This window comes from Gallinula chloropus (genome assembly GCF_964237585.1).
Source record: "Gallinula chloropus genome assembly, chromosome: 6".
Classification (NCBI taxonomy): Eukaryota; Metazoa; Chordata; class Aves; order Gruiformes; family Rallidae; genus Gallinula; species Gallinula chloropus.
Genome location: NC_140091.1, coordinates 15,520,073 through 15,639,580, shown reverse-complemented (window position 1 = coordinate 15,639,580; position 119,508 = coordinate 15,520,073). Strand labels below are relative to the sequence as shown.

The 119,508-nt window shown below is 42.9% G+C and overlaps 4 protein-coding genes across 6 annotated transcripts; 3 read left to right on the top strand and 1 right to left on the bottom strand.

Moving 5' to 3' along the window:
• Window positions 1-6,303: 6,303 nt before the first annotated feature.
• On the bottom strand, window positions 6,304-28,405 carry DNAI3 (dynein axonemal intermediate chain 3; the record flags this gene model as incomplete). Its single annotated transcript, XM_084265883.1, has 21 exons — window positions 6,304-6,504; window positions 7,877-7,968; window positions 8,374-8,578; window positions 9,278-9,408; window positions 9,847-9,910; window positions 10,654-10,742; window positions 11,611-11,698; window positions 12,428-12,572; window positions 13,952-14,025; window positions 15,540-15,662; window positions 16,407-16,496; window positions 16,929-17,018; window positions 17,122-17,246; window positions 18,278-18,468; window positions 19,133-19,249; window positions 19,533-19,732; window positions 21,216-21,377; window positions 22,199-22,303; window positions 22,852-23,033; window positions 26,941-26,979; window positions 28,288-28,405. 21 exons carry the CDS (start codon window positions 28,403-28,405, stop codon window positions 6,304-6,306), a joined length of 2,631 nt encoding a protein of 876 aa, XP_084122009.1.
• A 7,844-nt stretch (window positions 28,406-36,249) lies between these two features.
• Window positions 36,250-46,200, top strand: MCOLN3 (mucolipin TRP cation channel 3; the record flags this gene model as incomplete). The annotated part of the gene is made up of 12 exons (XM_084265882.1): window positions 36,250-36,477; window positions 38,246-38,413; window positions 38,997-39,150; window positions 39,629-39,713; window positions 39,794-39,890; window positions 40,493-40,592; window positions 42,290-42,402; window positions 42,483-42,632; window positions 44,588-44,689; window positions 44,801-44,923; window positions 45,478-45,684; window positions 46,054-46,200. The coding sequence occupies 12 exons, from the start codon at window positions 36,250-36,252 to the stop codon at window positions 46,198-46,200; spliced, it is 1,674 nt and encodes a 557-aa protein (XP_084122008.1).
• Window positions 46,201-51,590: 5,390 nt separating this feature from the next.
• Window positions 51,591-82,557, top strand: MCOLN2 (mucolipin TRP cation channel 2; the record flags this gene model as incomplete). Of its 3 annotated transcripts, none has more annotated exons than XM_084266481.1 (15): window positions 51,591-51,640; window positions 55,079-55,238; window positions 57,811-57,984; window positions 61,414-61,558; window positions 62,023-62,110; window positions 62,264-62,360; window positions 62,801-62,900; window positions 63,492-63,607; window positions 64,924-65,073; window positions 66,487-66,588; window positions 66,696-66,818; window positions 69,262-69,468; window positions 70,775-70,890; window positions 74,199-74,288; window positions 82,524-82,557. In XM_084266481.1, the coding sequence occupies 15 exons, from the start codon at window positions 51,591-51,593 to the stop codon at window positions 82,555-82,557; spliced, it is 1,752 nt and encodes a 583-aa protein (XP_084122607.1). The 3 variants fall into 3 exon arrangements, with proteins under 3 accessions (XP_084122607.1, XP_084122606.1, XP_084122608.1); XM_084266480.1 differs by lacking the exons at window positions 74,199-74,288; window positions 82,524-82,557 and adding exons at window positions 71,795-71,902; window positions 72,208-72,874; XM_084266482.1 differs by lacking the exons at window positions 74,199-74,288; window positions 82,524-82,557 and adding an exon at window positions 72,208-72,874.
• A 3,022-nt stretch (window positions 82,558-85,579) lies between these two features.
• LPAR3 (lysophosphatidic acid receptor 3) lies at window positions 85,580-93,373 on the top strand (the record flags this gene model as incomplete). Its single annotated transcript, XM_084265841.1, has 2 exons — window positions 85,580-86,315; window positions 93,024-93,373. The coding sequence occupies 2 exons, from the start codon at window positions 85,580-85,582 to the stop codon at window positions 93,371-93,373; spliced, it is 1,086 nt and encodes a 361-aa protein (XP_084121967.1).
• Window positions 93,374-119,508: the final 26,135 nt, after the last annotated feature.

The window sequence follows — 119,508 nt, the reverse complement described above, 5'->3', positions numbered from 1 at the left end:
GGTAAATGATTAATATAAATGACCTTGTGTGTTGCAGGGGCATCTGTTGGCAGGTGTTGACTCTTAACTCTCTCACACACACCATCCTTCTCTATTTTTTTTGTTCTTTTTTGTTTGTTTTTCTTTAATACATAAAGAAGGCATTTACTTTAAAAAAAAAAAAAACCAAACGCCACCACTTCTGGTTCATCCTTGTAACCTATTAATTTATTCTTGATCCTTCAATACTTTTTTCTCTCTCGTGTATTTTTTTTTTGTCTGGCTGCTGGTAGTTAGATGTGTTTGAGCCCTCTCTGAAGGGCTCTGGCTCTGGAGGTGCAAGGCTTAAACTCTGCAAAAGGCAGTTACTCTTTTTCTCTGGGTTGTCTTTTTTGTATATTAATCTCCCCAATGAAAACCTGAGTTGTTTCATGAGGTTAAATGTGGTGAGCAATGTTACTCCTGGGGAGCTTGGGTGGAATTGCCATTCACTGTGACCTTACTAGGTTCAGCTATCACTCTTCTCAGTTCAGCTTTTTATCTTTAGTCACTTATGGTGAGCAATTAACCACTTCATGTTAAGGAAATACGTTCTTGGTTTAATTAAAAATAGCTCCTGAATTGCATAGAGGTTTTTAGACAGTCCTCTGAGTAAAAGCAGGTACAGAGTGGTTCCTTGTCCTTCACAGGTCACCCCCCATCAGGATGGGGCTTTGGGCAGGTGGGGTGAGGGGGCTGTGTGTCCTGAGAGGTCAGATGCTGAGGTGCTGGCAGGGTAGAACTTAGTTCTCTTGGTCCTTTTGGTACGATGTTGGCGTCCCGCCATGGTTTTCCCTTCACCTTGCGGGTGTTTTTCTTCTAACCCGAACTTCCTTGTGTTGCTTAATTGACGAGTTATTTATTTACAGTTGTGAGGAACTAAGAATTGCTATGGCAGGCAGACTTCACCCCTCTTTTCTAAGGAATAATTTTAGCATGGTTTCAAATGGTTTATCCAATCTCATTAATTTATTTTTTATAAGTGTTAAAAGTTGCAAAACAATTATTGCAATATAATGATGTATGAAAATGTAAATTTAACCTGAAGCATTTATCAATAAATCGATGTATTTTTTTAAACTTTTATACCTACAGAATGTGCATACTTTTTAAACTATAAATTTAAATTCCAAATAAAATTTGAATTGAGAACAAAACTTGGCTAAGCCCAGTTTGGTGATTATTTAAACCTCTCTAAGCTGGTGCTATACACTTTTACTGACTGCACATGTCATGAATTACTTCTGTAATGACATTTAGCTTTCCAGAAGATGTTTTCTGTTATCTTTTCTAGCATTTCAGTAATGTAACCTAAAAAAAACCCCACCAAACACTACTCAATTTAAAGGAATAATACTCTGAAGTCAGACCAGTGTTGTGGCAGCATTTCTTCTTCTCTTGCAAGGTGCTGATGCTTTTGAGCCTAGCTTGACTTCTGCACTGGCTCTGTGGATGTATTGGCTCTAGCAGAAAGGTATGTTTAAAGTTATTTGACAAACGATGTATTAAGTTGTTACAGTTTATAATACTATAGATGATATAAATGAGGACTTTATGAATACAGGTAGGCTTTTTCTACAGAAAGGACCTTTAACTTGGTGCAGCAGTGCACTGCACTGTCAACTCTAATGTTTTAACCTTACAATGGAAAATCAATGACTTCATAAACTGTATTAATCTAATTAGGTAATTAAAATATAGTAAAGTATTGCTGCTACTGAAATGAAACATTTGCTGTTAATGTAGTTAAACTTGTAGAACACTCTTTGTATCTTACTATCTTTTAATGAGATGTCCCAAGTGGTATTCTTACCTTGTTCTTTATACATTATTATATATAAATAATTGTATGAAATGCAATAATTTCTAATTTGATCAAGCTGCATCCTTCTAGGATGGTTACTTATCCTTAAGAAAGAGGATTAGTGCAGGAATTACCCTAATCTAGAAACACTAAATTGGGAGATTTAAAACAATCGTCATCTTTTGAAGTAGTTGTGACCAATTTTAGTACAAGAGCAGCCTTGGGCTGTGCAGGCTTGGCAGGGCAGAGCTGCTGCGAGCGCTGTGGGCAGAGACAGGAGCTTCTCTTGCTGTGCTAACCCCTGGTATTGGCTGCTTGGGTGACTCGGTTTGAGGTCAGAGCAGCTCCTGTTCTGCAGGGGCTCTTAGGCGCTGATTGAGGCTGAAGGCAGAGGGCAGGGCCTGCAGTTGAGTTCTGAGAGCTGATGTCCTTGGAGCATATGGACATCCTTCAGGCATGACCTCTGCTTCCTGGGTAAAGGAAATGGATGCAGATGTTCTGACAGAAACTATTCTGAGGCTTGCACTCAAATTGCGTATAAACAAACTGTTACAGCCAAGTATGGGCTTTCCTGGTGTTCCAGGGCCCCTGATGGCCGTGTGCTGGGCTGTTTTGCAACTAAGAGTTGTAGTTTGCAGTCTCCAGGGAGAAGCAGTAATGCACCTGTAGGTCTGTGCATCTCTTTGCAGCCCCATGTTAAGGATGAAACACTCTTGAGTCCAGGAGTGGACCAGGCCCATCTGTCAAGTTTTAGTCTCTTGCTGTTTGTTTAAACAGGATTGCCCAAATGCTGCCGGGGCTGTGGGGCTGGTCCAGCTGACACCGAATTGCTTCTGGCCCCTTTTCGTCTTTCCCAAACTGGCTTATTAGAGGAGCATGCGAGAGACCGGTAGGGATTGTGTGGCATGTGGTGGTGGCAGTGTGGCTTTGGGCTGGCTTCAGCTGCTGGGGACGTACACCTCAGAAATTTCAGACCTTTGCATCCACCTTTCCCAGACATGTAATGTATATGGATGTTTACTAATGCACCAGGCAAGAAACGTAGCTGCAGCTGTTCAGATGTGTTACAGAAAGAGGGGAACATCCCCTGCAGAAGTAGCTATCCAGGGTTTTTACAGAATAAATCTGATAAGCCAGGCATGCATCTGGTATTTCTGCTGCTAGATCTTAACCCCTTCGCCTTCCTCCCCATCCCAAGGTGCAGGGTTTCCTTAACAGTAAAAATATGTTTTGAAATTAGTCTTTATCTTCAATTATGAAGCTTTCAGCTAGTGAATGACAGCTGTTTGGGGTGGGGGGGAGAACTGGTGTTACACTTCAGTGTCACTGTGATGTATTTGCTTTAAAATGTCACCCTACGTGATGAGGTAACTGTTTTCCTTATGTTTGACATTTCAGGAAAGCTGTCCTGCTAGGCAAAGCCAGCCTGTGGAACTGTCTGCCATGAGCTAACACAGACCTGACCCTACAGGTATTTGAACATCCAGGGTTGCGTGAGAGAGGAGAAAAGACCACAATACGTATATAATCTCCTGTCCCTGGTGTTAATTGGGAACAGAGAGGAGGAGAAAAAAGGCTCTCTGGAAAGCTTATTTATTTCCAGGGGGGGATTTCTGCAGCCCCCCTTGACTTCTTTACCCTGGGGCCTGAGGGGACTTATCAGCAGAGCCCTGATCTGCTGCCTCTTTGTCCTCGCTGTTAGGAAAACCCAGTTGGAGTCTGGTTGGCTTATGGTGTATTTTCTTAGTCAAAACTCTCAAGTGTGCCTCTGTGGCGGGAAACACGGCTCGTGTTGAGGCTGCTGCCTCCTCTGGTTTGTAGTTACAGAGCTACCGCGGAGGGGAGTCGGTTGGGCTTTGCAGGTGAGTCATGAACGTGTGGTCGGCTTTAATGTACGTGTTGTTTGCAGCCCTGTTAATCAAAAATCTGTGGAAGATGATCGGAGGTGGTGTTCTAACGAAGTCCAGGCCTGATAAGAGAGCTGAGCACTTTAATTAGTCGCTTGTGGGGTATTCACATATCCGTGTGGAGCAGATTGTTAGTTAAATATTGATTTAGCGGAGGACCTGTGTTCTCTTCCTGTTGGAGCTCTGACTGCAAACACCATGCCGCACATGCTAGGGACCTGCTTGTTGAGTTTTCCTTGGTATTAATTTAAAGGTAGTTTACTCTGAGGGACAAGGCATATTACCACAATATTTAAACTTCAAACTAACAAAAGACTGTTTTTTAAACCAAGCCGTAACCAGTGGCTCCAAACCTCTCTTAAATCTGACCAGAGCTCCATAAAAGCGGTAAAAGTACATGCTGGGGAGATGTTGGCTGTAGAAGTTGAAGGGGCATGTATTTGACACTGCCTAAAGCCAATTTGCTGCCTCTGTTTCATATTTGGCCACGCTTTACTCTGACGAAACAGAGCACTGGGGCTGGCTATTGCTTGTGAGCCAAAGATCCTCTCTCCAAATCCCCTGTGTGTCAGTTGTCTTTTGTGCTTTAGTGTCTGCTGTGACCGTACGGACATTTGTTTGACAGGAGTCTGTGACCCTCAAACAGTTTGGTGAGTCATGGAAAGAGTGAACTCACCCCTATAGAGTTTAGTCTGTCCTCCCCTGACAGATTTGATTTCCACTCGATGAGCTCAGCTCAGTTACACGGTGTCTGACCTGGCTATTGAAACCCAGCAACCAGCACAGCACTGCTTATGAAAGAGCTGTCTCTTGTGGATGGAGGATGAACGTTAATATTCATGAGTGGTTACTCATTTACACTGGTAAACATTAAAATGTAGAACACTGTTCAGTCCCTCTCAAGAATAATTGGTTTTTGGCAGAAGTGCATGCGCTCAGCAGCCACAGTGTGCTTTGTAAGAGCTGCTTGTTCTAAATAGTACTGATTTCTTTGGGAGAACGGTAGGTTTTAATGGCTTTGGGTTTCTGTTTGTGAGCGTTTGCCAGGTTCAAGTAACAATCATTGTCTAGTCTGATGATGGTGAGTAGAAGTGGTTCAGCCTGCAAAGTTTGGAGGGTTTATGAATGGTGTGGTCAGATCTACCCTTCTGGTTCAGCAGCCCCTGAAATCTATTTAGTAATTTCTGTGGGCCTCCCTTAGAGTATCACAGTATAGATTCAGCAGAGGTGCAAGGGGCTCCCCTGTCACTTAAGTGTTGCAAATAACAAATAGAAGACTTCATTGCATGGTGATTAATGGTTTGGGTGATATTTAGGGGAACAGAACCAGGTTGCTGGCATTGAGGGAGCCCTGATGTTGGCTATTCCCCAGGAAAGCAGCAGCATTATATGATGCCTTTTGAGTGTCCTCTTGGGATAGATCCTCTTGTAGCAGCGATGGGCACCTCTGTTCCCTGGTGACTGCACATGCTACTCGGGGAAACAATTGCTTGTGGGAATTGTAGTGGGTAAAGCTTATTTCTTTGTAAGATAAGGACAGCTTAATAAGACAGCAAAGGAAGAAAAAAATGACACCACCACTAATAAAAAAATATAGAAAGGGGGTGATACACAATGCAATTTGCTCACTCTGAGGACCCAATGCCCAGCTTGTCCCTGAGCAGCAATCCCACCTCCTCAGCCAGCTACCCCCTTACATACTGAGCATCATGTATGGAATATCCCCTGGGCCAGTTTGGGCCAGCAGTCCTGGCTAGGTGCCCTCTCAGCTCCTTGGGAAAATCAACTCTGTCCCAACCAAAGAGCAGGGCATTCTCTAACCACACTATGGGTAAACAAAAGGAGAAAGTTAATGACACAATAATCTCTAACTGCAAGAGGCTTTATTTCTGAAGCTAAACATGTTCTGTTGAAAAAAAAACATGTCCTGAAATAAAAAGCTTACAGGTTCTAAAGGTGATAATGGGCCCTAAGCATCTGGTGAGAAAACTAATTCTTGTCCTTTTGCTAGTCTTAAATCCATTAGTATCTGCTGCTCCAGTTTTGAAAGCACAGTACAGTGTTATTCATCCATCTCTTGTTTTCGGTAGAGCAGTCATGTTCTGAAGGGAAAACACATACAAGGTTAACATACCAGGTTAGCTTTTGACACCTGTACATGACCCCATTGCTTTCCAGTGGATACCATCAGTGCTCTCACAAGGTAATGAAAATAGGCATCACCTCAGGCTACAGTAATTGTCATTGTGGTCTGTGGTAGTCAGCCATTTGCCAAAGAACAGACAGGTAAAATCCTTGTGTGAATAAAGAAAAGAAGGCTGAGTCTCTCCTGGCATGAAGGAGCAATGGTTATAGAGAATGTAACTTTCTGAAAGAGCAACTGAAAAACCATGAACATGCTTTTTTATATATGTCCCCATAGTCTCTAACACTCTTGCAGGAGTTTCACTTGACCAAGAGCAGAACAAGGACCATCTATTCCACTCCTAAGAATTGTAAATGTGAAGTAAGGAGCTGCTAAGATATTCTGATTACATCCATCCTGATTTTTGAAAATGCTGTGGGAAATCCTGCTCAGCAGAACAGGTACATTTTAAAGACCCAAAGAAAGAAGGTGTACTTAACTCCCAGTGTAACGTACTGTTTTTTCCCTCTGTGCTTCCAGCTCCATTTCAAGTCTGTTTTGGCTTGAAACTCTTGATACTCTTGAAACTCTTGTTCACAGTACTTCAGATATTTGACTTCTCTTTCAAAATAATCAAGTATGTTGGCATGCTGTTAACACAATGACAAACAAAGGTCATTATGCACCCAAAGGCACAGAATTACTGCTGTTGATCTGAACAGTGTTGTTATCTATATTAGGAATATCAATATCTCCAGCCAAATAACTCACAGTGAAATGATGTGAAGATGTGGATTGAAGCCACTTGGATACAGATACTCGAGGTTAAATAATTTGCATAATGCTGACTCTAGATCATCCTTCAGGAACCTGCACTGAAGTAACTAAACCAGTTTTAGGTTAGTAATTTCACTAAATCAGTCCAAATCCTCACTGACCCAACTTCAGGCACAAAGAAACCATAAAATACCATACTTCAGTACTGGACTGTTCATTTATCTGGGATTCTGTGTTTTAGTTTTCATTAGTCTCTTCAACAACCTAGTACTTTTCAGTGAATACTTCAGTTAGAATGAAAGTACTCTAAACATTAGTGACTCTTCCTGGGCTAATAATTCTATGCCCTAAACACTGTTGTTCCAAAACACGTGTAATTTGGGCAGTAACAATGTCTTTCCTCATGTTGTAGCACTTAGTTCCTACCTTGCTTGGAGAAGCTTATTACAATGTGGCTGCTCACCTGGTGTTATATCACTACATGCTGCACAGCAAACCTTTATGGGATGTTTATAAATTAAAGTGCATACATAAACTTAACTTAAAACTGGGATAGGATGAAAAGAAGACTTTGACACATAAAATTAACAGACTAGGTAGCAGGCTAGACTGGATGAAATGAAAATGCTAGCTTGATCTTTGGCTGGGAGCTGAGGGAAAAGAAAAACCAAAAATGAGGTGAAAATAAAGAGAAATTAGAATGGTTTCCATTGTTCCCATGGCTCTTTGGGACAGATAGTCCTTATTTCAAAAGAGAATGAATGAGTGGTAACATTAGTTTGCAAAATGCGCTTTAACTCAGCTAGAACCAGATACTAAGGTGTGTAAACTGAAATACCAGATTTACAGGAAAATAATTCACAAGTGCAGACAAGAAGGTGTAAAGAAAGAGAAACTTGGTGCCTTTACATTCCTATGCACTCTATAGCATTGTTTTAATGCATGAAACCTGGTGCTGTTTTATGTATGCATCACAAAATGCTGAACTGTTTCCTGTGTTTTCCTGTGTATCCACATTGGAGCAGGGGAATTCTGCCACCTCTCTGCCACCCAGTCTCCTTGAGGTGCCTCCTGTCTGCAGCAAGCCAGCATTGCTGCAGGTGAGCTTTGGACAGTAAGGCCATACTGAGCTCTAATAAATTAATTGCAGTCCTTCTGAAGGCAAGATTTTCCAGGCAGGCCTGTTTCCATATTAGTTGTTTTCAAGATAAAGTGTCATAGAAATCAATAAAAATTCTTACCAACCTCATTCCTTGAGGGGTGACTTAGCATCTGACAGATTTCCAAAACATACAATGTTCCAAGATCATCAGAAACAGCTAAAAAATGCTGCTTTGCTGAAACATATTTGACAAAAAAAAAATATAAACAATCTAAATTCCAGAGTAACAAACGTCCCCACCCAAACACACGCTACACAGGGTTCATTTTTGGTGTGGTCTTTTTGGTTTATTGTTTGCTGCAGCAAGAAGGCAGCCTTACTGCTCTCTTACATTCTTAACAAACGAAATTCCCCTTAAAGTTTGTACTTTTTCAAATTATTTTTTCAAAAAATGAAATGTGTTCAGATGCTTTATGCTGTGGTAGCACACTGAGAACTGGTACGTGCTGTTTGGATGTACAGTGCAGTGTTAAGTCAGTGGAAGTATGGACTTTTCTTACAGACTAATACACCATAGGTGCACCTTGGGAGTACTTTGCAAACAGGGTGGCACAGTAAAGCACAGTCACCATCAACATACTTGAGCTAATCCAGGGACTGATGAAAGTGATGGTTGATTTGCAGATGTGCTGGAAATGAGATGGCTCGTGAGTTTTCTTCAGTAAGTCCCAAATGTCTATATTTCCATCATCTCTGCCAATGAAGAAAACTCCTGGTCGTGTTAAGGACCAGCGTCCCACAGTGTTTCTTCCTGCAGAGCAGCTTGACTGAAGGATCGGGCCATTCTTAATTTATTTGAAAACAAATAAAAGATGGACCCGGCAGTCAAACAGTATTATCCATTCACTGTTTCAAATCTCCTCTCATTAAAGATAATTCACAGTTTAAACGATCCTATTACAAACAACGTATCAGTGGCAAAACTGGTGTTCTGCAGATGAAGAGAATTGAGGGCAAGTATAAAACCTGTTGTCTCACTTCTAGTCTGTTACGGTAACGTGTCTATCTGCTGTGAAAATCTGTGGTCTTAAGAGTTTGTCAGGTGCTGCTAACCTGGATTCCTACATTAGAGGAACTGTAAAAAAACATTTTTCTTTGTCTTCAGATGATGGAAAGAGAGCATCCTAAATGCAAGTTCTTCAGACCTGTTTAGCACACATTGCCTTTATTCTTCATTTTCCCATTTCCCATTATTCATTTATTCCCATTTCAGCAGCAGAAATAATCTGTTCAGAAGGTACAGTTTTTACTAGGTTGGAATTGAAGAGGTAATTTAATTTTTTTTTCCTATAAAAGGCAATTTCACAAAGCCATTTCTAAAATAGTTTTCTGATGTAAAGAAAAATGAAATGGTTGGTTTATACCAAATTTATTTCTAAATTATGCTTTGTGACTTACAAACTTTTCTGAAAATATAGATTCTGAGGCTACTATAGTTCTGTGTGTGTCTATGAGATATGTTACAGCTGTGTTACAGTACTTACTGTCACCCCTTCTTTCCAAATGGCAAAATTCCGGCCTTCAACACTTAGAATGATGTCTTCAAAAAATGGAGATCTCTGGAGTGTGTTGATAGTTTCAGTGTGGATGGTGTATTTCTGAGTGTGGTTCTGACCTAAAGGAATGAATACAGCAGCTGCTTGTAATGTGCTTTAGAGATTGTCTCCGCAATGGGAGTTACATGGGGCAGGGGGAAGGACACAGGAGTTGCAGGATCCAGCAGAGGCTTCAAAGATCTTAGCCTCTTATTTTTTGCTCAAAGGTATAGGAAAAATAAGGATTTGCCACAAAATCTAGTCAGTGTGAAGCATGACTTCATGATTCGTGCCAACAGGTGCGTAGTGATACACCTGTGATACTGGAGAGGGCTTTTGCTATTGTGCCATGATACAGCAAACACCTTGAGGCTGTGCTGCTGCATCCTGCTGTCAGCAGTGAGAGGCACTACTTCAGCAGATGGGCAAGAACCTTAAAAAGACAGAGCGTAGGTGCGAATATTTTAGAGGTAGCGATATATTAAGGTTTAAACAGGTATTGAGAAACTTCTACTTACTAACTGGTTTTGCTGAGTCACCTTCAATTTCTATCACCCAGTCAGAATAAACAATTTCTCCATCCTGTGATGCCAGAAAAATCAATTAAACACATTAAATGTTAAGTATGTTCAGAGTACATTAAAATACACATTAGCAGCCAAAAACTAGAAAGTCCAACTAAAATTTTGGATCACTATTTTTTGGTTCTGTGTTGACAAAACATCTCTACGTACAACAATGTATGTGGGCAGTCCTGCAGAATTAGGTGCCTGATTTAGAGTTCATGCTTTGCTCCAGGATTCGGGTAAGAGGGGGCTGGAAGCAAAAAGCTTGCTAGAAGCCCAATTTTAATTTCCACATGAACTCAAAACTTGGGGATTTTAGATATGTAGGGTAGGTAGAGAGCTGTGAATAGCTGGGAATTCCTGAATTAGAAATAAGTTGTGGGGGAAACTGTAGTATAAACATTTTCACCTGCCATTTAGGGGAACACTGGAAAAAAAAAAGAATTACTAATTGTATGGGTTCTGGAATAAGGAGATACTCTTTAGTTCCTGGCATTAGGTAGTTAAGTTCAACATATTTTGGAAAGGAAATGTCTTCTAATTCTGCCCTTTGAGTAAAGTTCATAGTTTGCCAAATATTATAATCATGTAGCTAAATGGATTAAAATGGGAATAAAATGTGGCATTTTCAGAAACACCTTTCTAGTTAACTCCTGGAGAAAACATGCAAGTCCCATTCATTTGTGGAAGCTCTTACTGTTCAGTCTTTGAGATACCTTGGATTACCATTTCCATTGGTAGTCTGTTACTTTCACTTACTTCAGTTCCAACAAAGAAGCCGGTGGAGATGTTCTTCAGCACTCTCCGGATTGTGCTTGAAGGAGCACGTGCCTCTCTGTGCGGGCTCTCTGGAATGCATCAGACCAAGCAAATCCTTTGTCTTATTAAAGTAGTTCATGGACAAGGGGAATTTCAAGAGGAGAGATGAGGAAACACGGACAAGTCAAGCAGCAGTGCTGCAGGTTAACCCTTTCCTGGTGGCATCTCCCTGTTGCTGCAGCTGCTGTGATGAAGTCAGTGCTTCCCATACGCAGACAGCTACTCAGGGAAGCACCATTCTGTTCTTCATCAGTTTTACACAGCGTGTGTGTCTTCACGGAGACTGCCCCTTAGCTACCGCCTCTGCCTCCTGCAGCCGCTGGTGTCACCGTGTGCGCGGGAGCAGCTGCGCCACTGCAGTTCAGCTGCCAGAAAGGCCTTTTCTGGGCTGCTTTGCAGTCCCTCTCACAGGCAGTCCAGCTCTTGGGCTACCTGTGTGCCAGCTTGCCAGCTTTACAGAGCGATTAGTAGTGTGTCCCTACCACAAAACACTATAGTAACTGAGCTACTGCAGAACGTGAAGTGTGACACCTCCATACGAAGCACTACAGAAACACCTGCAGTGTGTACTGTTACTCCAGGATTAGTTTTCTAAAAATGGTACTTTGTAAGGGCTGAAAAGGACATAATATTTCAGGGATGGATGAGGACTGGATGAAGACTTGCAGGGTGAAACCTGTGGATATGGAACTGCTCTCCTTGTGGTCAGTACATGTATATATCTTTGTGGTCACTACCTTTATGTCAGACTTTGTGTGCCAGAATATTTAAGAAACCTTTTTCCCCAAATGCATTTAGCTATACAAAGTTTTGCTGCTCGGCTTTCATTATGTATATACTGCAATATAAACTTACCAAAACCAATTTTTCCCCAATAAGGTGTAATAAAAATATTACCTGAGGTTTTGTAATGATAGTGCAGTTCTCTTAAACTGATTCTGGTGGGGCCATGCTCTGTGGTGGTATCACTTTCGTGCAGATCTATCTGCTTGGAAAAACATGCATTTGCTAACTCAGATTTTTGAGGTGCAAGACTAAATGACTTTCTGCTGCAATGGAGCTACAGTTTGCAATGTGCTTGTAACACTCCACAAAGAGTATTTGCTGCTTCATGTGCAAGCACAAAGAAAATGCAAACCTGTGGTTTCTCTTGTGTTATCTTTTCCCTGTAAGGATTTTGCCATATTTTTAGAAAAAACCCAAAGAGCTCCAGCGGTCATGCTTGTTCAGCAGTGGCAGCTATCTGAGCAGTGCCCATCAGCAGCTCCAAGATTTGATTTTTTTTTTAACCCGACGTATTATTTTTAGTCACTTTTTTCACAAACTGCTGTGCCCATTTCCATCAGACTGATGGTTGGGTTGCCACTAAGTGTGGTTCTGTTGACCATGACCGTGTTTCACAGTTTGGAACCCACTGAGATGCACAGCAGTTGAAAAGGCTGACAGGAACTTACACTATTAATATAACTATTTTTGTACCTACTGCGGTTTTTAAGAGGCAGTCATGCTGTTTCTTGTCAATTAGCTTCTCAAAATGTGCTCTACTGAAATTTCAGGGGAATGTTGAAGTCTTTCATTTCATAACCAGAAGGAGATTCACAAGGAAGTCACAATTTGCAGGAAAAATTAAAGAGGTGTGAAGCAAGAGAATATATTCCTGTGGAGTTCTGGCCACCACTACTTGATCCTCCTGTTAAACATTTGTGTACAGTACCTTTATGAGAGGTTTCCAGCAGAGATCTAGATTCTTCGAAGTATCTGGAACATCAAGGGCCATATCAAAAATTACATCATTTTCTAATTTCTCGGATGAAGGTTCAGGAAGTTTGGGGACTGGAGCATCCCAAAATAATATTGAGCTGGAAAATGATTGTATAATATTATTCCCTGTTTAGTTTCAAAGTCAGATATACTTTTACAGACCTTTTCATGTTGTTTTTTTAGCCTTTCATCTTCAAACTTTGCATAGCAATGGAGACTCTGACAAGCAGACAAATGCTAGATACTTAATTACTACTTTTGTAAATGATGGCACATATTCCTTTATTCACCATTTCACCAGTTAACTGTACCAAAGCACCCAGATGGCATTCATACAGGTTGCTTGTGGGCAGTTACTGGGTGAAGTTACTGTACTGCCTTGGTAAAATTCCCGAAGGCTCAGAGGACTGGACAGAACCCTGTAGTGGGTAACCTAGTAATCCAAATCAAACCTCCTTCCCATTTCTTGTGTGTACCCATTTACATGCTGCCATTCAAGGCAAATGGTCCCCACCTACTTCAGTCTGTCACCTCATGGGAGTTTTCAGCTCTCTGATTGTTCCTGTGGACATTCATTTGCGGATTTAATACCGACAGCGATAATTTTCCTCATTGCTGACATTTCTCTCCATTTTCTGACAGGAGTTGCTTGGGGCCTGTGCTCTTCGTGGATGGTATTAGATTCCCCTGCTCTTGTTTTAGGTGAATGCTTTTAATTTGGAGCCCTGCCGTGTGAGTACTTTATGTCTTCCATGTGTATTACACTGCAAACTTATTAACAGCGGTATTTGCAACCATTCTTCTAACTTAATTCTTTGAAGTCTTCTCTGGTTTAGATTAGGAAAAATAGTTTTGTATCACTACCAAATTTTGCTCCCTCCGACCCTCCTTTTGATGTAAGTAGCAAATACATGATTGAGCCCAGTGACGGAGCTTTAAGCCTTTTGCCATCATGAAAGCTGAACATTTATACCCAGTTTTTGCATTCCACCCCCTTGCCAGTCTTTCTCCCAGGATATAGCACTTACTCGTAACCAGCGTAATTATTCAGTCCACAAAAGAGGAGATTCATACAGAATCGTTTTGGCAGCCAAGTCTCCAGGTTTCAATATAGTTTACAGTATTTCTTCAGCCTCAATATTATTAACAGCTTTTTATGCAAGAGTTGTACAGTCAGTGTGCAATGTGGCAGTGTGGCTCTTCAGGCCAGCACGTGTGTGACCAACATGCTGCTTAAGGTATATGCAGCATATAAACATACAGGTATCAGGTTTTTCACTTAACAACCCTTAATGGCATAACTGTAAAGAAAGGACTTAACTGGCCAAGAACTTGATGTGCTTGTCTGCTGCACACAGAATTTCAGCTAATGAGTCTAGGCTGATAAGAATAGAGGCTAGTTGAGTCATGGAGTACGCTCCATAAAGCTTTCCAAAGGAAACTGTAAGATGTTTTGTAAAGCATGTGTTGTACATACCGATCAGGGGAGCAGGTTACAAGCTGCACACGAATTTCAGCTCTGTTTTCAAAAGTAGCACCCATTTGGTTGTCCTAAAAATAACAGGAATAATAATTACAGGGGGAGAAGCTGATGAGAGACAACAGTTATATTTTTCTAACACATAAAAGGGGCTTTCTAGAAATTAAGTCACTGTTTCTGCTTGGGTAAGGTTTGAGACACAGGACTTAACTAACCTGTAATTATAAAATCAAGACATTCATGTGAACTGACACCAGCTCTGCCTGCTAGACACCTAAAATTCTAAGTGAAGGCAGCAGGATAAATACTTGCTGATACCACTGCAAGTCAGGCTTTCCTTAGGCTGCCATGTTCATAACTTTTTTTAATCCAGCCTAACCAAAGAGCAATTCACTGAGAAATTTATCTCAAACAGTTATGTGCAGTGCGAGTAATATATCATGGTCAAGTTTACACCATGGGTCATCTGCCTTAAAATTTAGGAAACTGAGCCATAAAAACTGCAGTGCTGTACAAAGGCTGACATACATTCCATGTTTAGATAACAGAAAATGTGTCCCAGTACCTGTTGCTAAATACTGGTGGAGGGATTCCTTTGTCTGTGTTATTTACCAAGCACAGGTTTCCCATATCTCTTATCCCAGATGAACATGAAAACAGCTTTCTGAGTCTAAACCTTGGCATACACCACCCCACCCCCTAACAACAACAGTAACAAACCCCACAACAGCATTCTGCTATCCAGTCCCTTTCTTTGTGTTTTCCATCTGGTACTGATTAGTATCCATGGGTACTATTGTTGCATAATTTAACAAGGCACAGTTGTATCAGCTTTCTTCATATGATATATGTGCATGCTTTTCCTTATTCCTCTGTAACGTTGCTAAGGACTGCAGTATCTAGGAAGTCTTAAAAATTTGTTTTCAAAAATCACTGACATTAATTTGCATAAATCATGTAAGGATCTCAGTTTTCTTTCCTTTGGCCTGTTTTTCCACTGTCACTATTTTGCATGGGTACATTTGTATTTCGAATTAATTAATGTTTAGTACTTTGATAGTAAATGAGCATCTAATACTCCTGTAGTAGTGTTGGACCCTTTAACTTAATTGACCCTTTACACTATGAAGCTTTAAAACCATCATAGAAAACACATGTTTTGAGTACAGAGGCAGCACCTGGAAGTATTAAGGCAACTACAGTTAATGCTGTGCTTGGGTGCCTAGATATTAACATAATTGGAATTATTTCTCTGAATTCTTGGTGGCAGGCTGAATTGCTCATAGTAAAATTTCAATGTGTTTTATATATGGAAGGCTTATTATAATTTTTAAATTATAATTTTCAGCAAAGTTACAGAAATTATTTCTAGTATGAGCAGATTCATATCAAGTTGAGAATGCAGCACAGTTGTAAAGCACAATGAGCAGAACTAGTGGTACCAGGTTATTATTTAGAAAATGCCGTGAGAAATAATGAAGGCCATTGCAAATAATTGGTTCTTTAATATTTTATCTTGAGTTTCCACTGACTTCTGAGGCAGTAGATTAGCCTAAAATGAAGAAAAATGAATTTTTAAACTCACCTCAAAACAATCTGGCAACCAGTGGATATCTGTTACTGGTTTTTTGTGACAGGACTCTATGGAAGACACTGCACAGTATCTCACTAGAGGCGGCTCTGTGCTGTTCTCCTGCACTTGTAATGGCTAGAAATGTTTTATAGAGATAAATTAATGTATTTTCAAAATACAATGCTAAACCCTTCAAAGAAATAACATTACTTTATATGCTGTTAATGCTTTTTCACAGTTTTCAGATCAGTTTATAGAACTTTCTAGGGGTTTAATGCCTTCCCTTTGGGAGGAAGGTGGGAAAAAAGGAAAGCATCAAACCTGGCCTTTGGATATGAAGCTCTATAAAGAATCCCAACATGCCTACATAGGTACACACAAATCCATTTATGTTATTAGTTCCTTCTCTGCTCTTAGGTCTCTCTTCTGTTTACCCCCTTCAGAGTCGTCTTCCACTGAAATCTGCTTCTCCTCTTCCAAGCTGCCTTTTCTTTGTCCATAAACTTCCAGACTCATTTTCAGCATTATATTCAGCAAGAAGTGCTGTATGTACTTGAAAGGCTTCATAAGGCAAGAGTTGAGTATATGCTGGTGCATGATAAAGAACAGTCTTACTGAAGCCCAGGTCTGCACAAACTGCAGCACAGCAATTAAGCTGGACTAATTAGGTAGACATTATATTGTGCTAATGGGTTTATTTTCGTTAACTCTTTAGTTTTCTTACCCTTTCTAGTCACTCACTGTAAAAATTATGTACTCCTCTGTTTTGAGTCAGGATGCCTTCACGCACTTTTCCCTGCTAACTCGTATTCTAACTTTGCCTCACTTCACCCCAGACATACAGCTGTACTACAGTACATTTAGAGTGGGAACATTCACCATATTAACAGTTGTCATCTTGGCTTCATCAGCAAGAGTTTCTGTATTTTGCAGCTTTTCTTCATGTTGAGAAATATCCCACAGTACAACCTGCAACAAAACACACATATATTATGAATTATGTCATCCTTTATATGAAAACTCAGGTATTCAAATACTATTCATGGGAGCTTAGGGGCAAAGAAGAAATTCCCTCTCTGCACTAGTATTTATGAAGTCTTTAAAGTATTTCTGATGCAATCAGTTGAAAGACTGCACTTGTCTCAACAAAAAAACTAAACAAGGTTTTACAGCTTGACCCATTTCTCAGTACTGCAAAGAAACATCATATAGCAGTGGCTCAGCTGTGGAATAACCAGGTATAACTCCCACACAGGATGAGAGAACTTCTGAGACTATGATATCTGTTTTGTGATAGTATGTGGTGTTACAGGATGTTGAGTACATCTCTTCACCCTTGTTTTCATACTGTAAGAAAATACAGAAATATCCAAATTTATTCTTAAACAAGAGAATTAACACCTGTCCATTGATGCAGCCACCAGCAATGATATTTGGATCACTTGGACTGAACTGAAAGCAGCAAATGTCTTCAGGACACTCCAACATTAACTAGAAAGAAGAAAAACGAAACACTTGAGAGATACAGTCACAGTGATTGTTTGTTCTCTTGTTATTTAAACACTTGTCATATTTAAAAGTCCTGATTAAATACCTGTGGGTGGAGAGGGTCAAAAAAACTCCAAAAAAGTATTACAGGTTGCTGCAGCAATGATTTCTCAGAAAGGTTAACTTGCTCTTCATAAGAAAGCCGCTCTCTTGCTGACACTGCTATAATCCCTGGTTGAGAGAGAAAATGGATTTTCTCAGAAGAGAGAGTTCAAGTTTCATCATGCTGTCTCTGGAGACATTCAGAACGCCTCTGGATGCGTTCCTGTGCGGTCTAGTCTATGTGATCCTGCTCTGGCAGAGGGACTGGACTCTGATCTTTCAAGCTCCCTCCCAACTCCTAACATTCTGTGATACCTTCTGAATACAGTGCAAAAAAAAAAAAAAAGCAACACACCCAAAAAACCCCAGTCACAGAGAATCACCAACCATGTATTTATATATATATATATTTTTTTACAGATCAACTGTGAGGAAACGATTTTGGTTACTTAATTTGTTTAACAATGAGTCACAGAACCTAAAGATCAGGGTAAAAATCAACTTTTTTGCTACTACTGCTTGATGGTGTAAAACTGCTCCTGGAATGATGTGACAGGTCTGTAGTCCTGGCCACCCATCACGAAATCAAATCTTTCGTAGCTGAATTAATTTCCCACACAGGCTGTGGTGTTGGCTATTAGTATGCTGTGCAGCTAGGACATCTATACAGAACTTAATTGTGCCTTGAAGCCTGGCTGGGTAGAGCAATAATCCACGGCAGGGAGCGGGAGGAGACATTTAGCCAGCTTTGTAATGCTCCCTGGCACTCAGCAAAGCCACGTCCCATTGTGGCTCTAACATTCCTCGCGAGCCTTAAGCATGCTACAAGAACCAGCCATGGAGAGAACAATGGTATGCAGAGCCACCAGAAGGACCTGGCACAGTCTCAGCCCCACTTAAATGAGCCTCAAAAGGGAACAAATTTCCCGTTCCTGTGATCTCCTCTTATGCATTAGCGTGAGGAACTTTGCCTGGTCTGTCTGAGCTCTACAAAGAATCTCTCTGACTCATTTTTCACTTCATCTCAAATCAGCAATTCAGACATTCCAAATCAGTTTTGATTTTTTTAAAATTTAAAGGCTGATAATTTTATGAAATATGCATATTTTATAGCTTTCATATGTCATTCAAGTCTCAAATCAGTATTTTAATTGCATTACCATAAATGGTTGGATGCCAGCAAATGCAGCTAATAGTTCTGTCCTTGAGATAACGCAGATCTGCAAATGATTGGTATGCTTTAAGATAAACATCTGGCTTGCCACCAGAACTGCTTTCATCTTCTCCTAAGGCCTTCCAGTCATCAAAAAAAGCGTTCATAATTTCATTTTGCTGCAACGCAACTTCCATTCTGTTTTGTGAAAAGAACAGTTAACACTTTCAAGAATCCAGATGTGACTATTCAGTAGTAGAATTGCAAATATTTCTGCAAAGGCACAGCTTTTGTTTTACACAAAAATATGACCATGGCAGTGAAAACAAGCAAGCACTAATTCCTCGGTGATGCAGGAACCCTCTTCCATTTAAATGTAAGTAAGCAATTGTACCAAGATTCTACTTCTGTGTGAATCAAGCACAGTGTAATTGCCCAGTTCTTGGACAAAAAGCATCAGTAAGTGGGACTTGCTATGACTAAGGGCTATAGGACAGCACCTTTGCTGTTCTGGATAAGCCTCTGCTTGAGCGAGCAGTGTCTGAAAGATCAGCTTTGCCACTTGTTTGAAAAGATGTATTGCTATCAGCTTTTAACAGTTCTAGTATCTATTTAAACCAACAATCATTTTTATAAATAAATAAGGAATCATAGAAAATGTGTTAGTTTTCAGGAAAAAAAAAAAGTTAATATTGGTTAATATGAAACTAAAAAGCAAGAGGGGGAAAAAGGCGCCGAAAAAAGGATATAGGAACAAAAAAAAAGTCAGTATTTGACCATACCACTGGTCCCCTCAGACAAGAGTTACTTGTATTCTGTATTCCTTCAGGTAGCCTTTAATGTGTTGCTGCGGTAGTTTTACCTTAAACATACTGATGTAAGAAAGTCTTTCAGCTTTTCAGATGACAGACTCTCTTCTTTCTCTTCACTTGACAACTGCCTAGGAAAATACTGCGTGGCTGCATTTTTTGGATAGGTCCTAACCAATTGGAATAAAATTGAACATGAGTAAGTACAGAAACCATTTGAAAGACAGAAAACCATGTAATATGTAAAAAAACTGAGTATATTATCTTTTTCTAGAAGCTGTTTGGAAAAGAGTGAAAGAGGAAAGGTGCAAACAGAGCATCAAATTCTGTTCTCTTAATCAGTTTGTAACTGAGTAATTCCAGAACAGCTGAGTCACATTACCTAACTTTAGTTGGGATCAGCAACAGTGCATAGCTTAGTAAATAAACTGATAAATGTTTTCTGACACTTACCATGTTGTCTGTGTACTAGCTTCTGTTACTCTTGGAACCATTTGTACACCCATATCTTTTTCAAGCTTTTTAATACTGAAAGCTTTGTCTTGGTAAGATGTGCATTCAACATAACTGTCTTTTACATCTGAAGCATTCTTATCATTAAATGTAATTGGTGCACCAAACTTCCTGCGTACTCGAGAAAACACATACTTAATCTGGAAAAGAGATATTGCTGTAGTTAGCAGAGGAGAAGGATTTTTGGAAAGCTCATCCTGTAAAATGGCAGTGTTCATATAATTGTAGAACTAGTTCTATTGATGATTTCTGTGCTGAGTTTACTTATGTTTCTGCATTTTGAAATTCTGAAGCGCTTATATAAATTACCTACGTAAGTAATAGAAGACAGGTTTGTATTTCCAAAACAGGAAGTTGCCTTTAGGTGATGTTTTTGGATTACTGGGATAAAAGAATTACATTTCCTAATTCATGCAATATCAAAACTGCACCTTTAAGTAAAGGATTGATTTGCAGGAGGTCTTGTGTAATACTGCATTGGGTTTCTGAGACCTAACTTTTCATCTCTTCCCTCTCACTGCAGTTCTCAGCTTTGGGTGAAGCATTTCAGCCTCCCTTGCTGTGCCTAGGGAGAGAACAGTACCCTGAAGAGGATTCACAAAACTTGAATGAAGAGTTTCTTTACAGTGAGAACTAAGAAGGAAAAATGAATCTGGCTTAGCTTCTATCAACCAAGAGAGGTAAGGAATTGATTTTGGGCAGTGGAGAGGTATTGCTTTGTCTTGGATTCCTAGGCAGCTACTTTTTCCCAGCACCTCCTGCAGACCTGGAAAGGAAAGTAGGCTGAGAAGACTTCTGAATGGACCTTGCCAGCAAGGTAGAACATAGAACACTTAGATTGTGAACATGGCTTAAACTTAGTGACTGTGAATAAGCTTTAGAACAACCAGATTTTTTTTTAAGTATAAGCAAGATGTCCATTTGCTGAGAACTATCAAAACTTAGACAGTCATCCCTGAACAGGGATTTAGGTATTGATTAAAAATCACTGGTGGACAGTTAAATGCTTGGAGATGCCCTGCATGTCACAAGGTAGCTGGCAGTTGTAAGTAGATTTACTTTTTGGATGTATAATTTTCTCAGTATCATCTGTAGGTGTACTTAACAAATAAATCCTTCTGTAAAGTCTGCTTGTAATAACCTGTGGTTGGTAACATTTATTCTGGGGTAGAGAGCCCTTACGAGTCTTGCATGCTATTTACATGTCATCTCTGTAATGAAACAGAGTTTCCTGGGCTCCATGAAAACAGAACTGTGTCCTCAGAAGTTGTAATCTGGCCAGGTAATCAACTGAGCAAAAAGTGGCAGAGATGCTAATGATGATCAGGACTTTTGAATGTACATCTTAAGAAGTAGGTAAGTTCAATACCATCTCACATGCCTTATTTGCACAATTTAAAGGGAACAGAGTTGTGTAAAAAAACCAACCAAACAAAAAAAGGTTTCTGCAGCACTTTCAGTTTTGTTAAAAGTTGAGCAAGTTCTCTCTTTTTTTTGTTTTCTTGAAAGACCCCAAGAAAAACTAGAATTGCAGCCTTCAGTTTCCTGGGGTTTTTTTAAGGAACTTAAAATAACATTTGTTTGGGATATTTATTTGATTGAGTAACATCTGTTTATTCTGACCTTTGTAGCACTATCTTTAACAGATTCTTCTTCCACTTCCTTTTCGCTGCCAAGAGAAACCCAAGGTTTGTGGACAGGAGGCTTATAAGGACAGACTTCCAGAGTTTCCTCTTGATTTTCTGCTTCTTTTTCTTCTTCTTTTTCTTCTGCAGTTTCTGGAGGCTATAACATCAAACACTGTGAAACGGTGCTTTTCAAACTTTGTTACTGCAATGTAAGTATGAACTAGCAGCCCAGTTTTCAGTCTTTATTCACACATTCCTCATTGTGTCTCAGTGCAGTAAGTCTGGCTGCACAGTGCCCTGGGTATGATTGGGTCACCTCCCTTCCATTAGGATTTTCCAATAAAGACTACATATTTAATATTTAACTACTAAAGAGAGACTACTGTCTTGAAAGCAAATCACTGTTGTGTAAACAGAATTTATAGTGATGTTCTATGTTAGGGACTCCTGCCTGGAGTTGCAATTTGCTTTTCTATTAATTGTTAGTTTTGCTGATACCAGCTGACAAATGCATGTTGAAAAAATATGTAATCTGGCCATAAACCTTCTCCTATCATGCACTGCACCAGGGAAATCTATGTAGCTGTAGTTACTTAGGACTTAAGAACATTTTAAAGTATGATTTGAAGATATGATGGGAAGATGCCCAATATATTATAATCTTTTATTCTGATATCTTACTTAGAAACCTAGGCCTTGGCAGAGGCAATGAACATATGCAATAAAAATGCAGCAATGGGGGTTATACTGTCCCTCTGAAGTAAGATGCAAAAATTTAATTCAGCCTTTCTCAGTATAAAAGGTATTTTTACAGTGATATGCATTTTTCCATTATCAGATTAGGCTTTAGAGAAGCATTCTGGCCTGCCAAGCACACAAAATGCTTATGAATACACCATTCCTGAAGTTTATGTTTGAGACAGGATTCTGAACAATTCATAGATAGAAGCATGCTGTGGTATACTTGGATTTTCTTACCTTCAGAAGGTTTTCCTTGGCTTCCTCAGAAGCAACAAGGTAGAAGTTCTGTCCATACTGGAACTTTGGATCAAAAACCACCAACAGTTCTTCCCCTTGATATTCCTATTTTAATTAAAACAATTAGTGGAAAACCTAAAGCAATTAATACCCAAAATAGATATAAGCCTGTGACTGGCAAAGTTATAGCTAGTGTAAATTTAGTTTCTTTGGTTAATTTTGTAGTCTTAACAGAGAATTTCATGTGTTACTTGAACAGCTGGATTTTATTTTGTTACAAAACCAAGTCTGGGTAAAACTAATCTCTTCCTACAGAGAGTTAAACAGAAAAGAAACTGTTTTAATGTTTCTCAATAAGTAGGCCATGAGTTAGCAGAAAGGAAAATATGTGAAGCTCTGCTAGTTCACAGAATCAAAACTAGTAATATTTACATTACTTTTAGCATATTTTCAATCTAAAGTTACTAGGGGGAAAAAAAAAAGTACATGGTGAGCCAAGAGAAACTGAGTTGACAGTGATCCATGACCTATACTCTTTGGATGCTACAACACTGGTGTATTTACACAGTAAAACAAGGACAGACCTTACAAGTAAAAGAATATATATTCTGAGAGCACAGAGTCTTAAAGTGAGAATGAAATAAACAACATACTAGGACAACGTTTTTGACAGGGTGGAAATCAGAAATTGCAGCTCTTGCTTTTAGGTCCTGAATGATGTCATCTTTTCTAATGAGTTTGAAACAATTTTCCTCTGTAACATCTTCATCAACTCGGCAATTAAAAATTTCTTGGGTCTTTGTAGTGAAGACTAAAGGAAAGATTTCTGGGTGGCCTATGAAAGACAGCAAAATTGCATGATAAACAAATTCAGAGTGTTGTTTAAACACAAACATATACCTTAAGAACTCTGGGTCTTTGCTGTTTCCTAACAGAGAATGCCTTTGAATCTCCTAGCTTAGTTTTTGGTATTTTGGAAGTTATGAAATATAAGTTATATTACATTTTGTTAATCTTGGGAGACTCTATCTAGTGTTTCCTACTTATTGAATATGTTATTCCTGGAATGAGGGGTTTTCTTTCCCCTCTTGATCAACAGGTGATTAAGAGCCTTAGTGAAGCGTCATTACTGGACTGTTTTTAATACATTAAGCACACAACTGCATGGCTCTGATTTAAGAGCACCCTTCAATAAACATACTGTAGTCCTTCCCTGGGAAGCAATGCCATGTTAAGCCAATGTTTAATCTAAACAAGATTTCAATACCATCCCAAATAAGGCTGGTTTTCTTATTTTGGACTTTGATCTTCCTCTCATCTAGTTCAGGGTGCAGTTGAGGCTATTTCTCAAATAGATGAGACTAAATCAAGGTCATTAAGATTCAAGCCAGATAGAAGCCTTTATTTTCAGCTTTGCTGGAGGATATACAGCTTCCATTTTCTGTGCACATGAGCTCCAATAGGTTTATCCATGTTAATTCAGAACAAGACAGCTATTTCTTAGCCTAGCTCTGGCACTGTTACCTTCATTGGTTTTAGTGAGGCTGTTAGGTCACCTGGCGACTGTGCTTTGCAAATACCTCATCTGAAGATAATATATAGTCCTTCTTGTTAAGTGTATGTCAGTTGTAGGTACATAACACTGATCCTTCCCAAATTACCTCTTCTGCCTCCTGGTTTACTTGTCAGGTACCAGTGATTATGATCACTATAGATCAGCTAGTCGAATCCTGCTGCCTAAGAGACCCTTTGCTGTCTTTGCACTACTGCCACGCTAGCAGACTCATGCCGTATGTCTCAGCTGCCATAGTTAGAGCATTCTTCATGAGGGCCACTATACTTTTGTCTGAGAAGCTCAGTAGATGTTCACTTTGAATGTTTATCTTTTGGATAAACTGGGAAGTGGAAAAGATTTATGAACACGTATACAGGGGATTTTTGTGTAGCAAAATGGGCTGGGTTTTGTGATAATAGTGGATACTTTGTCATCTTTGTTTTATTCTGTTTTCTTAGTTTGAGTTAATTAATATTTTAGCTTAATTCCCAGAAGCTGTGGCACTTTTTTCCTTGTGTGAGCATTACATTGAAGTTGATGTATCTAAAATTATGATATTGACCAGCTGGCTCAGCATGTTTTGAAAAGCCATCTCAAACCAAAGCCAACAAGGACTGACAAAACAACAAATCCTTCTTAATCTCTATCATCCGGGAAGCTAAATCTCTGCATAAGCCTATCACAGAATGCATAATGTTTGATGAATTTGACATTTATCCTTTAAAATCTTTCAGTGCTGCTCCTCCACTGCTATAGTCATCACTAAAATTAATGACATGTCTGCTGCTTCTGGCCTACCCTGCGCTAAACCGGGTATGATTTACTTGGCATTCACTGGTTGTTTTGTAGCATGCACAGTCCATTTGTGTAGCTCACACTGCCCATTAGTTCACTTTCTTTGCTGGTTGCAGTCAGCATGGCCTGACTTTCCTTTTTAATACCTCTCAGGTTCTTGAGTTTCTGTGTGGATGCTTCAAAAAAATACGGAATCATAGGGTTATTGATGGTGAAAGACCTCTGTCAGTCATCTGGTCCAAACTCACTGTTGGTAACACCAGACCAAACGAGGACTTCTTTCCCTTCTGGAGTCCATTTGCCTCTTTGACATCGACCCTCCATAGCTAGTGAAGCCAAAACCTTAATTCTTCTTTTGCTTATCAATTTGGCTGTGACACCACACTCAAAAAAAGTATTTAGTCCAGGGTGATTTGAAACATTTAATCCTTTTAAGGAAGTAGAGAAATTGATCTGCAGGTCACCCTAGCCAAGGGCATGAGGCCTCATTAAGTTGTTAGGAAGCAGACTTAAGCCCTAGTGCACACTGCAACAGTACAGATATACCATACATTTTGATATACTGGAGCAAAAAAGAATAGATCTCCTTTAGCAAATAAAATTTAATAGAACAGAAAGAGGATAGAAACTTAGAACTGTGCACCAAAACAACAATGCAGTTTCCGTCCTCTGCCGTGCATGGAAATCCTAAACAGGAATAACGGTTGTTTACTCGAGAAATGTGGTTTTTTTAAATGCTGAATCATGCCTTGTCCACAAATGCTAATGCTAAAAATAGTATCTTTGCAGAGATGTAGGTTTCAAGGTCAAATAAAGCAATAGAAGCATCCATTAAAGTTGAGCAAAATACATTAGGTGTCGCTATAAGAGGGAACAGAGTAGGACAGTCTAATTTTTGCACTGTTCTGTTGCTATAAGTCCAAGTTAAAAAAAAATCTATATTAGAAAATTCTATAATAGATTATATCTGTGTTATATAGTCAATATTAAAACATACAGGGCTGATACTGGAATTCTTACTTTTATGAACAATTTTACTGAAGGCTGCTTCCCAATAAAAACTGTGTAGCATCTAAGAAGAGGCTTCACATTGTGCTCTGATAGTAAATAGTACCCACATGGTCTACAGCTCCTAGTGTTACAAGAACTTTACAAAGGACCAGAAAGCTGTAAGACAAGTAAAGAACACTTGTAGGTCTTATGCTAAGGGGACATCTGCATACAGTTAAAATCCTGCAGAGCGTCTGCATACAATGATTTTTTTCCCCCAGCTTTTAGCAACAGTTTTCTAGCAAGAGTTTAGATAGTATGGCTTCGAGCCTTATTTGCCAGTAGGTGGAGGTAAAACTCTTAGTGTTAAAACTAAGCATCTCCAGGAACATCGTAAATACCATTTTAAAAGGAACACTTTCATCATCTGAGGGATCACTTATTGTCCATTTCCATTAACTGCAGCTTACCCATTTCGGTGAAGCTGATCAAAGTGCAATTTCCACCCATGTGCTCACAGGAATATGTAAGAAGACAAGTGATTTATGATGTCTAAAATTACCTGCTTTGTATATTTTCCACATTATGTTTTAGCTTTTAGCAGTAAAAGGTGTAGTGTTAAAAGCTAATTAAGAAGGTAACCTTTTGGGCTCTTCCTGTAAACTGTAGGTAGATTTAAGATTGATATAAATTTAAGTTATATTCAAATATTTAACCTGCACAAATCAGGTCAGAAGAAAAGCCTAACTAGAGTTGTGAAAAAAAAACCCCTAAATTATTTGGTATTTAAGATAAAAGAATATATTTCAATTCCAATAATTACATGTTTTAGCTCATAACTATGGCCACACTTAAACCAGCATAAACTGGTATTTTTCTTGCTTACAGGCCAAGAGAATTGCTTGATGTCTTGTGATGCTTAACTAGTAAATTTTTTTTTCTACAAAGCAAAAGACATCAATCAGTGTCTATTGATATCTATGATTAAAAAACAATTGCTAAAATCACTGGATTCAGTGATTTAACAAAGATCAAATGTGTAAAAAAGGGATACAAATATTTTCTTTTGATTGCTTAACTATTACTAAAAGCAAACATCTCACACCCTATAATTCTGTTGTAATGAGGTTTTTTTCCTCTGATTCCAGCTCCTCTCTATCCAAGATAAAAACATCTTCTACAAACCCCTACCTGTGTCAGCATTCCTTGCTGTGCTGCCTGCTTCTCAGAGTACTGCTGCAATCACGACTGCAATAGCTGCATTTCATCATAGTTTCTAATTTTCCCCATTCACAACAAAAATCTTCCCTTTTCATTCCCTGGCATTAGTAACACTGAAGCTTCAAAATTTTTTAAGTACTCCAAAATTATTACTTTAAAGCCCAGTTACCATAGCACTTACCTGTATCAGCCACAGGAAGGTCAGCTTCATCTTTTTTACCTGAAATATAACATGATGTTATCAGTAATTTTTCCTCCCAACAAAGTAACTATGAATATACAGTCCTGTCCTTGTTAGGGCAATATTTAAGATCTCTATATACATTTAAAACTAAACTGTGAAGAGGAAACGGAAGACAGTTTCTCCTCAGTTCAAATTTAACACAAGAAATAAGTGAAGCCTTTTAAAAGAGATCTGTGTCTTAGGGAGATGTTAGCCTATTTGGAAACTATGGAGATTGGAAACTATGGAGATTGAAAACTTGTTTTTATTTTGAACAGGGGATCTACATAAGAGAGAGCTATGAGAAATGTTGTGATTCCCACTGCAGCTTCCATAGCTGAAAATGGCACTGACAGCTACCTGAACAGTACCTGCCGGAGCAGCGACCACATAAATCATGTCCTGTGGAGATAACTGGGCCAGGCTCACTAACATCAGACAGCAGAACTGGCAGTGTGCAGGGTCAGTGCTGTCTGACAGTGGGACGTAGGCAGGCTTGCCCTGGGTGTGGGGTACAGCAGGAGCTGGGCTTCCTTCAGCTCCTAAGAGAGGGTCTGCCAACCTCACAGGGAGGTAGGACAGGAAAGTTAGCACTCACGTGCAGAACAGCCATTAACCAGCTGGGAGGGAAAAGGTGAAAGTAACTTCAGGAAGGTGGCTGTCATGGCAGAAAAAAATATCCACAAAGCAAAACAAAACCCAAGCAAGGGTTCATACCTTTTTTGACAATGCACATGAATTGCTGAAAAAAAAATACTTGTATATAGCAAAAGCTCATGAGACATATGCTTCATTAGCTATACACTGTGTAAGCAGCACAAGTGAGATTGTGTCTTGGTGCATCTCAGAAAAAAATGCAATCAAGTGCAACACAAAATTAACCTGTGAAACTTTGTTGTGTTCTCAAGCTCTGTTACTGCACCTTTACAGCGTGATCCTGAGCACTCCTGCTTCTGGAGGCATCTCTTTCTGCCTGATGCTCTGTCCCTGGGCTGTTAGCTTTTGTGAATCTCCCCAGCTACATATATTAAGCCTCCTAATTTCCTGTTCCATACTGTTACTATGACACCACAAACTTAAGTCTAAACTACCAAGACAAAGTGTAAATATTGGAGCATAGCTTTGTTATGTTCCATATATTGGTTACAAAATCATAATTAGTTATTGTAGATCTCTCATTTATATAAAAAAACATTCTAATTTATTTCATGTTTACTTAGTAAACTCATGGGCTCAAAATAATTAAGGTAGCTGTCATGTGAGACCAGATCACTGCTTGTTTCACTGCAGCTGTACTTTACATACCAAGCTGTGTTCGTTTTCCTTTTGAGGATTTCTTAGCTCTGCTTTGACCTTTCTGTTTCTTTGCTGAGGTTTTTGGTTCTTTCACAGAGGTCTTGCCAGATCTGACATTTTCTGACATTTTTTTCAGATTTCTCTGGAGAAAGATACACATCATCAATAAGCTTTAAACAACATAATGCCCCAGGTATGAGTTAAAATTTGATCCATGATTTTATGTAGTTTTTTGTTATAGTAGTGTTTTCATACATAGTCAAAGGTATGTTCCCTAATTTAAAAGTGTAAAGTGTATTTTGATATGATGGGTAATAGATGGAAACTCTACTTCCCTCCAGGGTGGTTAAGTATAGAAGCCAATTATCCAAAACTGTGAAAGGTTAAATTAGGGTAGGGGTTTCCCTTACAGAAAGCTACAGTGGAAAGAGGGCAGGTGAGAATTCTCCAGTTGTAAATATTTGTCCCACTCTCTATAAGCATAAATCATTACTCAGCTGCACAAAGCATTTCTCTGCTTTTCTATTTCCAGTTCATTTTGCAGTGTAGCTCTGCAGGGGACAAACTTGGAAAGAAGCCGTATACATAATTCCATGTAGCAGCCCCACAGCTGGAGACAATACTGGACAGAAAGCTGCTCTTGTTTCATTTGCTCTCCTTCTTCCCAGCACCCAGAAGAAGGATGAGGACAGCAGTGTAGAAGAGCTGGGTTCCATTGCAAAAGTGGGGATGATGCAGTGCTGCTGCTGTACAGACTGCAGCATGCCACCACAGAATACACTGCCAGCACCATCATGTGGGAGGCACACGCACAGCAGCCGATGGAACAACGAAACCAGGACAGCCCAAGTTCTGTTACAAGTGTTGGAAATTGTTTGATGTTGTATTGACCAGCTTGAGGCATTCAGTGGGACTCCCCACTTGTTTGCGTTCTCCCTCCTCCATGTCCCCACTTTTTTTTTAAGATGGTAAACTGACTGGGAGAGGAACCATTTTTGAAATGTTTACAGAGCACCTGCAGTGTTTGGATGCTATTATTATGATTTTAACACTAGTAAGAGGAAAGTAGATGCGCTTATAGGACAGAGGGAGACAGCACTTTCAAGAACAGTGTCATGGCAGAAGTCTCAGGGAGCTGCAGCCTGTTGGCCTGCACGGGTGAACAGCCCATTTACTGTCAAGATGCTTATGGTGAAAAGGTGAGTTTATAAAGTAAATGTTCTGTCTTGAGACTTTCTGTCTTACTTTCTGGCAGATGACAGTTGGCAGGCTGCAGCCATGGGATGTTAGTGCATTTCTCTCTCTTGTTTGATCCTTACAGTAAATACAACCCCTTTCCATTAATCTCTCTGAAGAACTGCAGCAGTTTACTCTTCTGCTTTTTCCAAAAAGAAGTGATAATACCAATGCAAAGTAGATGTTTCAGAATTCTGAAACTTACTGCCTTGCATGGGATGATGGTTTTGGAAGATTAAAAAAACCCCTAACAACTCACAAGTCATGCAATGAATATAAGAAGAAAGTTAGTTTTTTCTGCCCTCATTCTCAGTCTTTTTTGTGAAGTACATGACTATAAACATGGACTATTTATATTTAACATTCAGTGTATTTTCCCAGTTCTATTTTTTTCAGAGGAGCCTCTACACTGAAAAATATGCTTATAGCTCTGAAACAGAGCTACCTAGAGTGCATGTCAACTCAGACGATTAGAAGAGGCTAGTTTTCCCTTATTTAAAAAAAAAAAGTGCAAACCTATTTATCTATCTCCCTGTATATATTCTGATTAAAAAAAAAAAGTGAGCCATTTTATAAATGGATTCTGTGACTACTCCTAATTTGAAAGCAGTGTTGATGCCTCTGGGTAAAAGAGACAGCCCTCCAGGATTGGAGAGTCTGGCTGTTGTAGAAATTAGTTGAAGGACAATACAAAGCATCTCATATGTATTACAGTCACATTGTCTTACTTCACCATTTCCTAATTATACTCTGAAACAAAGCTAATTTGGAAATTTTGAGTTCTTGCTTCTGAGTAACCTAAGGCCTAAGTCACATGAATAGAGGAAACCCTGAGAGGGCTGTGATAAGTCACATGCCTATGTTTAGTACAGAAACTTGCAAGTAAAAACATCCCTTTTCCTTCAACTGACTACAAGTATATTATACAAGTATATATATTATACTTGTATATATAACAACAGTTAGAACTTCTGTAAATTGTCTCCCAGTAATGCAGTTCCTCCTCCTTTATCAGGAATAGAGATACACACAGCACTACACAGATAAGGGCGGTGCTGGTAGAGGCAGTTGGTCACTGAGTATATGTATATCCATATGCTAATACAAAATGTATCCCTGTTTCAGGGCTGCAGATGAATGCAACAATCAGTAGGGCTGTTCATGGTTCCATCTGTGGCGCGCAGAACCTCACCAACTGGAAAGTAGATGGAAAAGTACAGAGTATCTCCTTTTACAATACCCCTAGTACCGTATCACCTCTGCCCGTTTGTCATCCTGTGGGCATATGATTGTCAGTGGTTAAGAAACATGGAAGGCCTCCAAAGAAAGCAAAGGCACAAGCTTCTAAAAACTTCCCTGGGAGCATAACCAAGCCCACAGCCATGTACAAAGTATGAATGCAAAGTTGTTTTTCCACACAGGATTACACTACAAGCCCCCAGGTGCTCCCTGCAGGGGACCAACACTCACTGAGAACTTCAAAACAGGCACCATCTTTTGCACCCCCTCCTCCTCAAAAATAGAAATGAACAAAAATCCTAATCATTCCTAAAATGTAAGCTATAAGCTACTATTTTCAGAAGTTTCCTCTTACTTCAGGGGTTGGTTTTTTTCACTGCTCAAGTTTGACACAAAGTACCAAATCCAATCAAGAAAACCATGAAAAATATTGGTGTCTGTATTAGAGAACTATCTGAAAATACGACAGAAAAGATAGTTTCTTTAATCTGTGATTAGTTCCTATCCTCTTAAGGATATATCTGTAATGCTGATTTAGAAAGCGTATTTGTCCAGAAATATTCAAATGTGCTATGTTTTTCCATTAATGTTTTGATCAATTCTATGATGGAGAAGACAGGTTGGAAACAACATTTAAATTAACATAATATAATGAATTTGAGTGCGAAACCAACAAAAACCACCCCATGGTTGTCATAAGCATTACCATATATTTAGTTTTTAAAAGTAGGTTACATATTGTATTAAAACTTCATTAAATATGTTCAGTCTAATTTTTCAGCAATTTTTCAGAACATGGTTGTACATTATTTAATTGGCAAAGACAGAGTAAATATTTGACAACTTCCTAGTTTATTTATAGATGGCTGTAATATTTTGAACATTAGGCTTAAAAGTAAGATCAGAGTGCTCTCCTAATCATTTAATGTACCGAAACATTTACAGTTATAAATCAGATTCGTGAAGTTGCTAGGTACTGCAAAATGGGGAAAGTTAATTAGTCATCAGTACTGCAAAAGATGCTGTCTGAACTGAGGACACAGAATGATTCATTAGTTGCCTAATTGATTGAAGGTCAAGAGTGTGTGCATTACTAATTTGCTACAATTTGGAAGGACAGAAGAATCGAGTGCACTTTCAGTTAACAAAAGTGCAGCAAGGAAATTCTAAAATAAGCCCATGTGCTACCTGCTGCTTTGCTGTTGTGTCACTGGCAAACTAAAAATCACATTACTGTCTGTAAACATTTAGGAGCTTATTAAAAATACCATATTGAGAGAGACCTGATCTCTCCAGAAATGCATGTACAATGTTCCCTTTAATGAAATTTATTACACTTTGCTCTACACAAAGAACAAATAATACAAACACCTAAAGTTTCTATTATTGTAAAGCTCCTGTGTATTCGGACAGAACTTTGTCGTGTTAAGTTGTAGGGAGCAAAGCTGAAGTTTTGGCAGCTGCCATGTGAATAGTTCTATTTGAAGATGACTGATTTCTCACACACAGCTTTTCACTGAATTAGGCCTGTTTGAATCCGGTGTAGATTTTAGTATTTGATAGAAACCTGCAGAGGTAGTTACAGGCTCTGGGATGACCACTAATGCGTGTACAATTAGGGTAAGAATTAATAAGAAGGGCATAGAGATCAAAATGGGAAGCTTCATTAAGACACTGGCTAATCCTGTGTTCTGTTTTTCTCCTTGCTTCCATTCAAAGAGAAAAAGAATTGGAAAAGCTATAGCATGGATGATTGAAGATCTGGAACCTGTTTTGTACTAGGAATAAACTGGGATTCTTTTTAGCCCGAAGGATACGGTGAGAGACTTGGAGAAAGTGACCAGGGAATGATTATTCACGCTCTTTCATAAGGAGAGTTAGCTGACATGACATGGGTTTACCAAGGGGCAGACCAAAAGCAAAAGGAGAGCAGAAGTATTTCATTGCACAATAAGTAGGCAAATTATGGAGCGCAGTGCCTGGGGCCAGGAAAGCTGCCAAAAGTGCAACTTCAGAAAGTAACAGGGCAAACTGACAGACGGAAATAATGGGCTAATGAAAAGAATGAGAATACCTCTGGCCACAGACGTGAAGCCAGAAATCCAAGAAAAATGTGTGTGAAGAGCGGGAGTGTAACATTGTGGGTCTTGCCCAGGCCTTTCCTGGTCCAGACAGAACTTCTGTGAGCCAGTGCAGATGGTCTATCTTATTACAATTTATAAACAGCACGGTCGGTGCTTCAGAAGAGAATGGCCCTGACATTTAATTTGTCCTGAGGGGATCCCCACAGGAAGGAAACAGTAGCGAATGTTGTCCTGTCATGACTCTTGAGCCACAACTGTTACACTGCAAAGATTTACACCAGCTAGAACCTATCCCTTTCTTTTCTTTAAGCAAAGTTAAGCTCATCTTTTCACGCATGAAAGCTCGGTGGCTGCAGCAGGGTAACGGCCGGGGCTGTGCTGGGGCACTGCTTGTGGGTTGCGGCGGCTTCGCTCTACGGTGGGAGGAGGGCGGCCGCCGCTTCACTCTGCTCACCAGCACCCCTCCCGCCCTCGGCACAGCCCCCGGCGAGGGCCCGCCGGTACGCGGGGAAAGAGGCGGCCTCGGCGGCGCGGAGCAGGCCGAGCCGCAGCGGGTGTTCCCTGTCGGCTGCTGCCCGCGCTCTCAAGCCGGTCATCCTTCACCCGTTCCCGCTGGCGCAGCGGGGCCGCTCCCTCGCCTTGCCGGGTCGCCTTCGCCCCCGGCCGCGCCCGCCGCCCCTACCTGCGCAGCCCCGACCCCAGCCCCGCCGCGTCTGTGGCGCCGCGCGGTTCCCAGGGCAACGGAGGCCGCTAGGATTGATATCTCCAACAGGCAATCAGCGCTCTGCTCTTCGTCCCGCCCCCGCGAGAGGACGCTGCCATTGGGGGTTCCTTGCGGGAGCGTCCCGGCATGCTGCGGGCGGCGTCCGCGGCAATCGGGGAGTAGGGCGGGGTGGGGTCGCCGGTGCTGCACCCCTGCAGCCCACCCACCTCCCGCTCTCCCGCCTCCTCGCCGTTAGCGGCCGGGCAGCGCTGGGGCAATTCGAAGAGTTGCATCTTTCACAGTTTTGATGCATAAAAGATACTTGTTTGCTTTGCTGCGATGTAAACCGCAGGAGCCCTGCTGTATCTCTCCCTCTGTGCTTGCAGAGCACCCAGTGCTGGTCTTCGGTGACGCTCCAAGGGCCACCCCCCCTCTTTCTTTCATGGTCGGCAGGAGGGTTCTTCGCTGTCATCCATTTCCTTCTCCACCGCCAGAAGTTCTCCTAATTCTCTTAAAACACCCGCTCTCTCTCTGGTTTTGCCTTATCCTTGTGTTACCGTCTGTGTTTGTAGCACCGGTGCTTACTGCAGGGCCCAGGCAGCGGGCTGCCGGGCGCAGTGACCCTAAGCCGGGCTCTCCCGGCGCGGTCTCCGTCGGGGAACGCCAAGGCGTCCCACCGCCTCTGCGCTGCAGCTGGCCGCGGCCCAGGGCAGGAGGCTGTTCTTTGAAGTGCAGTTAATAACAGTCATAGCTTAATTGCATCTAAGTGGAATGACTTCAGCGTATCAGCCGTGCCATTTAGTTCACTGGGCTGGCTGCCTTCCGTAACCCCAGTTCAGTGCGCAGAAAGGATTTTTTTTATTATTACTGCAGATGGGACACAGCTAATTACAACCTAAGCGTTACCTTTCTTCGTCCCGATGCAGAAGCCTAAGGTAATGAACCTGGCGACGGCGTTACCACCCTACAGGAAGCCTGTATAGCGCAGAGAGCCGTCACTCACCGGCGGCAGGACGGAGCGGCAGGTGACAGACCTTGGTGGGCACGGCCTGGCCCGGAGCGTCCCCGCACGGCCCCCGAGGCGGGGGCGGGCTGGCCGAGGCATCCCCGAGCCCTGCCCCCTGCGGAGCCGCGACGGCAGCGGCAGCGGCGGGGTGGCCGCGGCAGCGCGCACCGGGCGCCGCGCTCCCACGGCCGCAGCCCCGCGGCCAGCCTGGGCAGAAGGCCAGGGAGCAGCGGGACCGTACCGGCGGCGACGTGCCCCAGCTGGCAGGTATGCCGAAGCCTTTTCTTTAAAAGCACTAAGCGGTACCGCAGCGGGGTGGTGTGCGCCTCCGATTTCGGGGTGCCACGGTAAATCGGCATCCGGCAGCGCCACGGCAAGCCCGGGAGGGGCCGGGGGCTGCCCCGGGGATGTGGGCAAGGCAGGCGGCGGCGGCTCCCAGGGAAGCGCCGGTGTTCAGCGGCGGGGAGGAGAGGTCTGCATCCGTCCCCGGGGCGACCTGAAGGGCTGTGCGAGTCCGAGGCGGCTGCGGGGGTGTGTGTCCGCCATCCGCGGCGGCTGGGGAGAGTGGCCGAGGCGGGAGGGCACCGCTGGGACGGGCTGCCCGCTCCGGAGCCCCTACGCGGCCCCGGATGGCACCGGAACACAGGCGTGTGCGGCGGCTGCGGTGGATGCACCGTGAAAAATTCATCCTGGCGATGAGTTATGTAAGGAACCTGGCACATCTTTAAATTTATTCCCAACCTGAGCTGCTGCTTCTGTTCTTGAGGTCAGTGATCTCTTCTTACCTGAAATCAATGGTCCTGGCTACCTATTAAGAACTTTATAGAACATTTATAAAATGTTTGGGAGTCAGTGAAGTTAGTAACAGAGTAACAGCTAAACATCTTGAATACCATCTAAACATCTTGAATACTATATAGAGTAATGTTTCAAACGGTGTTCATAAAGTTCTTTTCCAATCTTCCTCTCATGCCCATCTAAAATGTGACCCTCTTCTGTTAATCATGATGCTTGAACACAAGAAAATGCCTCTTGGTATTTTTCTCTGCTTCATGATTGCCATTGGTTTGCATTCAGTCTTTTACAGCTGTAGATGTATGTATATAATCTTGCTACATGACAGTTAACATGCTCAGGTAATTAATCTGAATTGCAATTTGGCATGGGGGGTCTCCACTTCCAAGAACGGATGATATGAATACCAACATCTAAGAAAAATGCTGTCTGCCTTGAAAAATTCCTTTTCCTTCAAGGACTGGACAGCAAGCTGGCAGCAGGGGAAAATACTCGCTATGGCAGTAGACAAGTTTTCCATAAGAGTGAATATGGATGAGAAGCTTTGGGTGCTCCTATGGACACAGAAGGAAATGAGTCAGGATGTCTTGCATACGTGATGCTGATGTTGGGAAGTGAGAGAGGAAGAGGTTTTCAGCAAGTGACTCTATAATTCCACAGGGACTGAAATTCCACTATTAAATACACGTCCTGACAGCAGATTTAAGAGCTTGACCAAATGTTTCTTTGGGTTCTGCAGAACATGTGCAATATTATGAGGAAGGTCTTAAATTCAGTGTAATGTGCAAGTGCCTTTCGCAGAAGATAAACATCTTTGGAGTCCAGGTTGTCAGTGCAGACTGATCTGATGTTACTGCATTTGTGCTCAGATATTTTCCAGCTGACCTGGACTTCTTTTCATTTCAGAAATGGAAAGTCCTGAAGCGTCTGTGAGCAGCTGCAGTGCACACAATGATGAAAACCTTTGCAGCTACAAACAGCAGCCATCAGTGTCACAGGAAGGGCTTTTGGAGGACCAGCTTAGAAGGAAGTTAAAATTCTTTTTCATGAACCCCTGTGAGAAATTCTGGGCCCGAGGCAGGAAACCTTGGAAACTTGGAATTCAGCTACTCAAAATAGCAATGGTTACTATTCAGGTGAGTAACTATGGAAGCAGGGACTGTGGGAACTCAAATAGTACAAGTGACAAATGCTCTTGGTGTGGTGAATAGACTGCAAAACTATCTTAGCTGCATATATGTAGCTTCGATCTGAGATGACATCATTTTCTCCTGAAACTACTGACTGAAAGATAGCTCTCCTAAGAGCGGAGATGAAAGGAACCATGTTAAAGGGTTCTACTTGACTTTTTTACTTGGCTTTTTTTTCCCCTCACTTTTTTTTTATTGTCCCAAAGGATGGCATCCTTACACATCTGTTCCCTTCTTCATTGAGTGTGTTTGTGTTCAAGGGAAGAAACAGTCACTTGAGTTTCAATACCGCAAAGAACTGAAATTGGTGTCTGTTTCACGATGTTTGCTTGTGTCTTGCATATGGTAAGCAAGCTCTTCTATTGAAGAAAACAGAAAATCTGCCCCATTCTTCCTCTCAGCCAGCCTTGCACCACACATTTCATATCATACATTTATCTGCTGTCCAAACACAGTTGTTTGTCTCAAAGTTCTGTGGTTAAGGAAGAAGAAGGTTTTTCATAAAACCTTTCTAATGCCTCATATGATGATCTTTATGAGTTGCCTGCATGTGATTTAGCTCTACGGTGGTGTCACTGCTATGACAATTCAGGGATAGAAAGAATGTTTTCTGTGGTTACATTACACCACATTACATTACATGTGGTTACATGACAGACTGCAGCAATAATAGTTCTCCTGCCATACATCTGGCAGTGTGTCCGCATCCCTTACTGCTTCAGTTTTAAATGTATCATCATCCTCTGATTGTCACCTGTCCCATTTTGCCACTAGAAATAAAATCTGATGGTGTAGGAACATAAGTAAGAAAGAAACTGATACTGATTTAGCCTTTTCAGAGAAAATCTGCTGGTAAGTAATTCAATCTTACCACTGCTGATTTGCTGATTCCTGTGTGCCTAGCATGCTGAGCTTGCCCAAGGTGCATTGTAGTATCTCTCTAACTGAGTTATCCTTATCAAAACCTACATATCCCATTTGCATTGTAGCAGTAAAACTGGTCTGTAGACTAGGATTCAGACTTATCTCTGGTGAGCTCACAATGCTCCCGATGCTAGATTTGAAACAATACCCACTGAGTAGAATTGCAAGCTCCCGCAAACAATGTGTCACATTCTTCTAGACACCTTTTCCAGTCTGGATAGTTCTAGCAGGGTTTTAAGGTAACTTGTCATGAACAGCTGCTATGTATTTTTTTAACAGCTACTGAGGTTATCCTGTTACAAGTAGAGTTTTGATCAGTTATTCTCAAAGCACCTTTCACTGAAACCTGAGGGAGGGGTGTTTGTTTTTCTGAGTTGTCCTCAATTTGCGTTTTTTGCACTGGAGTAGAGACTTCAAAGTGGGGTCTGGTTAAGTCCTGCCCTGCCTTTTTGGCTGAGGAACAGTGATATTCCCCAAGGCAAGCCTTCTCTGGCTGAACTGTGTGTAACAGTATATGGGTAGCTTTAATTTGAGATGGTATCCTTTTCTTTGTAAAAGCATGGGTCCCTGGCCAAGATGCTGGTAAACATGTTGAAGGAACATTCTTGAAGCCCTTTGTTTCGCTAAAGTCAAACTTTCTTTTGGCCAGCTGTGAAATGGAGCAGCCTGCATGTAACTGCCATATTTACCAGTGTGATGGAAGTGTGGCCATTTGCAGGGATGGATCTGCAGGTTGCTCTAGAAGCCAACGCAGTCTTTGAATAGGAAATCTAAATGTGCTTTTTTTCAGCTGGTGGTTTTTGGATTAAGCAATCAAATGGTGGTTGCCTTCAAAGAAGAGAATACTGTGGCATTCAAACATCTCTTCTTGAAGGGATACATGGACAGAATGGATGACACCTATGCTGTATACACACAGACAGATGTCTATGACCAAATATTCTTTGCGATAAACCAGGTAAGTGTTGTCGCTGCCATGTATACAATACATATGCTGTTTACCTGGGTACCTTTTCTTCCTCATTTCCTGGTGGTGTCTGAAATTGACCTTCTGTGCCAGTTGCTTAAGTCTAGAATGTCGAATCATTCAGGTTTTCTGTCATTGCTAGAGCATTGTGCTTGTGGTGACATCCTTAAAACTGATCGGTGTACTAATTCTGCCCTAAATGCAGTCCTGGAGCCAGGGTGCTTTGCAAATAATGAATGAGGCTTTCAAGTAAGGACTGTAAAAAGAAAAAAAAAAAAAAAGCAAAAAAAGAGAACCAAATCCTGCAGTTATTTTCAGAAGCAAATCCTACAGTTATTGTTTTTGTCAAAGAGCTTAAAGTATTTAAGGTCTCAGCTGTGGTGTGGTGTAGGTTTCCGAGTTCCTTAGGCAACCTTCTAAATAAAAAAGACTGGTTATGGCACAGATCCAAACACTTCTGTGTCTGGAGGTTTTGTTGTTGTTTGTTTGTTTGGATATTTTCTTTTTTCCTTTTTTTTCCCAAGACTAATCATTTTGATGCCATCTAAGTTCATTTGCCTGTTCTGAACTTCAGTACTTACAGCTGCCCAACATCTCTGTTGGAAACCATGCTTATGAGAAGAGGGGAGCAGAAGAGACAGCTCTGGCCGTATGTCAGCATTTCTACAAGCGAGGAATCATCTGTCCTGGAAATGACACCTTTGATATAGACCCAGAGATCGTGACTGGTGATGAACCTAATCTGTTGTATCGGTTCTTTGGGAAGAGGGACTCTACATTTATGATAAATTCCTACAAAAAGCACTGTAATGCCCTAATACATGATCTGTATTTAACTTTCTGCCAACCAAAGCTGGTAAGAAAACAGCTGTGTAACTAACCTTTAGCCCTCAGCCCCGAGGTAAGAGTCCTTCATGTCTACCGTCACAGACCAAATGATAAGCCATTAGCACCGATGGCCATCTAATACAAGTATTTCGGGCTAATTTCAGCAGCCTTCCTTACAAATTCATGATGAATAACTTGATGGGTTCAGGGAAGCCAGTATATTTGTCAACTAGCTTCCCAAATGACTCCTCACTTAAGCATGCTATCTTGTCTGGTAGAGTCAACAGCTCTTTACAGCCCTGTGAGTGGGAAAGGCAGATTACAGTTAAAGAGCATGATAACCCATGAGATATTGTTGTGAGCACTTATCCCTTGCAGACTGCTTGTACATTGAGCCAATGACACCGTTTGAAAACACAACAGTGGGAAAGCACAATTTGAATTTCACTCTGGATTTCCACAGGTGAGAAGGAGTCAGTACATCACCTCCTGGGTTATTTGTGCATTTTTCCTGTGAAACCCTAACACAAAGCTCTGTTGCAGACTGGTGATGGTGCAGCTCGTGTTCAACCTGAAAGCAATCAACCTCCAGACCGTCCGGCACCACGAGCTCCCTGACTGTTACGATTTCACTCTGACGGTACATGGATCCTGCCACGTGTCTTTCTGTTCAAAATGAGAGATCATTCTTGCTGCTTTACCATGCACAGTCAGTGCAGACATTTTCTAAAGTGTGTTTGGGTATCACTGACTGGTCCCCAGTGGTGTCTGGATTACTCTGTTGTGTCTTGGTACACCCTGTAAATGATGACCAGTGGTGACTGTGGGAAGTTAAGCCTTGAGCGGTCATGATGTGGTCCTGAAGCACCTGCATGGGCTACAGCCTTTTGTACTCTAATCCAGCTGAACTGCAACAAAAGCATAAACCTCTTCTCTTTAGAGAGATGCTTCTAGGAAAGGCTGTTTTCAGGTCATGGAGGAATAAGGAGGTAGATTAACAGAATTTCAGCTAGAAGTTAGTTGATTGAGCAGTATGTGGCCAGTATGTGGTTCACCAGATTTGTCTTCTGCTTTGGCAGCATTTATTTGAATTGACTGGGATTACTTTAAGCTTAAACAGATTTCATAACTTCTCTCCTGTGAGAATTATTCTGAATCATTATGCAAATTTAAGAATACAGTGTGTGCTACATGTGTAACAGTTTAACTTTAAAGACATACCTTTTTTTTTTTTAAATACAGATAATGTTTGATAATAAAGCACATAGTGGAAGAATTAAAATAAGTCTAGACAACGACATAGCGATCAGGGAATGTAAAGACTGGCATGTTTCTGGATCAAGTAAGTAACATAAATGTGTTCAAATTTTTATGCTAAATTTTCCCCACATGAGTACAATGTTAACCTTTTTCTTTATTAAAAAATGAGGCATTATTGACATGCATTCTCTAGTGGGTGTGCTCTAAACCTGATTTTCTAAGGAACTGCTGTTCTTAAACCTCTGGTTGGAAATCCTGGGAAGCCAGCCACACCATTACATTCCTTAGCAGTTCTCAAACTTTGTGCCATTGATACTGTCCAAACAATTTTTTTTCACAGCTCACTATTCATCCTTCTAGCTCTGGCTACTGAACTTACACTGCTTATCCCTTAAGGTAGAGCTGAGAACCCTTGTTCTAGCACCAGGCGACAGAAGAACACGTGATAGTGGTGGAAAGCTGAAACTGATTCACTCATTTGAGGACTTAGCATCAGGAAAGATAAGGAAGCGCTGTTGCTAAGGCTTGCTAGAGTGGAATGGCTAGAAACACTTCTTACTGCTGCTTAGATGTTGTTTGGTCTGTATTTGGGTGTAACTGAGATGCACAGTATGGTTAAATACCTATCTTAAATAGTAACAAGCACTCATTGTTGGCAGATATTGGGTCTGGTCAAAACTTTGCCTGAGATCCTTTTTGTTTAGAGAAATAATCTCCTTGAAAGTCAGAACCTTTCCAGGACTCTAAATTGCACTTCATTTTTTATTTAGTGCTTTAGTGAGCCCTAGAATTCATCAGGTCTATTCTACTTGCCCGCTTTCCCCTCGGCTCTGCCTATGTTAGGAAACGAAGAGCCAGTAGTCAAAAAGCAGAAGGTTTGTTTTGGGGTTTTGTTTATTTGTTTGTTTGTTTTAAGATCCAGATTTGGATTAGTTTGGAGGAATTTAATGCAATGCATTACAGAGTACAAAACATAGCAATTATGCAAAGGCATATCCCACTAAACACTCTTACCAACTGGCTTTGCTAGCTGCCGTGCTGCAGACGCACACCAGATGGCATGCGACCTCTGACAGATCGCTTGTTCGGCAGTGCAAGACGGTTTTGACACCAGGCTTCTGTAATCCACGTTTGATACCTATGTAGATTGAGTAGATTGGCTCTATAACAGTTTTCAGAATAATCTCCTGGGGCAGCCTGTGTTATTTTCTGAAAGTTAAGGAAAAATGAAAAGGCAACGATGGCGACTGATGGGCTTTTTCTGGGTAGTGCTGTAGGTATCTTTGTGAAGTCAAGTACAACTCCAGTACCCCGTTTTGGAGAACTGCCATTTGCAACTTTAGCATTCATTTAATTTCCCCCCCAACACAATCACTTTTCTAGTGTTAAAAGTCTAATCCTTACACTGTATCATCTGGTTTCAGCTGTACGATAGGTATGAAAAATAAAAAAGTGCCTAGTGGTAGATTTGGTGCAAAATTTGACCTCAGTTGATCAGGAATGTGATTTTTACTAACATAGGAGATGGAGAACTTATGTCCAGCTCAATGTTGGTCTTGGCTAGCTGAGCAGCAGTGCAAATTCCCTGCACTTCTCTAGCACAGAAAACCTGTCTGATAGCCAAATACTGGGTTGGAAGAGAAGAAACAGGTGATAAAATCCTTGGGATTTTTCAGACAACATAATTAACATCAAAACTTGATTCTTACTTCAATACTCCAGGTGGCCAGCAAGATAAAATGCATCTGATTATAAAGATGTACATTTTTGTTCTTGCAGTACAGAAGAATACTCATTACATGATGATCTTCGATGCTTTTGTTATACTGACTTGCCTAGCCTCATTGATCCTTTGCACACGATCAGTGATTAAAGGAATTCAGCTCCAAAGGGTGGGTATAACTCTTTCTTTGGGAAGCCTTAATTTCTTGCATAAGTCTGATTAACATTTTCCTTTCCTCCTTTCCCCTAGGAATTTGTAAGCTTTTTCCTATATTATTATAAGAAAGAAGTAGCTTTCAGTGATCAAATGGAATTTGTCAATGGATGGTACATCCTGATTATGGTTAGTGATGTCCTAACTATTGTTGGATCAACTCTAAAGATGGAGATACAAGCCAAGGTAAGACACTATGCTGTTAGGTGGAAGCAAAACGGATTGTTTCTGTCCCAGATAGGTTCATTCTGAGTGGCATCTCTTCTGGAATTATAGATGAGAAGTGTTGTTTCCAGTTGTGAGATTTAAAGCCTCCAGATTTCACTAGAGTTCTAATTGTCTTTTACTGCTTTGTAATTCTAAGGAATAAAATGAACTTATCTCTGAAAACTTAAGACTGTTTACTTGCTCTCTTCCCCACTTAGGACCACACACATTTGCTTATTTGATCTTTTTTTCTTTTTTTTTTTTTAAATTTAGCATTTGCCTTTCTGTTCCCTGTTTAACTAACATAGAGAGTCTCTCCTTACACATCACTTTGCTGTGTTCCCAGCTTCTGGTTTCCAGCATGTACATGACAGTCAGCCCACTGCCTGGTTCTTCACTTTAAATTTTTAAAATAAACCTGATATAGAAAAAAAATATCTTTTTGAAATGCATATTTTTTGAACTCTGCAGTTGGAATTAGGGAACAAAAGTTATGATATACTATCCTGAAGCACTCAAATATTCAGCTGAAGTTGTTCTTCACTGAATCTGTAGCAGACTTTGAAGTGTGACACTGCAACACAACAGACTTTGGACAGCAGTGATGAAAGGATGGGCCTGAAATCCATCTGGTGACAGCTTAACTCTTATAAAAGCCCTGTACAAATTGCCCTATCTTACCTTAGGAACTATAAACTCAGTTCTTAGGAGTAGAAAGAAGCTATGAGGAAGTTGACCTAGATAAAAGACAACCCCATCCTGCTTTGGAAGAAGCAAAGATGATAACAAGATTGGAATAAGATCTTGCATTTGTGATTCCAATGTTTTACATATATATATGTGTGTGTATATACACATATATATGTGTAAATATATATAAATATTTATTTATTTATTTATGTTTCTTTTCTAAGATAGTATTTTACTAAAACTCCTTTCTACAGATACACTTCATTTTGCAGGTCTTGTGGACCGTAATAAAAAGATCTCATTCCATGTTACTGTGTGAACGTTGGTGGCTGAGTACCCCCAGCACGTTCATGTTAATGCAATTTAATTTTTTTTTGTCAAGCTGAAAATGAATTATGCTAAGATACAGCTCTTCTTAGAGGAATAAAACCAGAAAATAGTGAAAACTTCTTATTCAAGTAGGCTGTCCTGCTCCCTTTCAGAGTAGGGCTGCAGTTCAGGGAACAGCTTATATGCTCACTAGGATGGAAATAGGACAATACGTATAGGTGGAAAAAAAACAACAGTGAAGTACCAATAAAATATAAATGAAGTTCTGGTTAGAATTAATTAGAAGCTAATTAGTGTTCTCCTCAATAACTTTCTACACCTCACAGTTCCCTGCTACCTAACAAGATCCTCTTTAGTATTTACCTGAACTCTGCGGACAAGTCACGCTATTTTTTCAAAACCAGCTTTGCTTATATACTGGAAGAACTGTCTTTGCTCTGCAGGTCTAAAGTTCCTGCAACACTCCCTGTCAGAATGTGGAGGAGAGGTTCCCAAGCTGCTCTAGGGAATCTCCTGATGTAGCCCAGAAGTGGTTGCCACAGGTCTGGAAGCAGCGTAAAGATGCTTGCAGTGCCGCTCCGCTGCAGGGCTTAGCGAGCAGGTACAGAGGGGATGTCCCTGTGAGGCACTGCAGCTGCGCTCTTGGCCTTGCAATGAAGCTCAGCTCATTGTCAGCATCTATTCTACAAACAGCCACATGTAAAGGCATGTGAAATGAGTTACTCTTGAAAGTGCCCTTGCTCTTTGGTGGGATTTCTGCTCTATAATGCATATAGCCACAGGCTAATTATTAATGGGAGAGATTGCCAAGGAAAGCAATTTTTCTTGACAGATCTTTGTAGTAACGAGAGTCACAATCTAGAACCTGTCAGTTCTTACAGTACTTGACTTTTTTTTTTCCTTTTTTTTCCCAGAGCCTGACAAGTTACGATGTCTGTAGCATACTCCTAGGAACATCCACCATGCTTGTGTGGCTCGGAGTCATTCGCTACCTAGGTTTCTTTCAGAAGTATAATGTAAGGATCTCCTGGGATCTTCGTGCTGTTGGTATTTATTCTGTTCGTTGCTATAAGGGGGCTGAAAGAAATGCCTGGTTGAATTCTAACTGTTGACATTGCTTTGCACAGCTTCTCATCCTAACACTGAGAGCAGCATTACCCAACGTAATGAGGTTCTGCTGTTGTGCTGCTATGATCTACCTGGGCTATTGTTTCTGTGGATGGATTGTACTGGGGCCATACCATGTGAAGGTAACATACTTAACATGAAAGAAGACAGCTTGAATAACAGAACGGATTGCAAACGAAAGAGAGATTACTACTGATGTCTTCTAAGTTTCCATGTCAAGGCTTCCCTTAATATAAAAATAGTGCATCTTCAACATGATGTGGCTCTGTTGGAGAAGTCTGACTCAGTCAGACTTTCCTCGAGTTATGAAAGCTGTGAGTCAGAAGTGGAGACACAGCCGTGACTCCAATCACATGCTGGTATTTTGAGAAATTATTTTCATCTTGCAGCACACCAGTGACAGACTAAAGTTTTGGAGACTTTATCCTTATCCCCTTTAAAAGTTAAATTGGCTTGGGCGTTTACAGGTGAATGAATCAAATGTGCACGTGTACGGAAGGTAACAAACTTTGCTCATTCCTCAAATGTTTTACTGTCTGCACCTTGTCATACTCTGGACACACAAAGAGATCTGAGGCAGACAGTCAACAGCTGAGTATCTTCTTCATGTTATATATAGTCTTTGGATGCAAATGAGGTGGTGATGAATGTCTTTACCTTCTTCCCTCCTCTCTAGTTTCGCTCTCTGAACATGGTTTCTGAATGTCTTTTTTCCCTCATCAATGGAGATGACATGTTCGCCACCTTTGCAAAAATGCAGCAGAAAAGTTACTTGGTTTGGTTATTCAGTAGAATCTACCTCTACTCCTTCATCAGTCTGTTCATCTACATGGTGCTGAGTCTCTTCATTGCACTCATTACAGATACGTATGAAACTGTCAAGGTAAGCCTGAGCTCTTTCTCTTTGTTTGGAATATGAATGCAAGATTAGTGCTGTCCAGACTCTAATCTTCCCCAATATTTTGACTTACATTACATACCAATTTAAAGAATAAATGCAATGACTACTTTTGAGGGTGCAGAGTGATGACCAGAGGTTTTTAGTCCTTCTCTACTTCAGTTTTCTTACAAGCCTATCTGATTTCCTGGCCCAATGGAAGCTAAATAGCCACTGAAAAGCAATAATTGTGTATTCAGTTCTCTAAATCCTCTAAATTCAAGGTTAATTAATGCCTGAAAAGTGGTCTGGGGAGGATATGGGTTGTTGTGTGGTTTTGCTCTGCTAAAAGTTTAATTAAATATCAATTTTTAGCACTACCAGCAAGATGGCTTTCCGGAGACAGAACTTCAGAGATTTGTATCACAGTGCAAAGACTTACCGAACTCAGGCAGGTACAGGTTAGAGGAGGAGAGTGCTGTATCTCTCTTCTGTTGTTGTAACGGTACGTACCTACATTAAAATTATACATTAATGTATATGCAAAAGCAACACACCACAAATTATCCCTGGCACAATGATTATACAGAGTACTTAAATTCTGGTGAATGAAGGGGGCAAAACCCCACAAAAGTCCCAAACTATTTCTAGTGAATGGAGCACTTCAAAGAAATGTCTGCAGCCAAATCCCCAAAAGAGGTGAAATTACTTTTAAATTAAGAATTACTTGATGCATGAAAAGTGGTGGAGAGAGTTAGATAATGTGTATGTATAACGGAGGGACCCTGTATGTATAATGTGCAAGCATCAACACTTCCTGTGCATATTGCAATAGTCACAGCTTACTGAACTCATTCAGTGCCATCTTTTTGACAAGACCTTTTGCAGAAAGATGTCCTGACTGAAATGGTAGTGGGTCTGCAACTTAGGGAGAAAATCAGCTTGCCAAGGCTATAAGATAGCACACAGTTTGAGATATTACCAAAGCATTTAGAAAGGGATTGCCTAACTTCCACTATAGAGAGCTTAACGCTTCAGTTAAGCCAAGTTTTGTTGCCTCAGGAACACTGATTGCAGGTTACATGGTTTATATTTAACCTGACTGGCAGCAACCCTGCGCCCTGCTTGCTGAAGGGTCCCCTTGCTGGGGGAGCCTGAAAATATTTGCACCTGGATTGAAAAGGTCAAAGGCATGTGTAGCTCCTTGGTATTGGGCTTTTCTGGTGGGCTATATTGTTATGTGCCAGATAAAATATATTTCTGAGGGGGAGGAGAGGGGGGCATATTTTGGAGCAGGGAGAGAACAGAGCCTGCAGTCAGACAGGCCAGCGCAGAGCGCTGCTGTTCCGACTGAGTGCCTTTCGTGACATGCAAGTGTGGGATGAAGCTGAGCAGGGCATCTCACTCCTGGGTAAAGGGCATGGAAATGTTAATATTTCCTTTTCTGCACACACCTCTCAGTTTAACCAGGCAAGAAACCCAGCGTGAGGCAGGACAGGGTGGGGATGTAACACTTGGAGGTGGGGATCAGTACCTTAGGAGAGCATTTGGAAAGGAAAACTTGGTTACTCTCAAGTGATCTACTCTTGAGGAGCGTAGAGAAGCCAGCAGTGTCCTGGACTCAAACAGAGCTGTAGACATTTAAGTGCCTACTTTCAGAGCCATTTTCTGAACTGATTACCTACTTCTTAATGATTTTATCCTGCTCCAAAATGTTTTGCTCCACCTGTGTGTTTCATACTATGCATGTTAGCGTTACAAACGGGAAATAGCATGTTTCTTTCTCTAGAAGCTGGACATGGAGTGGACTTTGCAGTTGTCTCCAACTGGACATTGCTCTTTTAGCTCAGTACTGTGGCCTTCTGATTTTATTTTGAAACAAATGATCTGAATGAATAAATAAGTATCTCAAGTGGGATGTTGAGTTTTCAGTTTTATGGCTTCTGCTCTTTACACAGTGATATATTCTTGCAGGACACATAAGGCTCCTCTGTTCTTTCACATGTTCAAAACTTTTCATGGTGGTTCATAGCAGTTTCTTATTGGTGTTAGTGATTAAATTGTTTTGAGGCATTTCTTAAGGTTCCTTGTACAATGAAACTATTATTTTGATGCATGCACCTGACAACTTTCCCACCCTTCTTTTCTGTGCAGCTCCTAGAGATCGTATTTAATGAATGGCAGGAGTGTATCCTGGAGGCTTTCTGGCAGCACACATTGCGAGACTGGATGGTACAACTGATGGAAAACCTTATACCTAAAGCCTGAGTTTACTTTCCTCAAAAAACAGTGTAAGCCTGTGGCAGAAGCTTGTGATAAACTTGCAATCTCTCTGCTTGTGCGCTATCACTGCTAGTTCAGGGGTTTGGGGTGGTGACATTTTATCAATCAAAGTGTGCTAGAATGCAAAGGGCATTAAAATGCTGTCTGTGTTTAGAGGCTTGGCTTGATCATGTGGATAGACTAGAAATGCAGTACCTTTCAACTACAAGTAGAAATAGTGCCAGACAACTGCACCTTCGAAGAGAAACCTAGCCCTCAGTACTGCAGGGATCATCTTGCTATGGCTGACCCAGCACTGGACGAAAGCAAGCTCACTCTGGAGCCCTCAGCATTTCTTGTTTGTCCGTTCTCATAGTAAAAATAAACTAAAACTGTGACATTTGGTGTAACTTGTTTCTGAAGACATTGCAGTGAACTGATGCACAAGCCACTGAAATATGGCTGAGAGGATAAACCAAATATTTCTACAAACATAAGTACCACTTAATGTAAGAGGCAGTCTCTTCTCTGAGAGGCCAGGGATAAACCAGGCCAGAACTGCAGTTTGAGGGGTAAGTTGAGTGGAGAAATGTAGATGTTCTCCTATATCCAGCTCTGGGCAGGATCAGTTACAGTTGTCAGCTTCACAGTGTGCTGACCTTATGTTTTTAAAGTCAGAAAAAAGCACTTTCAAAATACCTAATTTTTATTTGAAAATTTCTTCTGGTACACAAGTCTATAAACCTGAAGTCTAAACTAAGTTAAATAGATACTTATTTAATAGATATGTCTCTGAGAGTTATATCTCTCCACACTTTAGAAACTGGATGTTTTCTACCAACCTAATAACCTGGTACTGCCAGCAGCTGTCTGAGACATTACATCTTCTAACAGTTTGCTTTTGGCAACTTAGTTTAGATGCTCTGTTGATTGTGATACCGTTTAATGGATGCCTTATTTTCTATAGCATATTTTAGGTAACTTGCATTTGTGAGCAACAATCCTGTGGGAATGTCTGACAATGTATAAAGCTGTGCACAAAGGTGAATGACACTAAACATGTTCAGTCTGAATGTTTACACATTGTAAATACCCTACAATAAACATTTCCAGCTGAGCTAAGTACTGGGTGTGTCAGTGTTCATCTTAAGAGTAAATATGATGCCAGGTTAATATAGGAGCTGCTTTTTTTTAATAGCAATACACAATTTCTGGCAGGAAGCGGTGCGTGGAGTGTGTGAACTTGCATTTCCTGTAGCCAGGATAGCTCCCAGGGGCTCTGGTGAGGATCGTTTCCCAGTTTGATGCTGTTTAACAGCTTTTCAGAGTTTGCCAGAGAAACAAATAAGCATACCTAATAGGAGAAATCTTCCACTGAAGACTTGTGTTGCCTGAAGAGCGAACTTTGAAGCTTCTTTTGCAGTGAAATCCCTGTTCGAGTCTTTAAGTAATGACCTGTGCTTGTGCTACAGCTAAAATTCAATCCGCTGAGACATCAAAATTCATTGACAAACCAGGCTCTGCTACTTCTGCTGGACTATGCAGCTTTTACTTCAGTACTGCTGGCAGTTGTGTGGGTTTGGGGAGAAAAGGGTTGATGAAAGGCAACTTCCCTTCAGGCAGTAATGGGCAGTGTGAAGCCAGAGGGGAAGGGCTCCCTTAAATTAGGAGAAGGATGCGTAAAGCAGAAGATAGGGTGGGGTGGGAGGAAAAGTAGGGGCAATTGCTTATAAAATTAGCAGAGCAGCAATTGCTTAATTTTGGCCACAAACACATGAGGGAAGAAAAATAATATCTTGACATGTTACTGGCTTATGCCTGCTCGTAATGGCCATTTCTGACTGGAAAAATAAATGCTGCTTGTATTACAGACCTGATATCTATCTGTATTTTGGGTTAAGAAAAAGATGGCTTGTTTACCTTGATAGTGCTGAACTTGCTGTCCAAATTTATGACCTGCCTGGTCCTTAGTGTTCAGGATCTTCATCTGCCTGAGTATCTGGCTCACCTGGGAAGCAGCCAGTCAAGTGCTGTGTTTTCTAACATTTGAGATGAAGTGCAGGTCTGGCAGGAGATCTGTGGCTGCTGCTCTTGTGTGTGTGGTGGGGCATTTTAAATCTTATTTTGTGTCAATATATGATGTGCTGGTTATGGCCTTGCAGAGCCAAGAAGTGGGACAATGACCTTACTCTAAAAAACCAGCCTCATGACTTCAAGAGTATTGGTGATCTCGACATCAGCAGTGCCAGTAATGGGTGTAAAGCTGCATCCTGGAGACATTGGTATCTTTATGCTGACATAATCAAGCAGACACAGAACTGTGAAATGCAGGTGGGGAGAGTAAAGAAGTAGATAAGGAATCAGATAAAGTCATTATGCTTATAAATCCCATCCTAAGGAAAACAGAGACTTCAGTGCTGTCCAAGAAGGTGTGGAGGGGTAAGAGAGTTCCTTCATGTGATCCTCACTGTGCTTTGGAAAGACTTGCCTGTAAACTACTGAGAGTCAGTATTTCCTCATGAAAATAAGTTGCAGGGTGCCAAAACTTGGGTAACAGCTGTTTTCATACTGAGGCTCATCTCAATGGCTATGTTTTGCATACGTCCGGGTAGGGAGAACCTCTTGTTTTCAGAAAAGCCGGACCTCCTATCAGAGTGGAGTTACACTGAGAGGAAGAGAGAGGTGGGGGCCATACTTGTTCCTAAGTACCAGCTTCTGTGTTGGAGAGAAGCATGTTATGAAGTAGATAGGTGTCCATGCAATAAAAAGAAGAAATCAAATCCAGGTATGTGCATACCTTTCCAATAAGAAAAGAGAAAAGAAGTAAGGCATAATTTATTTCTGGCAGATGGGGGAAAAACAGATGCTGCTGTAAAAGACCAAACCTGTGATTGCACCTGTCGGGGGCATCTTCCTGCCCCAGGCAGTAGCTATTACCAGATGCTTCAGAGGACACCTTAAGAAAACGTTCATGCATGAGCTGACACAATGCTCTTGCAGCTCATTTTGAGTAACCGAACATGGATGTTTGTCTGGGCCTTTGTTCCTTCTTTTCCCTTAAACAGCGTGACTGGAACCAAACACAGCATCACCTGAGAGCATGATGGAAGCCCTACGCTGCCCATCCCCACCATGTGGGCAGGAAGAGAGCCCACGGTTGCTGCATTGAAGCCTCTTCTACATCTGCGTTCTCTTTTGAACACTCCAGTTTGGCGTAACAACATCAAACCACATCCTCCGAGGTACCAAGCACCTTCGCCGCTGCCAGCCCACCGGCTCTGCGGATCTCCCCTGACAGCCCGCCTTCAGCAGCGGCTACCGAGCCCTGCTCCGCCTGGCAGGAGCCTGAGCAGCGGTGCTTGCCGCCGGGAGGGAGGCAGAGCTGGCGGAGGGGGGGGGGGCTCCAGCCGCTGCCGGCCCGTCCGGGCGGGCGCGGGGCACGTGGGCGGCGGGGCGCCCTCCTCCGCCCGGGCCCATAAAGGCGGCGCGGCGCGGTGCGGGGCTTGTTAGCGGGACGGGGCCGCGCGGCGTGGCCCGGCCCAGGCCGTTCGGGTCACGGCGCTGGCTCCCTCCCTCTCCGCCCGCTGCCGCCGAGGACCGCCGGTGTCCGGCCCTGCCCTGCCCGGGCGGCGGCCGAGCTCCGCGGCCCCATGGAGATCTCCCTCAAGTACCTGCCCGGCGGACGGGCCGTCGCCGGCGGGTAGGTGAGCGGGACGGGACGGGGCCGGGCGTGGCGCTCCCCGCTCGGGTCACGCTGCCCAGCGGGGATCAGGGCGCTCCTTCGCTAACGGCTGTGGGAGGGACCGAGGCGCCCTGGGGCGCGGGTCGGGGTCCAGCCCACCGCTCGGGGCACGGCGCCCGTGCGGGGCGGCGATAACGGGCGCGTCCTGCCGTACCAGGGGGGCTGCCGCGGGGCAGCGCTCCCGCTATCGCGCCCCGCGGCGCTCGGGCCCTGGGTTAGCGAGCGGGCGGGGGGGCGTTACTCGAGACTGGAGTTCCGCGCTTGCTGAGCAAGGCGGGTCCCGGCCGCCTGCCTCACCTCTCGGCTCGCTTTGTCCGGCCGTTCGGCGACTACGGAACTTCCCCGCCCCGGCGCTGCCGGGTGCTGCCGTCGCGGTGCGTGTGCCCCTCGCTCTGGCCGCTTTTGGCAGGTCAGTAACGTCGGCAGCTCTGAGAAAGGAGGCGGGGGGGGTTCCTCTCGGTTACTTGGAGCTCGCCTTTCTGAGAAGGGGCAGGCGATGCCCTGCGCCCGGCGAGTTACCAGCTCGGCAGGGCTGATGCGGGGGTGCCCGGGCTGGTGCGGAGCACCCGGCGCGGTGGTCGCTGTGCTGGTTTGTTTGGCGCGGTGTTTATGAAGAGAACAAACAATCCCGTTAATACCTCGGGTAGGTAAATGTTCCCGATGGGGGTCTCTGATGGACGGCGTTAGTGTCGCTCTTGCAGCCAATTGCTATATGTATTTTAAAAGTGAACCTGCAGTCTCTAGCTTTTTAGCTACTTGATTCGGTGGTGCTTTTTCCGCTAGGTGAGGAGCGGAGAGTTACAAACCTGTTTCCTCAGCAGAGAGCTGCCAGCGGAAGTCATCGCTGTGCAAAGCTCCCTTGAATGGAGCACTGAGCTTCAGGAGCGCCTCGCCAGGCACCACCCGAGCAGCCTGTCCTGCCCGCCGCAGCATCGCGGCCGTGGCTGCACTGATGCTGCTTTTAGAACTAAAGCTGCTAGCAGCTGCTGCTTGTGGCGCTCAGCGCTTAGTGACACAGAAACGCGCACTTGAACGCGCGCCTTGTAGAGTGACTCCTTATGCACAGAACTTCGCTCCTTTCGGCGCTTTGCACCACGCGCTGCGGAAAGCGGTTGAGGGGGGTTAATTGCGCTCCTGTGGCTGGGTTGAATTGGTCCTTTGCTTTGTCTTGAGCTGGGGTTAATCTGCGTCATTAGGCTAATGAGCATGTGGTAGTGCTGGATGGTTTCTCTTCGTGATTAACTCGGAGCTTCTTAACTTTTCGTAAAAAAGACAAGTTAGGCTCTGATCTTTGTGTGAAGCGAGAAACGTCTGTCAATTGTGGTACTGGGAAACAGGGTTGAAAATGAGAAGGGGAAAGTTTTCGGTGTCCTGCTCTGTTGAGAGGGAAAAGAGTGATTTAAGACCCCTACAACAACGGTCTTCTGTGCCTTTTCTGCTGTTTTTTACATGTCCAGACATTTAAATAAATAAATGCCCACAAGTTTCTAATTGCTGTATTTCACCTATTGCCAAACAAATGATTTCTTGTATATTACACCGGAGAAACTCCTCCTCTTTATTGGAAGACAAAGCCCAGCCGTGGTCCAGGCTTGGATCTCACAGCTTCCTCTTAAGCTGAAAAAGGATGTTGTTTTCCTTGACTGAATTACTGGTACACAATTTCTACAGCTAATTAATAAAGGAAGCTAAAGGCATCAGTGAGCGTAATCTGTAGCCAGTGGAGTTAAACGAGGGATGTGTCAAAGTTAAAATACTGCTATTAGTCAACATCAAGCTATTAGAATAGCTGTAGGGGTTTGGAAGATAACTTTAGAGAAAGCCATGTGTCTTCCATGGTGTGCATTTGAGTATCAGAAGACCTAGTTTTTCTTACGAGGTTTGCTGTTGATGGTTAAGAACTGTCACTTCAGCTAAGCCTTTACAGTAAGCTGAGGGGAGGGTTTCGCTGACATCTTGGAGTGATTCATAGTTTCATGCTTTGAATCTTGATCAGATCCATCTTAAAACGGCTTCATTTCCTCCTTCTCACTTACTCCCCTATCTTACTCTGGGCTGGGTTTTGTTGGTTGTGCGCTTGCACGAATGCAGCTGGCTGTTTGAGGGAAGCTGGTACTGAATTGTGTGAGGTTCCTCACGGCTGCCATGGCCATACGCTTTTCTGTTAGGTGTGTGCAAGTTTTTCAAAGTTGCTGTGTCTTATGCTTGACTAGTTTAAATGAACTTTGGTTTTATTTTGAATTTAAATAGGGATGTATTCTACACTTTGTCTTGCTTAAAAACTTTACTGTGTTTGTTCCCATTTCAAAACCAAAATCAGCCTACCTCCCATCATCCTCATGAGTTATTGATTTAAGGCTGTAATAGGGACAACCTTTGAGCCTCTCATGTTAAAACAGATTTTTTTCACTTCCTCTTATGAGGAAACACTGTGGTGTCAAACTTACTGTGTTTTCAAATTCTCATTTCTCCTCTTGAGAGATAGCTGGTTCTAGAAAACCAGATGTGCTTTGTGGTGTACGCTTTGGGCTTAAACCTCAGGCAGGTGAGGATGGAAGAAGTTACAATGTATCAGAAAACTTGGAATTGATGGTTTTGGTTTTGACCCTGAGAAAATGCTATCCTTCTTAAAATTCATAACCTGGGGGTAATTCTCCAAGCTGTAAATGGGACTGACAGTTGGCTTATGTACCCAGTTTCAGACACGATTGCTCTACGTTAACACATGGAGGGAGGGGAAAAGTTGCAAGTTAGGCTCTGATCTTTGTGTGAGGCAAGAAATTTCTGACGATTATGGTACTGGAAAATGGGGTTAAAAAGATTAAGAGAAGGGGAAAGTTTTCAGTGTCCTCTTCAGCTGAGAAGGAAAAGAGTGATTTAAGACCCCCTAGAACAACAGTCTTCTGTGCTTTTCTCCCTGTTTTTTACATGCCCAGATATTTAAATAAATAAATGCCTATGAGTTTCACCCTTAAAGCTGCATGTTCATAACAGAAGTGTGCTGTGAAGCCTGCTCTGGTTGCTTAGTCTTAAAGACACCTTTTTCGGGTGGTAGAATGTGGGTTATTCAAAGAAATGTGTGAACAATGGCCTCTCCTCACTTCAAATATTTAATTTGAAGAGATAAAGGTAGACTTAGTAGCACTATTACAGATCGTCTTATTTAATACCTATTTCCTCAGAAATAATGATGTAAATGTTGGGGTTTTATGACCTAATGTGACAATGATTTTCAATGATGTGATCACAGGGACATGTTTCTTGCCTTTTGCTGTAAACCAGAAAACCATTACAGACTTTTCATGTTGTGTGGTGGCCTGAGGTGAAACTGCAATTTGGGGAAACTGTTTGCCAAAGTGTTCTGTTGGTTTCTAACTAAAGTATTATTTATGGCAGAAGTATGATGGCTCAGTCAGATTCAGATCTAAACGAGACGGCTCTGAAAGAGGATTTGAAGTTTTACTTCATGAACCCTTGTGAAAAATACAGAGCAAGACGTCAAATACCATGGAAACTGGCTTTGCAGATCTTGAAAATACTTATGGTTACTACACAGGTAATCCTTCCTCTGCTACACTTTCTAAAAGTAGAAACAATGATGTGCAGGAGAAGTAGTAGGTCTGTGGTCCTGGGCCTTTGCCATCCCTGGATACTTGTTACTGACCTGAACTTCCCACTTACAGTCCAGAAAGGGAAAAATACTATGAAAGGTGTGTCGAGGGGAAAGAATAACATAAACTCAATTACAAAAGCTTCCTGGACATCTTGGGCAGTATTTGACCACGTATTTTGCTGTCTTTAAGGTAGTACTAGAAAAAAACCCTACTTTTCTTTCTCACTATATCCAGCACAGTCTTTAGGCTGGCTGTCACAGTGCTGCTCTCTGTTCTGCTTCCTGCTGTGTTCATACATTTCACTGAACAATGTCAAGTGTGATAGTTCTTGAAATCTAGTCAGTAAGTTGATGTGTTCCTGCTCAGTGTTAAAATGCTGCTCGGTGGTGATGATGGGGATGACTGGGCCACAGGAATCAGATGTGCCCATTGCTTCTGTCATTTCAAGCGGTCAGGTACTTGGGTAGAGGTGAAGAAGAGGGCGTTTTAAAACTGCACAGTGTCATTTGTTATTTTTCAATCAACTAAGAAATGGTGACTGGAGGCTGAGGGAAGCAAAGTGGGACATGTGTATAAGTAGAAGTGACGTTTCTGGACCTTTGAAATGCAGGACTCTGACATCTGATGCTTTGCAAGTACAGCTAAATGTGCAACTCCCAAAAACATGCTGAGTTGCAGAACTCCAGGTTTGTTTGACTTGCTAGCTAGAAAGAAGTGTAACCCTGGCTTATGTGCCGCTGTGTTTTATTGACCGCTCCTGCGCTTCATCTCCCTGCTGGAATGACATGACAGGCTCCCTGGCCCTGCCAGATCCTGCCAGGATCTGGCTGCTGCCGTGCTGGAGTCCTGATGCAGGTCTGGCCACAGGCAGGAACAGGACGAAGCCACATTCAGTGGCTTCTCTGAGGATCTGTTTCCTCAGTCTGCTGTCCCAGCATCCTGCTATCCTTTATGAGCAGGAAGGGTGCTCTGCTGTTTAGCTTTCAAAAGCCAGAAGAGTTCCTGCACTGTTGCTTAAGAAACTTCTTGCCAGCCCTGGGTCTTGCTCAGATGCCCAGCAGGTGGTTGGTGGGACAAGGAGAAGAGAGTTTTTTGAAGGAAAATGTGTTGCTTCTCTGCTGAGATGTCTCAAATGTGAGCTAGTGGTAAACAGGCAGGTTCAACAAGCACCTCTGTATTTCAGAGGGAGAGCAAGGCCTTGAGGGATGATTCCTCCATATAGCAGCTTCTTCCTGATGCCAGCCTGCTAGTCATGACACTTGTGGCCTGTGTGTTGAAATCCCCTAGGGATTCCCCTGAGGAAACCCTGCTGGGTATGTTGCATTTCTCTGTACTGCAGCTGGAAGATCCCTGATTTATTTTTTTTTTGCACTCAGTTTTTTTTTTTTCCCAGTGAACCAAAGACATAAATAGTTGAATTGACACTTGGCCAGAAGTGTGAAGATTCAGTTCTTAGTCTGAAGACTGCATGTACCTGGCCGAGCTGACATCCTTGCTTCTCTGCCCTGGCTGTGGCTTTGCTGTGCAGCCTTGCACTAAATAGTCCTGCTGCGTGTGTTCTTTCAGCCTGGCTCAGATCGAAGCAATTGCTGTCTAGGATGAAAGAGGACACAGTGAAGGCTGGCAGGGAGGGGAATAGGTGTGCTTCCCATTTCCAGTGTTTTGAGAAGGAATTTGGATGTTGGTGGAGCCTGCCTGCTCTGGGGGATTTCTAAGTTCTCTGATCCTTTGCTTTCAGTTTCTCATTCTTACTTCTACTGTTTTTTTGGTGGGGCTTGGAAACTCCATGCAGTAACAACAGTTCCATGTTTGCTGTTGATAAGTGGTTTAAAACTAGGATGAAGAGTTAGCTATTTGGGTCCTGGGACCATCCTCCTGCTACTATGTTTGTGAAGAATCTCTCATTGCTTGATTTCAACTTTTAGGCCCCGCTTACATATTTTTTGCTGGTGGTGAGAATGGGAGAAACATCCATTTGGCAGGGCAACACAAATGCTGGGGACTCATTATGGCCTCCTTAACCAGCACCTAAACCACGCAGATGATGCTTTTTGTTGCTGTGGGGTCCCACAGAGGTTTGCTCTAATCCTGTGCTGCACCAGAGATGGGAAGAAACTGCTGGAATTTGTCCCGTAGCAAAGGAGGGCATTTCTGGGGTAGCAGTCTGTGCCATTGGGCTAGCTCTTCTGCTGCCTGCATCCTTAACAATGTTTTTGGCACTAATTCCAGTTTGAGTTGGTATGTGAAAGGTGGCAGTGATCTGGCTGTCTTGCTGCAATGTAAGTTTTAGCAATCAAAGTCTCACACTGATTCTGTTTCTCTTACCCTACATGTGGTAACCTTGACTTTGGTAGTCTTATGGCATTAATTAACAGATGCTTTGCTCTTGTTGTAGCTGGGTTACAGGAACAGGCACCTTTCTGTTTGATGTTTATTATAATTCAGAGCTGTTTCCAAAATGTTGCTGTTTGACCAGTCTTCAAAATCTGAATTTGTTTTTCCTTCTCTTGTCAGCTTATTTTTTTTGGTTTGAGTAACCAGTTGGTGGTCTCATTTAAGGAAGAAAACACTATTGCTTTTAAACACCTATTCCTGAAAGGTTATTCTGGAGTTGATGAAGATGACTACAGCTGCAGCATATATACACAACAGGATGCTTATGATAGCATTTTTTATGTTATTAAGCAGGTAAGTGTGTGTTTATAACAGGCTTAAAGCCAAAGCTATAGCAATAAACTTCCACTGAGGTTCTGGTTTTCACCATTTCACCATTGTTGGATTTCAGTGTTGATATTTCAGTGGATCAGCATAGCTGGGGTATCTTGAATTTTGCATGTAGACCTCTGGTTTTGTCTCTTGGAGACAAGTCTAAAACAAAACTTTAGTCGGTGCGTAATACTGAAATCCAGAACGTTTTAAAACCGGTCATCTTGCATGAACTGGAACCTTTGTTTAGGTCCTACTTCAAAGAGCCACGGGCCTGAATATACCTATGCATGGTATTCAAAAAATCTGTGCTTACAGCTATACTGAATTGCAGCTTTGTAGCGAGGGCTGGAGGCCTCCGAATGGGGAATACGGTACTTCCAGGAATGTAGGGGCACTCACCCTGGTTAGGGATGGTATTTTAAAGAAAAGTCCCTTGAAGATTGTGGGAGGAAAGCAAATAAATTTAGGTTGAAAAGTCAGTAAACATTTTTCTATTTAATAATAAATTCATTTGGCAGTCATGAGATGAAAGAGTGTATGTGTGGAAAATGAAATGTCTCTTGTGTTTGGGGGTGGTGATAAGCCCAGAAATGGTTCCTGTGGGATGAAAGGTGGTTTAAAGCCACCTTCAGTTCATTTCCCCTGACCTTGGGACAGCAGCTCCGATGCTTGGTTTAAAGCAGTTTTGCTGCTGTGGCTCATGCCCAGCAGTCACAGTGGTGTGAAGGCTGTAACTCCTCCTTAAACACACACTACTCCTCAACCACCTCCTCTGAGCTATCCTCAGAGCCATCAACAGATCAAGCATGCTGTCACTGCTGTGCTGGGCAAGGCTAAGACTCTCACTCCTGGCTTGTTAAATGAGTATTGAAGTAGTTTTCTCAGCCTTCCTCAATATTGCCACTATTTCTGCTATGAACTGTGCTTTTTTTTCCTTCTTCTTTGCTTGCTTTGTCTCACTTTCCTTCTCTTGTAGGCACTAAGGCTGAGGTGAAGTCCAGATAGAAGACAATAGAGAAATAATAGCTTTATATCGTCAAGAATGAGCCAATGCGTGATACAGGCATCAGAAAAAGGTCACTTCATAAAATGTCTATGTTGATAAATATAGACATATCCTCTAAGGAGACAAACTTGTGTAATCTGGGTTTCTTTGTGTTCTGTGGTGCCCCTGAGGTTTTTTATCACATGTAACACTTAAAACGCTGTGCCTTTAGGTGAGCATAATGAGTGATGTTGCTTTTTTGTGTTTCTTTTTGTTTTATTCTTTAAAGGATGCTTTCTAGGAAGAGACAAGCCAGCTGGTTTCTAAGCTAAAAGCAATCCTTTTTTGTTTTGAGACGAGCAGCTAGAAGCTGTAGGTTTTGGTGGCTTGGTTTGGGTTTTACATTGAAATGCATGGTTGGTGGGGGTTGCAGTGGTGGGGTGATCAGAAGGATATGATGTTACAGAGGATAGTAATAGTGCACAGTGAAACTGGAGTTGTAAAAATGGAATTTTGAGCTTTTTATAAAGTGCCACTGTGATACTTTCACAGCCTGGGGAAAAAAACCCCCAATCTTTCCTTATTCCTTTCCTGCATCCAGTTTGGAAGCATGTTGCAAAGCAGCCATGCAGAGCTGTTAGGCTTGCACCCTGCCTGTGGCAGTGTCTGGAGGACCAGGGTGTTTTGCTGGCTGCTCGGGCTGAGGCTGCTTAGAAATGAATAAACAGGAATTCAGCTTTTAGTGTTTTGTCGTGGTGCTTGAAAGTGGCATGTGAGTAACCCAGAGCCATGTGCTACACTGTCAGGAGGGTAGAGTCTGAAATCGCTTGTGGACAGGGCTGTTAGATGCAGTGATCTGGAGGTGTCCTCAGAGGGATGCGGAGTTCTGACTAGCTGCTGATTCCACTCACTGAACCTGCATTAGTCAGACTTGGCTTCCTTAGCTTCCTTTAAGGTAATGTTCTGTGAGGATGGGGAGGCCATCCTTTTCTCCCAGGCTCTCTAAATCTGTTGCAAGCTCAACTGTGAGGAGTTGAAGCAGTACTGCAAGGCAGATCTTTGGGTGGATATGTGGTTGTTCCTGTTTGTTTGGACATGGAGTGTGTGGTTGTTAATGGCTGTTGGGATTTTGTGCCCCACATGATGGGCTAGTGGCCCTAATGCCTGTGGGAAGGAGGAAGTGGGATGGCATTGAATGATGTATAATAACAAAATCAGTGTTTAAGGGCAAAAGAGTTTAATCTCTGTTAAAGCCAGCTGAACAGTTTTATAAGGAATGGGAAGCCTTGTCTGACTTCCCACATCTCTCTACTTCCCTGGGAGGAAAATGTTTCCTTCAGAGCAAACCAGTGCTGTGAGCTGCCCCAAGCTTTTTCACTGGGTCATGTGAAGAAAATAAATTATTAGATGTTTATGGCCCCTTCCTCAAAGGGCCAGGGGTCTATCTGGCTTCCCTTCTATAGTGTTAGCTGGCACATGGGTGTGATCGTGGTTAGTCATGATCTGAAGCTGCTGGACAGCTGTGCCCCAGGCATTTGCCTTGCTTGTGCAGGGCTGGATGGTGTGACTCCAAGGACCAGAGGATATATTTTGCTTCCAGCAGATACCAAGGACATGTAGAAGGCAAGTTGGGAGACAATTGGCCTTGGATGGAGTTCCTTGGTGGTTCTCAGGGATGATCCATGTACAGGCAATGCTGGCTTGGCAGAGCTTTATTTGCTTCTGCTTCCAGTCCTTGTTTTTGAGTGTATCTGTGACCATATCACAAGGTGACTTGTGCTGCAAGTGTGTGAGTGAAAAAGGAAGTGTATTTCTCACAAGCCTGTTTTTGGTTGCTTCTGTGCTGGTGTAAAGCAGGCAGGTTAAATTAAATTACTTCTGGAGGCTGCCCAGGTTCAATGCAAGTTCCTTGGTCACTGGCTATACAGCAAATGCCTGGGTTTCCTCTTCTCTAGTCACACAGGGAGCAGCTTTAGTTTTACTCTTGTGATGGATTTGGTAAGAACTGTTATTTGGATTGTGTATAAAGCTATCAAGTTTCAAGCAAACACCTTCACAAGCTATGTATGTAAGGTATCCTTGAAGTGTGTGTGATTAGTAGCAGTACTGCATTGAAGTCACTGCTGAGCACCTAATCAAAAGCTGCCTGCTGGTTTGCTGTCCCCCACACAGGTAATCATCTCCAGGGGTCCCAGTTACCATCTCACCAAGATGCCAATTGCTACTAATTGCCAGCAGCCCTCTTAATTTCTCATGAGAGATCTGTTCATTTATTGATTTAAAAAGCCCCGACCAAACAAAAATCTTTACTTTCACATCATGTAAAAAGCTGTTTTGATGATGCATGTAACTTTGAGATTACAAGTTACTCTAATGCAGAAAAGATGACAATCTCTGTAACTTCTGCTTCTGTTTCAACCTAGTACAGGCAATTAAAGAACATATCCCTGGGGACACTTGGTTATGAACATGAAGGATCAGGTTTAAAAATCTGTAAGCAACAGTACAAGAAAGGCACAATGCTTCCTTCCAACGACACACTGAACATAGATGTTTCTGTTGAAACAGGTATAGTAGTTTTGTACTAAAAATATCTTGCTGTGGAGTGCTTGTATGCTAATGTTGAACAAGTAAAGCTTTTAACCAGTAGCTTTTTGTGTGCCAGTCACAGGAACTTTAATAAGCCTTTTGCCTATTTCCCTCTTGGTTTCTGATACCTGCCTAGAAATGGCAAATGTGTGGGCTATAGGGAGCCAGCTCTCCTTAACTGCTGTCGTTAGTGGGTCTGGATGCTAGTCAGACTGTGCCCTCGGTGTGTGTGGTGTTTCAGAGCTCAGTCCTTGCTGTTAGTCTGTTAAGATTTACTGCATAAACTGCTTCTGATGGCCCTAGCTGTGGCTCTCTGTGGGTAGGTTTGCTCGAAAGTAACATTTTTATCTGATTGGGACTTCCTTTCAACCTGATTGTCTCAGTTTTATGCTGCTCTCTATGCAAAGTCTTTAAAATTACAGCTTTTCCTTTTATCCTCCTAGAATGCATCTTTTTTAAGCCACAGGAGCTAGCTGGTACAAAGGCTGAACTGAAGCTGAACTCCTCTTTTTTCAATCTTGAATTTTACAGGTAAAGTGGTGATGGGGATCTCTTATTTTTTAATGTTCTTTTTTGTGATTATGGTGGATTGTGAGTTGTACAGCTTTGCTTTGTGTGTGTGCTCTTGTGTGTATTAATACATATATTGATAACTTTATTTAAAAAAAAAACCCAAACATTCAGGCTTATACAGGTTGAAATCTCCTTCAAGCTGAAAGGCATTGCTCTACAGACCATCCATGCCCGTGAATTGCCTGACTGCTATGCATTTCAAAATACTGTAAGTGAACACGGGGTGTGGCACTTCCAATGCTCTAAGTGTAACAAAAGCTTAAGCTATGGGGTAGTCCTCATCCTCAGACTGCAGAGGAAAAACAGCTGAGCATGTCCTGGCCCTTACAACTCCTTCCCCAAGGTTACTGAAATGGTGTTGCCATGGGACAGTGTAATATCATATGTGAGCTGGTAACCTCATAACCTGAGGAGGAGACAAGTAATTGCTTTTCTACTAAAGGTTAAATTTGAATTTTGGCTTTTTAGAATACTACTTTCATGCTATTTGTTACATCTACACCAATAGCTATGGTGGCAGTTTTCTTAAAGCTTACCTGCCCAACAAGTACTAATGGATATTATGGCAAAATACTTGCCAAACTAATTTTTTTTTTTAAGGAATCAGATCTTGTTAGTCCTGTTTCTGACATACTCTTGTGATTCCAGATAACTTTCAATAATAGAGCCCACAGTGGAAAAATCAAAGTCTATTTTGATAGTGACACTGATATTCAGGAGTGTAAAGACTGGCACGTATTTGGCTCTGGTAAGTATGGAGCACTTGTGCTTCTGGGGTAGCAGTGCTGCACATCTCCTCATGTCATTGCCTCTGCTCTATAACAGTCTGTCTAGCAAGACAGTCCCCATCCTGCACATCCAGTGATAAGAGTAAGCCAAGGAAAACACCTGGTTTTGAGTTCTCATGATGGCTTAAACCTGCGGACGGAAAAAATACCGTACCATAGGTCAAATAAGTTTCTGATTACAGGCCATGGAATGAGAAACAAAGTGGGATTTTTTTCTTTCATTTAATTTAGTAATGTTGGTAAGGGCCAAATCCTACACTTCTGTTACTCTGTGTAGTTGTAACACTGTTGGGATACAGATGGACATGTGAACTTAATGCCAGAAAGGGACACTTGTATTAATATACCCATTTTTGGTTTTATTTTGAAGAACTTGGACATGCTTTTCACTCTTGTGGCCCCATCTCCATAGTTGCAGAAACAATACTACAAATAACCCATCTGTTTATGGGGTTAAGCTGTTTAAATGCAAAATATGTGGCACTTTGTAACAATTTGTGCTCAGAGATGTGAAGAGACTAAATCTACTTCCTTTCTTTGGCTCTTCACAGTTCTCCAGAAAAACACTCAGTATGTTCTGGTCTTTGATGGATTTGTCATTTTAAGTTGCTTTGTTTCTCTCATCCTCTGCACCCGATCCATTGTTCTTGCCTTGAGACTACAGAAGGTAAGTACAGTGCTCAGAAGCTCAATGTTTATTTTGTCTTTGTCTTGTTTGTTGTTATGATTGACAAGTGATGTTTTGTAATATTAAGTGGTAAACCTGTTGCAGGATGTTGCTCTATTACTGTACCTCTATCTAAGGATGTGTAGATGTCTCATGAATGGTTGCTAGCTTGAATGGGCTTTTACTTCTGTTTGTGTAGTGCTGTAGTATGAAACATTTTGTGTGTCTTGAGAACAGAAGACTTTTTTAGTGCAGGATTTTAGGCAAAAAACCTTCTGAGTCTTTGTGCTGCTGACAGCCAACACATCCTGCACCTTCAAAACACAAATTCTTTCCCTGGCTTCAGAGTAGAATTCCCATAGAAGTCACATCATAAATGTATTCCTTTAATGAACAACCGTCACAGTCAACTCTAACTGGAGAAAACGTAAAGCATATAGTCTAACTCTGGGGGTTTTGGTCTTCCTGGAGCTGGAACTGCCCTTTTTCAGTTCTTTACTTCTCCCTCCACAATCCCTGATCACTGTCTGCTGACACCTTCTCCACTACTCACCCTCCTTTGCAGACTGAGACTAGCCTTATCACACCTCTATCTCAAACTGCTTCCAGGTCTTCGCGTAAGCAGACTCAGCTCTTCTGGTCCAAATACTGATGCAGAAACACAAGTTGGGCCCTGCAGCGTCCCTGTTTATAGCCATGAATTGACATGAACTTTGCAAGCATGTGGCTTCTGGGAGTTGGAAAGAGTTCAGGATAGGTAGAAATCAAAGCACAGATACTTGTTTATATTGTTCAATATATCTCTTGGTTTTTTTGGTAGCTTGTAGAGAAGGGTGAAAAGGATGCCATTCAGTGAGGGCATTGGCAAACTACTGTCAGGAATAGGGCTGTCAGCATTTATTCACCAGTGAAAAGGGCAAGGGAAGCAGATAGGCAGTGTTGGGTGTGGGAAGTTACATCGTTGGCTCTGGAAATGAGTGCTCTGGCCTTATAGTTGTATTTATTAACTCTCTTTCACTCCTGTAGTTGGGTGCATAGAAACTTTCATGAAGGGGATAACAAGCCATGGTTAGGCTTGTGGGGATTGGTTATGGAGTCAGCTGTTCAGTGAAAAGTTGGTGTTCATGGTCCTAAGCCAATCTCATTTTTTTCCCCCCATTTATTTCTATTGAGAATGAATTTTAAGCTATTATTCCAGAAAATGCTATAGGAAAAGAGGGTTTATGAAACTAGAGCATTGCTATACTGCTATGGTATCTCTATGTATCTTTTATCTGTGGTGGCCTGTAATTAAACATCTAAATGCTTGTCAACAGAGATTTGTGAACTACTTCTTGGAGAAATACAAGCGTCATGTCTGTCACGCCGATCGCCTGGAATTCATAAATGGATGGTATGTCCTGGTAATTATCAGCGATGTGATGACAATCATTGGGTCAATCCTAAAAATGGAAATAAAAGCCAAGGTGAGAGCTTTAATACTTAAGGAACAAAAAGTCTTGTTACAACCATGTTACATGTTTTAACTTGGACAAATGAAAGTTGACCTATCATAGTCACTAATGACCTTGCTTACTTTTGCAAGTCTCAGTCCCTTCTCTCCAAAGTCTTTCAGTTAGACCATGTAAGCTATTTGACCATCTCTTTTTTCCCAGAGTGCTAAGTCCCCTAATTCCTGGCACCGGACCTGTGGGTAGGCAGGTCCAACGAAAAAAACTTGGGTTGTATTATTTCTGTAAGAAGTAGTAGTGCATAGTGTACTGGAAACAGAGTTGCCCTTTGAATAAAACAGGGATCTCAGTGGCTTGTGGGACTGGAAACATGGCTGTGTTAGCTTGTTTTTCTGGCTTGTCCAAGCTACAGGCACAGTGTCATCTACTCATCCTTGACCCCACAGTCTGGGCTTGCTGAAATCAATGTTTTGTTCATCTGGCAGCTCTTCAGGGTTTTTTGGTTTGTCTCTTGTTTGCTTGGTTGTTGGTGTTGGATTTTTTTTTTCCTCCTTCAGTGGAGTTGTATGTCAACAATTTGTGTCCACAAAACTTTGTATTCCGGGAAAACCCGGGTAGGTAGCATGATGCCCCTGCTTCCCAGGTACTAAGGCTCAAAGGGCAGATGCCCAGAGACGCCTTCAGAAGAAGCAGGTGAGAACCTCCAGCTGTATGGTGAGGTGGGGGAATGAGGGAAGGAAATCTTGAATTGAGTCACCTTCCCTGGATATGTTTAAAAAGAGGGTAGATGAGGTACTTAGGGATATGGTTTAGCTTAGGATGGGAATGGTTGGACTTGATGATCTTTAAAGGTCTTTTCCAACCTTGTGATTTTGTGAATTAGATGGATATCTTGTGCTTATGGCAACCACTTAAAGCCTTATAAATTAATATGCTACTTGAATTGTTTATAAACTTTGGTAGTAAAAGATTATGTTCAGGCTCCAAATAGCTGGCACCCTGTACAGGGGCGTTAATGCCTGGAAAGGGCTGTAGTCTCAAGGCTCACTTACCGTTTAAATGATGGCTCGTCTCACTAAATAGCGAATGAGAGCTTGTTTGCCTAACAGTAGCATATATTAACCTTTTAAAAACATTGTTAGATAAAATATCTCCAGTTTTGTAAAGCTGTGTCATCAAGGAAAATGCTTTAGCCCTTCATGCAAAACTACAAGAATATCAGTGTAGATACACTTTTATTTGCAGGAGAATTGCATTTGGGTGACCTCACTAAACTGCAGTTCGGTTTGGTCTCATTTTTGTGATGTAGCAGCATCTTTTCAGTATTGGACTACCCCACTTTGTTTGAACTGCTGGAACTTTGAATAGCTGTCGAGCTGACACCTACTGCTTTGTAACTTGACCACGTGCTCTGTTTGGATCCCTCAGAACCTCACAAGTTATGATGTCTGCAGCATCTTACTTGGAACATCAACCTTGTTTGTCTGGGTGGGAGTCATCCGATACCTGGGATATTTTCAAACCTACAATGTAAGGCATGAATCAAATATTCAACATTTAAAGTGTGTATTTGTCACCCTTACTCAGGTCTCTAACTTGTGGCTTTTCCCCCTTCTCTCTTCCACCCTGACATATAGGTGCTCATTTTAACTATGCAGGCATCATTGCCCAAAGTACTAAGGTTTTGTTGTTGTGCTGGGATGATTTATCTTGGCTATACTTTCTGTGGTTGGATTGTCCTGGGGCCTTATCATGAAAAGGTACGTCCTCTTCTGGTTTGTCTGTGTAGTTCTTGGTTATAACAACAGAAACAGGTCTTTTCCTCAAGTTACAGGCTTTAAACATAGACATGAGTTTCACAGGAGCGTTTGTCCTTTCATATGTACCTCTCCCTGCTGCTCTGATTAACGAAATAACTGTGTTCTTGCCCTCACGGTGTGCTTTGAGCTCAGTGTGATCTCAGACACAAGGCTCCCTTGGAGTGGATGGTTCATCCAGGCAACAATGTCTGGCTGGGGACTAGAGGTAAATTGGTCTGTTGTCTCTCGCCCTCTTCTGGCAGTGTCGGCTACCTTGGCTTAGAGGCACTAGTTCCCCGATACCATTCCTGGGAATCTCCTTGATTTTGTTTCCCCAAATCTTCCCTGTGCCATGAAACTTGAGCTCTGAAGCCTTGATTCATAAAGCTGGGGGTGAGCGCTTCTCTTGCTGACCTTGCTTCTGTGTGAGGGGGTGTTGTGGCACTTTTTTGTTGGTGTTGTAAGGTTGATATTGAAGTGTGTGCCTGGCATGTAGTCTTGTCTGAAACTGGGCACAGCAGGAGGGCTTTGCATATTTTTAAATGCAAACAAAAAGAACCTGCAATGTTCTGCATTAATCAGTAATAGACGAATGACTTATTCTCAGATTCTGGTTACACACAGTGTGTATATATAATGTGCTGCAGTGCTTGCTTCAGGTTCTTGTATCCCCAGAGCCTGGATTCCTCTAACACAACGTAATTGTCTCCTTTGAAGAATGTAGGTGTTCAGTTTGCACGTGCTTCAAGTCAATAACAGTATGTTTCTCCATGGGATGCTGGATGCTCTGGGATCCTCAGTCATACCAGAGCTCAATTGTTTGTAGCAGGCACAGAATAAGTACTGTGGTAGCTTCCCTGCAGCAAGTACGTTAATTATCCAAACAAAAGGAAGTGTAGTCAGTGATACACTCACCCATGCAAACGTTACCTCTTGCTAAATGCCCATGGATTCCAAGGTGAGCAGCTGTAGCGTGTGGGGGTTTCCAGTTCCTGACAGTTCCCCAGGACCCCACTGGCAGGCAGTGTGGCACCACACAGAGCAGGCAGAGCCCAGGGCTGGCTAAACCCTGCTCACCCTGCTCAGAAGTGGGAATGTATGCAGGAGAGAGGTCCTTGTACTCAAATTCTGAAAGCCTTAGCTCAAAGCTGTAGAAATCAGTATGTTTGTTTCTCCTTCTACTACAGCCAGAGAGAGGGAACCCTGTGTGTTATGCTATGTCAATCCAGGGGCAAGGTAAGCAATCCTTAGTGGGCTTGTTGATGTACACATGCATCAAAACTTCGGGGGTTACTCATGCCACATACCCCTGCTAGGAAAATATGCTACTGGGTTTCATAATGGCTTTATAAATAAATAAAAACAATAATAAAAAAACACCCCAAACAAGCCATAGGTAAGACCAAACCTGCAATTTCTGTGCAACTGTACATTCTCCTTACAAACTTATGCCTCTTGATATTTGCTCTCAATATTAAGATCCCAAATCAAGTGAGTGTAGCCATGTTCCTTCATTGATAATAGCTGCATCAGAGCATTGTGAATTAAATCAGTGTCTGACAAAAGCTAGCTAACAAGTCCTGTTATTTGGAGGAATGTGAGTGATGGTAGAACGTGTGCTTAGCTAGTTGCTGAATGGAATTTAGCCTCAGAATATGTTACAGCTTGGGGAGATGGAGCTAAGAATTTTATAGGATATCCTTGAAACAAACCCATGATTTTGTCCAGGGTCCTTAGTAGCTTCACAGTACAGCTATAGCTTCTGCCTACCACTCAGGGGTCTCTGAATGGCAGGTATGCAATGTAATTGCAGGACAGATCTAGTTTGGGCAATTGGAGCTCTGAAGGCTATACATAATACACTATCTTTAGTTTCTTAATACAATATTGGTTCATTACCCTTCCTCTCATAGTGCTGCAGAGCTGGGTAACCAGAGGATGTGGACTCTGTTCCCAGAATACTACCACTGAGTCGCTGTATAGATTCTGTGAGATCACTTCATCTACGTGCTTTAGCAAACAGAATAATAATTTTCTGCAGACCTAAAATAGCTAAAATTCAATAACTTAAACTTTCTCTGGCGGTCAGTAACTGGCTGTCTTACCTGTTGAGCATTGCAAGTTTGTTTATTGATAACAATCTTCTAATTACTGAAGTGAATGTATAATTCTTAGTCAAGACTGTATTTGTACATGATTCTATAGCTGATGTGTATGTTTTGATCTGAAAGCATAGGAAGGAAAGTGCAGCAGCATTTGACTGACTGGGCTGGCTTTTTTCTTCTGCTATGAAGGGGAAATTCTAAAAAACCATTACTTTTTGTTTTTATAGCACTCTTCACTCTCCCTTTAATTTGGATGAGTGACCTTCCCATTGTATTAATTGGTACTCATTGCTTTCTAGTTTGAAGATCTGAGCACAGTGGCCGAGTGTCTGTTTTCTTTGGTCAATGGTGACGATATGTTTGCGACGTTTGCTCAAATCCAGCAGAAGAGCATGCTGGTGTGGGTATTCAGTCGGTTGTACCTGTACTCCTTCATTAGTCTGTTCATATACATGATCCTCAGCCTTTTCATTGCTCTTATTACTGACTCCTACGACACCATAAAGGTAAAACTATTTTTTTTCCTATTACACTTCTAATTGGTTTTGTGTTGACTCTTGTTAATAGCTCAATGCTATCCTGTCTGGCACTAGTTATGATGATTGGTGTGGCTATTAAAATCTTTTCAACTTAGTTTGTGGTGAAGCTGGGAGGATAACTGGGTAGTCATCCAGATGACTAAGCAATAATTGGCTTGGGAATCATCCTTAGCTTGTGTCCCTGTCTTGTGTATTCTGCTGATTCACCTGGCTTGAGTGGAAGGATGGATGGAAAGAGTCAATTTTTAAATACAGTTACATAAAGCCAGGTAAGTCTTGTTCCTTCTCGTGGCACCCAAAGCTGAGGTCAGGAAGGGTTTACTGGCATCTTGGAGAATATCCACTTGGCAGCAGTGTGGCAAGGGCCAAGCAGATAACTCTAAACTCATTTATGTGTCCAAGCTTGCTTAATGTGCTGCTTGGAAATGTGCGGTTAAAAGGAAATGTCTTCTGAAAGATGCACTACTTCTTGTTCAAGTTACAATTGCACATTCCATTTCCAGTATAAACTGGCAGCAAGTAAAATGAAGTTTCTGGTAACTACCTTTAATTCTCATCTTCTAGTGCTGTCTGACCTTTGTGCTACTGGTAGCTGCAGTATCCAGTGGGAAGGCAGTGTGGATCATGCTCTTTAGCTCTCATCCCTTGCTTGTCTTGGTGTCAGATAGGCAGGCCAGCAGAGTAAGGCTAGTCTGACATGAACCACAGCTTCCAGATTGAGCAAGAGATCTAATTTCTAAGCAAATCAAAATACAGTTTAACTGCCTGAGCTGAGTTTATTGAAGCTCTGACCTGCAAAACAATGTTTTACTGTTACTCTTCCTCTAAGCACTCTGATCAATGAGGGGCCATGTCAGTGTGCTGAACCGAGGTTTTGCAGAGCACTTCACCATGACAGTGATGAATATCCAATATTGGGCCCCCTCAGATCCAGAACTGGTGTCCCTAGGTGAAATGAGTAGTGAGCACAGCAGGCCAAAGGAGAATTGGCGTCAGAATGACTTGATATCCCTTGCTGGGCCTTAAGGGCAGCAAAAAAGTGTAGGATTATCTGTGATCAACATGAATTTTTATGTTACGTCTATAGTTGGTGGAACAAAGCAATCTGTGGTGTTTCTACAATAGGATTGCAGTTTGATGGTTTTTTTTCCTTCCTACAGCAATACAGAACAAATGAACCAAATACTCTGGTTTTGACTATCACACTCTAGAGGAAATTGTAGAACACTTCATGCTCCATAACTTGTTGTAAATAAAATGCTTTCTCTTTCAGAAATACCAACAAAGTGGGTTTCCAGTAACAGATCTACATGAATTTCTGAAAGACCATGGCACTGCTGGTTTCAGAAAAGAACAGACTTCCATGCCACTCATGTGCTGCTGTAAGAGGTCAGTTGGATGTTTTTAATGAGTGTTTTTCACAGAAGTACAGCAGTTAACATCTTACTGCAAAGTGCTGTTTCACAAGCGCTGGAGCATCCAGAATTCAACCCATGGAATACTCAGAGTCTGTTTTTCCTCTCGTGCTTTACTTGGTGTTAGATTTTTAGTTTGCTATTGGTGCAGGGATGGAAAATACTGAGGTTAAAGGCATGTTTTAGGTGCATTGGACACATGAAAACTACCATGCAGACACTGTTGGCAGTTGTTGGGAGGACTGTGGAGTATAACGTGGAACTGCCAAGGAGTACAGAGCAAAACAAGTCTCTGCTGATTGGGGTTTCACAGGTCTTCTGCTTCTAAAAAGTTTTTTCACTAGCCTGGGAGTAGTAGCAGAAAACAGGAGAATGTGATTTAGTCAGGGGCCAGTACTTAATCTCAAAGCTATGATGTGTCTGAGGCAAACTGGTTCAATGTCATATGTCAGAATACTGGAAACACCCTTGTAAATATCTGGTTGCCACCACACTCGAGTCTTTGGGGGTCCTTGCAGTGGTCCTTTAAGCTGGTGTTGGTGAGAAAGGAACATCCCATCTGATCTTGCTGGTCTGTAAGTCTATTCTTTGAATGCTGTTTCTGAAGAAATTTACACACCATTTATGAATTCCTGATGGAGAGTGGAGGGGTCCTGTCACTGTCCCTAGGCAGTCCGGGAGAATTTCTGCTTGTGCACAGAATGATGTGGGTACCATGCAAGGAAGCCAGGCTGTGGGAGAAGGAACAGAGCTGAATGTGAGCACTTGTTCAGTCCCAACTGGTGTAACAAATACTATTTTGGGAGTAGGATACTTGTCTGCTTATACACTGATGCTTTTGTGAAGTGCAACTTTATATTTTTGATGTACTCTGGCAGAGGGAAACCTCCTAGCCAAAACGGACCATGTGAGATGATGATGGGCAGGTATCCCAGCTGCTGCTGTGGACCCTTGAAAGCCAGATGGTTAATAAGAACTCCAGCCAGGTACAGCTTCAGGTTTCACATCCAACTCACTGTGCAGGATAGAGATTTTGTCTGCTCGAGCATAATAAACATGCTTGCAGATTTATCCAGGGCACAGTCCCAGCAGCTGGAGTGCAAATCTCCAGCTTTGGCCACTGGTTTGGGGATGGGGACTTTTGATTTGATTGTGTCAGTGCAGGTGTTGGAGCTGTGTGCTGAAGTGGGAGAGCAGGGAACAGAAGGATCAAAACTCAGGTGGGCTTTGTATGGGTCAGTTGCATTTCTTGTTCAATGAAAACTTGTGTCTTTTCTTTTTTCTCTTGCAGACAACAGAGTGATGACAACTTGATACTTATTAATTGATAATTGCACATCGAAACTTACCACTGATATATGCAAAGAAAGCATAGTTGCATGGAGAGGAATAATTCTCAAAATTGCCATGAAACACTGTCTGGACCTGCCTTGCTGTGAACAGACAACGCTTACGGAATTAAGGGGTTGGGGGAAGTAAAGCTGCTAATGTGGCATCGTCTGGCTGACTGGAATGAGAGCCCAGAAGCTGCATCTGGAGAAGAGTGGTCAAGACTATTCTTGCCTTAAGTTGCTTCCCGTTAAAGAAGGCTGATTCTTCAGCAGTGTCCATGGGCACTCTGTTTGCCAATCACCTCTAGGAGGATGGAAAGTGGCCCTGAACCAACTGGTGTTAAGAAGGAGAAATACCTGAAAATGATTTTAAAAAAATAATTCTATGTTAAAAAATAGTCAAGGAGAAGGAAGGACTCTTTCACTTAGTGAATCATTCAGCATTGAGCCTGTAATTTCTACTTAGCACAAATAATGTCCTTGAAATAAATTTTTGTAAAACTACAGAGCTGCACGAAAGTGCAAATTAATTGCTGTTCTCCCTCTTGTACATTATTTTAACACAAATTGTTTCTAGATCACAATTATTTCTTTACCAGCTTTACTAAAAACAAAGCAGTTCTTTGGTTTGGGTCTAATTTTGAGTCTTTTGTGATCCACAATTTCGTGTGCTGTGTCCCCATTAAACCTGCTACTTTGGCTACAGGTAAATGCTTCTTTGGCAGGGTTGGAAACTTCCATAGCAAACATGTGAAAAATGATTGCTTTTTTTAGTATTGTGCTTATGTGTTGCCATAACCTGGAGGGCAAATTCAGGCAAAACCAATGCCTAATTACTTGCCTAATTACTTCTGTTCTAAGTGCATCTTAAGTGGAAGAAAATATATAATGCCTGAGCCTGGCAGTTGGTCGGTCCAGTTGCCAGTCTAGGTGACTTTACAGGTGACCATTCTAAAGTACTGGGAATTTTTGCCTTTTAAGTTTTTTTAAGTGAGAACAGAGATTTTTTGGTAGCTTTAGTACTGCATAGGTGTTACCAGGTGCTTTGGAAGATTTCCAGCAGTACTGACTGTCCCTGGGGCTGGGTGGACTATTGTATTAGATGCTCCACTTTCTCTGAACAGGAATAACTGTTCCCTGAAAACAAATTGCCTGTAGCAGGTGATGCTCATTTCAGAGTGTGTTGGCTCTAACTATTAATGGATTCTCTGCAAGTTCTGGCTTGCTAGTGTTTCATATTGCAGAGATGATTTGAAATGCTGCCCTTGTATGAGTAAGGTGGGTGGCAACAACTTTTAGGGTAAGAAGAAAATGATGCTGGTAAAACTTGAACAAGATCCCAACTTACTGAAAGCTGTTACTAGAGAAGACTCTTCAAAGTACTGCTTAACATCCCCTTGAAATCCAACGTGAAGAGTAAGTATCAAAGAGTTAGGACTTGTTGAAATCAAATAACCAAATGTAGGAAAATGATGGTCAGAATCTAACTACAACTTTACAAAAGCATGCTTTGCTGCTGCCAGGCAATTGGGAGAACAAAAGCTCTAACTGTTAAAGGAAGGGCTTGCTGGCAGCATCCTCCAAACTGTGCTCTTGTTAGTGGAACTACATGTTTACCCGCAGTCTGATCTGCTCTCCTTGAGTGAAGATACTAGGACTTCACAGTACCATCTTGCTGAGACCCTCAGTATCCCTGCCATGAAGCCTTCAGTGGGCAGGTGTTAGTGTTCTCAGCAGTCATCACCTCCAAGCTGTAAAAATACTTGGGCTGGTTGAAGTGTGGACTGGCCTGAACTTGAGATGAAGGGCAAGAGAGAAAAGAATTGATTCTTGAAATAAATGTGAATATTTTCTCAAAGGAAAAAATAGACCAGATTGCCACTGCTGCTTATGGGAAGCTGGAGAGTTGGATTCACACCTGTTTTGGTAAGTTGAAAACTGTTTTTAATAGGTCTGTCTGCATTCTTTGCTTCTCCTCTGGGAAGTTTAAAGAAGAGAGGTTAGTAACCGCAGCTTTCCCAGCAGCATTTCTGGCCACCAGGTAGGAGCAGTGGTGACTGAAGTCTGGAAAGATGTGCTGTCATTGAAATCATTCCCTCTCCAGTATTTCCCTTTCTGACAATGAATTTTTTTTTTGGTGAGGGGATGAGGAGAATTAATTCCATTTTGTCTGGCTGCAGGTAGAAATCTAGAAGAAATGGGTTTTGTCAGTATATCCATTCATCCAGGCTCTGCAAATTTTAATGCTTCTCTTGCTGAAATGTCTTTGGGACACAGAATCTTGTCCCCAACCCCATAGCTGCCACTACGGCTCGTTGATAAAAATTAAATTGCTACCAGTAACCAAAGCTTCATGCTGTTAGCGAAGGTTTGCTGTAGTGTCTTTTCATCAAACAGGGGCTAACTGCATGATCTGGAACAGAGGATTGTCTTCCTCTCAGGACAGAAGAGTCCAGTTTTCATGTATAGAACTTAGGGTCAGTGTTGGTCTTTTAGTCCCTGCTTTGGGGCCCTGGACAATCCAGGTGCCTGACTGCAGATGTGATCAGCATTCAGTGATTGCTAGCAGAGCTGCTTGGCCCATACACTGCACGTTCCTGCCTCTGATGTGTAAGATGCTGGTGTCTTCCATATTTGCTACTATTTTCCTGGTAGCTTCCTAGGATGTCCCTAAATCAAACAGCTCCCTAGTAAGCTGGACCAAAATTCAGCACATCTGAAATAGGTCAGGAAGGAAACCACAATTCTATCTTCTGCCAGTACTTACAGGAATCTTAGGTTAGAGACTTGAAGCTAGAAAAAGCAGATAATGTTATGTCAGTGGAGGATTAGTCATACAGCGTGTTCCAGCATGTATTGCCCCAATGGGGCGTACGAGTGTGTTGGGATGTGTGTGCTTCCAAGGGCTCTTGCTTGAGTGTGCAAGTTCTGCATCTCTTGTGATTGAGAGATGTTGTTAGAGCTGATGGGTCTGAGCTGCCAACACCTGGCTGAAGCAGGGCAAGTCCTTTGGCTGGGTTTTTTCCTTGTGTCCTGTGATATTTTTTGCAGCACTGTCTGAAGGAGGATAGCACGTTGTGGACAGGTTTTGTTTTAAAAATGATGTGATTGGCTCATCACCACCTGAAGTAGGGTGCCTCATCTCTAAAGTGGGTGAGCTGCATCCCATACCCTCAGTACTCTGTGCCATGGCACAGGAGCCCCTAAGCTCTGACTCCGATGTAGTAGGACATCAAGTGTGACCTGCCAAAGCCATTGATCAGATATAAACTTGTTTGTGAGAGAATCCTCAGGGAGTGAGGGAAAGTATTATCAACCAAAGGAATGTAGAAAAGACTTAATTCTTGCAGATTTTGAGACTTAATTTCATTAATGGAATCACAGAAATCAAAGCTTTCTTGTCCAGTATTGGTTTTAAAATCATACGAGCTGCCCGCTAGCAGGCTGCTGCGGCAGCCCTACCATATCAGAGCAGGTCACTAATGTAGAAAACAATTTGTGTCTTCACCATCTGTTTGGTGATTTATTTTCTCTTGGAAAAAAGATAAGAGCCACTTACTGGAGCTTCTCATTGGCTCTGTCATGCATTAATACTGATTTGAATACAGTTGCTGACTGAGAGGTGGTCTCACTCCAGCTGCAGAGATAATGGGCAGTAATGGAAGCAGAACTAGAGCATGAGCTTTTGCAGTCTTCTGCAAATAAGCTGTTACTTTTGGTTGTCTTGTTCCCTGGGAATTTTGCTAATTGCTTATAGGATTTAACAGAAAAGGAGGAGAGAAATGGATGGAAAGGGTGGGAGAAGGTTACATTAGAACCATGCAGGAAGGAGGAAAATAAAGCTTTCTGAGCCATCTTTAAGGTGAGTGTTCAAGAGTGGGAGAGGGTGGGTGAGACTCTGGGGCTTTTATTTTGGGGTCCTCTATTGACGGATAAAGCAGGAATAAACTGCTGCAGCAGAAGCTGTTTTGGCACTTCATATAATGTTCATGTGCACGGCTCCACCTAGTCTTTAACACTGTCTAGGGTTCATGCTGCAATCATTACCAGGATTTCTGAGAAGTGGAGCAGAGTCTACTGAGACTCTTGTGTCAGTTCTCCAGCTCTAAGCAGACCTGTGGGTAGTTCTCCACACTGTGGGTATATGCCTGGCGTCATTAAATGATTGAGGTGGGTAGTGATGGGACAGATGCCTCTGATCGTGAGACAAATTTGATCTTGTACCATCTTTTATGTTTGAGCTTGGCTTGTCCCTGGTGGCAGAGCTGTGTGTGCTGGGTCCTGCTCTCTGGAACGGTCACAAGCCTCAAGGACTCTGGGGTGCTGTGCTGGGCATGAGGTGGATCTTGTTTGTTTTTCAGACCGCATTTCAAAGAAGAGCTGGAAGGAAGTGGCACATACACCTGTACGTACTGTCCTGAGCAGCTCACGGAAGTTATTCCTGTTTCATGTGGGTTTTGTGGGCAGTGATGATGGACCTTCTCATGGGTTCTCCAGGCACCGCCAACCTTTAGCCTTGTGCCGCTCTCCCTTGGCCGAGGGTCTCTCTTACGTCGCCCGCATCTTGGAGCACCGCACCCTTTCCACTTGGGCGCAAACAAGCGCCTCGAAGCCCGCTTTTCGGTACGCTCCGGCGCAGGCAGCGGTGCGGAGCCGGGGGCAGGTGCGGAGCTGCCGAGCCGCGGGCCGGGCGGCGCCGGGGCCGGGCGGCGCCGGACGGGTTAACGCGGGGCGGGGCGGGCGGCTCGGTGCGGCGGGGCGGCGGCGGCGCGACGCTCTGGAGGCTGCCGGTGAGCGGGGCCGCGGGGGACGGGGCAGAGCCCCCCGGCTCCCACAGCGGGGCCGGGGCGGTGGGGCGGGCGCGTCCCGGGGCTGGCGGCGGCGCGGCGAGGGGGCCGGTGGTGGGAACAGCTTCAATGAACTTCTCGATTCATTAACTGCTCCGGCAGCAGCCGGGCGAAGCAAAACTTTCTGCCGGTTCGCTGGACGCGGCGTGGCTCGGGCCGGCGTGCCCGTGGCGAGCTCCTGCCCGCGGCCAGCTCCCGGCCCTGCCCGGCCAGCCGGAGCCGCGCTCGGGCTGCCCAGCGCTGCCCTCCGGAGCCGGGATGCTCGCGGGGGCTGCGACCGGGGCGCTGCCCTCCTTAACTTGGGTGCTGCAGCCGCACGTCGTACGCGCACACGCCGCTCTGTCTGCACGTATATAATGCTTATATCAAAGTACAGACGCTTCCTGCGTGCGTGTAGGTGAGTTTCTGTGTGCTTGGAGCTTTGCACGACCCGGGATTTGCACGTGTCACGTCCCGCTGAGGTGCACGTAGTGAGTATTTACCCCAATGGGTTGGCACGGGCTCTTTACGACTCTCTTTTTGTAAGGCATCACCTTAATCTATACAATGCTATCTTGCATTATATCTTTTCTTTTTTCCTTAAGGAAAAAACATGTACCCTTGTACCTCTGTTTCTAGGGATCGCATAGGTAGTGTGGCTCTCCCTTCTGTAGTATGGGTCTAGAAAAAGACATTTCTTACCGTGGACTGGTAAGGTACATTGCATTGTTCTTCAAGCTGCTTTCTTGCCTGCTCACATGGTCTTCTAAGAGGCATAATAGGAAGTACAACTCACATTAGTTATATGGTAAAAGATCTGGTTTAGCTAAGTTTATCTGTGTACCAAAAAATGTAGTGAAATTAAAAACCAAGCCCCCAAATTACTTGTACAATCAGTAAAGAAGGAGCAGCTCTTACCAGCAAAGGAGAAGTGAAAAATGTATTTGGCTTTTTGCAGAATGCCAGGCTAAAGTTCTGAGACAAGTTGGACTGATGGGATCCTTATCCTCCTGTACTTTTATGACAACTGACCAGTTTGGAACATCCTCCAGCATAGAGTCTTTATGCTATTAGATAATGAACTAAAATCTCTGGAGTGTAAGGCTTGACACTGTAGAGAATGTACTCGTGTTGGGTATTAGTCTAAAAGACTTGCATACCCGGGTTCTACTTTTAAGCCATTAAGTCTGTTTCTGTGCCCTTAGCAAATATTTCTCAGAGCCCACCACTTCTGGTGGTGGCTCTGGTTCTGTGAACAGCTCAGGTGCAGTCAGCTTGCTTTCATCGGCAGTGGTGTGATTCAGGTCCTCATCAGCTAAGTGCTGGAAAGAAACAATAAACGTTCACTTGGTTGTGGCTGCTCTGAAACAGTCTGTATTCACATTCTGTAGGCTTTGTGAGAGAAAGCTGACTTGCTGAACTGTAAAATGGAGCCGATAGTGATCGATGAGCAGACCTGGAAGTTCTGCAGAAATGGAAGTCTTAGTTTAGAAGCAGAACAGGTATTTTCTTCTAGGCATGTTTCACAATGTACAGGCTGTTTGAATGGCTTTTAAATACTTTAAATGCTGTGTCTGTTTCCGCATTATAGGATGACCTGCCAGCTCCTTCCAGAACCACACTTAAAGGAGGCTAAATGAAAGCTTTGCAGTGAAGTTTTTAGTTTGAACTCCATATATAGATTTAGTAAACCATAATTTCAGAAAGTCTTAAATTACTGAAGTCTGAAGTCTAAACTTGTGGTAACTAGCGAGTTACTTGGTATCTGTCCCTAACAGCTTTCTGCAGTGGATCAGAGCTTTAAAAAGCGATTCAGTGCAGAAGAACAGTTTTGTACTATGGGATTTCAGGAGCTGGAGCCTGAGCTTTGTAACACCTCAGTGTAGGTGTCCTTGTATCTCTGCGCTTGGCAGGTCAACTGCCTGTGTGTACCCATGGATGGGGTGACACTTCTGTGCCTCAACAGTGATTTTTTTTTTTTTTCTATCTAATTTTTTTAAAACCTCCTATCAGTCTGTGTGTACAGAGCTCTCTGGTCCATGGCTGGCGGTACTACTTCCTCTCTCTGCAACTTTAAATATTTAGTCTTGAGGTTCTACATTTTTGGTAGGTTTAATACTTTTCTTAAGACCCTTTGTTTGTACCATATAGCCTTGGTATTTTACACAGGATATATGATAAATAAGAAAACCTCAGATGTTTCCACCACTGGTACATAGGAGTTGCGAAAGAATCATCTTGATTCCCTTCACCCCACTGCCTTCCCTTTTCAGGGCAAATGATGATGCCATTAAAATGGATTGTTACTGGAAATGACCAGACCCTCAGTGGAAGTACGAGTGCTGCTGTGCTTTCCATCAAATTAACTTTATGTAGATGAAGCAGGCTTGCAGTGAAAATGGAGGTGGCACTCTGCTCTCCTTATTGTGAAAGATGCTGAAGACCATGATAATGGGATAATGCTGCTTGTGTGGGCTTGCTTGGAGTTCAGCCAATTATCTGAAATTGGGGATACTTACACAACAAAGAAAAATTATAGCAAGGGAATCTACTTCTGGTTGTGTTTGGCTAATATATAGGTTCTCTGGATTAAAAACTTAACTGAGCCTTGTAGTGTGTTAATAATAACTTTTTTCCAATTTGTAAAGCTGAATTTACAAAGCAACTTTTAAAAGCACATTCTTGGTTCCTTAAAGCAGAGCGTGCAGCATGCTGTTCCAAGTACAGGCAGTGCCCACAGAATTTCCTTAATAAATGAAATGAAAACCAGTTACTTCTAAGGTAATTTGTCTCTAAAACCTGTTAAATGAGTGTTGGCTTTCATTGCATCCTCTAATAGCACCGGATACAAAAAGCATTAATTTAGATTGGGGTATTTGGGCATAACTTTGTTCTTTATGTGGTTTCTTTTGGTCTATTTCTCTAAATAGATTTTTGTTTATAATATGAATTAACTATTAAAGATAATGGAAAGTGAACAGGTGTACTTACCACACAAAACTCCTTACAGTTACATATTAACGTTTTTGGCCTCTGCTGTGTTACACACCCTTCTCTGCACTGGTATTTCTTTCTCAGCTAAGGCAACCTGAATGGGTTTCTTGGGTTACTGTGCAATCACTTGGCTGTGTTTCCCTCCATGGCCATACATGTGCGCAGGGTGTGGAGGGAACGAGGAACAGATTCCTTCTGAGCCTGTATGTACAGCTTGGCTGCCCAGCGCTGTGAGCTTCCTTCTGCTGCTTGCGTGTTCCTCTCAGGAATGGGGGGAGAGCTTTTTGGTGAGAAGGAAAAGCAACAGAGGAAGGGACAAGAGGGTGTTAACCTTTGACTCTGGCACAGGGTGTGTGTGAGCAAGAGCGCTGCTGTGCAGCCTTCAGGCACTCCTTTTGCAGTACTGTGTCAGGGGCTGTTGGCTGCTCGTAGGAGAAGTTTCAGAGCCGAAGCGGGATGTGCAGAGGCGATGGCTGCTGCAGCTCTGCAGTAACAGCTCACCTCCAGTGTTTCAAGTGAGTTGTCTTGCTCTGCCACCGATGCTGGTGATCAGACAGCATGACAAGCTCAGCTTTCTGAAGAGAATCTTACTACAACAGTTTCAAAATAGGAGATCTGTGTTTAGTACCTTGTCTGTGTTCGTGGTCAAGAGGAGGCAGGGAGATGGAGTGCTCCAGCACAGGCTGGCAGCCTGCCTGCTTTGCAGGCTGAGCCTGGGCTCAGCTTGCTCCTCTGTGCTGTCCCACAGACTTGCCCAGCCCGTACTGGCTGCAATGTCTCTCCTTCTGTTGCAGGGTGTATCATTCTGGATGCCAAACTGCGCTGAGCTTTGACACAGGAATCCCTGTGCCAGCTTAAGGAAAGCAACAGTAAGCCCAGCTGTGGCTCTGCCTGGGCGGCCCTCCCTTGCCTCTCACCCAAACTATCTTTGGTCCTGCTTTAGAACCTTGCTGCTCTAGTTCTCCTGTAGGTTCAGTCCAGTTCTATGGACTTTTTGATGAGCTTCTGTGAAAGGATTCAAGCTGTGCCAACCCATGCCTGCCTGCTCCCTCCCTGTTACATTTCCTCAGGGGCAGGGCAGAAGCCATCCAAATCTGCCACACAGACGCCAGCCCTTCAAAAAGGTTGTGGCTGACATACTGAAGCAACTTGGTTTTTAATGGACAGGGAAGAGGCAGAAAACCAGGGGGGTGTGCTGTGAATCCCATTATGGTTTGCAGGCTAAACTTTATAATGACCTTCTCATTATAATACTATTTGGGTTTTACTTCAGAAATGCCTGCATTAATAATGAGTAACTCAACATAGAGCTGATTTGCAGGCCAAATGTAATTTTGAATCAAAATGACTTTATAATGGGTTTTAATCTGTTTGAATCTGCAAAATCCTTGATTTAAATAGCTGGTATTAAATGTCACTGTAAACATACCGATTTTTAGTAACTTTCTTGAAGAAAACAAGAGTCTAATTGAGTTAACAACTACTAAAGCATATTAGTTTGCAAACAGCTGAAGCTTTTGCCCAAAACATTTTCCAGGTAATGTTTTATATCACAAACTCTTTATTTAGGTAGCTAGTGTAATATATTCCTACATAGTCATACAAGTTTTTTTTTTTTACTTTTCAGAATGTTGAAGAACACATTCTAACTTGATACCAGTTGCACTTAACATAGAAGAATTTAAAATTTATTCAAATACACAATCTGTCCTTCAGATAAACAGAGCTCAAGATGTGCTGGATCGGGAAGTGTTCTTAATGTGTTTAACTCAACCCAGTCCGTCGAGATCTTTGGAACAGATGATTTCTCCCACTCAAAGCTTATGTTTACTCAGAGTGGTAGAGGAAAATACACTTCACAATCCATTGGTTTCTGATCTTTGTAGCCACTATTGACTGAAGTAATTAAGTAGGTTGAAATAAGGAAAGGAACCTTTTTGACATGGGTATGCTTTTGGTGCTTGCAAAGTTTTGATGCACTTGCTTGCAAGTGACTTGTGGTGAGCTAATAGCTCAACCTGGCTGTAGGATATGCAATATGTGGTTTCTGCTGTCAAGCTTTTGGAGGGCTATATGGAGGGCTATAGAATATGGAGTGGCATAGAAAAGGTAAATGGAAGTTGTTTGCTGTCCTTTCACATGAAAACCAAGACAGATCAAGCTCTCGAGACCCTTTCAAAGCAAACAAAGGTGATCCTGCATGAGGCAAGGAGCAGAACTGGGGAGGTCTCTGCAGGATCTGGAAGATTCTATTGTCTTTATAAGGCTGGCCTGACCAGTTTAGCTGCTTATCTGCTATTTCAATTTCTATTATTTTCAAAAATTTGAACAATACTTGCCTGAGTCTTCAAATTCACGTGTACTTAATAAACAAATCTAGAATATGTGATATTTAAGGGTGTTTTTTTTCTTTAAGTTCCAACCTGCTCTGATAAACATCTCTGATTTGGCTGCAGAAGAGAAGACCTGGAGAATAAAGTCTTGCAATGAGTGAAATTGTGACGTGCCAGGAAATATGGGATATCCTGTCACTTGTGTCTCATGTCCCGTGAGGACTGGGGAAGGACCACTGAGGATACAGCTGCATTGCTCTGTTACAGCCACCCAGCTTCCCTGAGGCGAGGCTAGTTCTGCTGGGAAGACTTAAAGTAAAATGAAGGTGTGAAATAAACCACTGTCTGGAAGGTGTGACAAGCACTTTTTAAACTTAGTCTGGTACCATCAGCCAAGCGCTACACCTCTGCTCTGAAGGGCTGGGATGCGAACTTGCTCCTGTTCCGCTACTGCTTTGATGCAGCTTCCATTTGGACGTCTCCGGAGTCTGCCCTGTGACCCTGAGTCCTCAGCTGGATGACTTTCTACTCCCTCCTGCCTTATCACAACACCTCAAGACACCTCTTTCAAAATCATTGGTTACTTGAGCTCTTCTGTGTTGACAGTGAGTGTTTGTAGTGTCCTTATTTTGGTGAAGAATTACGGAGGGGTGGGGGGTGAGGCGGAGATTTTGAGGGGGTACTACTTTAAATGAGGACAACATCTCAGTAAGCTGAAGTATTTAAAGTAAGTTCATTTGGATTTCTTTAAGATTACTCTCCAGATGAGACCCAAAAAGTGTCTGCAGATCTCCTTACTCTCCTGTCACTGCAAGAAAGAGATTCATCTGTTGAGATGATTACACAGTAAGATACAACATGTTCAGAAAACCTACCCTGTAATTTTCACAGATTTTTTTTTTTCTGCCATTCTTGCCCAAAATGCTATTTCTATTTGCAGGCATTTGGGCTGTTCTGTAAAAGCTTCATGTCAAACTCAGCAAGTTCTTTACAGCCTTGGTGTGGGTAAGAGCAGAGCTGTCTCCTCTGGGCAGGGCTCCCAGCACTCGGCTGCTTGAGTTGCTGTTGCCTGTAGCTCCTCAGGGACTTCTGGTCACTTACAGGCTTGATCTGACTTCTGAGTACTTCCTAGGTGAGGATGGGGAACATACTGACTGTCTAGCTCTACTGTATTGCCCTGGGCACGGAGGGGTAGCCATAGACTCCTGGTGGGGTGAAGCTCCTGAGGCTTTTCCATTTTTAGATGAAGTATGAAGTATGATTTACTTGTTTCCTTCCACTTCTTGTCCTTAGGTAATTGTTCCTAGCTCTAGGTACTTAATTTTGATGCTTTAAATAATGCTTTCTTTTATAAAAGAAGAGGCTGCCTGGGTCCTTGAGTGTAATAGGATAGACAACACTGTCAAGTGGCCCACTTTCATGTGCACTGCCAGATGACAGGTGGGAATCAAGAAAAAAGGCCAAGGAGCTAGTTCAGCAAGAAGAAATATTAGGAAAAAAATTCACTTTGAAAATATTAATCATGGAATAGTGCAAGTTGATGTACAATTAGGCAATACAAATAACACAAGTAGCATAGCTTAAAGGACAGAAGATGAAACTTTTAATCTTAAAACTCAGAAGGAACCTTTAATATCAATGTGGCTTGTTAGCCAGCCTGCTGGGGATTGCTTAAATTGCTTCCCAGCCCCTGGAGACAGGAGATGTAACTGCTAAGTAACCACAGGGTAATAATGGACTAAGTGAGCCTGATCTTTGTCTGTGAGCAATTGTAGCTGGGAGGGGAAAACCTTGTGGTTTTCCGTATCTTTCTGCCTGTAACCACTTCTGGGTTGGTGTGTTTTATTTCTGCCCCACTGGGTCTCTCACCCCAGCACTCCTGTCAGCCTGGGGCTCACAGGAGCTTTACAAAGGCAGCATGGAGGCTTCTTCTGCGGCTTTGTGTTCCTCCTCTCCATCCTTAGAGCCAGGCACAGGTTTGCTGCTTTGCGTCATATCTAACGTGATTAGGATCTTGTGCCATGGTTGGGTTCCTAGGTTTTGCTAGACCTATACAATATTAATTAGTGAAGTTATTCTTAAAACCCTTATTCAGACACGGGCTGCAAATGTGAGGGCTGGCAACGGTCAGGCACAAACTCTCCCAGCTAGGCTGCGAGGCCTGGTTACCACGCATCACCTGCTGTCAGATCTGCTCCTGGAAATTAGTTCAAATTCAGTTTGGTTCATAATAAAGGCAGTAAAATTGCCAAGGCAGCTGACATGGACCTCACTGGAGATGCGTGTGATGTCATCTGGAACACAGACTCCCTCTTCCATCATGTTTAATAGCCCTGTGTACAAAATAGTGCTGAGCGGGTATGAGGAAAGAAAACCCAGTGCTGCTGCTGTGGCTGCTGCTTTATCCTGTGGCTGGGCAAGGGAGCTGGGTTTGGGTTTTGAAGGTACTTGGGCTGTGTGGTGCTCACAGGGCTCTGGGCTGACAGCCCCATACAATAATCCCAGCTCTAGTATACTCAAATGCATAGAATGTATTTTTTTCTTTCTAAGCCTATTTACTTAATCTGCAGCAGTAAGTAACAGGCATGTGCTCAGAACATCCAGCCCTATAGGATCTTATATACATACATTTTTACATTTGTTAATATGCAGTTGGGAAAAAAATAGGCTTTTTATTGCTTAGCCAGTAAAATGGAAGAGTTATGATTTATGCTTCCCTGTCTTGACTGGATACATTGAGAAATGGAAATAATGATGGGGCTGTGGCTCAAGCATGGGATTTCACAGCAAGAATGGCTTGGCTGTTGCTCAGATTCTTCTTTGTGACCTACAGAAAACCACTCTTAACCCCTTAGCTTCCACTTTGTTGCCTGTGCAGTATGACTGATGGTGCAAAGGGACCTTGCTGGGGTTTTTGAAGGCAGGTAAGTCCTTTAAAAAACACTGATTCATGCACTGCAGTCCTCTAGTGATAGAATGTATTCTTCTGCGTTAGCTCTGGGAAATAGGAATTTTTATTTAAGGTCACCAAATATCTACCTTCTCAGGTCCCTGTCTCATATCCTTTATCCGAAAAAAAAAAAGCTGTTAGGGCAACTGAAGCAAGGACCACTAGTTAATTGTTAATCTTCCTTTTTTTCCCTTCCACCCTTCCTAGGATGCAGGGGCTTTAAGCCAGGATGAACGAATGCTACTATGACAAGCGCATGGACTTTTTCTATAACAAGACAAACACTGACACAGTAGATGAGTGGACAGGGCCAAAGCTTATTGTTGTTCTGTGTTTTGGGACATTTTTTTGCCTCTTCATTTTCATTTCAAATTCATTGGTCATAGCAGCTGTGGTCAAGAACAAGAGGTTTCATTTTCCCTTTTACTATCTTCTGGCCAACTTAGCTGCTGCAGACTTCTTTGCTGGAATTGCCTATGTCTTCTTGATGTTCAACACTGGCCCAGTGTCCAAGACTTTAACTGTTAACCGCTGGTTTTTGCGTCAGGGTCTTCTGGACACTAGCCTGACAGCCTCCCTGGTGAATCTCCTCGTCATAGCTGTTGAGCGGTACATGTCAATAATGCGGATGAAGATCCACAGTAATCTCACAAAGAAGAGAGTCACTTTTTTAATTATATCCATTTGGGCCATTGCTATTTTCATGGGTGCTGTTCCTACCCTGGGTTGGAACTGCCTCTGTGACATCACTGCCTGCTCATCCCTGGCACCTATTTACAGCAGAAGTTATCTGGTATTCTGGAGCATCTTAAATCTAGTCGTCTTCTTCATTATGGTGGTTGTTTACATAAGGATCTACATGTACGTCCAGAGGAAAACTAATGTCTTATCGTCACACACTAGTGGTTCCATCAGCCGTAGGAGAACCCCTGTGAAGCTTATGAAGACTGTCATGACTCTCTTAGGTAAGAGACTATAACCCATGGCGTGCAAGGCTGGCAAAACCAATCAGTGGGTCTGTGTGTTGGTTTGTTTTGCTTGGTTTTATTTTTCTTCATTTTTTTTTTAAACCAAGACAATTCCCTGCCTCTCTAAACCAAACTGCACTTTTAAGTGCTGTAGTCATTTAGACTTCTGTCTGCTTTGCTGAAGTAAGCATTGCACCAGGTAGAAATGCAGAGCAGAGAACTAGTCAACACGTAGAAGAGAAGTGTCTATTTTGTAGGCAGCTTGTTACAAAACGCAAATGATCTACAGGGGTGTTTTGGGGCTGGGGAAGGAATACAAAATCACTTCTGAGTAAGGCTTATGAAGATTCACAGCTACCTAGGGGAACACTTTCCAAATAATGGTCTTTAATATCTACACAAGGCCATGGATCCTGTGGCTGGATGTGGCTAATTTTTTTGTGCTGCTTCTCCTCGTCTGTTTCCTAAACATACTGAATTTTTCCCCCTTGCAAATGCACCTTCCCTGGGTAAAGGAGAGGATGCCCTGGTGGGGCTGAGACTTTGCCATAATTTGCTTTGTGAGGGGAGAATTCACCTTCCTTCTGTGAAGACTGTCCAGTGCAGAATGCTTTCAGGTGATGGTAAAGTGTGGCCTTGGATCTCTGAATGATAACAGGAGGTTTGACCCGGATTCTGCCCTAGAGACTCTATTGGTATTTGGCAGCTCAGATCGCTTTGTCAGCTAGTTGTGATGTAGCTGCTTATTACATTAGAGATGCAGTGAGAGTGGGTGGTTAATTGTTGGAGCAAAATACTACCTGTAGCAGTCAGATTTGCTCAGGAAGACATGAATCTAAGTGAGATGTTTTCTGGAAGCCAGGCATTGCTCGAGTGTAGGTCGTGCAGCTCACTGAGGGTGAATCTGAGGGCCTCTAACACCACAAAAATGGCTTTATCACTCTGACAACTGTTCTGATGTTGTACATGCCAGCACAAGAAAGCTGGAGCTTTTGGGAAAGCTGGGACACAGTTGTGTTGTTCTGTGGGACAGTAGTGCTAGAGAGCTCTGGGACAAAAGTGTCACTTTTCGTGGAGGTGGAAGTTACCAGGTGAGAAGTTCTGACTGAGGACACTTTCTTCCCCTGGCAGTTTATGGATGCTCTTTGCACAACTGAGTGTCTCTTTCTCGGTTGGTTTTTTTTTGAGGGGGGTAGGGGGTGGGATTTTTTTCTGGGGGGTGGGGTGCTGGTGGGTTTTGATCTTTTTCCATGTATTTTCTGAAATAATAGTGCTCTAGTGCATGTCACCTCTACCACATGATGTTTTAAAATGTTTTTCAAGTTGAGATTAGTTAAACTTTACAATGCCTGACCTTGGAAAAGAAACTAGACTGATGGTTCAAGCAAATACAAGGTTTCCACTTACACCACCATGTCTTCTGAAGTTGGCTTGTCTCCTGGCAGAGACTTTCCCTTTCAATCCTGCATACCCCTCCCCACCCCCACCCAAGTTGTCGGTCCTTTTTTTCCCACCTTGATTTTATGGCACCTATAGAGAGACAATGTGGTGGCTGCTTTTGTCGCCCCTACCTTGACTTGCAGGGGTGAGATTTAATCTTTTGTCCTGCCTGCAGCTCTCGTGCAGTGAAACTTAAACCATCCATCTGGAAGGAGAAAGTCCTGCAGAAAGCTTTGAATTGCTCCAAATATGATTCAACACTAAGGTGTGACCATCAGGTAGGCTGCAGCTAATCCCTGCATTGGAAACAAAAAGAAAAGCCCTTTAAAAAAATGTCTCTTTGAGCATCTCTATTGAAAGCGGAACTGCTTTCTGGGAAGTCATGTGAAAAGAAATCATCACACACATCTTTATCCAATTTATAGGTATAGCTAGTGTTACTTTGCTTTTGTATAAGCCAGAGTTGTAGGGTGCCGAGTGAGTTTGGGATCAGCCAGCCGTCGGTGCCTGCCGTGTGTGTTTGCAGGGCAGAGCAGACGGAGAGCTGTGTGCTGGGGCACACGCCCGGACAGCTGATGGGGAGTTGGAAGCACAGCCACAGTGGTGGCTGCTGTTTGCTGATCCCTTGCCATCCCTTAGCCTGGTGCAGCTTTTCAGTGCTCACCAGAGCTGTGCCGCTGCATGGAGATGTACCCCGCTTTAACTTTCAATTTAGTCTTTCTTTTACTAGGGAGAGGGGCCTTAGGGCTGTGGGCTGCTTTAAAGGCCAGCATTAGCTTCCTCTTGCTTGCAGAATATGGCTCTTCAGCCACCAGATTAGACACTAATTCAGGCAAAGCATTCAGTCACATTCTATGCCAGGCCAGGCAAATTTAACTTAGAAAGCCTGAGTGCTACTTTAGAGATCGCAGCTTTGTGTATTTCCTTTGTCAGCCAGAAACAAAACCCAAATGCAGCCTGCTTCCAAAGAAGTTGAATTAGTGCATCTGTCGGTGGATGCAAGATCTACCCGAAACTCCCATGGTGGAGGAAGTGTATCATGGCATGTTCTTTCATATCAGCTCCCCAAATTTTGACTCTGAGAGGCTTTTTAGAAATGACTATTTCTAGGAATGAGAATTGATTTTTTAAAACAGTTTGAGATGTGCATTCCTGGCCAAGTCATTCAAGTGAACAGTGCAAGATGTATTAGAAATGGAACAGCACATTTTCTGGGTGTCCCAATTACCAAAGAAATCACCAAATTACAGAAGTGATTCTTCCAAAATTCTTACAGCCACTCATACAATGACCTACATCTATTTGCAGCACATGGCTTTTGCCCAGGGCAGTTACTTTTAATGGCTTGTTCCAAAGCATCTGAAAATGCTTCCTCCAAAGCATGTCCTCTCTGGGTGCTCTCCTTGTGTGGTCCTACAGCTAAGAGTTAGGGGAATCTGGGTTTCAGTGTGGCTTTATGGATTTGCAGTGATCATCGCACCCCTTGGGGTTGGGCTCAAGCCGGTGTCACCTACCTTTTCCTACCATAACGCCTAAAATGGTCCATTGCAGGATAAGAGCAAGGCTTTCCCTTTGGCATGCGCCACCATAGGAAGTTACCTGGCTGAAACTGTAAGATGTGAAACAGGAAAAAGGGGCTAAAATCCTCATAGGCTGACCTCGTGTTGTAGTCCTAGCTAAGCCTGTGTTGGAGCTCTGAGGAAGGGTGGCTGCAGGTGTGTGTGTCAGTGATTTTCAGGTGACGTGTATGTAGAGACTCATCTGAACTTGGCGGTGAGATTCCTGCTGAAATAGCAGCTTTGAGGCAGATGATTTTCAGCTCCAGTGAATTTATAGTTTGGCTGGTGACTTGCTGTTTTAACTCAGGCACACATGTGGCAAAGGCAACTGGAAGCTGCTGCACTTCTGTGTTTTCTCAGAGCTGTCATGCTCAGGGACAGCTTTGATCTGCAAAGTTTTATGATGTGATGCTGTTGAAGCATCAGTAGTGCTTCTGGGTACACATGAATTAATTTTCAAGCAGAGATGATGTAATCTACAAGAAAATCCATGTTTAACTCAATGGTAAATCCTCAAACTAACCTTGAGGCATTGTGACACCTGATTCCCCCATAACCCAGTGGGAAGACTCAAGCTGTTCTTTTGATTCATGGTGCAGCCAGGCTGTATTTCATGTCACTCCTGTGAATTTCAGAAAGTCCCAGAAACTAAACACTTTTTGGAGTGTGGTGTTTCATCAGGGAGAGGAGCTCTTATGGAATAAAAGGTCTGCAAATGAGAAAATTGCTAAAGGGACAAGAGAAAGGTCTATATTTATGTCTAACCATGGCTGCCTCTGAAAGCTCTGTAGTAAAAATAGCGAAATCCAAGCAAGGCTGAGTCTGACCCATGCCTTGCTTTCATCTCTGCGGTGCTGAGAGCAGGATGTGAATTGCTTGTCTTGTCTCCACACACAGCAAAATGTATTTTTGATGTAGCCAAAGCAGCAGCACCATGAAAGCAATAGCCAGTAACTCCAACACTGTCATGGCATTGCCCCCTGTCCTTGTCTTCGGGAAATGTAGAGATGTCTGCAGATGTCTCTTAGCTTCCCTTACTTTTGCCACTGGGACTTTTTAGGGTTGGGATATTTCCATGAACCCCTAGGATTAGTCCTGCCTGCAATCCTGGGATTTCAGTTGATGGAGAGATTTCTCTGTCTGGTTAAACATGGCTTTGGGTCTCTTTTCTCTCCTGCTGACTTCCATGAAATCAGGGTTGGCCCTTGCATGCCTTGTGGTACCAGTGGTTAAAGTACTTTCAAGTGCTTGTTCTAAGGAAGGTTTGCTACCATCTTAATTTCTGCATGGAACTGGTGTGCTGGTGACCTTGCCAGTGACCCTTGGTGGCCAGTGGAAGCTCTGGCCAAATAGTTACCAAGACTCAGCTAGACACAGTATTGATGTCTGGGTGGTCTGGTTCCAGTGCTTGTTAAAACAGTTGGGTTTTGCTGGGGAACCCCAGAGCGATAAATCAGTACACTGTTTTCTCCATTGTAGGCTGTGAGAGTTGGTGGCACAACTGCTTACTCAAAGTGCTGGAGCCAAACCAGTGTGTAGTATAGAGACTGACCAGAGAAAACAAGTGTTGTGGTAGCAGTGTGCAGCTCCTGATGCCAGTGGGCAATGGAGGAATGTTACTGATGTTAACCAAAAATGAGTACTTAGCATCACAGCAATCTTGGCACGGCAGAGTAGAAAATGCAGTTTATGAAGAGGGTGGTCTCTTGCCTTTGTTCTATATAATATAGCCTGGAACGTAGTAAATCAGTTGGTTGAATTTTTTCTGGTCTTCAGGAATGTAGATATGCAGGAAGATCTGTGGCACCTTGTCCTGATAATTGTTTTTCAGCAATCCTAATGCTTGCGAAGTCACATGAGTTCGCTTTATGTACCATTATGGCCTGCCCACCAGATGGGCACAGTGTCCATTGAAATCCTTGATGGGTAGTAGTGTCCAGTGATGCTGGAACCAGCCTGTGTGCACAGGTAGGCAATGGGATGCCTTGAGGTGCTGCTGAGTCCTGGGTCCTGCGGTGAGCCAGGCTGCCCTCCTGCTGCTTGTTTCCACAGCTCAGATCTGGGGAAACCAGTGGCTTAAAAATAAAATAAAGAGCTGGACTTGCTTTCCTTACCAAAATTGTTGAACAACTATGAACACTGCCAGAAGAGCTTTTTAGCATGCAGCTGCTATCATCCTTATTTGCTTGATCTTTTTTTTTTCCTAAGCCCAAAAAAGGGGGAATCTCTGCTGTTATAAATGATTGGAATTTCCTCAGTGCATTGTTTAAACTTTGACTGTTGTGCAGAGCTGTAATTTTCTATTTCTGTATGTCAGACAGCAATTGTGGCTTGTGCTAAGTTAGTATTATCATGCGCATGGCTACTCCTTCCTGGGGCTCAAGGCCAGGGATGACAGGCTGCGGTGCTTGGGAGGGGGGCAGGAGGGCAGATGGAGCTTTTCAGGGCCACTCCCAAGCTTGCGGCCAAGGCCTGCATTTGGATGATGTTCCCCCTCCCCACCAGTCCTGCCTACACCCTGGCCTTTAAGTTGGGAATGTGCAGTAAAGTGGGAAGATGTAAATGCAACACTGAACTTCCTTCTAGGCTGTGTGTTTTATGCTTTCTTCATGTCGCCTTCACTAAGATCTGTTCTCCCTTATTACTCCATTCTTTATTTTGCTTTTTATTTTGAGGGGCTGGTAGGAGAGGAGTCTGGTGTCCTACTTTGCCTCATTCACCTTTTATTATAACCCGGTGACTCACTTGTTCCTCACAGGGTCAATGCCACTCCTGCCTCCCAGCCAAAACGCAGGGAGAGCCCTGCTGCTCCTGGGCCTGTCCTGTGGTTTCTTGCTATCTCTTGAGGAAATGCCTCTCTTGCAGAATTTTCTTGTTCCCTTACTGCTGCTCTCATACTTCCTCATTCTTTTTGTCTTTTTGATTTTCTTTTTATTTGGACTTTTTCTTTCATTTTATTTGCCCTGACTGCTACAGTTCTGGTTCATCTTTGCTAAGTCATGTATCTGTTTCCTTCTCTTCATCTACAGCTGAATTTGTTTCCTGGATCTGAGTTGTTGGGACTCAAACTGCACATGCAGCTGTGGAGGGAGCAGAGGAGAGGGGTGGGCTGCTGCTGGCAGTGCTGGAGTCTCACAGGCAATGGTGTGCATCCTACAGTAGCTGCAGGATTTCCAGCCAGGATGTGTTTAAATTACATGACTCTTGTTTTATGAATTAGACAGTATGCCAATAGCTTTGCAGAGTCAGCTGAGTGGGACAGAAGACATCTTTTCTTTGGATCACCTTGCAGCAGTGGTGGAAGCAGACCTCCTGTTATCTTCTCCTTTAGCATACAAGAGAGAGAAGGAGAGAGGAAGCCTCCGTTCAAAGCGCCAGGTCTCCGTTTGCTAAGGCTCCAGAGTTCTTGTTTATTTATCAGCGTGGGTAAATCACTGCTGGGATGACCTTTCCCTACTTGTGTTTGAGCTGATGCTGTCAGCAGCTGGATTCTTGCTCCCCACAGACTTCCAAGAGCTGCCCTGCCTCACGCTCAGGGCTTGTCAGAGAAGCTGTAGTAGATATATTTTTGGTATTGTTATTAGAATGTTGTCCTCTCCTGCTTTTTGCGTTCTTGTGTAGGACCCAATAATCTTGTAAGAGGCTTCCCATTCCCCTTCCAAAAAGCTCTAGCAGTCTGAATTTTTTTTGTTTCCTTTATTTCTAGGTGCTTTTGTGGTCTGCTGGACCCCTGGCCTGGTGGTCTTACTGCTCGATGGTCTGAACTGCACCTACTGTGGCATTCAGAATGTTAAAAGGTGGTTTCTTCTCCTGGCCCTGATGAACTCTGTCATGAATCCAATAATTTATTCATACAAAGATGATGAGATGTGGAGTACCATGAAAAGGATGATTTGCTGCTCCTCTGAGGACAAGAGCCAGGACAGACGCTCCTCGAGGATTCCCTCAACAGTTCTTTGCAGGAGCACGGATACCTCAGGGCACTACATTGAAGATGGCATTATTCAGGGGACAATTTGTGGAAAGGGAGATTTTGGTGACAAAGGAAACTCCTAAGCTCTTTATGGGACTGACTTGGCTGCAAAAGCAGAGGGGGGAGGGAGAGGTTTTGTAAGAGAAGATTGACTGGCAAAGCCAGTAAACAATATATCCACTTGGTTCCAGAGCCTAAACTCCAGTGTTAACAAAAGTTATTATAAATAATTGCCTGATGGAAAAACACTTTGTAATGAAGAAAACTTTCTGTGCTGCTGTCTTTCTCTCTCTTTTTCTTTTAAGTACATGAAATTGTTTTTTTCATATGAATGGAATAAATACATCTCAGACTTTTGTGTATGAAAACAAGGTATGAACAATGTATTTGAGACCCTTCTTAAGCTCCTACAGAGAAAATAAACCTGCCTTATTGTGCAGGCTTGGCATTCATTGAGTGTTCATGCTCTGAACAATTCGTGTGTGTCTTGAGCAGGGAGGGTCACAGGCCTGGTTGGACAGGACTGTGACCTGTTTTCTTGGTTTACGAATTTAATGAAATAGCTCTTAATTACCTTCTCTCTCCTTCCTCCTCACCTTACATTCAAAATACGTGGTTTGATGCTTTATTAAAGCTATGCCAGGAACCTGGCTGTGACGGGAAGCCCAGACCAGTGGGGGTGAGTGTGTCCCACTGTGGATTGTCAGGACCTGAGATTTTTTTTTTTTGTACAAAAAGCACAGAAGCCATTGATTCTTCCATGGAGGGTAAATGCTGCAAGGAGGTGCACTGCACACTCTGCTGCTGTTGTGTAGGCAGCAGTTGAGGGTGGACTAACATGATCAGTGTGCCTGTGTTCATTATGCTTCTTTCTTCCTTTCCCAGATAACATCAAACAGGTCTCCTCACCTCTCTTTAGGTGTTCTGCCACTGAAAGAAATGAAATCCAAAACTCTGCCTTAAGACTGTCAACTCTCTTAAGAGAAGTTTAAATATACATATGTACAGGTTCAATCAAGCTATTTAAAATAGAAATTGGCTTACAGGAAAAAAAAAAGCCTGAATCCAACCTAAACCCCTACAAGACTACAGTGTGCATTGATTGTCTGACCTTGTCTGGCCCACATTTAACCTCTGATTTGCAAGTGGATCTTCCCGGAAGGTACTTGAAGACATCACGAAACAGCAAGCGGTGGAGGGCTTTCAGCATTTTGACTAATGGTCTGGTGTCAATGACACCACAGCCCAGAAAGCTCATGATTTGACTTAGGAAGTCTGTGCTAATGGAGGATCCAGCAATTTAAAGCTCTAGGGTGAAGTTTTGAAATTTCAACTTTTAAATTTAAAAATGGAACATGGATTTGTCGCTACTCTGAAAACCTGGCTCCTGCTGTCTGGTTTCCCATCTTAATTTCAAGAGGCATTACCAGAGAGTCCGATTCATGGTATTAAAGCAGGTGACCATGACCAGAGGTCACTTTGGAAAGTGCTGGAAGTTTTGACCACTTGGGATTATCAGAGAACAGCACCAAGAGCGTATTGTATAAGGCTGGAAGATAAAGATCAACTGTGGTTTGGGCAAATTCTTCTCTTGGTGCATCTTGCATGTGGATATCTGGACTGTGTTGGTCTTGTGAACACAGAGCGCTCTTCCGTAATGTGAGTTACTTTGTAAGGGTATGGCCTAATGTTTCAAGGTAAATGCTGTATTTATAAGTGATGCTGGAAAGGTTTACACATTTATTTTGCCATTATCATACAATGTTCTTGTGCAAATACTACTTTGTTTGGTGTTTTGAAAAGTATGTAAAGTGGTGCTTTCTAGAGCCAGTGGCATTGCAAAGGCATAGCATGCAAGCATTCCTGTCCCTACAGCTACCTGCAGTGCACAGGTTGTATTAACTAGGCTGAAGCTCTGTATACAAAGCTAACAGAAAATAAAATGCTACTACAAAAAAAAACCCCAACTTGTGTTGTTTCCTGCTTGATTGGTGACTGAGCATCACCTGGCACTACAGTCATCAGTCAATGGCTACTGTTACTTGTACTTGTTTCCACAGATCTGTCCAAGCTGAAGCTGACCAGGCTGCAGATGCAGATGGGAAAACTTTGCTTTGTATTACCACAGGGAGGTGGGTGGCTGTTGCTTTAATAAAATTTTCATGTTTACTAGCAATACTAGGCAGCATAGTCCTTGGTTGAACCGGGCCCTGAAGAGAGCTTGTATGAAAAGCTGGGACATCTGCGGTGAAGAAGACACCAGCTCTCTCCTGCAGAACTTGGGATCTGGGCTGCAAATTATGCTCCACGTGGAAGATTTTCGTAGGTAAGCAGAAAAGGTGACTCCAGTAAAGGTAAAGGACTGCATTGTTTGCTGGTCCACTGTGAATCATATCATTTGCAGTGTCATGATCTCCATTTCAGCACGATGCTTCTCTCGGAGCTGCTACCTCATTGTCTGCTATTATAAACTACGAAGTGTCATGACTAGAACAGCAAACTGATCTTGCATCAGACTTTCCTACAACCTGGTACAGTAGAGGTTGTATAATGTTTCCTATACCAAACTAAACAGCCAGCTCCTCACATAGTGGGGAGTTTCTTTTTAACTCCGTAAACATTTATCCAAAGTTTGTCTTAAGGAAAACACTAAAAGGACTATTTGTAATCGAGTAAAGAAAAGGGTGAGGGAGGGAGGGCAGTTGGTGAAGGTGTTTTACAGGGTTTCCCAGCTGCCTTTTTCACTAATGTCCCAGAATAACAGATATCAGTATCTGGTATCTGTTGCCTCTGTGTCCCTGCTCCTATTTACGTACGGCAGCACACCTATGTGTGCAGTGAAATTCATTCTTATGGGGAAGGCTTTAGTGTGAAGACTCATGGAAACCTGAGGATGTTAATTCTTAGGAGGCAGAGGAAGGGAAGGGTAGAATTACCATTAAGTCAGATAATTATAAGGTTTTGGGTGTTCCTGGTGATGCTGGAGGCCTGGTGGTGTCTGAGAGTGCCGCGAGAGCTGCCATACCACTGTAAGTACCAAGCAGATACTTGGAATGCAACATCTTCACAGCAATTACAGTTTGAAAACCTTGGTGACATTCTCTGGCCACTTGTCTTCCAAAACAAAGTTGCTCTTCCAGTTGATCAGTGGGTCTGGGAAGGAACGCTCCACGGCTTTTCCCAGGGCCAAGGTGTATGTTCTGCCTGCAGAGGTTAGCTCGCGCACAAAGCCTGTGTGGTTGCAATTATCAGAGATACTGTTCAGAGAATTATTATTGAAAGCCCCAAACAATAGGGTTTTGTTTTACACGATAGATCTTTTGGATCTTTCTGGCTAAGTAGCTAGACTGATCATTGTTTAATTAAAGTGTGTGTGTGGGAGAGAAATTTTAGTGTTTGTGCTGTCAGTTTGACCTAGGTGGTGCGGGCGATGAGTCCTTCTGGGAAAGCAGCCAAATTGCTACATGTTGAGTGGCTCTGGAGCATGGCTTCTCCGCTCCTTTGGGCTGTTTTATCATGTCAATGTTTCCCTCAGTGTAGGTGTTTTGTTTTGTTTGGAGGTTTTTCGTAGGTTTTGGGTTTTTTTAGTAATCACTCCACACTGGTGAAATACATCTGTGCTTGTGCACATGCTTGTGAACTGCAATTATTAGTGCAGAAACTGGTGTGATGGTGCCTTTCTCTGATCAGATCTATATTATATATATATTGATATGTTATGGTTTTTTGCTTTTTGGTTTTTAACTTGAAAAGGTCTTCCAAGTAGCAGTTCACAGTGGAAGTGATACTTCTGTTATGACTTTTTCCATGTTTTTAGTGAACTTCACATGAAGATTTTGAAATGACTGGATATTGGAAGCTGATGGAGGAAGGGTTGTGTTAAACTTCCCATATTTCTCATGCACTTTCCCTATAGTTCTGGCTGCTGGCCAGCATCCAGGCAGATGCAGTGCAGGGCCAGCCTTTGGCGTGGCCCAAAGCAACTGTGGCTTCCAAGGTTAGAGCCCAAAAGTGAAGAAAATATGAACTGTTGAAAAGAAGGCTGCAGGAAAATTCTGTTATTTAGCTTATCCTATAACTCTGAGTGTGTTAAGTCACTTGAAAGAAGCGATCTCACTTCCCCCCTTGCACCCGCTCCCTCCTTATGCTGGTGCAGCCATTTGTGAGACCGTATGTGAACCGTAGTGGGTCCGAAAAACAGACCTGGGTGATAAATGTTGCCAGTAACCAGAGAAGATTTTCCACTTGTCGTGAGCTAGCAGCTGTGCTATTTCCTCCATTTGTTATATAGAGTCACACAGATTATTTGTTTTCTAGAAATCTTTGTAAAATGTAGTCCTCCTTGAATGCTGCGCTGTGCAGTGACTCGGCACGCTTCTGTCTGGGGAAAAGGAAAAAGAAAAATCCATCTGGGTACAAGGAATTAGGTCATGATAGTCTCTCCCTCCCTTCTCCTCTTCCCTTCACTCCCCCCCGCCCCCACAAGGTCTTTTGGAAGATAAGGACTTTAGACACTTCAATGTTTTGAGCCATTCTTTAAAATGTTCTGCTTATCTTTCAAGTAGTAATTGGTCCCTGGACATCTTTTACACATCTCTCTGTAATACTGAGGCATTTTTTTCATTGCAGCAGGCAAAAGCATCTGTGTTCTTCCAGTCTATTTATAAGTGCAATTTTACAGCTCATAGGTATGCTTTTTTGAACTGTAGTGTATATGGATCTAGGCATCTTCTCGTGGGTGTTGAATTCAATTAAGTTTTGAACTGCCTCTGCTCTGTTTACCACAGATGATTGTGCTATGAGCAGCTGTTTTTTCTGAACCAGCCTTCCCCGCTACATCCTCAAGGGCGACCTCAGGGCTCTGACGTGCAGCTTTATAAGAAATCAACATGCAGAATAAGAACAAATCACTTATTTATCTGTTCTCACCAATGGCTGTGTTTTAACTTAGGTCATGTCTAGGGTTACAATAAAGTATCATTTAACTTCTCAAAAAAACCCCAAATCCCAAACAGTCAAATCTTCCCATTAAAAAAAACCCCAAAAACAACCAACCAAAAAAACTCACCAACCAACCCACAACAAAAGAAACAAAACTCCCTAATAAAAAATTCTGCACACCCGTAGGCCAGAAGTAAGCATGCTTATCTTCCCTGACCTTTAGTTACCTGGCTTGCTCTGATAAGTATGAAAGTAAGGAAGTCATGTTTTGGAGCACAAGTAATTGCTCCTGGGGATGTGACTCTCATCTAGAAATGTCCTTTAGCTTTCCTTCTAAATCTGCTGGAGATGGGATACTGGTCTGGGAGCATCATTGTTGATCTTGCCCAGTGTTGAGAATATATACCTACTGCCTTGACCCAAAGCAGTAAGATTCTCTTGCATATGCTAAGCTCTCACAGTGCTGTAGGGTTCATATTATCTCCAGCTTCTGTTTATGCAAACAAATGCTTGGTGTGTTGGCTTTAATTAGCTTTCTTTCAGGAATGTGTTCAGTTACAAATGGATGTCAAAATGCACGGGAGTGAAAAGGCTTGACCTCCAGAGATGGATACGTTATTAATGCTTAAATTATTCTATTCAAATCCTGGTTAACGCATCAGTTGGTATGAATGTCAGTGTATTTATGCAGTGCACTCTCTGATACTGGCTGGGATTTTCCCACAGGTATAAACGCGTTAATTAGAAACATAAAGTTTTGTGCCTATAGGGAAAAAGGTCCTGTAGACTGTGACTTGGCAATGCTTAGCTTTATCCTTCTGCACAGTTGCCTTGCTTGCAGTAGAGCCTTTCCTGTGAAAGGAGTGCCGCGTGTTCCTTTGGGGCTTGTGAGATGAAGACATTTAACGCCACGTTTCAGACTGCAAGTTTCTGCTGCATGGGAAGCTGTCCCTTTCCCAAGTGGCACAGCCACAGCAGGCTGGCTGCCCTCACAAACCAGGCCTTCTCAGACCTGACTGTTGATTTTAAAGAGGAAACATTTCAGCACGAATTTACGATGTTGGATTATGTCCAAGATGTGACCTATGATGTTTTGTCCTATTTTCTCCTTTATAATTTCTTTGCACAGCCAGTGTAATTTTTTTGTGTTCTGCCTTGTTCTTCAAAGCATAGATTAGACCATGTGCTTCTCAAAAACATAATTTCCAGCAGTATTGGGTTCTACAGCAACCCTCCAATTTCACAGACCAGAGGACTGCAAGAAAGAAAGAAATATGGTTGAGCAGAGATTTTTAGTCTTGAGTTTTTGCAAGGTCAGAATACCAGCTATAGCAACAACAAAAAATATTAGCTAAAAATGTTGGACAATAATACTCCAACAAAAGAAAAGCAGACCCTAAGCTTGTAATTGATTTTTCTCAATCAAAATGTGAATTGGGAGTCTTGTTAACTGGTGGCTTTTCTGAACAGCAGAACTAAGGGAATCTGTTTTCTCATGGATGTTGTCTTTGAATTGGAGCAAAGCTGATGCGTGCATTTAGCTCCTGCCCAGCATGAGACGATCGAAGCAGGAGGGTGATCTGAGCGCCTTCCCCCAGCAATGCTCCAGCCTGCAGTTTTGTCTCTATAGGCACCAGAAGTTTGCTGACTCACAGAAATGAAACCAAGCCCGAGGGTGGAGGAATTTCTGCAGACTGTGGTGTGAGCTCTGGCTGGTGACTTCAGACAAGTACTTGTGCCCTCTTTCCATAGCAGCAGCTGAGGTTGCACCATAGTCCATCCTTCCGTGGAGGCAGGAACAGACTCCCCTCTACCCAGTTGCCAGCATTACCAAAATGTGTCAGTGAGGCAATGCCTTTAGAACACTTGGTCAAGCTTCACTGAAAGCGACTGGTGATTTTGGAAATTGAGGCACTAGTTAGGTGAAAAAGTGGTACAGCTGCACATACCCCATTCTACTCAGAAATCAGGATACAAGTCTCTTCTGTTTCAAGATATGTAGGTCATGGTGCAGTTCTATGTTTGCCTGTTCATAGGTGAGGACTCTGGGGGGTGGATGAAGGCAATCCTCAAAGCCACTTCACAGCAGATCCCCAGGACCCTGATATCCCTCCACTACTGTACTTCTACTCATATTCTCTCTCAGTCAGCGTTTAGAAAACACCAGAATCTGCCATCTTTATCCCATTTTATAGCCAGAAAATTATGAAGGAATTATTGAGGTCATTAAGCTTTGACTCCCACTTTCTGCAGGAGTATGAATATGGCTTGTGGTTCTCCAAAAGGTAACAGAGTGATTAGCAAAGAGCTGTGAGACCATCTGTAAACACAGCTATAAATGAAGGAAAATTGGGTTCCCGTTCTCACTCAGCCCATGCATGGTCTGTTCTCTTCACAATGGCTGAGTTTCAGAGGTTCTGCAAAGCAGCAGAAAGACTCAGCTTCTGTGTTTCAGTTCTTGAGACCTTTGTGTCTGGTGGGAATCTTTCAAATGACCCAGAGATCACACCTTCATTGAAGTGAGGGAGCCTGAAGTGCTGAGTCTGTCAGGAGATTCCCAGTGCAGAGGGGTACTCTTCTTACTAATGAAACCTGCCGCCACTGGCTCTTCGCTGTGCTGACCAACTAACAGTTATGGCTGCAAGCTGTTTTTGTCTGGGTGGGGGTAGGCCATCCCAGAGGTTGTGAGGGTCTCCACAGTGCCAGCTGCCATGTTCAGAGGCAGAGCCAGGTACCAGCATTCAGCACTCAGACACAAGGGTAGGCAGCTTAAAGGAATGGTAAGAGGTGCCACCTCAGTATCTCAAAGGATTTAAGTCCAAAGGACTTGCTGAGGGTTGCCAGACTGGAATCTCTGGCAGATGACGCTTCACTTCTCTTTGTCCCCTCTTCTCTTGCCCTCTGTCCCTTCTCACCCTTCACAGCAATCGTGTGAGCTTCAGAGTTGAAGTGCAAAGAGTTTTCAGCGAGTAAAGCCCAACCTTGATTAGAAGAGGTGCCAGGAATGAGATAACACTTGGATTTGGTGTGAGCAGTTCATCCTCCCCTGCGGCAGTCACGCAGAGTATTTTGACTCGCTACAATAATTTCCTGTGGGCTGATACCACTGTTTTGATACAAATGGTAGCAACAGGCTCCATCAGGAGCTGCCCTGAAGGGTTGTTGATTCATTTAGCCCCACAATGAAGATTGAGTGAGCTATTATTGCAAAAGGCAAGCTGGATCCAGCATGTATTTGTATCAACATGCCAAAGATGACACAACCAGTGCCTCACCCAGCCCAGCAAAGTGAGTTTTTGCTAATGCTTTATTTGGTCTCCGTGTTTGGCTGGGAAACAAGCAATGTTCTTGTAACATGTTATCTTTATGAACAGTAAACTAAAAACATTCTCTGTGAGGGGGTGGCACTGCTGTGGCCTGCTCATTTGACTTCTGTGCACCTCCCTTCTGCGTAGGTCCAAGTGGGATGTTGCTGTGACGATAAGGACCTTGAGCTTCCTGAGATGAGGCAGTGCCTGTGACTGCATGCCTACCAAATGCAGCTGGGAGATCCTTACAGTTCCTGCCATGATTTGGAAGCAGTGAGGAGAGCTGGTGGATGGGCTTGCTGATGGAGACCTGGTACCCTGGTCCCCACTCACAGGTTGGGTCTTTGCTGGTTCCACACCACCTCTCTCCCCAGAGAGCCCACAAGCACTAACATGTCTTTCCAAGCAAGGAGTTTACCTTTTTTCCCCCTTTAGTTTTATAAGGAATGTTTTTGACATCGTCAAAGTTGCAGCAACTGGAGCTTTCTTTGATCCCGGAGCAAAGTTGACTCAGCTTTGCTTTGCCCAGTTTTATTTAAAGACAATGACTACCACTTCTGAAATGTTACTGTGAATGCTATATTATTACATTATCTGCTTTTCCATCTGTTAAGTGCCATGGTTGCAGCAGCAAAAATACCACTGTCTGACAGTAGCAGCTGTCAAAGGTCTTATTTAGACTTCTTCAAAAAGTAGTAAAACCTGATACCACTAAAGATAAGCCAAGTTTTGTTACGATAAGATTTTCCTTGGATGTGATTTTAGGAATGTTACTATTTATAGCACCTCTGCATTTTTATTGCTGCATAGAGTGTAAGTTGTACACATCTAATTTTGAGTACAATTATTTGTTTATTCCTTGTTTAATTAATGTTATGTTACTGTTTAGAACCTATGTACTGATATATAACCCTCTGTGTGACTCTGGCCTCAGTGTTCTGTGTGGTTGTGCCCCAACCCTGAACACAGCACCTCTGACTGGGCTGCTTCACGCAGCATAAAACAGTGTCACTTGATCCAAACTCATCCTCTGTGTTGTAACCCCAAAGACTTCATGGAAAATCAAAAGGCAAATTCAAAGTGTGAAGTGGGAGATGTCCTGAACCAAGTCACGTGTGGCACTTAGAAGTGAAAACTGCAGTTCCGTAGTGACTAGTGCACTTAAATATGAGCGATAATTGGGAGAACAAATTAAATGAAGCATTGTTTATATTAATTGAGTAGCTCTGAAGACTTCTTGAATCCAGGTGTCCCATTAATAAGCATTTCCTAATGGACTGTATTTCCCTGGAGAGCCTTGCAGCCTCAGCTTGGCAGGAGGAAACAACCAAAGGTAATGCCGTGGCTCCGTGGCGCTGCGTGCAGACAAGCCGTGTGTCTGCGGGAGGCTCAGGCACCCATCCCCAGTCCCAGATGCTCTTACACCTCTGTCCCCATGGGCTGAGTGCCTACTGGTCCTTCAAGCTGCCTGGAGAATGACTGAGGAGCACAGTTTTCCCAAGCACAGCCCAGTGGAGATATCAGGGGTGATGTTGTGAGGGCTGGAAGATGTGACAGCAGCACGGCGGCTCTCCAGGCATTGCCTGGGTATTGCCCTACACAAGGGGAGATACAAACGTGTGGTTTAGGGCTAAGCCAGAGGTGGGAGGGGGTTGCGCTGGGCCTGAGCTCTCTGCAGTGGCAACAACTGCAATCTCTGTCAGGGAGCATGGTTTTGTGGTGGTTTTTTCTCTTTTTCTCTTTTCCCCGATAGCGCTGCGGGGGGTGGCATGGCACGTTCCCTGCATGGTACATGGTGTTCCTGGGCCCCTCCCTCGCCTGGGGCCCACAGGGACAGGCCAGTGCCTTGGCAGCATCATTGTTCCTGTCAGCTGGCTGCATGCCACCCTGAGGGCTCCCTTGCCACCCTGCTTTCCTGTTCAGCGCTGATCCTGCCTGGCCCCTTGAAGCCCCTTGCCAGGGCCTGGACAGGAGGTGACAGGGTGGTTTTAGGGGGCAGGTAAGCAGAGGAGTGGGAAGATGGGGCTGTTGATAAGCCTCCAACCACCAAACCAGTCTGAAACCGTGTGATTTGGCACAGTGCACGGAGCTGTAGCTAACAACACAAAAGATGAATAATTGCAGGTCGTGGTATTCATTCTCCCAATTTAAAACTGATTGAGCTCTTGGTGAGGGCAGGCAGCTGCAGGTTTGGGCTGCCTTCATCCTCCTGGCAATGGTTAATGCAGCACTGACGTCGGGAAGGATGGCTGGCTGGTGAGTGGGAGCCTCTCCTCCTCCAGCAGCACCTTGCACCCCTGAGCACGGCTGCCGTGGGGCCTCGGCACTACCCGTCCTGCTGGACTGTTTTGGAGGGGATTGGCATGTGACTTGAATGCCTTCTGCTGCCCATTTATGCACCCAAACTAGCAGAGGGGATGTCAAGCTGCAACATGGGGTAAGTTACATGTGCCTGCTGTGGGGAGATGGTAACGAAGGAGGAGGAAGGGTGAATGTTGGCTCAAAAGAGGCAGCATGCCCAGCCTGTCTCTCTGCTGTGCCGCTGCCTGCAGTTGCTTCCTGGGTCTGGACAGAGCCTTAAAGACATTAATGGGCTAATCTACCCATCTAAATTCACTTTAGTTTTGTATTTGAAAATAATAGATATATTTAATATAAAATAGCTAATGGCTGGGAGCAGGGAGGGTTTTTATGTTAGTGAGTGAAGGAGCAAGTAAGAACAAAAAGGCTGGTTTCCAATTAGAAAAGTATTCCCTGTATAGAAATCTCTTTTATCAGAACCATCTTACCTAATTTTACATTCTCCTCAGTGCCAGTGGGGTATCACACGTGCCTACAAGGCAACGTGTCCTTGAAAAAAGGAACAGTAGCTGCTGCAAGTTACAGCAGAGGGCTCAGGCTGAGCAGGAAACCCCGAGGATACTGCTACTGAGCCTGGAAATGTTGGCTTTGGGACTACTGCTGTGTGTTTTGAGCTAAGGGGTGTGTGACTCCTGCCGTCAGTCCGCAGGGACGATGCTTTGATGTGAATAATGTGGCACCTCAAAGCCTGGACCCTATAAGCAGTAGGCTGAAGCAAAACCAGGAGGGATTGGAGCCTCCTTGGAAAATTCATTATTTTCTTTTGTTTTCCATTTTTTTTTCCATTTCACCAAGGAACCCTTTGCAAACCCCCTCACCAGCTGTGTGGCCACTTTTGATGTGCCTTTGCTGCAAAACTTGCAGAGGTGTTTTCCTGGTGAATCCCTTACAGCAACAATTATGCTGTGTAGACCTTCAGTACTGGTAATCTTGGGACGAGGTGAAGTCTGGGTGCTGAGCAAGGCAGAAGTTTGCTAAGCATGGGGGAGAAACTGCTGCTCAACAGAGCATCTTCGGGTTTCTCTGCAGAAAGGTGAGTGCAGTTACTTTTTAGTTCACAGGGAAAATAAGGCAAAAAAGCCCCACAGAAAGGATTTTGGGAAAGTTTTGGCTTTTCAGTGTTTATATTGAGTAGCATCTTTCCAGGCTGTTAGCACCCCATCTGATTTGTTAACTTTCAGGAATGGTCTTCTTTCTGCACCCCAATATCGTACTGCCTGGGAAATCCTTGCTCCTGAAGGTGATGGGTGCCTGCTAATCCTGAGCCCTGGCTACCACAGATATCTTTCTATATACAGTAAAATGTAAAGATACTATCTTTGAGCCTTTCCTCTCAGTACTTTTGCTATATTTTCTAGAGAATTATAGTTTGTTATTCTACTAAGGAAAAGCAAAACCACCTGAGTTTTCATCTGTGTTCTCTGGTGGCTTGTGAAGATCCAAGAGGTGCTAAGTTTTGTTTTTTTTCAAGGCTGATAGTAAAGCACTTTTTCAGGCCATTTTCTACACACTCTGGGCAAGAATTATGCTACTGCTTACTGAGCTATGATTCACAGCTCTGTTATGCACGTTTGAAAAGCCCTCAATACATCTTACCACTAGGACCCATTCTACTACCCAGGGCAGGTCATACCTTGCTACCAGCTGGTTTTGGGATATAAGCATTCATTCAATTTGGAGCTGAGTGCTAGCAGCTTAAATTAGATGAAGTTCTTGTTCTGTAAGACTTCACGTTTCCTTCTTGCCTGCATTGTTCTCCCAAAGATCTCTGTGTAATCTTCCCACATTATATTCAGTGTAATTTTCTGTACTTTTTCCCTTATTAATCTCCTCCTTCTTTTCTTTACCATCACATGTTTTTATCTTTTTTTATAGTCGTTCTTTTTCCTCTTCTGATTTCTTTACTTGTGCTTTTCCCATGACTGTATTTTCCTTCAGCCCTTTCCCTCCTCAACACACATCTCACCTGCCTTGGATTCCTGCCAGCCACCCAGCAGCTTCAGGCGTGTGGTGCAGATGAGCGTGATGAACAGGTGAGGTAAGCCTTGCCTTTAGAAGTGTGAAAACGGGGCTATCATGGAACCAAACCAGTGACAAATAGTGGGTCACAAATTGGATATAATACACCAGGATTGCATCGTTTCTAGCAGAGAGGAGAAATGCAAGTCTTGTTCTGAGATGTTGGTGGGACTACTGCACCAGCAGCATGGGAGGCAGGTGTCTTTGCTTGTCAGTGGGAGGCCATGTCCAGGGTGCTGGGTTGAACTTTCTGGACAACCTGGGAGGTGTCCAAAGAACAGCAACACATCTGGCGGTCCTAGAAAATAGGACCTCTGAGCAAAGGCTGATGTGGAATAGAGTGGAACACTAGAGCTGTCTGATTAGGGAGGATCAATACCATTACTGAGTGTTTTAGAAAGAGAGAAGTGGTGTATGTGGGAGGTATGTGGGAGCCTCCAGGTATGGTTACGTATATCGCTTTCTACAGAATAATTTTAAATTTCTTCCAGTACTGTGTTCCTGGGCTTTCCTGTGTTATTGCAGGTACCCAGCTGGGGCTGTAAAGCTTTCACCCCTCTTGTTTTGCAGGATGAGGTGAGAGGAAGACAGGTTGGCAGCCACAGCACAAGCCCACGCAACCACTGCTCCTAAACTCCACTTGTGGTTCCACTGCTGGTCCCGGGCAGTGTTATCTGCAGGTAATGAGGGTACAATTCCTGTCCTTCTTGAAAGGGTTAAAAGCTCTTAACATTCTCTTCCCTGAAGCAGACTGAGGTCTCAATGTGAGGGGGCTAAAGATCTGGAAGTAATGTTGCATTGCTGTTAAGAAGGCATGAGGGATAAACTATCCTGGTCCACACATAAATATTTGCAGTTATAAACAGGAGCAAGAGTAACTGGAGAAAAATGTGAAAACCTCATGATTTTTCTGTTGTCTTTTAAACTTTACTTTAGGGGGGCGAAATGCCTTTTATATGATTCTACGGCAACAGTGGTACAACAAACCCCGTGTCCCCTTCCACTCAGTTACTCTGACCAGCACCAGAACTCAATCTGTCACTGGGTCTTGATGGCTGCAGGTGTTAAGACCAAAGCACAAGACTCTGGGAGCTGGGTCCTGCTTTTTTCTTTGCCCAACTTAAAAAAAAAAAGGTTATGGAAGTGAACCAGACAGTTACAGCAGGAAAGATACAGAAGTAACTTCTTTTATTATTAAAAGATAGTTCTGAGCATCCAACCAGTGCTAGGCTACTCATCAGTTAAAAATTGATGCACCACAAAGCAAGCTGTGTGCTACACACTCCATTTCAGGCAGAGAAATCACCACAGAAAACCACTTAAAACTGATATTAAAAATAGCAGACATCCAGTTGATAACCACCAGGCCTGGGTGCATTAAGAGAAAAGAGGTTTGCCTGTCTGTCTGTGGGGTTTTGGCATGAAGAAGCGACAGTTCACAAGCCTGTCTCCTTTGGGGCTGACAGCACTGCTAGCACAATGCTGTGCTGGGAAGTCTGCAGGGATTCATGACTGCCAGTAGCAAACCCTGCGGGGAAAGCAAAGGCAGAGCTGCTAAGGGTTTTCTCCTCAGAACTGAGGCTGGGAGTGGTGAACCCTGGAGTGCTCTGCTCTGTCAACAGAGCCTCAAAAGTGGGGTGGAATGGAGCCACAAGAAACATCCTGGGAGGAGAGTGCCAGTGCAGGAAGCCCTCCTGCACCCCAGGAGAGCATGGGGCCTGTGGCAGAGCTGTCTCCTTGCTGTTCTCCACAGCTCCAGGTGAACTGGGGCTGACTTTGCCCACCAAAGGGGATGCAAATGCTCTTGGAGATTAAACAGGGCAGAGTAATAGGACTGATGGACCACTGCTGCTTCTGAGGCAGCATATTCTGAAGCACTCTGTTCAGTTTAGTTTTAAATAACTCACTCACTGGCTTTCCTGCTTCCCCCAGGAGGTTTGGTTTGTTAGGTCCATTAGTGCAATTAGGGATTTGACGCAGCAGGCCACTTGAAAAGCATCAGTCCAAAGAGTGTTTCACTGGCAGCTGATGTGGCTTCCCTCTTCCACCATGGGAAAAGCTGCAGGAGCAAAATATTAATGTCTGAGTATGTGGCATTTCCTGGAGAAACTTCCTTCTGCCATGAAAAAACATAAGGGTTCATGTCACACTGTGGTCTGATGTGACTGCAGAGCAGAGCTGTGAGGCTCTCTGCTACAGCAGGGCTATGTGGCAGTGTCCTGGGGCCCAAACACTGACATATCTCCCTGCCACCTCAGGCCCTTGCACCCTAAGGAAACTGTCCATGCCAGAAGAGGGAGTATGGTGCCTTATCTAGAAGCAGAACATGAGTAACTGGAGGAACAGAGGCACTGCTGACCACACAGTCAGCATGGCTCTCCAGCCTCAAAATATGTTTGTGGGTCAGTGGCATCACCCACAGTTGTCTCATGGCAGTGGTGGGTGAATACCATGAGCTGAATCCTACCATGGTTGCTCTTGGAAAGCCAGGTGTCTGGGAGTGACTTCCTTAGGAGGCAAGTTTCAGCCGCCCTTAAACATCAGTTTTCTTCTCTCAGCTGGAGGAGAGCTGGTCAGGATGTAGAACAGCTCTGGCATCATTTGGACCATCCTGCAAGCGAGGATTGAGTTGTTTCTTGCTGTGTGGATTTGGAAGAGGCACGTTCTCCACATTGTCCTGCTAGTAACCTTCTGCTGAATCAGAGGACAGTGCAATGAGAGGAAAACCACTTTTCAAAGAAAGATTGATAGCATATGCCAGAGCTGTTATGGGAATGTTGTCTGGCTTTGGATGAGTAGTTTTTGTTTGATAATGTGGGAGATGATCACGATCCATTTCTAGGTTTCAGTACGGAATGATACAAGGCAGCATCTCTTGATGTCAGTGGGAAAGGAGCCTATTTATGCTAGACAGAATTTGGGCATGGAAACCCAAAACATCCATATGCTGCACAGTATTATGCCACCCTCCCCATATACATTTCTAGTTGGTTCCTTATAATTCAATATGCTCAAAGTAGGGGCAGGCTGAGCTGAGTTCTGGCACTTCTGCAAGCAGAAAATCCCATTAGGAGCACAAAGCTGCGGAGCCCCTCTGCCTACGTGGTGCATGCTCAGCGCCATCAGTCACTGCCATGCCGCAGCAGCTGGGGAAGGGGGGTGTGTGTGTGTGTGCCAGCAGCATTTTGGCAGAGGACAGTGCTGTCAGAGATGTGACCACAGCTGAGAGGAGGTGGAGGGTTACTGCAGCAGTGAAACCACAGCCCCCAGGCAACTGCTTTGCCCATGCCATGGGTGAGTGTCACTGCGGGAGACGTGACTGAAGGGGATGCACAACTCCTCCCCAGATGCCACGTGTTAACCTAGACCTCGAAGGGTGGCCACTTGAGTTAATACACAGGACTGTGAGCTACAGCAGCTGTTTGGCTGTTGGGAAAGGGGCAGGATGTGCCCCTGCAGCTGCTGTGGCATCAAGGGCCACGGCTACATCCAGCTGCTGTTCAGCTGGTCACCAGTGTGCACAGTGTACATCGTCAGAAGCTGCAACGTCTCTTTGGTTAGTGAAACGCTACAAGCCTTCCAGATGTATGAGTATTTTTCTCATGCAAACTTTATTAAATTGAAAAAGTTCTTCCTTAGGCCATCTGACCTGTCACATCCTCAGTCTATTTGAAGCACCATCAGTCAAACCACAACCCTGTGTATAAACATGGCCAAAAAATTGCGCCTTGCACAGCGTATGTGCTGTGTAACATGGGCTGTCTCACCCTGCCAAGGGCTGGGAGCAAGTCAGAGCTGAGAGAGAAAAGGGAAAGCACTTTATATTTAAAAAAATCAAAATAAATCAGGTGAAGCTTCTGATGGCGAAGGCTGGTGATAGAATTAGAATGCAGGTATTGGAATTTCCTACTCTATAAACATTCCTTAAAAAGATCTTTTATAACATCTTTTAAAAATACAACAAAAAAGCCCCACAGCCCATTATAGGATATACAGCATATTTATTTCTCTGTTTCATTTAGCTGAAAGCACTGCAGTAGAGACAAGTTCCTAAAGAAGTGTGGCTGCTGCTGTTGGATTGCCATCAGCCATGCTTGGCACAGAAACCCAACGTCACAGCTTTCTGACAACTTCACAGACAGCTGCATCTCCTGTTGCCATGGAAACGGACCTGAGCTCACTGAAAACTGGGTAATGGGCTCTAAAATCATCACTCCTTATATTGAAAAAATGCTGGCATGACATTAGCTAGTAGTAGTAATAATAATGTCTCAGCTTGTAGGATATTGTCATTGTTGATTTTATTTTATAGCTGTGATATGCTCATGTTTGCATTTGAATTATTTGATGAACTATAACCCTCCTATTCATATTGCACTTACTGACCACAGTGTTGCAGGAGTTAGATATCACCCAGACCCAGCAACAGGGAGAACATCACTAGGAAAAGGGATTTCAGAAGGAGGACTGTTTTCTTTAACTAACTGGGCATGTGGACACAACCAACTGTTTCTTTTATCATGGCTGTCCTGTTGCACAACCACTTTCCATTAGTCCAGAAGTGTTTGCTTGATACCTTACTGTTACAATATACGATAAAGTTCAAGATAATTATGCTCCACACTAATGTCCTTTCATTTTGCTGTGTTCAGCAATTGCCAGCTTTGCCCTAGTTTCACAGGGTTCTTACTTGTTTGCCTCTAGCATCACAGTAACATCTTTCTAATCAAACAATACTGGCAAAGAAAATTATGCTATGCAGATAAATTTGACCATGAGAATCTAAACGGTAGAAAAAAAGAGAAAGCTTTTAAGGAAAAAAAGTGCCTGCAGTCACGATGCAGGGCTGCAAAGAAAATGAGAGTTAGAAGCCATCTTCTTGGCCTGTGGTTTTGTGGAAAAGCCTTTTACTCTTACTAAAAGTCCTGTGAAAACAAAGTGCTCAGAAGCCAATCTTAACCTTGGGATGTTTTAATAGGTTGCTCTTTGATATTTTACCTTTATCAAATTAGCAGAAGAGTAATTTTTTAGTCTAATATCAGCTCTTAAGAAACAGTATAGTACACCAGAAACTATTGTGGGATTTTTTTATTCCTGCAGCATAGTAAGATATGATCTTGAAATGCTTTTAAATCTGAGCAGTGAGCATATCAAGACATTACAGCATAATGAGATGCATGCTTTTAACTCCTGGAAAAATCTACTGGCCCTCTTAAAGGATCTGCAAACATCTTAGACTGAAATAATGCTGAATTGAAACAGTGTAGATACTCTCCACCTCAATTTGTACACTTGTGGCATGATTATTTTTATTTACTGATCAGGTGGTTTGTGGGTAGATAAAAGAGTTTTCACCGTATTTGCTTCCAGTCAGGTCTTTTGTCAATCCTCTGTCAAGTTAAAGAGAAAATTCTGTAACTACTCTAATCCATTTCCCAAATTCTGACTTGCCTCCTTATAGAGCCCAACAGCATTACTCAGAACTATTTCCAAGCCTAGGCAGAGAGGTCCTGCTGTAGTTGTTTAAAAAGATGCCTACACACTTTGTCCTTTATAGTTAGAAGGAGCTGAAGGAGCTCCGTGGCAGAGATTGGGTTTGCACGTTCAGAGGGGATGTTGGTAATGAAGCGCTTCTGTAGTAAAAGTCGTTAGGCACACAGCCAAATTCAGATCTTGTAGTCTTCCTGCAGGCCATGCTTGTGAGACTTGGGGTTATTTTAATTGTATTGTGTCTTTCAAGGAGATTTTATAGGAAGAGAATTGCGCTGTTTTCTAAAGGATCTCTGTTGGTTAATTACTTTCTGCAGAATCTCACACATACTTTTGCTTGCATTTTGGAGTCAGGATTGCGATGCAGAGAGCTGAGCGGCTGCAGACTGCAGCTGGCAGAACAGGGTGGAAGTTCTCCGAGTCACTGTCAAACCAGCACAGTTGCTTTAGGTACTACTGACAGGCACCACTAACCAACACGCGGTCTTTGGTGCTCGGGAGACATTGAGGACTGAAGTGGACACAGTAAGGGTGGTCTCCAGAAGAGTCAGTACAGTGCTCTAGGAAGAGTCTTTTGCAAGACTTGTTGGTCTCTCAGGATGATCTGAAACCTGTATCCCCTTTTCCTCACATTAGCTCCCTGTTTCAGTTCAAATGAAGCCAAGGGCAGATCTCCCACTGACTTCAGTGCAGTGAAGTTTTGGCATGTAGAGGAAAAATCACTACGAAGAATAATGATGCAATATAAACACTCCTGTTACAAATGCAGAATGTAAATAACACTCTTTTATAGCATTTATTTAAATCCCCAGGCACTGGTGGAAAATAGGTCTCCAAATAACCTAAATAGTTTGGCACATTAAACTCTCAGCCTTCACAAATATTGGTAGTGTTTCAAAGAATGCATTTTTAAGTGAGCAGTAAAAAGCAATTAGGCATGTAATTGTTGTTTTAGAGATTTAATCCAATTCCCGCTGCAGTCAGTGGGAGTCTTTACATTTACTTTGATGGGGAGTGAGTTGGGACATTGCACATTTGAAGAGGAGGAGGAGGGGAAAAGAAGCAGGGGGCAAACCTGCATAAAATCAGAATTGGGAATTTCATAAGTCTATATTAAATGCATGCAACATATGAGATACCAGACATCTTTTGTTAGGCAGAAAAAAATCAAACTAACCACAACAGAACAAGATTCCTCCCCTCCCCTCCCCATATGATGCCAGTTCTGTCACTCAACAGCATATAATTACGTTAAGGGGCAATACACTTCTCTGAACTTTTCAAAGAAATTAATTCTTTCTGTCAGATGTCATCACATGTAATTTTAATTCATCATATTTCTGTATTTGATAAATAGCACACATGATGTTGTTAAGGCAATGTATAAACCTGTAACAGGCTAAACCCTATAGAGCTTCTATTTAACTTCTATTTAGGCCAGACATGAATGCAGTAAAACAGGCAGATGAAAAGCTTTGATATGTATTTTATGACATTATGATGAAAGTAAAAGCTGCGTATCATTTTTAAGGAGGAAATTGGAAAGATAAGCTATTTGGAGCATTCACAATTACTTATGAGAATCATGGATGGTGTATCAATGTCTACGCTGCAGGGATCTGAATCCAGGATTATAAGTATTCAGTTTTTCCTTCAGTTTATATGCAAATACATAATGATTGTGCCCTGGATGAACCTTTAAAATTTTAAATTGTGGGGATTATATTTGAGGGGGAAAATATTATGCTTCTTACAAGGTTTTAGGAGGATTTTACCTCCTGGAAAAAATGCAATATTGCAGCATCTCATGTATAGTATTTTGTTTCCTGCAGGAAGAGACTGCAGCAGACAGTTTTGTCACTACCAAGTGAGGGTTAGGTTCCTCGTTTCAGCTGAAATCTAAATGGAATAGCAGAAGCTGGATGTAAATGAGCTATTTGGGGGCTTGGTAAACACCCCCTTTCTTTTCAGTGCAGGAGGAGGAGATGGGTGTTAAGGTGATCAGCTTGGTGTGAATGGAAGCTCTCTATCCACTATTTAAATATAAGACTCTCAAAGCAAATATGATGAATCATATTCTCCCCTTAAAACTTGCAATGATAGTTCCATAATATAAATGACAGTTAGTAAGGAGACAGGATGCAACTCCCTTCAGTGACACGGCAAAAATAAGCTTCCAAGGATTTATAGCAACCAAAGTACTACTTCTGGTGATTTATAAAGCCACACACCAATCTTTCTCTAAACAATCAGAGGAACCAAACAGAACATAGCTGCAACAATACATTGCAGTGTGTTTGACCTCATTTGTCACAAGAACAGGTCCTGTAGATCAAATGTGTTTGTACCAAGGCCGACTCTACCCTCCCTGCTATTACTTGGTAACTGCAATGGGCTTCAGAGAATTAACTTCTTAGTCACTGAACTTTAGAAAGTCTGTTTTACTTTTTGCACTGAGGTGCAAACACACCCCATTTTCAAGGAGAAGCATTAATTCCCACCACCCTAAAAAACCCCGCCCAATGAAGGACAGAACGAATGCCCGCGCAGACCACAGTATCCCAGTGAAATCTCGGAGTGCTTTGAATTTTGCTGGCTGACCACTGGATGCCACTATTGTTCCACTGAAATAAAGAGTAGTGTTGCCATCTTCCGACTGGCTCTCTGGGCTTGTAGAGGGGAGTTTAAATGCACTGGGATGCACAATTTTCCGCAGAAATTAAGCAGGTAGTTTTGAAATTATTAACGGCATTCACTGTGTTTAGATAATTGACTTTCTTCCTTGTTCAGAGACCCTTCTCAGCAGGAATCCCAGCACCAGTCTTTCTTTTCAAAGGCCCTGGCAGGCTACCCCGAACTTTTGGCTCAGGAGAAGCATTTTCAAATCCACATTCTGATCATGCAGAATATTGAGGTATTATTCAGGAAAATAGGAAGAGATGAATGACCTGACAGTGGCTCCCAACACACTGGAGACTCAAACTGGGGAGCTGGTCAGGCAGACTGCTAGTGAGTGGCTTATCATCCCTCTGCCTGGCTGTATCGTGGTCCCCAGCTGACAGAGGCTGCTCGGAGCCTCCTCGTAGTAAGCCTGGAGTTGAATATCAGAGACACCTTTAGACTGGAGGAAAACTAAATTTTCTCTAAATTAGTGTTTTTGTGTTATCTTGTTTTTAAAAGCTTTTTACCGTTTTTAAAATTTAAGAGTGTAGGTATTTGTTTGAAACCAGATCAAGCCTGTCTGCAGCATCAAGGGACATGGGTTGCCGTATTTCTCTCCATGCTCAGGTCTGTGTGTGCAGCTCCTCAAGATCTACAATCTCTCAAAGCCCACTGGAGAACCCCATGGCTCTAAGGACAAGGTGCAATGCTGAGGGTTCCAAGGATTGCAGCGTGGCTCTGCAGCCACACACACACCCCACACCCCCCCATCAAAGGAAAGGCTTTCCTTTCACCTCCGTGATAAGACCCAGGGTGTAGCGCTGCCCCAAAGCCTCCACACACTCGCACCTTGTGACACCAGATGTGTATTATTTCACACTGATGTTTTCCATGATCAAATTCCCACTTGGAGCTGGCACTGAGCCCTGCTTCAGTAATAGAAAGCATGAACAATGATGCTGCTTTTGAGCTCCTTGGCTCACAGCTTTTCTGCAGGCATTCTCCTTTGGAAGCTCTCTATGCACCAACACCGTTCATCCCTTGCTGTCTGTGCTGTGCAGCCACACTGGGTTTTTCTCCTTTGCAGCAAACAATTCTGTTAGGAAGGAAGAGATGTACTCCTCTTAGATGCTCTAGTTGATATTCCAGAAGCAGTCACCTCCAGCAAGAGGTGAAGGCAACAACTGCATGCAGCAATGTCTTAAGACCTCTGCTCTAAAACTTTGCACTACATCAGATAATTATGTTGCATATACTAAAAAGTTTTTCCCTTTCCTATAGATAGTATAAAAGGGAAATAAAGGTGCTTTTTTCCTTACAAAACACATGCACGATCCTTCTGTTATTATATCACACACACAATCTTGGAGATTTGCAATTAAAATCAAGATTGCTTTATTCTAGCTGAGGGATCCCTAACTTCATTTTGTAACCGCCTTTCAAAATCCAGCAAGTGCCCTTTAGTCACCAGGGAAAGGTGACAGTCATCTATGTGCATATGGAAGCAAAAATGACAGTGTAATTTATGATCAAACCTAAAACAAATCTTTTCCATGTCTCATATTTTTCCTTTTGCAGTTTTCAGCAGTTGAAGTGATTTGAATATGGCAATAAACCTTTTCCACCACGCTTCCTGATAATATGTGTTTGGAAAAAAAAAAAGCCCTTTCTGTTTTTCTTTTTCCCCCTCTCCCCCCACTGTGGGTTCCTTTTACATTCTACCCCATTTGTTTAAAAAGATTTCTTTGGCTTAATTTCAAAAGGGCACTCACTCTATACCTTCTTGTAAATCCAAGTTTACAATGTAGAATGCCAGCTTTCATTTAAAAGGAACCTGACATAATGATAATTTAGTGGCCTAGTAGCACAGCCTAGACAGTGACTGAAGAAGCGTGTAACACAGCTGTTACCATGCCCACAGCATACAGACTTAGATGTTGTTTCTACAGGTATTCAGAGAAATAAGTGAAGCTTTCTGAGGTGTTCAGGTGTCTGCTGGAATGTACCCCTGATAACAATTTTACAAAAATTATTTCACTTAAAGGACATTTAAAAATGTTCATCTGTTGGCCTCAATCAGTTGTTAAAGCACCCCACTTTATTTCTTCAAATAACAGAAAACCTTTCTTAAACTATTACCCTAGAGAGCAGAAAGAACAAGTTACTCATAGTTTACTTTCCCATTCTGGACAGAGAGTTATTATGCTAGCTGTATTTGTCATGTTTGAACTGTGTGGCTTAGAGAATGAGAAGATTCTTTGTGCAGGTTTCGGATTGAGCTGAGGAGAAAACTCATATCACCAAGATTTTCTCATTATACTTAGATTTTAAAATATTTTTCTCCTTTTTTGGGATGGTCTTTGCTTTTCTGTTGCAGGCACAGCACACAGGAGGCATGCCAGCTATCTGCAGAGACAGCAGGTCTTGGCAGAGCTGAGCAGCACTGCTCACTTCCATATTGTTGCCCTTACAATTCATTTTAATCCGTGAGTATTGGATTTTATTTTTACGATGTTAGCCTGGATATTGCATTTTTGCAAAATAGTTTCTTTTCAGCTGGTAATCCACCTTGACATCTTTTTTTTTTTTTTCTTTTTCTATCAGGTGATGGTACTTGTGCACATGAAGAAGTACATAGGCATGCGTGCATCAGCACTGGCCAGACAGGGGTGATACAGAATCACATACACAATTGTTCCCTTATGCTTTTTCAGAGCTCATCCTAAAACAAAAAGGAAAGGATTTGGACTGAAGTGTCTTTAAGCAGTAAACTCACCCAACCTCAGTGGCGTGACATGAAGCACCTCTCTTGGGAGAGGCATCATTTAAAACTAGTTGCAGCTGAGGATGCTTAAAAACAGGAGTATCAGCTGTGTTCACCATGGATAACTGTAGTTTAATTGCTCTGCAAGCTTATCACAGACCAGCTAGAGACAGGATTGAGAGCATTACCTTACATTGCCTTTCTGACATGTAGCATTACTTTGGGAGCCTCAGGCTGAAAGGACTGTACTGTGATAAAGTACCATTCCAGAAATTTTATTTTCCTGAATATTTCACTGTGCGGTGGCACTGGGTTGAAAGCTTTCATTCTTCTCTTATGATATATGTATAATTCTTTTTACAGCCAGTAAATGATGCTTCAGTGATTTTAGCCCTGCTTGTAGTGTGAGGTATTTCACAAGTATGAGATGGTGAACAAATTTTTTTTGTGAAGCTTTTTCAGATGGAGATTGAAGCAGACCTGCAAAATATTACACATATTCTCTGAAGATGGTGTACATGTGTAGCACAGGACAGGGTGGGAAGAATGAAGTGTCTGCATCCCTCCACACTATTGAATTAAATGGCATTGTCTGTGCTGCTCCTTACCTCATGGAAGTAGTCTGAAAGATTTCAGAATTAAACCTGAGTTTCTGCAGGCATTGTAACCATTTGATGTTTTATTTGCCTCCAAATGTCTTTGGAGTAAATCCAATAAAAAAATTACCTGGTACCTGCCTCTAGAATGGAAAAGCAATTGTGGGTGCCTATGGTGCCTGTATCGTGCATGGAGATATAGTTAAATAGGGTGAATATCTGCTCCTGTCTCTAACCAGAAATAACGTTGCAGAAACAGAAATGTGAGGGTGTAGCTCCATGAAAGGGATCAGTGACCTAACTCTTAACTGATGCTGAAACTGGGAAGTCCCTTTCCTCTCACCATTCATTCTTTTCCATCTCTCATCCCCTTGATTGTCTTGTACTGGCTGGAGCATATGTGGAACCCTCTGTGAGCCAATTCATTTGCTGAACTGTTGGAACAAGAGCCCAAAACCAACATTAAAAAAGTAGAATTAGTGAGCTGAACTGACTCAGCTGAGTGCCATAAAAAGCAGGGCCTGTGCAAAAGCAAAACAGCCTGGGCAAGTTTGGGGAGAAGCAGTGGAACAGTGATAGTCTAGGGTTTAGGTGGCATCTTGTCACTCACTCTGAGGCGTTCTTGTTCAAAAGTTTTGCCTGGTTTCTTTACTGTGGAGTCAGCATCGATTTTGTGATGCATCACCTTGATCCTTAGCTTGTTTTTTGTAGCACTGGTTAGACACAAAGGCTTGGGTTGGGGGATGCTCTGACAAGGCAGTGACACCATCTCATTCCAAGGATGTTTCTGTGACTGTTGGTGTGCTTGGTCAACCCCCATGGGAAAGATTGGCATCTTTTTCTCTACTTGTTGTAGCAGGGGTTAGCCTGAAATCTCACACAGCAAGTGCGAGAGCAGAGGCAACTTTCAGACAAAAATCAAATGTGTCTTAGATGCTGGGCTGACTCTCACGTAGTGGGGCGGGGGAGAGAGGGGGGACTGGATCACGCAGGTAGGCTTACGTATATAGGATCCGGTCTCCAGAGGTGTCTGTTAAGATCACTGCATGATTGGAGCTTCTACAGCGTGAGCTGCAACCAAGAACAGACCTTAAAGCGCTTACCAGTGCACAGCACAACCCCATAGCTGGGCTATTTTTATGCATCTCCACAAAGAGATGTGAAAGCCCTGTGAGCTGGGCTTTGTTGAGACGCAGTTCTTACATCAAGAGACAATAAAGGAGTCACAGCCTGCCACTGGCCTATTGCATAACAGGATCAGACATTTTAATGAGCTTCTGCTAGCCCATGGTTCGTCAGCCCTGCTGAATTGTAATGAAGCAGGACACTGCTATAGAAACCGCTCCAGCAAACAGCATTTTTTTAATATAGTTAAGAAGATGAATATGAATTGAAATGCAAACAATCTCTCTGTCTTTCTAAACTGTAGGGGCCTGTTTGCCCCCCTGTCCATGTTGCAGTTTAATCCATCTTGAATTTAAGTTTTTAGAGGTATTTTGTATATCTCATTTTCCAAAGCATCTAGTTACCTCTGGTTCTTTACTGTTCTTTCTTATTATAATTCTTAATCCTGCCTTTTAGCAAAGGATTACAAACAAGAAATTATAAACACATCTTCAATGTTTCTCTAATCATTCATTACTGGATAAGTTGCATCAAGAGGCCAAGGGCAACTGTATGAGGTTCAACAAGGCTCAGGCCCAGGTCCTGCAGCTGGGTCACAACAACCCCAGACAATGCTACAGGCTTGGGGAAGAGTGGCTGGAAAGCTGCCTGGTGGAAAAGGACCTGAAGTGTTGGTTGACAGCTGAATACAATCCAGCTGTGTGCCCAGGTGGCTAAGAAAGCCAACATCCTCCTGGCTTGTATCAGGAATGGTGTGGCCAACAGGACTAGGGATGTGGTCATCCCCTTGCACTTGGCAGTGGGGATCTTGAGTCCTGTGTTCAGTTTTGGGCCCCTCACTACAAGGAGGATGTTGAAGTGCTAGAGTGTGTCCAGGGAAGGGCCTCAAAGCTGGTGAAGTATTTGTAGCACAAGTCTTACAAAGAGAGGCTGAGGGAACTGGGGTTGTTTTG